Source organism: Anser cygnoides, chromosome 27, assembly GCF_040182565.1.
Source record: "Anser cygnoides isolate HZ-2024a breed goose chromosome 27, Taihu_goose_T2T_genome, whole genome shotgun sequence".
Lineage (NCBI taxonomy): Eukaryota > Metazoa > Chordata > Aves > Anseriformes > Anatidae > Anser > Anser cygnoides.
Genome location: NC_089899.1, coordinates 5,213,750 through 5,348,958, shown reverse-complemented (window position 1 = coordinate 5,348,958; position 135,209 = coordinate 5,213,750). Strand labels below are relative to the sequence as shown.

Genomic DNA, 135,209 nt, shown 5'->3' with positions numbered 1-135,209 from the left:
GCAGCCGAGCCCGTCCTCGTCGGCGTGCAGCGGCGCAGGATGTTGCCCAGACAAGTCAGCAGAGCCGCCGCAGCCTGCGCAGCCCTTTCTCAGCTGCTGCCTCCGCCTTTTCCCCTGCTTTCATCTCGCCTTGCGGGGGCCTCGTGTTTACCCCTTCGTGCGCGGGAGCTGCCCCAGTGCAAACGGGTTGGGCCTGCAGGCGCGGGGGCTGCGGGTGCCCAGGGCTGAGCTCAGTAATTTGACCTTGGTGGCTCAGTAAATTTATCAGTTGTCTCCCTGGTGCTGGTGAGGTGCAGGCAGAGGAGTTGGGAGTGCTTTGAGAGCCCAGAGAAGAGCAGATTCGCAGCTCTCCCCCGTGGCGGGGCTGGGCTTCGTGGGTTGAGTGGGGTTGACCCTTCCCATAAACACGGACGGCGCCAGCAACCCCTGAGCTGGAGCAGGCACGGCTGCATGGCACTGGGCTGCTCTGCCAAGCACAGCCCGGCCGCAGTGCAGAGGGGTCTGTGGTAGCCGTATGTTCGAGGGGAAATGGTTCACATCCCTGGCTCGGCATGGGATCGCCCGCTGGTCTGGAAGAAATGATCATGGCACGTCCTGGGAGCGGCAGGACAAGGCTGCTGCCCTGTGCCCCTGCTGCGCCCTCTCCCTCCTGGGCCAGAACTCCTCCGGTCCCCACAGCAGCTTAGGAGTGCAGTAGGGCCTCCTTTCCAGCTCCTCTCCAGTTTTAACCAAATCGGCCCCTGGTTTCCAAAGCTGGGGACAAGAGGCAGGGATTGCATGAGCCCTCAGAAACCAGTTCCCAGGGGAGCAGGGTCTGGGGATCTCTCAAATGCATCTGAACCCATGCTCAGGGGACACCCGCGGGGTCTGGACAAACCCCAGCTGGGTGCTGGAGGCCGTGTCCCCACTGGATGAGGACAGGGCAACATTCCTGGCCACCGCTGCCTCCCCAAGCAGCAGCTCCACAGAGGGAAGGCTCTGCAGGGTGTGATGCCAGGCTCCAAAACGCTTCGGCCCCTCTCTGGGAGCAGCTGCTGGCGACGCGGCGAAGCCCAAGGGGAGGCACGGCACCGGCCAGGCCCTGGCTGAAACGCAGTGGGGTATTTGCTGCTGCTCCGTGGTGCTTTAGCTGCACTGGGAGCATTGCCACGGCAGAGCTGCAAGGCAAGCACGTCGCTGACTCCCACCCCAAGCAGATCACGGAGGTTGCTGCATACCGGCGGTGTGGGGCACCCCTGCAGAGAGGCCAAGGGCCTCCTTTCCCATCCCTGGAGCTGCTGCCTCTGCCCGCTGTTTATCCCCCTTTGCGCCTTCAGGGCTGGGGAAGCTGAGGCATGGTGTTGCCCCCCCCACACTCCGCTTCTGGTTTTGGGTTCTGGGTCTCCCTGTAGGGGTGACAGGCTCCTGGGCCAGGGGGATGGCTCATGCAGAGCTGCTCCTGCGGGTTTCTCCCTTTCCCAGTGACCTTAGAAGATTTTGAGGGGTAAGAAAACCCCGAGGCTGCCCAGAGCCTGGCTGTGCCCTGCAAGGTGCGATGCCCCCGACCCCCCCAGTATCATTCCCTCCGGTGCCTCCTGCACTGCGCTGCCTCGCCTGCGCCCAGCCTCTTCAGTCCCCGCAGAGGTTGGGGATTAACCACGGCCCAGCTGGGATCGCCCGTCTTCCACAGGATGCCCGTGCCAAACCCAGCCCAGCAGTCACCACCTCCGCGTCCCGCGAGTTTTGACCAGCTCAACGTGATGGAGCTGGGGACACTGCCGCATGGGAACGCTCCCTACAGGCTGGCATCCCTGCTCAAAGGCCTTTTTGGGGTGAAGCCTCTCTGGTGAGTATTTGTGCCTTCCCTCGGGGTGGTGTTGCCTGGCTGTGGGTTACGGCTTCTCCTCAACCCCGTGGCACCTCTTCCAGCTGGAGAAACTGAGGCACGGCCACCCTTCCTCATCCCCTCCCCACGTCCCAGTGCCAGCCCCGAGCCAGGGCTGTGAGGGTCTTCAGGAAGGAGAACCTCTGCCATAGCTGGGGAGTCCCTGGCTGTGGGGTCCCTGCATGGGGAGCAGCCCCGAAATGTGGGTGCAAAGCAGGAGTTGGGAAGCCCAACTCAGGGTTTGTCCCCAGGCAGCTGAAGCAGCCAGGAAATGTCTCGGCTGTGGCTGTACCTGTGCGTGTGTGCTGGATACATGCGCGTGTCCCCATCCCCTCCCCGCCTGCCCCACAGCAGAACCAGCAACGGCAGAGTCAAACCTCCAGATTTCTGCCCGGCAGGAAATTCCTTTTTTTTTTTTTTTTTTTGCAAGATTTTTCATTTTGAAATGGAGCCAAGGCTTGAAATCCTCCTGCTTTCAGGGGAGGAAATCTGGACTAACCTCCTCGTGCCAGGGAAATAACGCAGGGAAAATGGATTTGTCTTCCAACCCGGAGCAATGAGATGCGGGGAGGAGGAAGCCCCGCAAGGAGCAGGGTTCCCGGTGCTTCTGTCCACGCTGGGACCCGGCAGCAGCGTGTGGCCCCAGTGGAGCCGGTGGGGCCCAGTGGGCTGGGGTGACCGCGGCGTCCCTCCCCCGTGACTCACGCTCCCTTCGCTCCTCTCTCCAACAATAGCCGGTTTCCGGCACGGCCCCGCTCGCTTTCCTGTTTTCCCTCGGCCGATTGCAGAGCACGGCTCTGCCGCCTGCGTGCGCCCGGTCCCCAGGAGCACCAAGCCCTGTCCGAGGTCTCCAATGCATCAAAATTTGGGTTTTCTCCACTGCAGCATTTACACGTGTGTGAGTGTGCATGTACATGTGTTGGTGTGCGCGTGAGCCCTTGGGTGGCCATGCAGCTCACAGGGATGCACCTGGAGAGGCCGCACCTGTGTGTGTGCGTGCATACGTGCCAGCTGCACATGCGTGTGTGTGTGCAAGCACCCAGGCGGGGCGATGCTCTGCGCACCTCCTGCATTGCTCTTGCACACGCATGCCCGTGCTTTTGCACACGCCAGCCTGCCGCGCGCATGCATCTCCCTTGGGTGACAGCACCAAAGCTGCAGCAGGGAGCACCCCTGGTCCTGCTCGGCCCCCCCTGGCCCCCAGTGCCCATGGGTGCTGCTTGCTCCCTGCCCCTGCAGCCCAGCCCCGATGCTCTCGCCATGCCTGGCTGCAAACCTCGCCCACGGCTGGAGGAAGCAGCCCCTTGCGCTCCGCTGCTTCTTTCCACCCCAGCTCCAGTTTGAAAGGGCACCGGCGTTGCCCCCACCCCTCCTGCTGGACCCCCGGGAGCGCTGCAGCCGTGGGAGCAGGGGTGCAGGGATGCCCCCAGGCCAAAGCCCCAAATCGCTCTAGGCCCCAGAAGGGGCGGTGGGTTGGGGCCTTTGGTGGGTCAGGTAGAATCCAGGAGACAGCGCACAGAGAGCGTGCAGCAAGCATGCAGCAGGCACGCAGTGACCGTGCAGTGAGCCCAGGAACATGCAGGGAGCGAACAGTGAGCATACAGTGCGTGTGGCAAGCGTGGAGGGTGTGTGCAGTGAGCGTGCAGTGAGCGTGCAGCGAGCGTGCAGTGAGCGTGCAGTGACTGCAGCGTGCAGTCAGTGTGCAGACATGCAATGAGTGTGCAGTGAGTGTGTGGCAAGCACAGTGTGCACCAAGCATCCAGGAAGCATTGGTCATGCAAAGGCCACGTGACAAGCACACAGAGCATGCACCAAAACATGCACAGAGCATGCACCAAACATGCACAGAGCATGCACCAAACATGCACAGAGCTTGCAGTGAGCACGCAAAGAGCACGCAATGAATGTGCAGCAAGTACACGCTAAGCACACAGTGCACATGCAGCACACACAGTGCGCACAGCACACATGCAGTGCACGTGCAGAACACGCAGCACACGCAGCGCACACACACTGCTCCAGCTCCCCATGACAATGGGTCCCCATGGGCTGGGCGAGCTCCCAGGCGTCCCCAGGTGTCCTCGCCGCACCAGGCACCCGCGGGTGGCCCTGCTGGGGCTGCGGGTGCCAGCGCTGCCACCCTGTCATTACCGGCCCGGTGACCTACATGGCGGCGTGCGCAATTTGGGAGGCATGTGGCTCCTCTGCCTGCGCCGGAACCGCCCGACGGGTGCCAGCAGCCAGCGCACCCCGTGGCTCCATCCCCCGTCCCTTCTGCAAGCCTCAGAGGACAAAACCCCACAAATCCCCTGTATCCCCCCGAGCCCTGCCCACCCCCCGCACCAGCTTGGGTTAATTGGGGACCCCTCGTTAGCAGGGCAGCAGTCTGAGGTCTGGGGTGTCTGCTTCACCCCATCTGCTTTGCTGGAGGGTGGGACGTGGGAAGGGCAGCCCAGGCCTGCCAAAAGCAGGGAATTTTGCTGATTTGCAGGGTCTGGGCCCACAGCGGGGCGGTGAGGGCCCCGTGACCCCACCGCGGTGGCCCCGAGCCAGGCCAGCACCGGTGGCACTGGGGGCTGCAGCAAAACATCCCCAACGGGACGAGGGGGAGAAGGAGGAAGGAAGAGGGGTGGGGGGCGAGCGTGACGGCGGGGGGCTGCGGGGCTGGGGGGGCAGCAGCACGGGGCCGGGGGGGGCCCCTTGGGTGCGCAATGGCGGCGGCGGCGGGCGTGCAGCCAATGCGCGGCGCGGCCGGTGAAGTCATGCACCGCGGTGCCGCAGCCATTGGGCCCTGCGCTGCCGCTCGGCGCAACGAGCGCGTCTGTTCTCAGCTCGGGCTGGCGTCACGCAGCGGGGGGGGGGGCACACATGCAAGGGGGGGGCCACACATGCAAGGGGGGGGGCACACATACGCAGGGACACCCACGCAGCCCCGGCCTCCCGTAGTGCCACCGAGCGTGGAGTTGGGAGGTCCCCGCTCGCGAGCCCCCCCGTCCCACACCACTGAGGGGCCTCGGTGGCCTGTGGGGACCGGGGGGGGGCCGTGACCCTGTGCCTGTTCCCCCCCCCCCCCCATGCAGGCCTGGTGCTGAGCACAGGCCCCGCTCGTGGCACGAGTTGGGGGGCTCCTGGGGGGGAGGGGGCACCCATGTCCCTGGGGGTCCCCCGTGGCAGTGCCCCCGTCCTGGGCTGCAGGAGGGGGTGTCCCTGCCCCTGTCCCTGCCCCTGGGGGGGGTGTCCCTGCACCTGGGGGAGGGTCCCTGCAGCTGGGGGGTCCCTGTCCCTGGGGGCGCAGCGCAGGGTGCCCGGGGGGGGCTCAGTCCCCGTGCCCAGGAGAGGGGGTGCCGGCGGGGTGCCCCTGGTGCAGCAGGGGGTGCCCGGGGGGGGCTGTTTTGCTCCGCGGGTGCAGCGCGGGGGGGTCCCGGCGGGGGGGGGGGCGGGCCGGGCCGGGGGGGCGGGGCCGGGGGGTGGGGGCGGGCCGGGGCCGGGGCTATAAAAGCGGCGGGGGCGGCGGCGCCGTGTCCCCCCCCCGGCGGCGGAGCGGAGCGGAGCGGAGCGGGCGGCGGTGCGGGCTGCGCTACCACCAGCAGCGGCGGCTCTGCGGGGCCGCGCCGGTGAGCGGGGGGGGGCTGCGGGGCCGGGGGGGGGGGGGCGCAAAGGGGGGGGGGGGGTGTGAGACCCTTCTGACCCCCCCCCCCTTTGGCCTCCTTTCCCCGCAGGTCTCAGCCACCCCCCAGGCTCCTCTCCAGCTCTGCCCGTCCCCCCCCTTCCCGCCCCCCCCCCCATCCGTTTTTATTCGCCCCCTCGTTTTGTACCAGCAACGCCGCCCCCCGCCGCCCCCCCCCGCAGCAAGATGGTGCAGAAGAAGTCGGAAATCCAGGGGTTCCACCGCTCCTTCAAGGTAACGCGGGGGGGCCGGGCCGGATCCTGCTCGCTGCGGTGCGCTGCGTTACGCCCCGTCACCTGCCGGGGGGCCGAGCCGCCCCCACGCTGCCCCCAAAAGCACCTGGAGGAAGGCAGAAGCTCCGGTCCCACCGCCGCCCCATGAGCCGCAGAGGGACGGATCCTGCCCTGCTGCGGTGCTGGGGCGCAGCTCAGCTCCTGGGGTGGGCGTGGGGCGGGCGTCCCCGCTCCCCTCGGTGCCCCAAAGCCCCGTGGGGGTGTCAGGCTGCGGCACGGGGCCGCGACACCCCGGGCACACAGGTGGGAGCGCGGCACCCACCAGGCCCTGCGGCGGGACCTGTCGTGCAAGAGTCTTGCAAGAGGGCCGGATCCTGGCAGCACGGAGCGCACGTCCCTGCTTGCACCGCTGCGGCCGGGCGCCGTCCTACCCCCGCGTCCGTCCCGGCCGTATCCCTGTGTCCATCCCGGCCGCTGTCAAGGTCGGGGTGCGCGGGAGGGGACGGATCCTGCGGCCACCCCGCTGCTCTCAATGCTGCCTCTTGTCTCGGCGCGGGGCCGGGGCTGCATGGGATCTTTGTTTAGTTTGGCTGCGAGCGCTTCAAGGGATGCCGGGAGATCATCTGCAACCTGCCCGGGTTATTTTAGCTGACACCTAATCCTGCTTTTAAGGCTTTTGGCTGGGTTTTCGCTCACCCCCTCCTCGGTGGCCGGGGCCGCGGGGGGGACACCTCAGCCGTGCGATGGAGCTGGTGCGTGGCGGTCGCTCCCCATCCCCCAGACCTTTGTGTGCCGAGGCTGCGGCAGCCGGCACGGGCGACCTCATCCTGCCCACGGTGCCGCTTGGCAAGGCTGGGGGGGCACACACAGAGGCCCTGATGCTGAGGCCGTGGTGCACGGCACGGGGGGGGCGGGTCTGGCAGCCCAGGGCAATTCTTCATTTTGCAGATTTGGATTTTCAGTGTGGGGGTACACACGGCCCCCCATGGAGGACACCCCAGGAGCCAGCAGGCTGCTACTGGCAGTTTCTGGCAGTGTGGCCGCGTTTCCCGTGGGGCTGGCACCAGGGCGGGTTTGGGAGCCGGGCGCTGTCTGCCCCCCTCCGCCCGAGCAGGTTTCGTAACCCCACCGAGGCCGCTGCCTTTTCACCTCGCCGGCCGGGTGCCACCCTGCTGTCACTGTGCCAGCGGGGGGCCGGGGTCCTGATGTCCCCGCTGGGTGCTGTGATAGGTTTGGGGTCGTGGAGGCAGCCTCTCCCCTGCCCTGCACCAGGGTTTGGGCTGGGGGGTCAGCCGCGGTCTGGTCCTGTGCCATGGGTCACAGGTGCCTGTGGGTATGATGCTGGCTGCCCCAGATTTAGGGCTGGTGTGGTGCACGTGGCCCCAGCACCATCCCCATCGGGAGTCATGGTCAGACCCTTCTTCCCCTCCTCCTCCTCCCTTAGGCAGCAGCAGTGTGCTGGGGTCCTGTGGGAACGGGTGAGCAGCGCGGGTGCTGAGGCCAGGAGCGTGTCGGAGGCCACATCTGTACGGGGACCTCGCTCATGTTCCTATCGCCCGCAGGGACAAAACCCCTTCGACCTGGAGTTTGACCAGTCCAACCACCTGGAGCCCGTCTTCAACTTCGAGTGCCCGTCCCGTCCCGGTGAGCAGTGCACAGCTGTGTCCTGGGACGTCCCGTCCCATCCTCGCCTCGGGACGTCGTCCCCTCGCCTCACCCCGAAGGCTTTGGGGAGGGCCGGGTGACAGGGCTGTCCCCGCGGGACTGACGCGGGTGGCTTTGTCCTGCTGCAGACATGCCTTCAAGTCAACCCATCGACATCCCCGATGCCAAGAAAAGGAACAAGAAGAAGAAGCGCTGCAGAGCCACTGACAGCTTCTCCGGCAGGTTCGAAGGTGAGCGGGGTGCTCGGGCAGGGTCGGGTCCCTCCTGCTGTTCCCAGGGCTGGGGACAGGCCCGGGAGAAGGACAGCAACAATGTCCCACGAGGTCTGAGGACTCCGTCCTCCCTGCTGGAGGCTGAGGCGACCTCTCCCCTGCCAGATGTTTACCAGCTGCAGGAGGAGGTGCTCGGGGAAGGGGCCCATGCCAGAGTCCAGTCCTGTGTCAACCTCATCACCAACAAGGAGTACGCAGTGAAGGTAACGCGTGGCTGCGTGCCCGGCTCTGCCTGTGCCTCAGTTTCCCTTCCCACCCTGTGTCCCCTGCTGTCCCAGCTCCTGCCACCACCCAGCCCTGTGATCGTGGTCCCATCCCTTAGCCGCGCTCCTCTCCCTGTTAAATTAGGGCGGCCACGTCTCGCAGGGCGGGCGGGGGATTAAATTAACGCTTGCAACGCGGCCCGCGACGCGTGGTGAGGAGGGGCACGGTGCTGCAAGGGTGGCGAGCTCCAGGCCCATGCGTGTCCTCCCCACGGGACTGCGGGCATGGGGGCTGAGGTGGAGGCCCTGCGGTGGGGCTCTGGAGGCTGTGGCCTCAGGGGGGGAGCGCATTTTGGGGGAGCAGCAGTTGTGCTGCAGTTCGCAGCCCCAAGCCAAGGGGCAGCCCCGTGGCCAAAAAGTGCTGTTGGTTTTTGAGGGTTAGAGCCGAAATGCGGCAGGAACTTGGCTGCCCCCCTTGTAATTATACACTGGGGAAACTGAGGCAGCGCGGAGGGTGCGTGGTGTCAGGACCCCTGCCTGGCCGGTGGCAGGGACGTGAGCCCTCATCTGCCCGCACCAGGGCTGGCGGCGGTGCAGGGCCCTTGGCTGCAGCCCCGTGGGAGGGAGCGACTTGGCAGCGCTGCGGGAACGGCCTGTTCTGCTGCCTTAACCCCTTCGGGCACCCCCAGCCTCCGTTAGCCCGGCCCCATGCCCCCCAGCCCCCGTCCTGGGGACCCCCCTGAGCCCCCTGCCCTGTCCGCGGGGTCCCTCGCTGAGCCCCCCCCCGCCCCCTCTCCGCATTTCAGATCATCGAGAAGCGCCTGGGCCACATCCGCAGCAGGGTCTTCCGGGAGGTGGAGATGCTCTACCAGTGCCAGGGACACAGGTACTGCGGGGCCAGCCTCGGGCCTCCGCCGGCCTCCCCTCCCTCCCTCCCTCCCTCCGGCCTCCCTTCGGCCTCGCCCCGAGCATCTCAAGGCGATGAAAAACGTTTCGCCATGGCAACGGGGGGCCAGGTTGGACCCGTGCCGAGGGGCGTGCGGCTGGGAGAGGTCTGCGAGCAATTAGGGCTGAGCGGGGTGCCCAAAATCCACCCCCCCCCCAATCCCAAGTACCCAGAATGTGGCTGGGGGGTCCCTGGCTGTTTGGATTCAATCACTTGCGATGCAATTCCCTGCTGGCGCCTGTCCTTCGTGGCCCCCCCGGGGGACTGATGCTGGCAGTGGGTTGGTGGGCTCGTGGCGGTGGGGGGGACCCCAATTTTTTTGGGGGTTGGCGCTGTGAGCCGATCCTGCTGTCCCTGCAGGAACGTCCTGGAGTTGATCGAGTTCTTTGAGGAGGAGGAGAGGTTTTACCTGGTGTTTGAGAAAATGAGAGGAGGTGAGCACAGCGCTGGGGGCTCCCCGAGGGGCACGGGGATGGTGGCACGGAGCCGACCCCCCCGAGCCCTCGCTCCGCTCTCGCCCACTGCAGGCTCCATCCTGACCCACATCCATCGGAGGCGCCACTTCAACGAGCTGGAGGCCAGCGTGGTGGTGCGGGATATTGCCAGCGCCCTTCACTTTCTGCACAACAAAGGTGAGTTTGGGGCTGCAGCCCTTGCCCTTGTGGGGTTGGGGGGGGCTCAGGCACACCCCCACATCCCCCTGCCCTGGGGACGCCCCGGCACGGCACGGGGTCAGGCCCAGCTCCATCACGGGGTGTTTGGCGGTGCCGAACCTGTTCCTCCAGTCAGGCTGACTCAAGGCCAGCAGCAATTTCTGCCCTTCCCCATGACACAGGCGGTGATTTTGGGGTGGGGAGGGACGGGGGGGGCTCCCTGTGGTTGCACCCGAGCCCCTCCCCACAGTGGGATCGGGGTGATTTTGGCCTCTCGTTGACTCCATTTTGTCTCCTCTCCCCCTAGGAATAGCACACAGGGATTTAAAACCCGAAAACATTCTGTGTGAGAGCCCAGACCAGGTGAGCAGGGAGCAGCCAGCTGGGGCTTGTGGCTGGGGGGGGTGGGGGGCTCATCCCCTTCCCCCAGGGGTCACCAGCTGCCTGCCCCCCCCAGGTGTCCCCGGTGAAGATCTGCGACTTCGACTTGGGGAGCGGCATCAAGCTGAACGGCGACTGCTCCCCCATCTCCACCCCCGAGCTGCTCACCCCGGTAAGGCCACGAGCCTGCACCCCTGGGTGCCCCAAGCGCCCCCCCATGCCCTCTACGCCCCCCCCCCCCCGCCCCCACGTTATGGGGCCGGGGCTGCTCTTGGCACCCGTTGCGCTCAGCCACCCCCTTCGCTTTCTGGTGGGGTTGCGGGGAGCGGCGTTACCCCGACACCGCACCGAACGTGGGGAGCGCGATCTGGGGGGGTAACCGCGGCCTCAACCCCCCCGCTCCTCGCCGGGCTGATGCTGGCAGGCGAGGCTGGGCTTGCGTAATGCGTTCACGAGGGGGGGCCCTGCACGGCGCGGGGGGGCTGGCACGCAGCCCGGGCTGCCGCGAGCCTTAGCAACAGCCAGCCCCGGCGGAGGCGGCCGCGGAGGCTGGCGGGGAGGGGTGGAGGCTGGGGGGAGGCCGCTGTGATATCCTCCCCTGCCCCGTCTCGGTCTTACACTGGGGGCTCCCTGCTGCGGGAGGCTGCTTGGGTGCAATGGGGGCACCCTAAAAAGCTTTGGGGGGTGTGGGGGGGTGTTATGAGGACACCCCCCCCCCCCCCCCCCAATGCTGGTGTCCGCCCTGGGGTGAGGGAAGCCCTGCTGCCCTTATCGCAGCGGCGAGGCCCCACGCAGGGCGTCACTGGTGTTTTTTTGGCACCGCTGTTTTATTGGCACAGGGCAGGGGACGGCAGAGCCCAGCTGATGCAATGCAGCAGCAGCGTGTGTGCATGGGGGGCGGGGGGGGCACAAAGCACCCAAATGCTTCCCTCACCCCCCCCCCAGCCCCTCTCACTCCTGCCTTATCCCTCTTCCCAGGGCAGCACCCGAATTTCCTGGGTGTCACGAGTTGCCCGTTCTCAGCCCTGGGGGGCTGCGGGTGTGGCTGCCCCGGGCCCGGCAGGGTTAAGGCTGCGCAGCGTGCTGGAGGGAGGGCGGCGCGTGTTTTTCTGCTGCGGCATCAGCTGCTGGCGCGGCCGGGGCGATTATCTGCTGCCTGCAGCTTTTCTCTGCCCTCGTCACAAGGCTGGCGCGGTCACGTGCGCTGGAAAGCCCCAGAGTCCCGGGGAGGGGACGGCAAAAAGGGACGCGGGGCCTCAGAGGCGTCCCCGCTGGCATCAGCTGTTAACTCCTGCCGCGGCGGCGAAGGAGGAGCGGGATTGTTCTCAGAGACTGGGGTGCTGGGAGGGGGCCGTGTCCCCTGGGGCTTGTTTTCTGGGGTGACCCTTCGGTGACAACCTGCCCCGTGAGGGAGGGGCAGCTCTGCAGCGTCCCCCACGCGGGGGATTTGGGGACCTGATTTGGGGACCCCATGCTTACCCCCGCAGTGCGGCTCAGCCGAGTACATGGCCCCGGAGGTGGTGGAAGCCTTCAACGAGGAGGCATCCATCTACGACAAGCGCTGCGACCTGTGGAGCCTGGGCGTCATCCTGTACATCATGCTCAGCGGGTACCCCCCCTTCGTGGGCCACTGCGGCTCTGACTGCGGCTGGGACCGCGGCGAGGCCTGCCACACCTGCCAGGTGCGCCCAAAACCCCCCAAACCCACTCCACAGCCCCCCACCCCCCCCACACACACCTTGTCTGGATGTTTTTTTCCTTTATTTCTGCCCCCCTCCCCCAGAACATGCTGTTTGAGAGCATCCAGGAAGGCAAGTACGAGTTTCCCGACAAGGACTGGGCGCACATCTCCTTTGGAGCCAAAGACCTCATTTCCAAGCTGCTGGTGAGGGATGCGAAGAAGCGGCTCAGCGCGGCCCAGGTCCTGGAGCACCCTTGGGTGCAGGGGGTGAGTGCTGCCTGCTTGCCCCCCCCCCCCACCTCAATGCAGCACCCCCAAAAGCTGAGGGGGGGCTGCAGGATGCCCAGCTCTGAGCAGCTCCATCTCGTTGCAGTGCGCCCCGGATAACACCCTGCCGACCCCCATCATCCTGCAGAGGTGAGCGGGGGGTGTGCGTGTGCCGGGGGGGGGGCCTGGAATCACAGAACCATGATTTGGGTTGGAAGGGACCTCAAAGCCCACTCTGTCCCACCCCTGCCATGAGCACGACCCCCCCAGCAGCCCAGGCTGCCCCCAGCCCCATCCAGCCTGGCCTTGGGCACTGCCAGGGATGGGGCACCCACAGCTCCTCGGGGCAGCCTCAGCCAGGGCCTCACCGCCCTCAGGGGGAAGAATTTCTTCCTAATATTGGATCTAAATCAATTTTTAATTTAAAACCAATAGAATCGTAGGCTCCTGGCTCATGCTGCTTTGTGAGGGGTTCTGCCACAGCTCTTGTGCCCTGGGCAGTGGTCACAATGTGTGATTTGGGTTTGAGCCATGTTTCTGGCACTGTCCAGCCTGGTGCCATGTTGCATGTGGGGTGAAAGACCCCAAAACATGGGCTCAGCCCCCCCTCCGCCTGCACCCCTAAACCCCTGCTCTCCCCCTTAGGAACAGCAGTGCCAAAGAGCTCACCTCCTTTGCCGCCGAGGCCATCGCTGTCAACCGCCAGCTGACCCAGCGTGACGAGGACGAGGAGGAGGAGGAGGAGGCGCGACCCATCATCATCAAAGCTACCTCATGGGCCATGCAGCTCTCGCCCCCCTCCGAGTCCAAGCTGGCCAAGCGGCGGCAGAAGAGCAGCCTGGCCAAGGCGGTGGCCGCGGGGCAGCACCTGGTGGCCCCGCTGGTCCTGGTGGCCGACCAGGCTTGAGCCCCGCGCCACTCCCCCTTGTCCATGCCTTTCCCAGCCTCTCCTCTTCTTCTCTCCCCACCCCCCCTCCAGCCCCCCTCCCCAAAAACCAACACTGTTTCTAGCTGGTGACAAGATCAGGACACGTCCTGTTGGCTGGTTTCCAAGGTTTTGCTGATCTTGTAGGGCTGGGGCTGGGAGGGTTTGTTTAAGATCTTTTTTTTTTTTTTTAAAGGTATTAAATCAAGCGTGAGGTTGCTTCACCCAGGGCACACTCAAGGACATCTGACAGACACATGGACTTTTGTTTCTTGACTCTTGGTTTCTCCCCTGACATTTCCCCCCCCCCTCGCCCCCCTGCCCCAACACCAAAGGACTCTCTTTATCTGCGGCTGCTTTGACGATTTCAGCTCATTTCATACTGTGAACAAAAGCCCCTCGGTCGCGTTTCCAACAGTAGCAGCACTTTAACCTCGGCTCCCTCTGGAGCTGCAGGTTACCCCTGATGTTGGGGAGGGGGCACGCGGGGGGACCCCATCCTGTCCCAGCTGCGCTTTCGGGGACACGCTGGCATCGTGCAGGGAACTGCGGTGGCCAGAGGGGACGGTGCTGGTGTGGGAGCAGCATCCCATCCTGTCCTGCTGCCTGAAACCCCAGCTTGCAAACCTACCCCCTCCCCACCCCCCCGGCAGCCAGCTTCCAGAATAAGCTATTCACTCACTTTATCCTTTTAATTTTTAATTGTTATTGTTGGTTTTAAACTGCTAGCTGTGCTTCTCTACAGGGCACGGAGAAATGTCTTCCTTTCCACCCTCGCTCCAGCAAGCGGCTCCTGGGGGTAAGGTCAGAGCGTGGGGAGATGCTCGGGGTGGCCCCGATGTGGTGCTCCTGCACTGGGGGGGTTTGTGCACCCCTGGTTTCAGAGCAGCTGGAAAACCAAAGGAAAACAACCCTTTGGGAATAACGGGGTGCTCATGGATACAAACAGGAACCCCCCTTACGTAGGGACCTGCTGCAGGGCGGCACGACCCAGCCTGGCTTCGGGCTGGCCCTGAGGCTGCGGTGGCAGAAGGGGGTGCCCTGGGGGTGGCGGCAGCACCCAAGGGTCCCCGCGGGATTCCGGGGCCGGAGGGTTTGGGGTCAGGGTGACAATGGTGCGGGGTCTGCAGGGCAGCCGGGGAGAGCTGGCTGCGTGCAGTGGTGGTCACGGTGCGCGTCTGTGCCTCCCTCGGACCCTGCTGTGGGCAGGGGGGCAGGGGGGGAGGACTGGGAGACGCTGGATTGAAAAGCCCACGCGTGGGGTCAGAGCCAGCTCCTGCAGCTAGCGGCCGTCCCTGTGTCCTCCCCCCCCCCATCCCTTCCCCTCTGAGCACGGGAAGGGAGGGTGCCCCATTTGTTTGCAGTCTCCCCCGTCTAACTCAATGCTTGGAGCTTTATATTGTCATAAAAAAGCAACCTCGACCCATCATGTGCACAGTGAAGGTTGTGGGAGCTCGCTTTGAGCCAGGGAAGAGATTTTCCCGGGTCTTTAGCTGAAGACAGTCGCTGTCTCCGGGGGTGAGGGGGAAGTTATCCTTTTTGTTTTAAGACTGCTGACAGCAATACTATGCAATACGTGTTGTTTTTTGTTTCAGGGAGGTGTGTGTGAGTTATCTTGGGAGACAATGATCGAGGTGGCGGTGGTGTTTGGGGCAGGGTCCGGCTTTTCTCGCCCACCCCAGCCCTTCTGCTGAATAGCATCAGCGGGCCGGGGACAGCAGCCCACCCCCCTCCCCAAAACCACCGTGCCCCCCGATCCGCCCTCTCCCCCGGGTGCCCGGTCCCGCTGCTCAGGTGGGAACCCCTCCGGAGAGGCCTCCTTTAAAGGAAAAAAAAATTCCATCTTGATTGTACATTACTTTTTATAGCTTATTTTGTTTTATCAGTTGTAGATAATTCCTTGTTGTCTTATATTAAGAAATACTTGAATGATGTACAGTACGCGATGCCTTGAGCTGGTATTGTGAAAGCTATTGTTAATGCTGCACGCCGCAGCCTTTTTTTAAAAAAAAAAAATTGTGGGATGGGGATGGCGGGGGATGGCTCTGAAATTTTTGTCCCCCTGTGCTTTTGTTGGCAAACAGCATTTCCCCTTCTTCCCACGTGCAAGACCTATATTTTTACGTACATGCACTCTTCCGAAGGCTCGCCGGCGCGTTTTGGCTCGGGGTTCGGTTTGGTGGCGTGGTTGCGGCACGTGGCAGGGTCTCTGCGTCTGTAAGGATGTTCGATGCCTCTAGGCCTGGGGGGTTGCCTCTGGAGCACCTCCGGCCCCGTGGGTGCTTGGTGGCAGCAGCGGGCACCCATGGGTGCTGGGCGCGATGCTTGTGCCAGGCAGATGCTTCCCTGTGCTGTGCTCCGTGCCCGGTTCCCCAAAGCCCTTTGGTCTCCCCCTGCTCGTGCAAAGCCTCCCCCATAGAGCATCTGTCCTGGAAACCAACTTCTTTTTTTTCTTTTTAAAGCTGGAAACTTTAAGCGTTTTGGCTCCCCCTTCTCCCCCCTTTGCCCCCTCCCCTTCAGCCAACTAACTCGACTTAGGACTGGTTAGAAACTTTTACTGTGAAGCTAACTTTTTTTTATCGAAATAGGAGAAACTTTCTCCACTTTACAATTGATGAAGACTGCCAAAGCTGGTTCGACAAGAGTCACGTTAACGCACTGTTGGTTTGTACACAGGCAGCCTCTGCTCGGGGGCTGGCTGGAAAATAAAAATGAAAACAAACAAAAAAAATTAAAAAGGAAAAAAACAAAAAACAAGCACTTTACTGTATGTACCAGGTGAACTGATACAGCTGAATTGAAGTTTTCCTTTATAACAATTGTTGATGCCAGAATTTTGTATTCTGTTTTGTAAGAATTTAATAAAAATGCGTTGAGACCTACCGGAGAGCTGGGTGGCTTCTCCCAGCTCTGTTTTGTGATCGCTGTGTTCCCAAACTGCCCTACCCTTCTCTGTGGGGTGGTGGGAGGGGGAAACTGCGGCCAGCAGAAAGTGCCTGCTTGGTGTCACCCTCTGGGGGTGCCCTCCCTGGGGCTCGTGGGGACAGCCTCAGGGATGCTGCTGTCTCTGCAGAGGAATCCATGCTTGCTGCTTGAAAAATGGCTCAGCTGCTTCCTGCAGTATCTGGATCTGTCCAGGACGGCTGGGCAGTGTGTCCTCTCCCAGGGGTGCTTGGGTGGCACCAGAGCTGAAGCCCCCTGGATGGGGATGAGCAGGGGGTGCCCCATCCATCCTGCTGAGCTGTGTCTCTGGAGCCATTGCACGGTGACCCTGGCCATTTCTGCAGCATCCAGCCCTCTGCTCTCCTCTTCCCACCTTGTGCATCCTTCTCCCAGCCCCATCACCCTCCTTCCCCTCTTGTGTTGTCTCCCCTGGCCTCGGACTGTCAGCTTTCTGCTCCAGAAACACTCCCTTTTTCCATGGTCTGTCCACCAAAGGCTGGGTGGATCCCAGGCAGGTGGGGGCAAAGGTTTCTGCTTTGGGCATTAACCTTGGCAAACTGTTCCCCCCACGAGGTCCCCCTTCCTCTCCACCGCCCCCAAAAAGCGTCCTGCGGTTGGACACCGGGAAAAAGCACGTGTGGGGAAGGGCAGCGCTGAAAATAGCCCAGCCCTGAGCTGAAATAACCTGCGCTGCTCGGGTGCTGCAGCATCAGCCCAAAATAGTTGCTCGTGCTGAGACGAGGGAGCTGTTAACGTGGCCGTGACGCTTTGTGGTGACAAACATCCTGCAGTGGGAAAGGCGATAGTGTTGGCCGTCCTGGTGGCACCCAGGTGACATGGCAGGGCCTGTGGCCTTGGTGGGATGCAGTGGCTCGTGTCACTGGAAGTGGTGTTGGTGTTTTGTCGGCTCACTGCACTGGAAGTGGTGTCAGTGTTTTTGGGGGATGAAGCGTGGCCGTGCTGGTGATGGTGGACAACCCACGCCTTGTCCTGCTTGGACAAAGCCTTTTGTGAGGACCACGGGCTCCTTCGTGGTCACCAGCCCCAGAACCACCCTGAGCGTGCAGAGACGGAGGAATGAAAGGTTTGTATTGGAAAAAAAAAAAAAAAGAAAAAAAAAAGAAAAAAAGTAATTTTCCTTTTTCTGCTTTTAAAATGTTTCACAGTACAGGGCAGGGAAGGAAAGAACTCCTGCGTGTTTTGCAGTGGATTACTACACCTGTCCAGGCAAACAAAACAAACCAATTAGAGGTGTTTTTTTTTTTGGTAGAATGTACCATTTTGGTGGTTGGTTTGTGGCCGTGCTGTGGGCATGCAGGTTCTCCCCGACAGCACCCAGTGCACTGGATGCAGCGTGAGGCCCTCGGTGGCAGCAGGACGGTGCAGAGCAGCTGAGGCTCCCCGAATGTGGGAGAGCCGCTGCTGCCATGGCCAGAGCACACCAACAGCCTGGTGACGCATCTGCTCACCTGGCCAGAGGCTTAAATAAGCGCTCATTGCTCAAGCATGGGGTTTGGCAAGTCCCATTTTAGCCCTGCTCTTGCTAACACCCACGCTGCGGCTTGTCTTGCCGTGTGGTCTCCTCTCCAGTGCTCCTGAAAGCCTGTCGCAGTCTGACCGAGCTGTTCGGCCAGCCCTCTCTGGCTATGCCAGTCTTTTGCTTGGAATGCTTATTGCAAATATAAGTGGTTTTTGCCTCTACAATGTACAGACGCGACGGGTGTTCTCTGTCACTGACCTCCGAGTGCTCCAGCCCCAACGATCCCACTACCACGGGCTTTCAGCTGCTTGTAGCTGGCCCCTGTGCGACAGACCCCTATTTCCAGGTCTGTATTTGGCCAGCCTTCCTCCAGCATCAGCTGAGTTTCACAGATTCCTCCACCAAGAATCACTACCGTGGTTAGCCTTTTTATCGCATTGCGATTACTTCCTAAAAACCTGGTCTAAAATAGTACCGCCTTTTGCTGAGTGCCTGATTTGTGAAGAAATCTGTTGGCTATCAGATCCAGAAATAACGGTGCCTTGCCATTTTTAGGAGCGTTTGTTCTCAGCTTTATTTCTGGGAAGTTAAATTCTCCCAGATGGCACTATTTTTGACTGTATTTCTTTGTCTAATAACGCTGCTGATCGCTGCTGCTTTGGTGACTAGCGAACACCTCGCCCCATCCCGCGGTGCCTTCCTGCACCCCTGCCCAGGTGACAGCACCCCGAGCACACCTTTGTGCTGTCCACATGATCCCGTCTTATTTCTGTCATAGCTTTCTTTCCATTGGCCTGGATTTGAGCCTCAGGCTACCACCACGAAATGAATCATTTTTCATTCAGTTAATCACGTGCCAAATACATAAGCTCTAATTAGCTGCGGCACGGCCAGCGTGGTGGGCAGGGGACCAGCCGGTGCCACCTGCCCCGGACGAGGCTCCGTGCGACCATGAAGTGTCCAACCTTCCAGCTGCGCGCGGGGACGTGCAGTAGTCTGCAGCTCCCTCTAATGTTTATGGCCTGTACAAGGCAGATGAAACCAGAGCAGGACTGAGCGGGACCCAGCAGGCTTCGCGCAGGCACCATCCAGGCATCCGGACGTTGTGTTTGCGAATTAAAAAAAAAAAAAAAAAAAAAGGCGACACTGAACTGCATGGAAGCAGCTCGGCCATCAAGGGGGTGTGAGTCTGTGGCACGCTGAGCAAATGGTGTGAAAGCAAAACCAACGCGGTGTTTTTGAAAGAGACTACGTCTGTATGCAATGCTCAGTTATCAGTAATACTAGAAATATTTCACAAAAGCAACATCCCTCTAAAGACTCCTATGCAGTCCTGCATGCACAGATTAGATGCCAGAAGGGACAATTACGACGGCCAGCTCTGAACCCCAGCATAGCTGTGGTTAGGGGAGATTCCCCATTTAGCATAACACAGCTTTAAAAAAAATGCAGCACAAACCTGCTGGTATGTTATGCAGCAGAAATAGGTATTCGATAACGTGATACAAAACCAGGTCGGAAGCGCTCGGTCCAAACTAGTGATGTAACGATACCGCAGTGATGTGCCACAGCGATTAATCTGGGAGATTCCCTCGGCTATATGAGGGTCTCAAAGCTTTGAAGCAATGCAACTAACATGTCTTTGTGCAGTAACAAAATGGTATGGCAAAGGCACGCAAAACAGAAGGGGAAGCCAGCGCACTGCCTTCCCGAGCATGTTGAATCAAGGACCACGCATTTGCTCTCACATGCACACACACCTCGAGGCGCTGAAGGGTTGCGTAAAGGCTCCCAAAGGGAGTTCAGGTGTACCAAAGGCTTCCGTCGGGAGCACAGTTTGATGGGGGAAAGTGGCCCCGTACATGTTTTTTTTTTAGGGTCCTAATTAGGGTTGGGCTTAGTGTTCTGGTTAGGGTTGTTTGGAAAGAGAGAAGGCGCAGAGCCCTGTTGTGTGTGGGGTTGAGTAAAGGCTCCCCAAGGGAGTTCAGGTGTACCAAAGGCTTCTTTTGGGAGCACTTTTTGATGGGAGAAACTGGTGATGTACATCATAATTAGTGTTAGACCACTAGATTGCTGGACTTGTCTTTACGTCGCCTCGAGGGTTCAACAGCAGGCTTGTAGGATACCCTAGAGGCTTCTAGATTTTAGGTAGAGTTCTTATTTTGCCTCTTGGATTCAAGAGGTTGCTCCTAGGGCAGCCTACAGTGTCCTGGGAGGCCTCTAGGGCATCCTAGGGGACACTGGAGGTCACTGAGACGTTTTACTTGGGAGCTAGAGGGCACTGGGTGGCCCTGGTAGACCTGTGGAGGATCTAGAGTGCAGAGGACCACAGGAGGCCTCCAGTGTGCTTAGGAGTGCACTAGAGAGCCCTGCGAGGCCTACAGAGGATTCTAGATTCCAGGAAGATTCCTTATTTTGCCTCTAGGGTTCAAGAGAAGGCTCGCAGTGCATCCTAGAGTGCCCTGGAAGGCCTCTAGGGCATCCTAGATGACACAGGGGGTCACTGGGAGGCTTTTTGGGGGGAAGTAGAGGACACTGGGTGGCCCTGGTAGACCTACAGAAGATCTAGAGTGCAGAGGAGGACCATAGGAGGTCTCCAGCGTGCCTGAGAGTGCACTAGAGAGCCCTGTGAAGCATCCAGAGGCAACTACAATCCAGGAAGAGTCATTATTTTTGCCTCTAGGGTGCAAGAGGAGGCTCTCAGTGCATCGTAGAGTGCCCTGGGAGGCATCCAGGGCATTCTAGTGGAATACTGGGGATCACTGGGAGGCTTTCCGGGGGAGCTAGAGGGCACTGGGTGACCCTGGTAGACCTGTGGAGGATCTAGAGTGCAGCAGAGGACCACAGGAGGCCTCCATTGTGCTTGAGAGTGCTCTAGAGATCCCTGCGAGGCCTCCAGAGGATTCTAGATTCCAGGAAGAGTCCTTGTTTTGCCTCTAGGATTCAAGAGGTTGCTTCTAGGGCACCCTAGAGTGCCCTGGGAGGCCTCTAGGGCGTCCTAAAGGAAACTGGGGGTCACTGGGAGGCTTTCTGGAGGAGCTAGAGGGCACTGGGTGACCCAGGTAGAACTACCCAGCATCTACAGTTCAGGGGAGGACCACAGGAGGCCTCCAGTGTGCCCAAGAGTGCACTAGGGAGTCCTGCAAGGCCTCTAGATTCCTGGAAGAGTGCTTATTATGCCTCTAGGGTGCAAGAGGGGGCTCATACGGCACCCAGCCTCACAGTGACCCCCCTTTTTCCTCTAGGATGCCTTCCAGGGCATTCTAGGGCATCCTGCGAGCCTGCTGTTGCCCCCTAGTGGGTCAACAGCAGGCCCAGCGCAATTTATGGTGCCGTATGAGAAACCTCCTGCACCCTAGAGGCAAAGTAAGACTCTTTCTGGAATATAGTGGCCTCTGAAGGCCTCACAGGGCTCCCTAGTGCACTCCCAAGCACACTGGAGGCCTCCTGTGGTCCTCCGCTGCACTCTAGGTCCTCTGCAGGTCTACCAGGGCCACCCAGTGCCCTCTAGCTCCCCCGGAAATCCTCCCAGTGACCTCCAGTTTCCTCTAGGTTGCCCTAGAGGCCTTCCAGGGCACTCTAGAATGCATTGTGAGCCTCCTTCTGAATCCCAGAGGCAAAATAAGTCCTGGTGCCAGCCATCGTGCTTTTGGCCTCTCTGACTGGCATGGAAAGGCAGCTCTGACCCTGCGGGATCAGGGTTGCCGTGGTGTCGTGACAGTCGCACACCAAGATACGACAGACCAGGCGGTGGGATCGGTCGCAGAGGAGCTGCTTGCTTGTCCAAGCAGGACAATGCCTGCAGTGCTGGGGGAGCAGCCCTGGTGTCAGCAGTGGCCCTGTTCCTCCGGGCTGATTATCCTGGGATAGCGGTGTCCTCGGGATGTGGGGAGCCCTGTTAGTAAGAGCATGGAGCCCCAGCCCTCTGTGTACCCCCTCTGTGCAGCCCCTCACTGCACCTGACTTTCCCCGCTCCGTATCCCAAACCCCCCTCTCCCCCAGGGACTCTTCCTTCAGCCCCGTACCCTTCTCTCTTGTGGAGCTGCCCCCATTCCTCATCCCCTGGTGGAGACCGCCCAGCCCTTCATACACCTAGAACGCCCCCCCGGGGGATCACACCCCTCAGAACTGCCCTCCTCACTCCAGAACTGCCCCCCACATCCCTCAGAACTGCCCCCTCCGAACCACTCCCTCACTCCAGAACCACCCCTTGGCCCTTCAGTATTGCCCCCTCACTCCAGAACTGCCCCCTGCTCTAGAAATGCCCCATGACCCCTCGGAGTTGCCCCCTACCCCCTCAGAATTGCCCCCTCACTCCAGATCCGCCTCCTGACCCCTCAGAACCGCCCCTCGCTGCACAACCGCCCCCTCGCCCCAGACCCCCCTCGCTCCAGAACTGCCCCCCGCGTTCCTCAGCACTGCCCCCTCGCCCCAGGACTGCCCCCTACCCCCTCAGACCTGCCCCCCCTGCCCGCTCAGAGCCACCCTCCCACCCCTCAGCGCCAGCCCCCTCCCGGGCCTGCCCGCCGGGGCCCCTCCCGCCGCCGCCGCCGCCCTCCCCTCCCCTCCCCTCCCCTCTCCTCTCCCCGCCCCGCGCCGCCGCCTCCACCGCCTCCGCTCCCCCCCCTCCGCCCCGTGGCCCGGCCGGCGGCGGCTCCGTGCCCCATCCATGCGCCGCTGCTGCCCGGCTCTCTGCATCAGCAGCAGCAGCAGCCGCGGCCCCGCCGGCCCCGCCGCCGGCCCCGCCCGCCCCGCCGCCGCCGCCGCCATCACCATCGCCGCCCCCCTCCCGCCCGCCGCCGTGTCCCGCCCGCCGCTCCTGGTGCTGGTGCTGCTGCAGCGCCGCCCCGCGCCGCCCGCTGCTGCGCCTCCGCCGCACAAAATGGCGGCCGGTGGGAGCGGCGGGGGCCCCGGGGGCCTCTCCTCCTCCTGCCCGCAGCCGCCGCCGCCGCCACCGGGCAACGGCGCCGCCGCCGCCGCCGCTTGCACCAACGGCGCCCCCCCGGCGTCGCCGCCCGGCCTCACCTACAACCAGTGCGGCGCCGCCAACCCGGCGGCGGGCGGCGGAGGCGGCGCGGGGGGCCCGGCGGCGGCGGCGGCGGCTCCGGCGGCGGCGGCGGCCGCTGCTGCCGCTGCGGCTGCGGTGGGGGGCACCGGGGGAGCCGGGGGGGCGGGCGGCCCCGGCGGGGCGCTGCAGCGGGAGCCGGTGTATAACTGGCAGGCGACGAAGCCGACGGTGCAGGAGCGCTTCGCCTTCCTCTTCAACAACGAGGTGCTGAGCGACGTCCACTTCCTGGTGGGGAAGGGCCGCGGCTCGCAGCGCATCCCGGCCCACAGGTGGGGGCGTGGGGCCGCGGCGCTGGGGGCGCGACGGGGGGCGGCAGGGCCGGGGGGGACCCGGCCGGGGGGGGGGGAGGGTTGTCTGCCCTCGGTTTGGGGAGGGGGGGACGCGTAGCCCCTGAGGGTGCCCCGGGCCTGGGGAGCCAGGTGTCCCAGGTGGGTTTTAGGGGGTAATGGGATGTGGGGGGGGGGGGGACCCAGGTGACCCAGAAGGGTTTGGGGGACACAGGCAGGCCGTGTGGGGCACCTAGATGACCCAGCAGGGTTTTTGGGGGGAGGAGTAATAGGCTTTGGAGGGGGCCGAGGTGACCCAGCAGGGGTTTGGGGGGGGGATAGTAAGCCCTGGGGGGGGACCCAGATGTTCCAGCAGTATTTTGGGGGGGGGGTATAATATGCCCGGGGGGGGGGGGGGGCGCAGGTGGCCGAGCAGAGTTTGCGGGGTGGATAATAGGCTCTGGAGGGGACCTAGGTGACCCAGCAGGGTTTCTGGGGGGGAGGGTAATAGGCCCTGGGGAGGGGACCCAGGTGACCCAGCAGGGTTTGGGGGGGCGGACACAGGTAGGCCCTGGAGGGGGCCCAGGCGACCCAGAAGGGATTTGGGGGAGGATAATAGGGTCTGGAGGGGGACACCCAGGCCCCACGAGGCCCGGCCAAGCTGTGGGTTTTGGGGTGGGTGCCCCCTCTGTGCTGCAGCCTGTGCTGGGGGCCCTAGGGGGCTGCTCAGGGATCGTGGCTGTGCTGGGGGGCGGGTTGGGTTTGCTGTGGAGCATCCGGGGCACCTTTTGGGGAGCGACGTGTCTCGGGGGGGTTTTACAGGGATCCTCTCTCCTGAAAGCAAACACAGGGGTCGGGTAACCGAGCTCAGGGACGTGTTCTCCGTGGTGCTGCGGTGGCCGGGCCCGGCTCTGTGCTGCTGCAGCCCCCAGCACCAGCCCCCAGACGGAGCCGGCATCGCCAGGCCTGTGGCACACCAGATCCCACCCGCGGGCCCTGTGCGTTGGTCTTTCACATGTTCCTGGCTGCATGTCTGTGCTTAGAGGTGACTGCTCCTCGGTTGGGCTGCCCGGTGTTGCATCGAACCTCTCTGAACCCTCAGATTGATTTAGTGTTCCTTCCTACGCTTGCCGCATCAGTGGACAGGGTCTGGTGTCTGGCTGTGTTTTCCCCTGAAGGGTAGGTGGGACAGAGGTGTGTTGGCAGAGCGGCCAGCAGAGAGAGGTGCAGCAGGGACAAACGGACCCCTGGGTTTCACTCGGAAGCAGTCCTTGTTTCTGTGGGTTATGGAGGAAAGGAGGAGTGTTTTGTCAACAGAGAAAGGGATTTGTGAGAGCAGTGAGAATGGAAGGAAGGAAGAGAGCAATGATTTGAGAAGGAAAATGTTGTGGCAGAAATTTGGTTTAAAAAATACAAGGTATTGAATTGTTGCTGAAGCCCTTTATTTTGGAAGGTAATCGCCACTACAAAACAAACCTGCGATTCTGAAAGAGCTGTACTGAGAATGACATCTGGACAGGAGGAAACCTGTGTATGTTCGTAAATGCTTAAGGCCAAGCTGCCATTTCAGAATTTGCAGCTCGGAGCTTACTGCTTGCTGAAAAGCTGGGGAGTTGTCCCCACCTGGGTAATTCAGAATGGACGTGGCTGATTGACATTCAGCGGCTTCTTGGGGCAGCTCCTTCGATTTGTAACAGAACTGCTGCATGTCACTCACAATCCCTGCTTCAGGGAGTACCTTCTGGTTTGCTCAGATGTACAAACAGCAAACGCAGGAGTCTTTCACTTGAGGGCAGGACCTGTTTTAATTGGGGATGGGGGAGGGCTTGTCAGTGTGCTCAGCAGCCGTGCTTGGCAAAGGGAGCCTCCCTCCAAGCAATTTCAGGCTATCGCTTTTCTCATATGTGCTTGTGCACCTGGAAGTTTTCCCTTCAGATTTCCCTTTTTTCTCTTTTTCTGTTTGAAGCACGCTTGTTCTGGGCCAGTTGGAATGTTGAGGGTGTCAGTTCTGCACTTGATAATTTGGAGCTTAATTAGTATTTGAGTATGCTTGCTCCTGTCCCGAGAACTAGGGTTGCTAGATAGGGAGGGGCAATGTTCAGCCAGAAATAAGTGGAAAATAAATGAAGCTAAAGAAAAAAAAATAGCCCCAAAGTGAAACGTTGCTTAATTGCTCTGAAATCCATCTGGAACTCTGGGTGGTGAAGGTAGAATAGAGTGTGTCATGCCGTGACATCCCACTTACGGATTATATAGATTTTAGTGAAACTTGCCTGTATGATATTACAGTTGGGATATCCTGATGATTCATGAAGTACTGTGGTTATTTCAGAAACAGAGAGCTTAAAATAAAACCGCCCAGACCCCTTCTGTGCTCAGCTCTCCCACAGCAGCCTAACAGCAGAAGATATTTTGTGCTGGAATTGAGTTGCAAAGCAACAACGAATTTAATTTGAGAGGCACCGTATTGCTTCAGCGGGCGAGGGCAGATGATGTACTTTGATGCTAGGTGCCTGAAATAGTGCACAGTTAACAGGTAAGTATTTCTACAATCTGGTTTCGGACCAGGCCAGGTATAAAGAGTGGCTACAGTAGGAGCATGCCCTAAATAGGGTTCTTGAACAGTGGCTGGTGATGCCTTGAGGAATGGTCTGCAATATCTTATTTTAAAACCTGAAACTTGTGGTCTTTAATATGGCGTGGTACAAATTGTCGGCTTTGGCAGTAACCTGGTTAGCACAAGTAATCTAAGAGCTGGACGTGATGATAGCTCAGCTCTTCTCTTGTCGGGCTCCTCAGAAAGGCGGGGATGGCGTGGCTGTAGGTGCGGGGAGCTGTGTGGCATAATGCCGAGCGATCGCGGGTCGCAGGTGGCGATGTCCTCGCGTGGTGGTGACAGGCAGGAGGCTTCCAAGAGCACTGTAGCTGTATGTTTAGGTGCTTTTAAGAGAGCCTGGCAAGTTCAGCAGTTCTTATAAAGCTCTAGAAACAGGGGACAGATACCTCACCAAGAGCAAACTGTGATGCTGTAATTGAAAGCTGTCTTTGCAGACAGATATCATAAGTGGCTGTGCTGGGCTTGACTGAAGGGTCTTCTATCCAAGCATCCGTCCTGGGAAGCATCCACAGCCCTGAGAAGATCAGGCATCCTCTTTCCAAGAGGCTCCAGACGCTGTGGAAATTGTTTGCGTACCCTGGAGCAAGCTTGGTCTCCACGCCGTTAGCCTGTTCCCTCTTGCTGCCGAATCGGCCGTGAAGGAGGCAGAACAGCCGTATGTTTTTTGATTCCAAGGCTAACAAACATCAGACTGAGCAGGCTGTTTTGATGCCACTTGATGGCAACGTGGCCAAGATCGATGCATTGATTGTGCTCGACAGTAAGACGGAAGTTGTTGGTTGTTTTTTTTTTTTGCCCTTTTCCAGACTGGCTGCATCATGCACATCAGTGAGATTAGAAACATCTAAACCTTGTCGGCCGGGAGCTGCACGGATGGGGTAATTATACGTGTTAATTGGACAGAAAACATGGCCCAAAATGGAACGGGGCAAGTGTACGGCGATGCACCCCTGCGTATGCTTCAGCCTGGGAGAATCACAGCTCGGAGACGGGCTGAGTTTTTTGGAAGCCTTTTCCAGGCATTTCCCTTCTGAGCTTGTCCCGTCTTTTCTTGGATGTGTATAAACCTGTCGTGCCTGCAGCGTCACGTGGCGGGCTGTACTACCGCCCGGCTCCCGGAGGTGTGCTTTGAAGGGCTTCTCCTTGTGGTCTTTGGACCTCATTTCACCTGGTGGCTCTGCTCCTTGCGCTGGAAGGATGCAGCAAGCGATCGTTGTTCATTCGCTTCTTGTCACCTAGGGCTTTGCAGAGCTCCCTCACATCACGTGTTGCTCTGTTCCCGTGTCAGCTCTTCTGATACAGGTATTTTAAGATTTCTCCGCAGTGGAGCGGATGGAGCAGGGAGGTGGTATGCAGTGGTGGGATAGTCATGGTTCTCAAATGGTTCGTTTCGATAACTGCCTGCAAAGGGGGCAGGACTGTTGGGTATACAAGTTAAGGAGGTGACAAGTGGCGATACCAAGGTGAGCAAGGAAGCAGTAAAAAAAACTGGTGGGTAGGAAGCTGTAAACAGAGTAATGAAGATGTTTTCTTGCAGGCTTCCAAAAGTCTTCAGAGTCAGCTTTGGATCTTCGTGAAGACAGTCAAATTATTCACCTCATCTGAGCTCCTTTGACTCTGCTTTTATTGCTGAAAGCCAGTTTACTTTGATTCTTACGTGTGCAGGGGAAATGATGAGGAATCAGATGTTGCTTTCTTAGTTGTTTTGCTCAGCTTCTGCTCATTTCTCTGCATCTTTTCAGTAGCTCACTTTGTTTTGCTACCACACTTGTTTAAAAATAACACTCGATGTTTGGATTCTTTCTTTGGCAAAGCTGGGACACTACGGGGAGCTTAGGGTACCTGCAGTTCCCTTTGGAGACTTGCGTAATTGCATCGGGCAGTGCTCCTTAGGGTCAGGGGAGAGCCCTGCGGTGCGCTGGTTGCTACAGTGCTTCAGAAAATAGGAGAAAAAAACTATCACATCTCTATTACTCTGCCAGTTTGGCATAATTGTTTCTTCCCTCCAAAACAAACCCAGCTCTCTCTTTTGCAGACCTGCACAGCTGGGGAAACAAATGTGTACGTGTTGCACATTCCTTCTTTTCCTGGAGTGCCTTCAGAATAGGTTTAAGTGTTTGTTTTAGCAAGAGTAAGGAGATGCCACGAAGAGAGGGATTTTCTTACCTTAGTTGCGTCCCTTTAATGTTTTAAGGAAACTCGAAAAGCTGTAGTCTTGCAGGTTTTTTTTAGAGTGCTGTGCATCTTTCTGGCACCTACTGGGATCCCTTTAGGGTTCAGCAGTGTGAAAAAAATCAAGCTGACTTGTCACTGAGCGAAATGGAAGCAAGGATTGGACAGCTTCTTTCAAATGAGTGCCCTTTTCAGAATGCTTCTGAAGGCTCTCCGCTAATTGAGGATGTAGACTGCGCTGGCTATGAAAATGAAAATTTTAGAGTGCAATTTATTTATGTTAATTTTTTTTTGTAGCAAATAATGCCAGCAACTGTCTTGCCACCGTCACTGCTTTTGTAAAAACAAGGAGTTTTGTTTCATCTGGCAATCCTAGTATTGTGAATGAGGTTTCTTATTTGTTCTTGACATTTTTCTTGGGAGTTGTTTGCTAGAAATATGCATGTGCATATTTTTTTTTTTAAACCAGTGTGGTTTGTCCCTAGCTCTCTTACCCAATTAGAAACAATACAACCCAGCTCGTCAGCCAAGCAGCCCATCACAGCAAACAAGCCTGGCACGTCTACAGCGCTTCTCCCTGTTGTGTCTATAGAAGGTCTCCTCTGAACGGGGGCAGAGTGAAAAGTGAGAAAATGAAAAATTTTAAATAAAATGTGGAGAGGGGAAAAGAAAAAGAGCTTCTGTGTCGCTTCCTACCATGGTAAAATCTAACCAAAGCTCCTCTGTAGTGATGGGCTTTTCCTTGGAGCCCAAGTGCCGGAGGTTTCTGTCTCGTGCCTTCTGTCACGTACGGTTTTCTGCCCCCAGTTCCAGATACTTCTCTCCATTGAAGCATGCTTCAAACTCTGCTGCAGCGAGAGCTGCTGAATTTTCTTCCTTTATAGCTGGAAGTGGTCGGAGTCATCGCTTCTACACTCTCGTCTCCTCCATGTCCCCATGCTCGTCGGCCAGGCGGGGGCTGCTGAGGTGGACCTTCGTGGCCCTTGCTTTATTTAACTTCAGGGAGCTGCGTGGTTGCAGCCACCAGGAACAAGCTGGTTTTCCTGGGAAAAACTCGTCTTCGAGATTTCAAACAATGGGAGTTCTCAGAAGTGCTTTTCTGAGGCACGGAGGCAGTAGCTTAGATATACACAGGCCTCTCGGCAGCTCCGTGGCTCCTCCTAAAACAGGAGCTGGTGTTTATCAGTGAGGGAAATCATCTTGTTTACATGGGAGGGCCGAAAGATTATTTTCGGTCTCAAATCTGTTTTGTGGGAATTCTCGCTTCCTATTTCTTTAGGGCTGATAAAAATGCCTTCCTCTGTTAATCGCCGTGTAAACTCACAGCAGCGTGCAGGGGGTTTGCAGGCACCTCATGGCACAGGTTTGCTGCCCGTCGAGGTCTGCCCGCCCTCTAGGCTGAGCGAGGAGCAGCTTTGGTGCCCACGGCTCCGCGGACGCCGCTGGCGCGGTTTGCGCGCGCTGCTGTAATGAAGGATTCTCTGGGGAGACGTGAGGAGGTGGGTGATGTGTAGTGACGAGTTTTCTGTAAATATTTTCTGTCCGTGACTGTGGGGAACCGCACCAAGTCTTGGGCTCTATTCGCCGGAAGAACTTGAATTCCTTAAGTTGCTGTTTCTTAATTTCTCAACCTCACAAGCGGCCGTAGGCTCCTACAAGGGCTTTGTAAAGCAGCCACGTATATTCTGTTCCACGACGCACAAAATCTCGTCTTTTGGTGAACCATTGCAATGTTGTATACCGCGACTGGGCTCAGAATGAAGTTCTTTGCAACTTTGGTGTTTTCTCAGTAAATGAAGGAAAGTCTGGCACTCCCTTCTCTTGCAAAACATTTTTGCTTTACCGCTATGAGCGATTTGCCCTCCCTGGGGGAGGCCTTGGGGAACAGCAACTAGCCTGGGATTTTTTATTTTTATTTTTTGCAAGTGAGTATGGTTTAACGTAAGCTTTTTGTTTGTTTATTTTTTTAATTTTAGATTTGTGCTGGCTGTGGGCAGTGCAGTCTTCGATGCAATGTTTAATGGTGGAATGGCCACAACGTCTACAGAGATTGAGCTGCCTGATGTGGAGCCTGCTGCCTTCCTAGCTTTGCTGAAGTAAGCTGCTTCTTCTAACACACAGCGTAACCGGAATGAACAGATTTATTGTAGAGAAGGGTATTTTCAGTGAAAGCAGTGAACCATTTTGTGAAGTGGAGATCGTTACGCTTCTAAGTAAAATGCCTCTTTGTTGATCTGTTTGAGGGTGTTTAAATGCTGGTGCTAAATCTCCCTTTTCTTGGGTAAAAGTCTAGATTAGCTGCTGCACAAAAATATCTGACTCGCTTCATCTTTAGGTTTACCAGCCATTAAATGATTACGCCCTCCCGCTGCTGATCTGCAGTATGGGCAAAAATAAACTTAGTTTGGTAAATATGTAGTTATATATAGTTCGGCCATGAAAATGCAGTGATACGGAGGGGTTCTGACGGGCAGTTGGCTTAAGTTCGCATGCCGGCCCTTTCGGTAAAGTTGATACCTGCTTAGACAGTGTCTCAACTTTTTTTTTTGTAAATGAATTGGTTTGATTTGATCCAAATGCTGTTAGAAAGAAGTGGGGAAAAGTAATCTTCTTAGAACTCCGTAAGTTACAAATATTTGGAGCTCAGTTTATGGGCATATGAGCAAGTTATAACAGGTAAGCGAGGGTGTGAAATCAGTGTCAGACATTCTGTGTGGTATCTCCCCCTGAGCATGCTTTATTCCTCTTTTGGAGAGCTGGTTTTGAATTTCCATTTCCAACATGCATTGTCAGTCTGCGTGCTGGGGGAAGGAGGAGGAAGGGGCTGTAACGTCCTATTCACTGATTTCTTTAAGCTTGGCTGGTGCCATATAACATCCAGCAGCAATCCTGAATGTATGCTGGAAAGTCATTGTCCCATTTCTATAGGATTTTTGTAACCTACTTCCCGGGGTTTCCAATACCGTGCTCTTGACATGTTCCCTGCTTGCTTCCTATTGGGAACAATAATTATATATAGCTTTGGCACACTTTTTGCTTTACCTTCAAAAAGTGCTTAGGTCATGACTGTGCTATCTTAGAAGGTTTTAGAATTGATCTTCATAGGATGATAGGCCAGAAATAACAGGGAGCCCATAGCCCCCTCCCCTTTGGCTCATTTTAAACCAGACACCGGCACATGGGGAATCCCTTCAACTGGCATATGACTCTTTAGCAGCTTGTCTCTGAGCATCTCTGTGGAGTACAGAGTTAGCATCTGTCTTTAAAACTTAGCAAGGCTAAAATATCGAGCGAATTAGAGGCAAAATCGGGTTGTTACCCTGCCAGTATTGAAATTTCAACAGTCACATAAAAAGAACAGTATGATCTTGGAAGAGAACAGTCATCTGAAAGGACTAAGATGATCTGTTTCAGTGGATTTCAACAGAAATGTTTATATTTTGTAAGAGGAATATTGTGTGGATTGCCACAGTGACTCTAAAGCTTGCAGTAATGCTACAGCAGTTGTGCCTGTAGTCCAGTGATATCTTAGGTGCTTAAATCTAGAACTGAACTAAGCTCATTGTTTAAAAGTGCCAAAGGAGGCATGGGTGTTGTTCCCGTAGGAAGCTTACCAAGCTCTACCAGTCCCTCAAAATGCTGATCCGAAGTGGAAGCTGCTCCTTATATATGTCCGTGGACTTGGTCTGGATCATGACCTAATGCTGCAGGATCAGGAGCTTATCAAGAGACAAACTGCCCATCCTGAACACTCAGCACAAGGCCCCTTCTGGGCACCAGGTTGTGTTTGTGGGCTAGGAGCCTTTAACAGGTCTGCTGTAACTGCAAAAGAGATCCTTTTTTTTTCTTTTTTTCTTTTTCCCCCCTTTTTTTTTAAAATAGTAACCAAAAGAACCATTTTGATTTTCTGAGGTCACAGTCTGAATCTTCTTTTAAACTATGCTGCGCTTTTTCACAGTTTGAGCATCTCTTCTTATCCCACTTAGCATACAGTTTAGACTACGGTAAAAATAGTTACTGATGTAGTCATTGCAGTAAATGAAACTAGTTGTTTTTTGCACAACTATGTTCTTTTAAGCTTGTAATAAACAGGGTTGTGTAGTGAAAGTAGAACTGGTGAAGGGATGTGTGCAAAACACATTTGTGAGCCAGTGGCTTGATGCCGTTATTAACGGACGCTCTAAAGCGACACAAAAACCTGCTTTCGGTGGCACTGAGAGCGGTCCCTGTCCTCCGAACCCCTCTGTTTCTGCATCCTGACCCTCGCTGTTGCTGGAGGACCAGGAGCTCCGTGGCCGTGCTGCAGCCAGTCCCCCTGCAGGAGAGCAGCCCTGTAGCTGCGCGAAGCCTGCAGGACCAGCTGCAACACGACGTGCTCTTGTGCCTCCCCAGGCCACTGGAGAAATGCAGCAGAAGAAATGGCTGGAGTTTCCAAAATCGCCCGTGGAACAGGAATGCCAAGCCCTGCTAACAGGCTTAATACTACGTCTCTGTGCTTAAAGCCTGCTTGGTGCCTTTCAGACCCTGATCGCAAATGCTTGACTGGTTAAAGGAAAAACAGTAAACAAAAACTCTGCATGGGATTAGGACTGACATCAAATGTGTAACTGTTTTTACTGAATTCAGCCTGTCAGTTCCTGTTGTCTCTAATCAGCATGCTTGGGTATGAGGAGGCTCGGGCAGGCTTCCTATGAAGACCTTTGTTTTTCCATGCGGTATGAATGTGCGTCCTTGTTTTGGCCTAACAGTGAAGGCTGATGCTTTGCTAGCAGCGTGGCAGTCCTTGTTTTTCATCGTAATTAACTCTTGCTTTACGCCTAAGTTATATTTCTTGCTGTATTTTAACACCTGTATAATGGAACAAAACTGTTTTAACAAAGATTTAGCATATAAAGCGGAGAGATGAGGGGAAGTGGCGCACGGGTAAAACATCTCTCATCTGCAGTAGATGTAGATGTTTGATTGCTTCTGATAACTTTTGAATTGGAACTAAAATAATGGAGCCTCTCTTCTGAAGTAGGCAGGCAGAATTGAATTTTTGTCCTTGTTTAGTGTAACTGAACAGTTGAAAATTTTAATTCACAGGCTGCACTTGGCCAGAGAATGCTCCAGTCCAGTGTAAGTGGCTGGCTAAGCAGCTCACTGGCTGTGGGGATGTGAGGCAGTTTGAGTTGCTAGAACAGATATTCATTCTGTTTTATTCATTAAAAGTTATGCCGTAAGGAGTGGTTTTTCATAGAATCATAAAATCAGTCAGGTTGGAGAAGACCTCTAAGATCATCCAGTCCAACCTTTAACCTAATACTGCCAAGTCCACCACTAAACCACGCTGCTAGGTTCTGCATCTCCACGTTTCTTGAAGACCTCCAGGGATGGTGGCCCAACCACTTCCCTGGGCAGCCTGTTCCAGTGCTGCACAACCCTTTCAGTAAAGACATTTCCCCTAATATCCAACCTAAACCTTACTGGCACAACTCGAGGCTATTTTTGTTTGCTTGTTTAAAAAAAACAACAAACAACTAGAATCAGTAGGAAGGATGTAAAAACTGTTCCATCTCTCAAAAAATGGGGCCAGGCTGATGGGCAGAAGCACAAATAAGCTTTTATGAACTGCAAGGGATTTTTTTTTTATACCTTGTTATCTTACTGGCTACATCAGAGCAATGTTTGTTTGTATGCTTTCAGATTTCTTTATTCAGACGAAGTTCAGATTGGACCAGAGACTGTTATGACAACGCTTTACACAGCTAAAAAATATGCGGTTCCAGCCCTGGAAGCTCATTGTGTGGAATTTCTTAAAAAAAACCTCCGAGCAGACAATGCATTCATGCTGTTAACACAGGTGAGCTTGCAGTCATTTGGATTAAATTTCTTGAGTGACGTCCGTCAGAATAAGAAAATAGAAGTTTTCTGAGTGTTAGAGAGTTGATTGTCCAAAACGGAGCAGTTCTGTGTCTTGTGCTTTTTGATTTTTCTTACAGGAATGTAGTGCTGATGAGCAGGTTCGTATGAGGAACAATAAGATACAGCAAGTGTTGCTGCCATTTCAGCTCTGCTTTTTGTTTTGGTGTGGCAGGAGATTCCATCCAGTGTGTGAACTGGGGAAGAAATTAACAGGATGGAAAAACTTCATCTGCCAAGAAGAAAAGTGAAATGAGAGGATTTTCACTTGTTTGGGTTCAGGACTTTCTCCGTGCAAAGCTTACTTCATCTGACTGGCCAGACACTCTTTGAAGGGCTGTTTTGCAATAGTTTCCCCCAGAATGGGGATAAAAGACAATGCAACTCCTTCAAGAGCGCTTTGGTTGGCTAATTTGCATAGGAGAGGAAATGGCCACTACCTGTTAGAGATAACAAAGTGATCTCTTCCTCAGCCTGCTCCAGCTAACCCTGTTGCCGTACAGGAGGCATGCAGACATGGAGTCGCAGTACAACCGTGTTTCTCGACTCAGGTTGACTGCATGTCCGTGTGCCCTTCCCTCTTATCTGGGGGTTGGGCTGGTCTCTTTGCGTTTGACTCTTTTAAGTAGCAAACTGGAAGCCAGTGTTTACTGCTTCTGCTTATTTTGGAGAAGATCAGGTTTGCACTCAGGTTGATTAATCTAGCATCACTATCCTTCCTGTTCCTTGGCTTCATTTTTTTTTCTTTCTGGTCCCTGCCACCCTCTCTGCTAACAGCTGACATACCAGTGACTTCCACGGTGTAGCCATGCTGTCACCTGTGCATTGCAGCGTCTGTCACATTGCCAGGGACACCCTCTTCTGGGTGGTGTAGGAACAAGAACCGAACATGCATTGTGGGCGCTGAGTTTTTCCTTCAGGGAATGGACGTACTTTTGACTAGCTCTGGGGAACTGTTTCTGATCAGCCTGCTCAGGAAAGCTGCCGTGATTTTTGATGTTAAAGAAACCCTGCAGAAGAGTCTTCACAGATGCCCTGAGTTGGGAACCAGTGCACTGAAGTGGTCTGGCTCTGTGAGGTTGTCCTCCCTTGCCCAGTATAGCTGGCTGCCGGCTCTTTTCCTCCTTGTCAGGAATATAAGCATCTTTCAGGCTGTGACTGTGGTTACTGCATCAGTGGCAGTGTCCCCCTGCAGTTTTTTTTGCAAAGCCTGAAGCAGTGTTGGCTCAGAGCAGCTGAGCTCTTTGCTTGTTTGCTGTGATTAGGCTGGGATTTTATATGAGTTTAAATATTTGGATCAGGTTCTCAAAGTGGTTCTACTTTACACTGCCATTGTAGATACTCTTGGCTGCTGAGGATTCAGCTTCGGCTGCATTAAATGTCTAATGCTTGAGTGTAAAATACTGTCTCTTTTAACAAATGTTTTTTTTTTTTTTTCTTTAAAAAAACTTGGCTCTTTTCCACATGCCATAAATGGGTGAGGCAGCCTCTGATACATGGGGGGAGCCACATTCCACTTCGTGGGAAAGGTTTAAGATTTAAAGGTTCTTGCTTGGGTAATAGTAGCCAAATTTGCACTCCCATCTGATTCACCGTGGGACAATTGTAACTCTTTGGCTGCAGCGGTCTTGATCTTTGGGCTCTGCAGCCTGAAATCTGAAAGATCGGGAGCTGTTATCCAAAAGCTGAGAAGCAATCTCTCCTACTGACTTCAGTTTTGAAGAGGCATCCTGTGCTTGCCATCACCTGATGAGAATTAGACACACAAACTGTTTGGTGGTATTCCTTATGTACGGATTTTGTGGCATGGTGTCCCTCCACAACCTGATGTCTCAGGTATGGCAAGGTAGCATTTAGGTTTGCAGTAACTTCTTTACAATTCACAAAGTTCCTTTGGCAAAGCAAGAAGGGGTACTAGTTTTTCATGTATCAAAACCAAGATAGTGCCTGGTGCTGTCAGCTGTGCTGGGGCAGCTGAAATGCTGGATGGGGACAGGCCTTCCTGCTTCCTTTTGCTTTGTGAAATTAGCTTAGGGCTTATCCATTATGATTAATTATCACTGATGATTCATATCCAGTGTATGTTTGCTGTCACAATATACTGAGTCTCTTAAATGTCTGAGGCTGGAATTCTTTCAGAAACGTATCTCAGTGGTAGGCTGCACGAGGCTCCTCACTCAGTGAGTCTGTTATCAGGAGACTCTGAGATCTGGTCCTTCAGTGTGAAAATCAGCCTCTGTTTCTTGCAACAGATCTGTCAATTACAGACTTGAGATTTGAGATGTATCTTGAACAAAACACTTTCCAACAGGCTTAAGATTGTGGACAGCTGATTGTAGAGCCTAAGATCCCAAAACTCTTTTGCATGTATCCTTGCTAAATGCTGTGGGTTGGCAACTACAACGGTAATGGTGTTTCAAGCAACTGCTTATCTCTGGCAGAAATATAAGCAACAAACAGCCTTCCTAATCGATTGTGCCTCATAGTGAACACGGTGCAGTTTCATGCCAGATGTACACGCAAATGTCATTCTGATCAACAAGACGTAATAGCCTGCCTGAAGGAGCTCTGGGGGAGAACTCCATGACTGTAATGTAAGTCCTTCACGTGTCAGAAGAGAGCCACTCCAGTAGTAAAGTCTGAGTCAGTCGCAGCTCTTGGATGCCAAGAGCGCGAGGTGCTGGCAGGCCTCCAGCCCCAGGAGCAGGGGACGACTGGTGAGACTTCCCTGGCCCATCACAACGCTGAGATGTTTCAGCTCTTTGTGCTTGAGGTCTCAACGTCGAAGGTGGACTCTGCTGAACTCTACAGCCCGTGAACAAAGGTGAAGCAGAAGATGCCCAAGGGTCGGAGCCTCTGTGAGTGACTGAATTCCCAGCCCAAAACACAAGTTGTAAACCTTACCAGTGGCAGTTCAAGTCCCCAGGTATTGTGGCTCTGTAATGTTAGGTGTCGTGCAAAGATGGTCCCTTCCTAAATAGCAAAGACAAAGCACTGGAGAAAAGAAGTCATCCTGGTGCCTTTTGTGTGTTCCCACCTTGCTTTTGCTTCTGCTAGGCACAGGGATGATAACGTGCCTTTGTGGTCTCGGAGAGGGGGGATCTGAGGTGAGGAGTGAAATATTAGGACTTTGGGTACAGAGATCCTGAGCAACTCTCCGAGCTGTGTACAGATTTGGTTTGGACTAGTACCCTATTTTGGGGGGAGTTCTTCAAGGTAACTAGATTGGAGTGGATGTTTCTGTGTAAAAATAAGCAAATGCACTAAGCAGGCTGCCTACCCTGCAGGGTTTTGTGCATCTCTGGGATGGAGCTGTGTGCCTGTTAAGGCATTTTGCTAATACATGAGATGAGCGTGACTATGTTCTTACAGAATAAGCCACCTCTTCATATCCTTAGAGCGAGCAGGCCTGGAGTCATTGGGCAAAGCTTTCTTCTAAATATAAAAATAATGTAGTAAAAATTACCCGTGTTCAGCTGACATGGTCAGTATGGTGCTCGAAAGCACTACAGTCGTGTTAACTGACGTGATGTTGAAACAAAGACGTGCCTGAAGACATGCACAGCTAAAACAGAACAGATGCCAAATGCAGATTTTTTTTTCTAGTGTTTGCCTTGTCATGCTTAAATGCTTGTGAAAGACTGCTGCAGCCCAGTGAATTCGTGATGCAGTCAGGCAAAGTACTGCTAATGAAGATGGGCTCTGGGGGAGCGGGGAGCGTCCTTACCCAGGGTAAATTTTAAAATACCTTTTGTGTTAATGATTGCTTCTTCATTACTAGGCAAGACTTTTTGATGAGCCTCAGCTGGCCAGCCTTTGCCTAGAGAACATAGACAAGAACACATCAGATGCCATCAATGCAGAGGGGTTTACAGACATTGATCTAGGTAAGCATTTTTTCCTCCGTCTTCTGCAGGCTTTCATAACAGGCTAAGCTCTAAAGTTATTACAGGTTAATACTTGGTGCTTTTCTTTTGTAGCTTTGCTGTTCTGGATTAATCTGTTGAATGAACAGTCCCTGGCACTAAGTGGCTGGAGACGAAGCATTTGCAAAAGAGCATGCTCACTTGCAGAAATATCCTGGAATCTGCTTACTTAGGTGCAACTTGATTTTTCTGGGCATGATACAAAGCCTGTTTCCTCTGTTGATGTTGGCAGGTTTTGGGTGGGTGTAACTTGCCCTCTTTTGTGGAGTTGGCCGTGTTCCCTGAGTCTTCGTCAGGTTTTGGAGTTAAAAAGGTGTTGCGCTTTTGGAAGCAAGAACTGGTTATTTTAATTATCGTATGCAGTAGCCAAACTTGCTGGGCACAGTTAATAGACATTAAAATTCAGACTTTAACCTTCTTCTAATGAAATGGAATATGGAGGTAAGACACAGGTAACCTTCTGGCTTGTGTGCTGCTTGCTTCATCCAAATTTCACATCAAGTAAGTTGCAATTTATTCTACTGCACTTGCATTAACATACCAAATAAATGGGCACTGTTTGCTGCTCCGGTGAGTTACTTGCTTATGGAATATGCAGATATATCTTCCTTATAGGTTGCAGGCAGCGCTTTTGGGAGATGCTGTTTTTTCAACTGCTTCTCTTTCACTCGTTTTGGCTGTACATGCGGTAGTTGTGGCTAGGTAAAAACCAGGTAATTCGGGTTAGTGCCTAAAGTTGTCCCTGTCTGTCCTGCCTTGCAGACACCCTGGTTGCGGTGCTGGAGAGGGATACCTTGGGGATCCGGGAGGTTCGTTTGTTTAATGCAGTGGTGCGCTGGTCAGAGGCTGAGTGTCAACGGCAGCAACTTCAGGTGATTCCAGAGAACAAGCGGAAAGTACTGGGCAAAGCGCTTTCTCTTATCCGCTTCCCATTGATGACTATTGAGGAGTTTGCAGCAGGTAACTGAACAAAGGCGTTTCTGGCAGCCCTGGTCTTTGCTTTCTCTGAGCTACAGAGGGCTAAGTACATGAAAGTGGATTTTTTGCTGTGTTCTGCAGTAACTTAAACTTGAGATTATTCCCCATTCACACTGACCTACAGAATCTGCTGTGTAAATGCTGTTTCCATCCATGATCATCTTGTTTTTAAAGGTGCTCCCTCAGGTGCAAGTAGTATCATACCTCCTCATTTGCTTTCACAGTATGTTCACATGGTTACTTTCCCATTCAGCTGAGATATAAATGGGTTCACATGCATTCGTTTCCAGCCATATAACCTACACAAAGCAAATGGTGTTGTAAATAGTTGCTGTTGATTGTAGCCTGTTCCCCAAGAGAGAGAAGAGGACGTTTCCTCACCCTCTGCTTGCTGTTGCCTCTAATCCAGTGGTGATGTTGACCATGTTTTACTGATGCCATTCAGAGCAGAGCCTCATAACAAGAAAAACTTTTTAAATGTTCTTTGAGCTGAAAGGTTGGTGGTATTTAGTTTTTCTCTCAAGTTGTTTTTCAGGTTTACAGTAGGATCTTGGTCTAAAAGATGTCTAATGCATTTAACAGTTTTGACTAAATACTTTTTGAGTTTTGTTTTCATTGCCTGTTGTCTTTTGACTTCATGCTCTGGTGGTTCTTCAGGGATTGAAAACTGGCAATTGGCTTAAACATTTTTCATGCTAAAAGACACCATGGAACCATTTTCAAAGCTGAAACTCCTTTTATGCTACAGTTACCTGTACAAAGAAACAGGAGTCAGTGAAGCCATTTTCTTTGTGAATTTCTTCTTTAGGCAAAGATGGCATCAGCTGATTGATAGTTAATGTACATCTTTCTAGATGAAGAGGGATATTAGTAAAGTAAATCTGCGCTTAAAACTTGGCCCCCCACTTTATTTGCCTGTCACAGCAGTGGTGTGGATTTAGGGACATGAATCTCTTCAGAAACAGCTTGGCCAGGGAGACATGGATCTGCTCATCCAAAGTTAGTAGCTTTTTCCTTTGTGTTGGCACTCAGTGAAAACATAGCACGTTCTGTTCCTGCATTGCGTGTTGTGCCAAACAGCAGCTTGCAGCAGGATCAGAGGCTCGCAGTCTGGCTTGATGGAAGAGAGCATCCTCCTGGATGGTGTTAAGGCAGGGTAATTACGTGTACTGAGCTGTGAATTTTTGTGTTTCAATCCTCCCTTCAGATCTTGTGTAAATCCATCTCAGTGGGAGGAATGTGTTAATTCTGGCATATTTGGGTTGAAGCCTTGGAGTGGGGAATGCCCCCACCCTATACTGGCTGTCACAGCTGTTTGTTGGACTGGGATCTTTGATCTGTCTTCTTGCTTTGAGAGAAACTTTTCAAGTTTTCTCCTTCCACTTTAATCTGAAAGATGAACAAACGAAACTCCAATACACCAAACCTGAGTGCTTGCACAGGTCAGCTGTCCCTTCAACAAGCTCCTACCTTGGGACTGCTTCAGCTCCCTCCTTAGTGTTTGAGGGACTTCCTTGGTGACCCCAGCAGAGGAAGGAGAGGGAAATGGCTCCCCTCTGCTGCTCACTCCCTAGAGGGGAGGTGAGGGGAAAGGGCATGGTATGGGTGGTGGTTTCACCCGCTTATGGTATAATTTGTATTGAATGTGGAGTTTTGCATGAAGACGTTTTAACTGGCAAATGTGTCACTCCCCCTTTAAGTAGGTAATTTGAAACATTTGAGAATTGCATTGCAGCAGCACAGGATACGTTTAGACTTGATCAGTGATGGTTAATTTTTGCTGAGCAAAGTATCCACAAGCTCATTCATCTGTTAACAGCCTTCTTCCTTTGTTTTTTTCATCTGTACCTATTGCGGTCTTGGGCCACGTTATGTCTACTGGCCAGGAGTATGCAGCTGGGCCCAGTTTTCACATCTTGCTGAATTTAACCAACTACAAGTCACATTGGACCAAAAAGTAGCTAGGCTTTGCTTTCCATGTTACAGAACACTCAGTTCTCCACCATGCACCAGTGGTCTTTGTGTAGAAAGCCTCTCACAAATAAGAGGTGCAGAGCAACTTTTTACTATTTGCTAAAGGAATTGAGATGTGGACTAATTTTTACCCCGTTCCATTTCTGAAAGTATTTGGAGTTGTTTCCAAAGCTTGAGTTTAACATCTCTTTGGAATAAACATCTAGTTATGGGAGCAAAGATGAGAATGGCTCAGTTCACGCTAAAAATCCCTAGTGTTTTTTCTAGGTTCTACAAAAGCAGGCAAAGAATCTTTTTTTTTAAAAAAAAAAAAAAACGGAGTTCAAATGCCCCAGGAAGGGAGGGAGTCAAAGCAGTGCAGGAACTGAACCACCTTTGTCTCAACTGAAAAGTATTCCTCTTTCTAAGTTGATGGTGGCCAGGTGAGATTCCCTCCCATTACCCCTCATGGGCTCCCATGGTGTCTTAACATTAATATTATAAAATACCAGTGTAGATGTATGAAAATCCCTCTTATCTGTATTATCATATCCTGAGGGAATGGAGGAAGGATTAGCTGAATGATTGTTTTTAAACCATCCCTTTTAGCCAAATGCGTTTTGGCTCTGTGGAGCTGTGCTCTTAATTGCCATGTCACGTATGTGCTCTGCAGAGAGGCTCTGCAGCCCACTGCTACCCTGCAAATAAAAGGCAGGCAGCGCTTTCTGTCTGAAGCTTAATTTCTGGACATGCCAGTGAAATCCTGTTTCTGATGTTCTCCTTCGCAAGTCATGCGTGCCTCCTACCCCTGAAACCTCGCGAGTATCCCTTTCAGCTTGTGAAGGCTGACCATCTCATGGTTTTCGTGCTCCTCTGCAGGGCCTGCCCAGTCGGGAATCCTCACGGACCGGGAGGTGGTGAGCCTGTTCCTCCACTTCACAGTGAACCCAAAGCCACGGGTGGAGTTCATTGACCGACCACGCTGCTGCCTGCGGGGGAAGGAGTGCAGCATCAGCCGTTTCCAGCAGGTGGAGAGCCGCTGGGGGTACAGTGGGACTAGTGACAGGATAAGGTCAGCTTCTCTGCTAATTCTGCTGCTGATAGATTCATGTTTACTGAGCTTTCAGCCTACTCTAGACCTAAACCTGCAAGGTTACATGCTAGACCCTGACTCTGCCACATGAACCCTCATGCAAACCACAAAGAGAAAGCGTTTTGCTGGGCAAAAGCCTCACCAGGCGCATTAACCTGCATGTGCAGCTGCAGGCTGCCACTTTGCTTCTGTATTGGCAAAGGTTTGCAGCAATTGTGGCCCTCGAGCACAGGCCTCTTGGTGGATGTATCTGTCTCCTCTTTCAAATGGCTTCCTGCAGCTGTATGGGCATGTAGCGGTTGGTCACCAGGCAGCTTACAGCCGCCTCCTGTGCCTGGGTACGTTGACTAACCAGTGCTCCATCAGGTCAGTTCCCTGCTGTATCCTAAGTGTAAACGTGGTTTGTTGAAGCCCCTTAATCTTGCCTGTTTGAGGGAGGGATTAGAATGACAATGCTTGCTGCGCCTGCCTTTCCGCTAACATCTAGTTTGTTTATACCTAAGCTGGGAGAGAGACAGCAAAGTCCAGCCATGGTGACAGACGTAGCATGGCATGGCAAGTGGTGGTGGTTTGCAAGCCTTGAGTGTCCAAGTGGTTAGAGCAAGACAGGAAGTATCCTGAAAGCTTTGGTTGTTTCCAGGTTGTTCCTTGTCTTGGGGGAAAAAGGAGCTTGCATGAATACAGTTCTTTAAAAACCTCAAGGTTCTCCGTTGGTGGTTCCCTCGCATACCAATAGTGCTGTCAGCCTTCTGGAAGGGTCCATATTGGCCCAGAGATCCAGTTGGAAGAGCTGCTAGCTCCAAACATTTACTGCTCTGAGATCTAGCATTCAGAGGTCTTGTATATGACTTTATGCACAGCTGCTGACAGCATCAGGGTCCGTCCGTCTTCAGCCAGGCCTGTGTGTGGTTCAGTACTGAATATTTTGTGCGGGGGGCAGTACAGTGGCTTCTGGCTTGCCACAGTGTTTGTCCTTGGAATACACAGGGCTGAAAGAATTGGTGGGCAGGTGAAGCAGGTGAAGAAACGATGCTGGCAGTTTGGCAGCCACTGAGGCTTTCTGCTAGCTGAGAAGATAGAGTTGAACAGGGGGGTGAATATCCTTGCCCTTGATGTCTTAGGCAGCAGGGATTCCTGCATTCAGGAGCTATTGACTCTTATTTTCTACTCTTGGGTAAATCTTGAGTGCAGCTAGCTGCTACCCTGCAGTTATATTCAGCCAATGCTCAAAAGCACATTAACAATTCTCCTCCAGTGCTTAGCAGTGAAATACCTAATGACACTTTAAGTGGTCTTTGCTGTTACCTTGCTTGAAAGACTGTTGCTGCTGTGAGGTGGGTGCTATTCCACGCTCTGCAGGCTACTCTGCCTTTGCCTGGCTGGCGTTTTTGGATGCTGACATCATACTGCAACCTCAAGGTGCTTCTGAGCTGGACTCCGAAGCCCAATGATGGGATGATGCAGCTTTGCATTTTACATGGGCAAACAAATTTACTTGCTGGCCCATTAGGACAGTCCAAGATGTAAGCTTACAAGTTATGGTTTCTGTAAAGGATTTCAGTTATTAGTAAGAGTTGCACTTGGAACTGCAGTATGTGCTTGATTAAACAGTAGATATGAAATTAAAGTGAGTGAAGATACTTGTGCTTCATCATCGTACTGTTTCAGTACAGGAGTGGTAAGTTGATCTGACTTTCGTGATCTGTTCCTGCAGGTTCTCAGTAAACAAAAGGATATTTGTGGTTGGGTTTGGATTATACGGATCCATACATGGGCCAACGGATTACCAAGTAAATATACAGGTAATTCTTTGTACTACGTCAAAAATCGTTGCTACTGTGGGGACTACTTTACACGTTTTAGTGAGTATGCAACAGAATCTTAACTTGGAAGGGACTGCATTTGTTTTATAGATAGGGTGCTTGGCAGAGGTAGTGTGGGCCAGATGGGGCACTGGGGATAAGAGGGATTATTGCTCTCAATTTGATGCAGCCTCCCATCGCACGCATCACTGCAGTATCTCCCCAAGTCTGTTCATGGCCTTTGAAAATACGTCCAGGAGAGTTGTGAAACAGTTTGAGAAAAGCCATGCACGTTTTCCTATATCAGGCAGGCAGGCTGATTCTGCAGCAGCGGTCGGGTATTGCATTGCCATTTGTACTTTCGCTCCAGGCTGTACAAATGCAGCGGAGCAGTCACAGTTCAGCAAGGGAAGAGAAAACAATTGCTGTGAGTGTGCTGGGCCTGTGCAGTGCCAGTGTGCACCTGTTTGAGATGGCAAGTAGGACTTAGGGAGCTTGTTTTCTGACACAGCTGTCTGAAGTCCATTAAAAGCTGTTTGAAAGACTTTGTCTTATACAAGTCTTGTGCACGTTGTTCTGGATGTACGTAAGTAACCTGCCTGAGTCTGGATCCCATGAGAGCGATTGCCCCCAGGAAAGTTACCCCAACACAGCTGATGTGACAAGCACAGTCTGTCTGTGCTTCCTAAACTGCCAGGGTCTCTTTCTAGTGCCTCTGAGCTCTTGGAGGCTAAAAGGAAGCAAAGGTCTAAGCAAGCAGCCACCTGCCGTGCTGCGCCAGGCTTCAGGGTAAAGAGGGGAATGTCTTTGTCTTGGGTTTTCCGGGATGCAAGTCCGCTGTTGTTCAGTGTGTGATGGCACAAGCAACGGGATAGTGCAGTCGCAACAGGGCTCTGAAGCTGTGGTGGAACTGGTCAAACTACCGAGTCCCTCAGATCCAGTGCGGTTCAGGGGGGGCGCCTGCACTAGTGCCAATTCTGATGTGCAGGGCAGCTTTCAACTAACTGTATGGATTAAAAGTTAACACATCTCTTGCAGATCATCCACACAGACAGTAACACGGTCCTGGGGCAGAATGACACGGGGTTCAGCTGTGATGGATCATCAAACACTTTCCGGGTCATGTTCAAGGAACCTGTTGAGATTTTACCCAACGTCAACTATACAGCATGTGCTACTCTAAAGGTACTGTAGCGGGGCAGCATGGATAGAAGAGAGGCTTACAAGTGTAGGTGAAAGCAGGCTTCTTCAGTGCAATGTGGTTCTTACTCTCTCTGCATGTTTCAGTGAGGCGAGTTTAGTTTTAAAGGCCTCCTCTGGAGACCTTCACCTGGTGGTGCAATGTGCATACTGACCATCAGCATTCAGAGTTGGTTTTTAACTTGTCTAGCAAGTGTACAGTAATTAACAGGCTGTATTAGTGATGAAGCGAGGGGATTTTTTTCTTGGTGCACACAGATAAACTGTCAGCTCTGTATGCGTGTAATCCAGAGCCCGTCTGCACTGGCTTAAAAAAGTTGTTATTGAACTGTTGAGATCTGGTTAAATGCAGTGTTAAGCTCTGATAGAGATGAAAACTTTGCTCAAAATAACTAAAGAAGCAGAAAGAAAAGGGAGGTGCTGAGACTTCCAAAGCTCATTGCTTTGGGTGGAGTGTACCTGGGCAGCAGGGTCCAGCAGGGCTGCGATCTCTGTCTTGATCTGTTCTTCTCCTCTTCTGTAACCATTGCAGGGTCCAGATTCCCACTATGGAACCAAAGGACTGCGCAAAGTGATCCATGAATCACCAACAACAGGAGCCAAAACCTGCTTTACGTTCTGCTACGCGGCTGGGAATAACAACGGCACTTCTGTGGAGGATGGACAAATCCCAGAGATCATCTTCTACACATAGTGCAGCTGCGGAGCTGGCTCTGGACTTTTCTGTTCTCTTCCCCGTGACCTTCCAAACTAAATTTCTGGCTGAGTTTGACCACACCAATTGGAGCCACACTAGCCAAAGGTCTCAGTAAAACCATTTCAAAGCTCATGTTTTGCCTTGTGCTAGTGATTCTGCTGCTATCCCATACCAGACTAACTGGTTTACCAGTATCATTTGTAGGTTGTCTGTGGCTAGTCATTTTTCACTTTACTGATTAATCCTATCTAACAACATGCATTTTTTTGACTGTAATGAATGTAGATGCTTTTCCATCAGTCAGAAGCATGGAAACGAGTGGCTCTGGTCGTGGTTACACTTGCTGTGAGGAGCAAATCCTGCAAAAAGAAAAAAAGACACAGTCAGGGCTGTATGGCCCCTCCTCCTCCTCTGCTCTAGCGCAGCAGTTGAGGCAAAGCGGTTTGCGGTGCTTGGCCGGCAACACCACTGCAAAGGCAGAGCTCGACCAGCCTGCGCCTGGCGCGTCCCCTCCTGCTGGCTGCAGCACGTGCAGCCGCCTTCAAAAAGTGACAGAAAGTGGCCTTTTCCCTGAGGCTTGCTGTTTCAGCACTACACGGTCTTGAGGGAGACCTCAAAACTAGAGCGCCTCTAGAGACTACAGCGTTTTCATGCTATTCTCACTAATTTGTGACAATCCTTTACCTTGGGCAGTTGGTGACAGCGAGGTGAGCTCCCCTGCAGGGCTGAGAAGGGGCAGCGGTTCTGGCAGGGCAGGCTCTGTCCTCTCCTGGGGGCAGCTGCTGTGCTGAGTCCCGTGGTGCTTCTTCCAAACTCCGTATGGTGTTCAAAATGATGGGTGATACTCAGATAACCCCGTGCAGCGTTTAGCAGCAGGGAAATCTGTACTAGTCGTTACTGTGCTAATCAAATCCTTTGTTTGCAGATAGTGCTGGGATTTGTCAGTTGGAGCAAGCAAGGGAACTTGCCTCACCTGGCCCCCATGTTCCTGTGTATTGCTGCTGTTCTCACGCACGTTTCAATGCATTTTCTATTTTTTTGTTTGTTTCTGTGCATTGCTAATCCACTCCTAGGCTGCTTCAGAGCACTGCTGCCCTGATGCAAAATAGGAAGAGGCTTGATGTGCAACCGCCTGTTACCTAATAACGCAGCAGATGGACGAGGATTTATGGAACAGTTTAGGAAAACATTAAAGATTTTCTGTTTGCCGGTGTATATTTGCAGTGTGCCTGTTTGGACAGGCGCAGGAGGAAGATACGGTATTTCCAAACATCACCTGGCTTTGGGCTGGCTAGTTCAGTAATCGTGAATAAGCTCCCTTCTTACCTGTTCAGGACTGGTTGTTTTCGCCGTCAGCAGGTTCAGCCATAGCCGAGTAGGTAAAGGTACCCTGTGGGGAGGAGGTAGGAGGCGCTGCCCACTGGAGGCTGTTTTTTTTCCCTCCCCTTCCTCTGCAGAGGAAGCCGTAACTAAAGGACATCTTGGCAGGGTGTCCAGAGCCCTCCAAAGTCTGCGTGGGACTTGCTGGCACGTTGTGGTGCTGCCTCAACGCTGAGGTTCCCTTTTGCAAACCTCCCCCTCTGCCCTGGGCGCACGAGGCTGCCCAGACTGGCCCGGCGGCAGTTGCCAACTTGTTCAGCTGCTGGAAGTTGAAACCTGGTCATCCTTCGCTGATGCGGATGGCTGAGTGCCTGCTCGCTCGCTGGGGAAGTTGCGTCTCTTCCCCTTGCTCCCTCCGGTTGGGCTCTGTCCTCAGCCTGTGGCCGGCCGGGTGTCTCCTTGTCAGCCACGCAGCAGTAATACGGTCAGGAACACCCCGCACCTCGTAGTCAGTAGCTATTAGAGATGTCGATAGTGTGTTACGTTCTCTAGGAAGACGTTGTAAGATGTGTATATTGTAAGCCTGCTTCAAGGTAGGATGTTTTTAATATGGCCAGTACTTTAAAAAAAAAAAAAAAGGAAAAAAATACCAACATCTGATGGGTCCATGACTTAGTTATTGAACCTGACTCTGTGCAATGCAAGCGGTGTCGCGAGGCGGATCGGCAGGACGGGTGAGCTCTGCCCTCTGAGGGGCAGCCCCTTGGGGCACGCACCCCTGCTTGCGCTCTGCCTCTGCCGCTCCGCTCAGAGGCGGCGGCAGCTTCGCGTCCCTGCCCGGAGCCACCTCGGGGCCTGCGTGAGCCCCGTGACGGGCTGGCTGCGGTGGGTGCGGCACCTCGGGCACTTCTGTATATAGGTGGCAATAGTGGGAATAATTGGAATACGGAAGAAGCAAAGCTGCACACTTGGCTATCGAAAGAGCAGGACTTGAAGGCAGGCCTTGCTGTAACCTAGCTCAGCTGAGGTGGACAGGCCCTTGCTGGCTTGTCCCTGAAGCATCTGTTTTTACTGCTCTTTTGTTATGCAATTTCTTTTCCCAAATTCACCTTTCGTGCTTTCAAGCCACAAGGTAGGTCTGGTTGCTTGTCCTGTCGGGGGGGGGGAGAGGAGTCAGACTCTGAACTACACCTGAGCAACTTCTGTTCTTACGGCTTTTATGCAGTTTGATGCAATTCTGGCTTTTGTAGATAGATGAATGTAATTCATTGTTGGACTTGCCTGTTTCCAAAAGTATGAGACGTTCTGTTGTACCATGTCACCTTCCGAGCAGAGCTGGGACTGTCTCGACTCCAGTGCTATATTGATGAATGTATCCAATGCTCTCGTTCAGTGTTCACACTCTGCTTTTGGCCAGCTTTGTGATTTGTAAATAGGAAATCAATAAAGACATTCAGGTTGTCTTTACAGAGTTTCTTCCTGATTTGAAGAGAGCTGATGGGCATGCAGCGGCTGCGCCTTGCTCAGTGCCTCGGGGCTGTGCCAGAGCCTGGTGCTGGTGATGCCCTGGACTGGGGCAGCCCTGAGCCAGGCTGCAGCCCTCAGCCGGCCCTGGGTGGAGCGTGGTGCAGGCAAACCCCATCTTCGCTGGGATGGATGAACCAGAATCACAGGACCTCTCCCTGCTGCTCTTCCCCAGGAACCCTCAGCCTGGCCCCTGGCCTCTTCCCACCCTGCAACTGCATCAGCGCCGCCCTTGAGGAGGCACGAGGCCCCATCTTGGCTTTTCCTGCTCTTTCTTTTCTGCTCTTTTCTTTCCTGCTCTTTTCCTTTCTTGAGCTACAGCTCTGCCCTGGGGAAGCTGTGTCCATCAACTTCCAGCCTGAGCCCTAAACCACCCCCGGGGAGCCTGGGGGAAGAGCTGGGCCGAGCAGGGAGCTGCCTGGAGCCATCGCCTTGCTGTAGCTCCCCTGAGCACCCCTGGCCTTTGCTCCTGCTGCTCACATGGAAAAGAAACAAGGGGCTGCAGCCGCAGCTCAGCAGCGTTTAGCAGCAGGAAAGGCACCTGAGTATCTGGGGCTGAGGCACCAGCCCTCAAAGGGGCCGTGGCAGCTCCCACGTGGGGCATGGGGCAAACGCTACTTGTTGAGCTGCAGAGGAAAAGGGGGTGCAGACCCATGTCCCACCCTTAGGGCCACGCATTTACACACAGACAAAAGTGGAGGGTTTTAAAGATTTTTTTATTATTATTTTTATTTTATATTTTTTATTAAAAAAAAAAAAAACAAAAGCCCCTAAGTTCTATGGCTTCAAAGAAGCATCAGAGAAATTTAAATGCCATTTCTGTACACTTTGTTTTAAAGCAGTAACTAAACTCGCAATGGAACAAACGCCCTCACGTACAATCTCAGTGTTTGGACTCCGTGCTGGAAGGACCGGGAGTCCTGGGGGCTGCAGCCCTGACCCCCCCCCCCTTGCAGCTGCTGGCGGCAGCGGGTGAGCAGCTGGAGTCAGGCAAACGCCCTCGGCCGCGTCCCTGCCCCTCCACGGCTCCTCTTCGGCCTCTGATTGGGTTTGTCTGAGCCGATGCTCTGAGAAGGGTCCGCTTCCAGGGAAGATTTAAGGCGATTTTTTTCGTTTTGTTTTGTTTCTTTGCCTCGCTGGGGAAGTGAGGGCAAACGCTGCACATCGCTCCCCACCGCGGCCAGGGGATGCGGCGGCAGCTGGGGCTGCCCTGGCTGCTGCAGCCCAGAAGCCAAAGCTGGGTTCAATCCTGAATTCAGGCAGAAGCGGGGCTGTGGCGCTGCGCCCTCCCGCGGGGCCGCAGGTGCCCGATGGGTGCTGGGGCAGGGCAGGGCGAGCACCCCCTGGGCTGGCGCAGCCCCTCGTGCTATTTGGGGCCTCCCCTCCCTCCCGAGATGCTCGGTTTGGACAAATGCTTCGAAGCAGCCACAGATGTTCCCATTTTCCCCCACCCCCACCCCCCCAGAAGCCTCAGCACAGCCTCAGCCCCGCTCTCGGGGTAGAACAACAGGGTTTTGGTAAAGATAAGCGTGCCCCTCCCTCCCCCCTCCAATGTGTGGTGATCAGTGCACACAGCAGCGCGGGGTCAGTCACGTGGGAAAGCTGCAGTGGCCCTGGGGTGGTGAGGAGCAGGGTGCCTGGGGGGCTGCGCCTGTGGGTGAGACGATGGCTAAAAAAAAAACCCGGCCCCCTCCCGCCCTCCCTCGTTACCCCCCCACTCCCCTGGCAGAATCAGACCCGGCCCCACTGCGGGGGGGAGCGGGCAGAGGCTGCCGGGCTGGTGGCTGCGGCAGCGCTGGCCGCCCCGGTGCCCTTCGCCAGCCGGTCACCGTCGCCAAATGCCTCCGCGCCCACCCTGGCACGAGGCCCTGCGCCCTCGCCCTGTGCCTGCCGTCACCCCGGGGGGCTCAGACACACGGCACAGGGGGCTGTAAAACCAAGGCCAAGAAAACGCTGCCACAGGCCCTGCCCTGTGCTGCCTGACAGACCTAAAGCTGCTGTGGAAACAAATCCAGCCCTAAGACATCACAGCGTCAGAGAGGAGACGCTTTTCCTTCCAACTGCGCTCTGAAACGTGCTCTCGCGGGTCCCTCTGGTGCTGCCTGACACCGGCTCGGTCCTGTCCCGGTGCCCCCTGCCCCAGGAGTCACTGGCTGTTCATGGCAAGACCAAACATCACTTGTATTGCTAGCAAAAGTGCATCGTAAAAAGAAGTGTAAACGCATTTCCCCCCCTCCCTGCCCCGCACGCACCCAGCACTTCTCGCCGTACCAGAGACCACAGCGCTCGTCACCACAGGCATTAACGAAAGGGGAGGGGAAACCTCACGGGGACGGGGGCAAGGGGCCCTAACGAAAGAGCAGAATTCGGTAACACTGAAGATGACGGTCAAAGACTGACAACTCAGCACTCTGCACCGAGACTCACTTTAAATTAACTTAAGAGACAAAGAAGCAACAGAAAAAAAAAAAAAATTCCTCCTTAGCCCACTGCTCTCGAAATTGTCTTCTGCTTCTTCTAAGACAGCGACGTTTTAGAGTCTGTAGAGTTGATCCCCGTTTCAAACTAGGAATAGACTCAGAAGCAAGTGACGCTGTGGATTTGTTGCCGTTTCTTTTTTCTTTTTTTCTTTTAGACGGACGCAGGAACTTCAGCGAAGTCGGGCTTGGTTCGAGTAAACGGCCACGCACTGGGCGAGTGGCGGAGGAAAGGACAAGCAGTTTGGGGAGGCCCCGCTCCCCGCCTGTGCGTGGGGCGCCGGGGGAGGCCAGCTGGCTCGGCCCCAGCCCCGTCCGAACCGAGGGGCCGCCGCCGCCGGCTCCACGGGTCAAGATCCAGCCACGGCCAGAGGGAGAGGAGCCCTCGCGCACGCCGCTCCACCCGGCCCCGGCAGCTCACTTGCGACGCTTGGTGGTTTTCCTCTTCCTTCTCTTGAAGAAACAGCAGCACCTGGGGACAGAGGGGACCCGTCAGTGCCCGGGCCCAGATGGGATCAGCACCCCCACGGGGGATCAGGGGACACCAAGCCTTTGGCAGCCTGCAGAGCCCCACCTGGGGCAGAGTTGCCCCAGCACATGGCCTGGGCCGGGTGCGGAGCGCAGCGATGGCCACAGCAAGTGATGCTCGCCATGGTGGCACTGGCCCTGGCACTCGATGGCAGCCACGGCAAACACCGCTGGCCGGAGCCTGGGGCTCCCCGAGAGGGAACGGCCCCAGCTGCGCACGCGGGCGCTGTGCCGGGTTTGGGAAGGGGCTGGGGGTGGTGGCCCTGCAGGGACACCACTCGCTGGGTCCCCGTGAGGAGCTGCAGATGTTTGCTGGGCTGCTCCTCCCCCAGGGGGGCAAGGCAGGGCACCGCGGGGCGGCAGCCCTGACCAGCGCCCGCCCCAGGGGACAGGGCCAGGGCGCATCCTTACTTTGTATCGTCTGTCACCTCCACCTCGGTGGGGGCTGTGATGGGGGCGTTCGAATGTCCTGCAGTCGGGTCATCTGTGTTCAGCTCGCCGTTGGTGGAGCTCATCACCTGTGGGGAAGTGAGCGTCAGTGCGGGGGCATCCTGCGGGGCACCGGCTGGTCCCCAGCCTCGTCCCCGGCCCCATGGCAGCCCCAGGTGGTGGCACGGCCCCCCCCCCCCCCCAAGCCCCCCGAGCCCTGCCCTGCCAGAGCCAGAGCCAGGAGCACCGGCGTCCCTGCACGGGGCAAGAGGACGGTGCCCTCGCCCAGCCAGCGCTGCTCCGCCTCGGCACTGAGCGCAGCAACGACCCCGGCGCCCCCGCACACCCCCCCCCCCAGGCCAGGGGTTGCTGGCGGCCCCGTGACGCTGCTCGCTGCCCCACACCATCCTTCTGCCAAGCCAAGCACCCAGACACAGCTCTCGCCGTTGGACCCCAAGCCCTGGCACTGCTGGGCCCTGTGGGGCCGAGCCCAGCGCCCACCCCACAGGCTCCTGCCAGCCCCCCGGGGCCCTGCCCGCTCACAGGCGGCAGGGCCGGGAGGAACACCCGGTCACCGAGGCAGGGGTGGGCTTGGCACAGGCAACGGGGACTTGCCTGAAAACCCCTCTGCTGCTCCTGCAAAGCCAGGAGCACCCTGGGGGATGCGCAGGCATCGCCAAGCTGCTTGGCCTCATGAGGACGTTTGGCCCCTCGCCGGCTCACAGAGCTGCCGCCCGACAGCCATGGTGCCCAGCCAGCGGGGCTCCTTCAAGCGACAGCCCCCCCGAAACGAGCCCAGGGACCCGTGAGCCACCAGCACCCCCCCGCAGCGCCGGGCGCGGGCGGAGATGGGAGGGAGGCCGGCAGAGCAGGAGCGGGGAGCAGCCGCAGGGGCAGGGAGGGGACGCAGGAGGAGCCGGGCAGGCTGAGCTGTCCCCACGGCCGGCCCTGGCCCTCATGACGGGAGCCGAGCGAAAGCCCAGGACCCAGCACCCGTGGAGATCCGTCACAGAGCAGCGGGAGTGAGCAGCGGCGGCGGGGACGGCAGCAGAGACAGAGGAAGCAGCACAGGCCCGGCTGGGGGGCGTTCAGGGCCCCTGGTGCAGGTGCCCCCACCCGACCGCGCGGGCTGGAGCCGGCCAGCCCGAGGCAGGGGCAGGAGGCGGCGAGCGGGGGGCTGGCGGCGCAGGGACGGGACCGAGGCGGGGAGCCGAGGCTGAGGGCTGCCCAGGGAAAGGGAGGAGAAGCCGGGCTCAAAGCCGCCGCTCCACTCGAGCGATGGAGGCAAAGGGAAATCCCCGCTGGGGGTAAGGCCGTGTCCGGGACAGACACGGAGCAGAGCCGGCGCTGTGCCCATCTCCAGCTGCCCTGCGAGTCCCAGCGGCAGCCCCGGGAAGCAGCGCCAGCCTCGGCCGCGAGCCGGGAGCGGGGCCCCGGGCATCACACGGGGCCAGCCCTGTGCCGGCGTGTCGCAGCCTGGCCAAGAGCCCGGCGTGCGCGGCCCCGGGTGGAGGAGCGGGGCTGCCGCCTGGCACGGCCGGCAGGCACGCTTGGGCCTGGCGCGGGTTGGCTCTGCTGTCCCCCAAGCCCGCCCATGCCCTCGGCGCGTGGTTGCGTGTACCTGGACGGACCCCCCGAGCCTGCCGGCTGCCAGGTGAGCTCCCAAAGGCTCCTCGGCAGGCTGCCCACCGGCCTGAGGATCCCACAACTCCGTCCCCTCGGGCGGCTGCTCGCGACAGGCAGGAGGAACAGAATGAAAAGAAACAAAAGAAAAGAAAAGAGGAAGAAGAATGGGGGAGAGAAGGGAAGAGGTGGAGGGAAAGGGCGGGGAGAAGAGTGGCAAAAGGAGTCGAGAAAATAAGACATGCAAAAGCAAAACCATGACCGGAGCAGCTCGAGTTTGTGATTGCGGAGGGCGCTCGCCCTGCGCTGTCCCAGCGGCTCCTCCCTGAAACCGCCGCTGGGACACGGTGGGCTCTGCACCCTCCCTGCCACGCTCAACCCACAGCCCCCCCCAGAGAACCGGGCTCTTCCCTCCGCATGGAGCAGCTGGGGCCGCGCTGCCCCACGGAGCTCGGCCGCCCTGGGCGGGTCTGGCAGCCGCTCCGCAGAGGCTCTTCGTGGTGACACGGCGAGGAAGCGAGCTGCGCCGTGCCCCAAGGGCTCCCCCGGCGATGCAGCGCCCCGCTGCCAAACCCTCAGCACGGGGAGCGTGGCGCAGCCCCACGGCTGCTGGGGGTCCTCGGACCCCCACGTCCCAAACTGCTTCAGTGCTGCGGGAGTTTTGTGCTCTGCTTTCCCCACGGCCCACGAGAAGAGACGTCGAGCACGGCACTTGTCAGGTGCAGGAGGCAGAGGGCAGAGCTCACGGGGGACGAGTTCCCAGGAAGGAGCCAGATGCGCTCGGAAGACGTCACGCCTCCCTAGGGACGCTGCCCAGCCACCGGCCGTGGCTGCGGGAGGGCGGGTGCTGCGTGCCGGGCTCCAGCCCGCCTGCTCCCCTTGGATGCTCAAACCAAGAAGACCAGGGTCCGTACGGGACAGCTAGGGAAACGTGTGCGGTTCGCTCTTGCTGGCGGCAGTCCCCAGACCATGCTTCCTGCACGGGCCGCGGCACCGGAGTACGGCCGGCAGCTTGGCCCATCCCTCTGCCCTGCGCTGCCCCCGGCTCGGCCCCACGTGCCCGCTGTGGGGCCACACGCTGCCGAGCTGCCCCACAGACCCTCCTGGAACACCCCTCCCTCGTCCCGTGTCTGTGTCCCAGCGGTGAAAGAGAAGCGGCACAGCAAACAGCGGCGCGTTGCCCCAGGGGGGATGCAGCACCGGGGGCATCGCCCTTAGCACCGAGGCGGCTCGGCGTGTCCCGTGCTCACACCCACCAGCGCTAAGCCCCGCTGGAGCTGGAGCTGGAGCCCAGCCCTGGCGTTTCCCAGCTGTGCTCCAGCCTCCTGCGGCTGCTTCCCCCCTGCTTCTGCCAGCCGCCTGGCCCCGGGGACGCAGCCCAGGGTCCTCCGCAAGCCTCAAGCCCAGACCCGCAGGGAGGAAACCCTCCGCCAGCCAGCACTGGGGGAAAAAGGGCGCCGCGGTCCCTCCTCCATGAAGAGCCCCTGCTGGGCGCTGAGGCTGCGCAGTTCAGAAGCCTGAGCCACGCACGACCTCGGTGCTGAGCCCCGGCCGGGGCCGCGCCGCTGCTCACCTGGTGTTTGGTGTGTGGCTGTGCTTTGTCTCTGTTCGGGGGCTGCACCTGCACCTCGCTGTGCATCGTGCCGATGGGGGTGGGCTGGGGACACGACAAGCACAACGTCAGCTGCGCCCCAGCGGCCCTCCCGCCACCCACCACCGCCTGCTCCGAACGTACAGAGCAGCTCGGAATCGGGGCCAGATCCCAGCCCCTCCACCTCCCCGCCCGGTGTGCGGCCGCACTGAGCCCACGCAGGGTGCCCGTGGCAGAAAGCGAGGCGCCAGCTGGGCCGCGGGGTTCCCCTTAGCTCCAGGAGCCTCCAACTCCCGGGTGACAGCTCCGATTCCCCGGCTCGGAGCTGGCTTTGGGGCCCTCCTTCACGCCAGCACCCCGTGCCAGCCCCGGCTCCCTCCCCGCTCACCAGCGGTTTCCCTGCCCAGTCGTATTCGTAGTCGAACACGTAACCGTTCCTCTCGAACAAGTCTGTGAAGAGCTTCCGCAGGTAGTCGTAGTCAGGCTTCTCGAAGAAATCCAGCCGCCGCACGTAGCGCAAGTACGTGGCCATCTCCTCTGCGGGGACAGAGTGGGCTCGGTTGGGGCAGGGGGACACGGTGCCAGGCCAGCAAGGGGCCAGGCTGGGGACGAGGACGGGCCACGCAGAGCCCTCACCTGGGAAGTTCTCACAGAGCACCTCCACTGGAGTGGCTCTTTTGGTGTCGCCGATCTTCTGATACCTCTCCTTTAGCGTGTCAGCCTGGCGGAGACAAGGAGCAGGTCAGGAGGAGAGGGGGAGGCACCGGGCGCTGTCAGACAAGGAGCGGGGTCTTGGTCCCCCTGGCCCAGGCGGCAGCGGGAGCTCACTGCTGGGAACCTGCCCTGGGCAGGCTGGGGGCGAGCGCAGCGCCAGCACAGCCACTGGGACGGCAGCTGGGACACCCACAGAGGGGGGGACACCAAGAGGGGGCCCCTACAGCCGCTCAGCACAGCGAGGGTCGGGCACAGAGCTCAGAGCAACAGCCCCGGAATCCACCAAGGCACCGACCCTCGGCCACCCCAGGGGCCAAAGCTTTCTTCCCCCGTTCCCGGCTGCTGCCCGGGGCAGAGCCAGAGCCACGTGGCAGCCGTGCGTGGGGACAGCAGGAGCTGGCCGTTACCTTGAGGCCTTGCCAAGGAAGGCTCCCGCGGAGGAAGTACATAAACATGTGTCCTAACGCTTCCAGGTCGTCCCTGCGGCTTTGTTCTGAGCGGGGCAAGAAGCAGTCGTGAGCTCATTCCCACCACAGCCCCCTTCCCTGTCCCCACCAGCTCCCGCAGCACCCCACGTCCCCTGCCACCCCCCCAGGCTGAAGGAGAGGCTGTTTGTCCCCAGCCCCACCACTGGCAGGGGGCAGCTCGTGCCCTGCAGCCCCCTTCCCCCCCCCTTTTGGCCAAGGCAGGGCTGGCCGCACGGCGCGCTCGCACCTTTCCCCAGGTGGGTGTTGATGCTCATGTAGCGTGCTGTCCCCGTCAGGCTCTTGTGCTCTCGGTAGGGGATGTGTTTTTTGGTCTCGGGGTCAATATACTCTTTGGCCAGGCCAAAATCGATGATGTGGATGGTGTGCTGCCGCTTGCTGCCCGGCCGCCCCACCAGGAAGTTCTCTGGCTTGACGTCTCTGTAGATCAGGCTTTTGGTGTGGACGTACTCCATCCGCGTGATCTGGGGGCAGGAGGGGAGGTCAGCACCGCGGTGGAGACGTGCCAACCGCAGCCGCGGACACAACGCCCCGTGCCCTCCTCCCTCGGGCCCTGTTCTGCTCAGACTGCCTCGACCCAGCCAGCAGCCCGGCTCCCCTCATGCTGCGCCTCACTGCGCCGCAAGGACGGGCAGAGCGGGCCTTTAGCTCTGGTCCAACCGCATCTCCGACGCAGCCACAGACACCTGGCCGTGCCTGGAGCAGGGCGAGGGAGAGCACAGGTCAGCCAGGGCCACCCGGCACGACCCTGGCGGGCACAGGGAACAGCCCCGTGCCTTGTCCCTCCCGCATCGGGGAGAGGACGAGGGACAGGGAGAGGCCCGCCCGGTGCTGGGGTCCCCACGCAGCCCCCAGGGAGCGGCAGGCGAGGTGCCGCGCTCACCAGCTGGATCGCGATCATCAGGACGGTCTTGAGCGTGAAGGTCCGATCACACAGATCAAAGAGATCTTCCAGGCTGGGGCCCAGCAGCTCCAACACCATGGCGTTGTACTTCCCGCAGGGGCCGAAGTAGTAAACCTGAGGAATTCCTTCTGCAAGAGACGGAGCAGGGGCTGTGAGCGGTGGCGGCGGGGCTGAGCAGCACGTGGCCCCGCTGTCACGGCCACACCGCTCCCAGAGCCAGCACGGGGGCTGCTGGTGGGGGGTCGCCGCGCTGCCCCCCCGCCTCTCCACGCCGCAGGCGGCCCGGCTCTGCTCCTGGCAGGAGGGCGAGGGAGACAGCTCCGTCTGCACCCCCGACTGCTGCGGGGGAGGCGGGGGGGGGGGGGAAGAACTAAATAAAAAGGGATCAAAGATTAGATGTGGCTGCGTAAGAACAGCCTCTCCCAGCCGAGCAGATGGGCAGAGTAGCTCGGGCTGGGGAGCGAAGCTGCAGAAGTTGCCGACACCTCTGGAGGAGTCTCTCCCTGCCCCAGCCCCATCGCCCAGACACCGGCTGCCCGCGGCGGCTCGGCCCCGGCCCCGTACCTGCATTGCCGAGCTGCTTGTAGAACCGATACTCCAGGTGCAGCTGGGGGGCCCGGGACTTTATGGGTTCCTTGGAGGAGAGAAGGAGAACAAAGAGGTAAGGCTGTGGCACGGAGCGGGACGCTCAGGAGGTCTGGCTGTCAGACTCCCCCTTCACAGGTTGGCAGCAGCTGGGGCTGGCAGCATTCAGGGGTGAGAAAAACCAGTGCAAAATGAAGACAAAGACCCAGGGGATAGGGAGAGGAAACCAGCCCACGCGGGAGCCTGATCCGACCCCTCCAGAGAGAGCCAGGGGCTGGGGGAGGCGTTCACAGAGCTGGTGTCGGTGGGACCACGCTCTCCAGGAGCTCTCTGCGCTGGTACCAGCTGAAGGGGTGCTGACGGCAGGCCACAGCCAGCTCCTGGCGAAGCGGAGCCCCAGCTGCTCTCCCCAGGGCTGCATCACCCCACCTGGAATGACGCTGGCTGCCTGCGTGCCCTCAATTCCTAGCAGCGAGCGCAGCTCCCGTACGCAGCCTGTCCCGACCCACTTTAACAGGCCGGGCAGGGCGAACAATTGCCCTCTGAGGCTGCCTAAACGTGTCCCCCCCCGCCCCCCGACCACAAAAAGACTCACCAATTTGATAGCTACGTATTCGTTGGTGTAGAGGTTCTTTCCTGCAGGGAGAGATGGAAAAAAAGGCATTGGCAGTGAGTGAGCCTTTGTGTTCCCCCCCCCAAAACCCGCTGCAGCCCCCAGGGGCCTGCAGAACGTCCCCAACAGGTTCGGCAGCTCCCAAACCCACAAACAGGCCTCGAGGCGCGAGCAGGAGCCGGAGCCCACCGCGCTGCGTTGCAACATGCCTGCTAATTACCCCCGGATGGGGCGCCCGGATTCCTCCCCCGGCTGCCGGGGGCCGCCGCCAAGCTTGCTGGGAGGGGGGGGGCAGCTTCCCTACGCTGGCCTGCGGGGATGCGAGCGGCCAAGCAGCGAGGCTGCGGCACCGCAGAGCCGCCCGTTCCTCCCCAGGGGGCTGCTGCAGCTGCCCTGCGCCGGGACGGGGCTGGGGACGGCGCCCGCGGGCAGCGGGACCACGCGGAGGGTGGCAGGGAGGAAGGGGAGGCCCCCCCGGGGCGCAGGGGCAGCGTGGCCGGCAGGACCAAAGCCCGGCAGCCGGCCTCCCCTCTTGGGTCCCGCCGTTGGACGGAGGCGAGGCAGCAGGCGGCGGGGCCGGGAGGAGCTGAGGAACGGTGCTGAGCCCGGCACCAGGGCAGATTTAGGCCCCCAGGTGCCCCCGCTGATGCTCGGCTGGCAGCAGACCCGCAGCACGGCCCCGCGCCGTGCGAGGAGCTGAAGGCACCCATGTGCCGCAGGAGGGCCGGGCTGCCTCTGGGTGCCCAGGAGAGCTGGAAGAGCTCCCACAGCGCCCCAGAGCCCTGCTGATGGCTTCCGACACAGCTCAGCACCTTCCCTGCGGGGTTTTCACACCCCCAGCTACACAAAGGCTCAGCTCCGGCGTCTGCACCAGAGCCAGGAGGGCACGAGGAAGGTGCTTACACCTGGGGAGCGCCAGCACCACCTCTGCCCGAGGTCCACGAAGAAAAAGGCGAGAGGTTTGCAAACGGATCAGAGCCCCTGCTGCCCGAGCAATCCGGCACGCCAGGGGCACGGAGGCAGGGCCCTTCCCGCGGCGCGAGGGCCAGCAGCCGCCGCGCTGCCCGGCGCGGAGCTGCATCTGTCCCCTCGGCTTTCCTCGCAGCAATTTGCTCGGGGAACAGGCTCCTCCCGGCATAAGATTTCATCTGCTCCGACTGCTGCTCTCCACCTGAAGCAGCAATAAATCCTCGCCGGGTGACATCCGAGCCAGCTGCTGAGCGCCAGAGCCAGCGGCAGGATTACAGGGGGAGGAGGAGGGAGCAGCTCCCACCGGGACTGGGGGGGGGCGGGGGCAGGATGGTGCTGGGCCCCCGTGTGCCCCAGCCACAGGGCCTTGCTGTTAGGTCCAAAAACTCACTGCTGCCTTCAGGGCAGTAACATGCAGCCCTAAAATCACGGCAGGGTTTTCCCTGAGGCTGGGCTGGGTCTTAATAGGGCAAAAAATCAACAAATACACGGCAGGAGAGCTGCAGCCCTGCTGCTGGTGGGACGCTAAAACTGGCCCCTAAGGGAGCTGGCCACGAAACGAGTCCAAATCACTTAGAACCCCCCGATCATTTCATACCCCCGTGGCTTGCCCCCTCCTACGGTGCTCAGAGGGCTGGGACGAAGCTGTGAGGAATGATGGGGAGCAGGGAGAAGCAGCGGCAGCTTGGGTGCCCCGAAAGCACTGAGTCCTGGGGGCGCCCCGGGTCGGACCCGGCTGCCACGCGAGCAGGCAGCGCCGCAGGCGTCACGGAACCAAAGGGGGTTGGTGGCGGGGGGGGGGAAGAAATAAAAAAAATGGAAAAGTGGCAGGATGGGCGGCAGCGGGCAAATATTTGCGCTTGCAGAGGCCTTTGCCCCGCTCAGTGCAGGCGGCGCCTCCAAATGGAGCTGCCGGCACCTGCACGGGGCGGCACGTCGGATGGCCGCCGAGCCGCGGGGCCGGGGGGGGCCGGGGGGGCAGGCTGGGCCGCGCGGCGTTCGAAAGCCCGACGCGGCTTCCTCTTAACGCCCCAATTCCCCCCCGCTGAGGGCAGATTTGGCAGCGGTGGGGTCAGGCACCTGCTCCCGCACGTCACGGCCCGGAGAGGGGCCGGGCTCGGCGCCGCGCCCCCAGACCGAGCTCCTGCCCCCAGCAGCAGCGCAGCGCCGCCGGGGCTCGTCGGGCTCCTGGGGTGCCCGCCGCGAGGCAGCCCCACGGCGCGGAAGCTCCCAGCAGCGGCCACGAGCTGCCTCGGGCCAGGCAACGATAGCTCCTCGGAGCGTTGCTTTTTCATAGATCAGAGGGAAGGAAGAAAATAAAAAAAAAAATAAAAAAAAAAAAACAAAGGTTATTTTGGAGTTTGACCTTCCTCTGCAGGAGGCTGCGAAAGACCAAGGGGAAAAACCAGCGTGAGCTGTTGGCGAGGGAGGCCAGCGGCCGCCCAGCAGCAGGCCGGGCGCTGTTCCCTGCCGCAGTCGCCCGCGAGCTGCCGGGCAGCGCTGCAGCTTGGCCCCGCCACGGCACCCAGCTGAGGTTGCTCTGAGCCCTCCGCGACGGGCGGGATGGGGACGGGCGGGAGGGATGGGGATGGACGGGCGGGATGGGGACGGGCGGGATGGGGACGGGCGGGCGGGACGGGGACGGACGTCTCGGCGGAGCCGAAGCCGGAGGAGCGCTCGGTGCAGCGCGCTGACCGCCGCCTGCGTTTTCTCAGGTTACCGTTTGTGCCCCCAGAAGCAGCCCCTGGGCAAGCAGGTGCCTGGGGGCCGCGGGTGAAAGCCACGGCTCGGGCTTGGGGACGTCCCCGGCAGCCCACGTGTTCCCCGGGCAGGGACACGTCCCCAGCGACCTGCTGCTGGCTCGGCCGCTGCCCGAGGACCCCCTGCTGTCTTCCCCTCCCTCCCCGGTGCTGTTTCAGTTTTAAAAGAGAAGTTAACTTGCAGCGTTTACCTTTGAAGGAAGACAGCTGCCATGTTTCCACTCCGGGGTGGGGGAGAGGGGCAAGCACAAAATGCTGCAAGCGACCAACGCGTAAAAGTTCAGCGCGAGGAGACCAAAAGCAGCAGCTCCTGCCGGATCCCCGCACCCTCACCCCACCTCCCCAGGGCGGCACGGACGGACAAACGGCTGCTCCTGCCTCCGAGGTAGCTCTGGGGCAGCCCGGCACTGGCGGAAGGCTTGCACAGCGCCCGGCTGCTTCAGGCTCCGACCTCAGACCTTTCAGGAGCTTCTCTCCTCCGCCAGCGCCGTCACAGCGGGCCACGGCCTCGCGCAGGATGCCAAGGGCAGCGCGGACACCAAGGGGGGGATCCACGCACAGCTCCAGCAGCCAGGAACTCCCGGCCAAGCCCTTCCCCTTCTGGCTGCCCGCAAGCGCCTCATGCCTCCAAGGAAAGCTTCTTTTTATTATTTGTTACGTTTAACAAACGGCCCCTGAGCTTGCACACCTCCAAAGCTCGGAGGACGCGCGGTCCCGGCCGGGGGCTGAGCTCCGGCACCCAGGGCAGAGCGGCGCCTGCCTCCGGGCGCAGCGGTGGGGTCGGGCAGCGCGGCACCTGCTTGGAGACGACTTCCTCGCCCTCCGGCCCCCGCTGCCGGGAACGGAGGAGTTGCCTCCAAACGTGTTCCTGCAAGATCTCTGGGCTTTTTTTGTTTGTTTTTAAAGGAAAAAGCGCAAAGAATTTTATCATTTTTTTTAAGCGCTGAGCTACACTTTGGCCTCCAAAACCTGCCTGCTTTGAGGACTCAACGCCTCCTTCCCGGGGGAAACCTGGGTGCCCAGCGCGCCAGGGAGCATCCCTGCTTCCACCACCACGGCACAGAGGGATCCCTCCGGACCCCTGCAGCTCCTCAGGAGGAATCCCTACTTTGTGTCAGGTCTCAAGGGCACTGCTGGGCCCTGAGGCAGCCCAGAGGCACGCCTAGGGAAGAGCGACGCGAGTTTAGGAGCAGAGCCACGTAGCTGCGGCTCACGCTGCTGCGCTGAGGCCTTGTGCTCAGCCCGTTAGGGCGTTAGGGGCGGGCACCGCGGGGTGGGACGGGGGAGGAAAAGCGCACGGAGGGCCCAGAAGCTGCCCTGCACCGCGCCGGTGCCATGCCCGGAACGCGAGGAGCCCGGTCACATCGGCCCTTGGTGCCAAGCACGCCAGCTGGGGCAGAGCAGTAGGGCCGGCCCCAGCTGCTCCGGCTTTCCGCACACTTCCCTTTCAAGTGCAAGAGTCCGGGGAAAAGTCCGGAATAAAGCAGGGCACAAGAGCAGGACCTTGGAGGATGTGCCGGGCTGGAAGAGGCGGCGCAGGCTCCGCAGCGGGAGGCGCAGTCCCCGAGGGCACCCGCTCCCAGGCAGGGGTGGAAGGAGCAGCTGCTGGGCCCAAATCCCGAAGCCGCCCAGGAGCCTCCCTCCCCTGGGACAGGCAGGGCTGGAGGAAGGAGCAGAGCTCTGCCCGCTGCCAGGCACGGACCCTGCGCCGCCGAGTGGCTCCGAAGCAGCGCCCTTCCGCGCGCTCTGCAATGAAGCGGCGATCCCGCCGGGGAGGTCGGGGGCAGGAGGGGTCAGGCTGGCACCCGGCAGTCTGTGGGGCTGGGAAGGGCTGAGGGCACGCCGAGGTGGGGAAACTTCCCCTGCCCTCCACGCGGTGCCGGGGCCGCCGGCAGCTCGGGGCAGCCTCCCACCTCCGCTCCTTTCAAAACCCCAAGAGCCCGCCGAGAAGAGCCCGCCGACTGCAGGCTGTGCTCCCAGCTTGGCTAGAAAAGGCGCTGGCTCAAGCACCGCGCGGCAACGAGCCCCGCGGCCGGCACGAACCCCCAGCCTCTCCGGGGAGCGGCTCTCCGCCAGCTCCCTCCGGCACAACCCTGTCCCCAAAGCGCTCGCGGCCCAGCCGAGGCTGACGCCCCGCCTGGCACAGGCTCTGCCGACGCATCCACCGCGCATTCCTGGCGGCGGCCAGCCTGCGCCCCTGGCACGGCGCCGCCTGGCACTGCCAGGCCTCTCCCGGCTGCCCACCGGGGAGCTAAAAGCCCGGTGAAAACCTCCTGGGGCACTTTGACTCCTTGGGAATGAACAACCCACCCCCCAAACCGAGGAAGGGTTTGCTTTTGAACCTTTCCTGCTAAACGCGGTTCGAAATTGAAAGTGACCACGAGAATTTTGGGGTTTTATCCAGCCCTTTTTCTCTCCCCTCCATAACAGTTTCCGGAGGGTATGTGAAACGAGCCGCTTTTACCAACCGGGGAACTTCCCCAGAGTGACGTGCTGCCCCTTCCCCGCATGCCTGCCGCCGCAGACCAGCGCCACGCAGACCTCCCGCCCTCCCTCCCTGGGCACGGGGCGCAGCACGGGGAGCCCCGGGAGCACAGCGGCCCCTCGGCACACGTCATCCTCCAAGGGAGCCTGCACCAGGACCACCAGGACTGAGCTTCAGCGCGTTCCGTGAGGAAGCCCCGGAGCAACAGGTACGGGAAAGAGACAGAAACACCTCTGCGATCGGTCCGCCAGCTCCGAGAGGGGGTTTGGAAGATGAAGCACAGCGGGAAGGCGCTGAGGGAAAGAGAGCCCCGCGACGGGAGCGCGAGCTACCCCAGCACGCGACGCCTTCAGAGCCGCGTGGCCGGTCAGCATCCCCAGTGCCCGTACCGGCTCCTCCCGCTGCGGGAGGACGACGCAGCAATAGCGGCACAAGCAGGCGTAGCGAGGACAGAAGAAGGCCCTTCTCACCTAGACGGAGCTCCCCGAAATTGCCGCATCCAATCTTCTTGCCGACGCGGAAGTTGGGACCCACCATTAAGACTCCCGAGTTGGTTCCAGCACTCCGGCTTCCATGACTGCTCCTTCCTCCACCCGTCTTGGACATCCTTTTACCTTCCTCCAGCTCCCCTTTCCCTCCTCTCTTATCAAAATCCATAAGTTTGTGATACCCCGGCCTCTCCACGGTTACGCTGCTGCCATACAAATCCCAGAGCTGCCGAAAGTTGAGGGGCGAGGAGAAAAGAAGCGGGGCTCTCCTTGGTTAATACACCATCCCGGTGCGATGGGAGGGAGGGGCGTGGAGAAGGAGGGGTAAGCGGCCACCCACGGGTGCTGGGCTACTGAAACGTTAGTGCTTTGCGAGGTCCCGCCGGGATTGTCATCGTCGCCAGTTACAGGGAGCTCCTTGGTGGTGAGAACATCCTGCGGAGATGGTCCTCCCAGCGCGGCTCCTCGCTCGGCGAGCTGCGGGAAGAGAGGGACAAAATGAGCACGAGGCGACGGGGAGGGAGGTGCCGAGAGGGAGCCCCAGCGCCGCCACGGCTCCCGTCTCCCCGGGGGCACGGCCCGCTAGCGATGACGAAGGGCGCCGCGACGGAGGGCTGGGGGAACAGGAGCGCCGCAGCGGGTCCAGCTTCGAAAACGCTGCCATAAATAAAACAAACAGAGCCTGGCCACGGCAGGAGGCAAAACAGTGCGTCGGAGCCAGAAGAGTTCCTTGGGGAGAACGACGTCCCCAAGGAGAAGGCTGCCGGCGGGTGAGGACGGGCTTTCTCCGGGCCCAGCAGCAGCCAGGGCCCATTACCCCCACTGAGAGCAGCTGGGGGCCGGGCACATGCGTGCGCCGTGCTGTCACGCAGCGCCTTGCCCGGGTGGGACACGAAGGCAGGTCCTGCTCCGAGCGGGGCGCTGCCACCCAGGAGGGAGAGCCGTCAGACCCGCGGCTCTGAAGGATGGCAGTCGCCCCCTGCTCGCTATCTGGCACGGAGGGCAAGGAAACCGCGGGGCAGAGGAAGCCAGAGCACGAACCCAGAGCTTGCGCGGCACCCACAGGGAGCGCCGCCGAGGGATGGCAGGGCTCAGCCCTCGGGCCAGCTCCTTCCCCTGTGCCCACCTGGCCAGCGGTTCGGCACGACCCCACCGTGCTGCCGACCTGCAGCAGCCCCATTTCACAGCCAACCCGCCCCCTCGCTCCCCTTTATGGGGGGTGGGACAACAAATCCCCCCCACCCAGCTCCCAGCGCAGCGGTGCTCCCTGCCCGCCCAGAGCCGCAGTGTGCCCTCCCGGCAGTGCGGGGCAGCCCGGGCGTTAAACACGGGGCTGAGCGTGCAGAGGGCCAGGCAGGACCGAGGGCACGCCGGGAGGGCATGCCGGGAGGCCACGTGAGAGCCGGCCGGACAGCCGGCCACGCGCATGCACAGCCCGCTGCCCACCAGCGCTGATCGCCCCTGCTTTTGGTCCCGGGCCCCGCTGAGAGGCAGCCCCCCACCCCCCCCCCCTTCCCCTGCTCCTCTCCAGCCCCAGTTGCCACCAGCGCCGACCGCGGCCCTGTTACCTGCGGGTTAAACAAGCAACCCCGCACCCCTCAGCGCTCCGACTCCAGGAAATGAGCACACTGCGAGCCCTGAGGCTCGGCCAAAGCCCATAAAGCTTTTTATTGGCTCTCAATAGCTATTAATAATAATTAAAAAAAAAGGGGGTTCTTGTGCTAAAAGGGTGCACGGGGGCAGGGTCTAAGAGGTAACGGAGGAAAAGAGAAAGAAGGGAGGCAAGCCGGAGCTCGGCGAGGGGCAGGACCCGGTGCGCGAGGGGCAGCGGTGGTGGAGCCCCAGGACCGCTCCGTGCCCGGCCCCCGGCCCCCACTGAGCCTCGGGGGCTGCTGCGGGCGTGCGGCGCCCATCGCCCGACCCCTGGGCTGATACCTGCAGAGAGCCCTGGCCCTGGAGACCGAGGGCAGGCGCCCAGCCAGGCCGGGGCCCGGCGCCCGGTGCCAGCACTTTTCTCCCCACGCATCTCGGACCTTCCTTCAAACACCTCCGCGGACGGCAGCGACGCCCAGGGCTTCAGCCACTCCACCGCTGCCACAGGAGCGCCCTACAACGGGCAAAGGCAGCTCCCTGCCGCACCATGCCCTGGCACCCAGCGCCTCTCGGGCAGGGGAAACTGAGGCAGGCAGAGCCCGCTAGCCCCCCGAGCCCAGCGGGCGGCTGGGGGCTGCCTCCTGCCCCCACGCTCCCTGCCCCGGCAGCTCCGGCCCGTGCGGGCAGGAAGCAGGCTGGGAGCGGCGGAGCAGGGCTTCCCCGCGCTTTGTTCTCCCCCAGCCCCGCGCGCACACGGCCGGCACGTGACATCCTGCTCATTCTTCGCTCCCCTGATAATTTCCGCCCCGGTTCGGCGCACGGCACGGCCCTGCCGCCCCACTCCCACCTCCCGCCGGGCCCCGGGGGAGCCGATTCCTCCGCAGGGCATTTCGGGAGCCCCCGGCCCCGGCGAAGGGGAGGCAGGCGGCGACGCGCAGGCCGTGCTGCTTCGCACACCGTTTTCGGTTTGAATCAGGCCTTTATGCTCGGTCCCGGGGGATTTCATGCCCAGACTGTTTGCACAGAGTCAGGCGGCCGACAGCCAGAGCCCTGGGAGCTCCAGCCCCCGCTTTCGGGATTATTATTTTTTTTTTGAGTTATGGGCCAGTCTCTGCATGGGAATTTCAGACAATGGAGCGAGACAGGGCCCTAACAGAAGGGAAAAAATACATTTCTAGCCTTAATAAATACTGCTTCCTGCGAGCACTTGTGGAGACCGCGCTGCCTCCCCCGGCCGAGGCAAACATCCGCAGCGGCACAGCGCAACCGCGGCCCCGGGAGCGGCCGCCCAAAGGAGCCCAGCTCTGAGCCCCAGTTTCGGGCTGCGAGGCCGGGTGCGCCAGGGGGCTGCCATGCTCTGATCCCCACCCGTTCCCAAAGCAGGGTGGACGTGTGAGCGAGGGCAGGGCCAGCAGCTTCTCCCCGCGTGGCGGATCTATTTTCGCCTCTGAGAAGCGCCAAGGAGAGGCGACGCCTCCCCGCACCTCGGCGCGAGAGCAGGACCCACCTCTTTGCGCGGTTTCAGAGACTGCTCAGGCTTCCCACTACGTGCCGTGCAGGCGGCTCTGGCTCTTAGAATTGAGAACAACCTCATCAGAAACATTTGGTAAAATCCCAGGACTCCGGTGGCTTTGGAGCGAACAGCCCCGCCGGACTGGTGAGAGCCAAACCTGCGCTGGTCCGGCACGGCCACTGCAGGACGAGCGCTGGGGATCCGCATCTGCCCCACGCTGTCACCCAGGGGCAGCCGCGTCACGGGGAAAACATGTCCTGGTAAAACCACCAGGCATTTTTGCATTTCCAACACGAATCCTCACCCAGGCCTCACTCAGACAAGAAGCCTCAGAGAAGCACCTTCCAGGCTGCATTTGTTGGCCTGGCGTCAAATCTGATGCAAGACGAGACTAAGAAAACTTCTTTCTCTCTTCTTGGGGGGGAGGGGGGGGGGAGAGTAAAAAAGAAATTGGCCTAAAGTTTGATGGGAGAAATTCCAAAGCAAGCTGTGGTCTTAAAACAAATAAGCACTCCCCTGCCCTGCAGCGTTTGCGATGTGAAGTGCTCCAACCCAGGGAACCTGAAACTGAAACAAGCTGCAGACAAGTGCAAGTGACGTGAACACCTCCCCAAAACAGAACCACAGAGACGCTGAAAGTACCATAAAGGGGGCAAACCAACACCCGGAGATCATCGGAAAGGCAGGGAAGGGGTTGCTGGCGGGTCTGTTTAAGCCTTGGGTTCTCTTTTATTTGCCATCTGGTTTTCAGCTTGCCAGGTCTGCTCCAGTCACATTTACAAGCTATTCCCTGCAGTCATGGGGGTGAGAAAAAGAGGCTGGGGGGGGGGGGGGTTCTTTTCTTCTTTAGAGAAAAACCAAAACAACCCCCTGCAGTTCCAGTGCTATCCCTTGTCTCTGAGACCCAGGACTCGGAGCGAGGCTCCCGACCGCATATGCAAGACTAAAACGCTGAAAAAAAAAAACAAAACGTCTTTTTAAAATTTCTTTCCTGTGAAACCTCGTGGCTGACGAGAAAGGGTTTGTACAATAACATCTGGGGCACATTGTTCTGGGCCCTTTATACACACACAGAGTTCCTGGCCCAAAGAGGTTACAATTAAGCAGGGCAAGACAAAAGAGGGGAAGAGGAGGGGAAAAAAAAATAGCGGCCCGGCGCAGGGAAGCGATGCCCAAGGTCACCCCGAGCGAGCCCGCGGCTCTCCTCGGGGCACAGCACGGGCGTCCTGGCCCGGCCACGTCCCGCCGGGCGCTCGCTGCGGCGCTGCCACCTCGTCACGGAGCCCCGGCCAAGACGAGCCCCGGTCCCTGCAAGCCCTCAGCACCGCCGCTCGGAGCCGGCCTCCCCGTGCACTCTGCGCCTTGCGAGCGGCAGAGGAACACAGCTGCCTCCAGATGAAAGGGAGAGAAAAGCTTCTTGAGAGCACAAGGAAGAAAAGCCCTTGACACTGCGCAGCTCAAAGCACAGATCCCTGCCAATTAAAAGCTAAAAATAATCACAAATACCCCGATGTCCCAAAGGACAACCCATCAGCTGGCTCCAATATAGAAATCCAGACCGAGAAGCAACCGGTGGCCTTACACAGCTGAAACCAAAACCCAATAAATCTTAAAAGTTTAAGGAGCAGATGAAGTCTTAGCTTACAAGGAGATCAAAAGTCTTAAAACAAAGGAAGATCCAGAGTGTTTAAAATAAGCTGCAGACGGTCCCAGATGATGTCTGGAAAGGTTTGTAGTTAAGAATGCGTTCCAGTCTTCGGCGCCGGCAGCCAGCCCTGGTCATGACGGAACGGGGAAGAGCTGTGCCACGACAGGGAGGCTTCCCAGAGCTCTCGAAAGCCCCACCAGGTTTCCCCAGAGCTCGATCTCTCCCCCAGGAGCCCGCGGTGAGTGGGCAGGATCGAGGCAGAGGTGGGGAGGGACCGGGGGCAGCTGTGAGCAGGAGCAACCCAGAAGCACAGCGAGCCAGGAGGCACCGGTGCTGCCGGCCACCTCCAGCTTCTGAGCAGCCGGCAGAGGCGCGAGCACCAGGACGCAGCCTCCAGGCACGACCGCGGCGCCGCCAGCCCCCGCTGCTCCTTCACTGGGGCCCCCTGGCCATCTGAAAAGCCATGCGGTTGGCTGAAATTGCACCCTGCCAAAAATAAACAGCGGGCAAGCGGAAGGGGGCGAGAGTCGCAGGGGCTGCGGGGATAACGCGCGCGGCTGGGGCCAGGGAAAGCGGCTCCCGGGACCGCGTTTCAGCGACCTACCTGCAGCTGGAAGGCCCGCGGAGCTCCCCCGGGACGTGCTGTCACCCGCACAGCAGCTCTGCTCCTTGGCGTCAGCCGCCGCTCGGGTCGCGGCTCAGCGCCAGCACGAAACCACCCCGTGAGCTGGTTCCCTCCGCCAGCCACTGCTCGGCATGGGGACGCTGCTCTGCTGGCGGCCCCCGAGGGAAGCAGCGCTGCCGGCGGCGGGGGAGAGGGTAGGAAGCCCCCGGCTGGGGACGAGGCTGATGTGTTAAACGCTGGGGACAGCAGCTGGGGAATCTCCTGGGTCCGAGAAAGCCGGAAAGGCCCTCGGTGCCGCAAATGGAGCCAAGCGTGCTCATAAAATTAAGAAGTTGCAACTCAAGCAGCAAAGAGAGGCACAAGAACGGCAAGAGGGTGATGGCAACGTCTAGCCATCGAGCTACGACCTCTCCATGTCCCCTCCACGCTACGCAAGGGCACCCACAGCGAGGGCAGGTCTCCGCACTCGTGGGGAGACCTCATCCGGGGGTGCACGGAGCTGCAGGATGGAAACAGAAGCTGAAAAGGGGCAAAAAAAAAGTTCCCAACCTAGTGCTGGGAACGGCAGCGGTACAAAAGGCCCTCCCGAGACGCAGGCTCGACACACGGCCACAGGCGCCACGCGCCGACGGGGACAAGGAGCACAGCGGGCACCAGGTGCTGGAGGAACGAGGCTGCAGCTTGCAGGCAGACCACGCCGGCTACTTCAGAGGGCGGGAGCTGGCCACGAAGCCGCCTTCTGCGAGCACCAGCCCTGGACCGAGAGGAAAGGAAAACCTTCTGAAGTCCCAAATCCTTCCCGCTGGGTCTGCAGCGCCCCGCGCTCCCCGGGGCTGACAGGAGTCGCCCTCCGGGCTGCAGCTCCTCACTTTGGCAACTCTGAGCGCTCCGAGAAAAACCCTGCCCGTACAGCTGCCACAAGAGGGAAACCCAGCGGAGTTTCCAAGGTGTAAAAACCACTTCTCATACCCCGGGAATTCAACGGGCAATCCACGGTGGTCCGAGCCTAACGCCAGCACACGCTGCAGGACAGCCGAGGTGACCGGCGCACCCGGAGCGACAGCGGGAGCCTGCCCGCGTACAAACCCAGCCCGGCCCCCGTTAGCGAGCTGCCGGCCAGCAAAACGCAGGGGCACGCCTCTACGGCGGGACGGGAGCGCTCCCCCAGCTCCGGCACCAACGTAACCACATGGGCTTCACAGCCCTCTCCTCCCCAACTGCCCCCGTGGCGGCAGCAGACCCCGCTCGCTCGCCTTCCCTTCGCCCCGCCCGCACCGCGGTGGTTCGGCCCCACGCAGCGGCACGGCTCCAAGCGCGGCTGCCCGCGCGCGGGACACAAGGAGCGGGCTCCTGCCCTCGCCTCGGGGGCGGCACCGTGCTCCGTCACGTGCCGCCAAGCTCCCCGCGACGCGAAGCCTTCGCGCTGATGGGCGCCGAGCGGATTTTCGAGGAAACAAGACAATTGGTAGGAGGTTCTTTTGTTACGCGAAGAGTCCTTCCAAGACTGGGACTCGGGCTGTTCCCGCTGACCTTTGGCTTGGGCAACAGGAAAGTCGTAGGCTGGAAGCGCAGGCTCCTCTCCCCGCCTTGTGCTGCCAGGCGCGGCGACGCAACGGGCTCCCGAGGGACCCGCTGAGCTTCCTCCAGCCCTGGGCCGCGCAGCGCCTCGCTCCTTCCCACCGCAGGAGCGCGATCGGCTCAGACGTGGGTCCACAGCGCGGGCCGTCACCCGCTGCTTCCCCACGAGGAAGAGGGGAAGGTTGCAGCTGGGAGAAAACCCCTCCCCGGTCCTCATTCTAGGGAAGGCCCCGACGCAGGCTGAGGAGCCAGGGGGACGGCGCGGCGCCGCGAGCTGCTCCACGCCACACCTCCACCAGCTCCCGCTCTGCTCAACCAGAAGCAACCCACCGGGCAGCAGATCGGTGCGTTCCAGCCCGATTTCCTCCTCCTCCCTCAAGGCAAGAGCGGCGCTTTGACAGAGGAACTCGGGGCACCCAGCTCGGGGCGCGAGCACCTCGCCCAGGGGAGCGGGGCCGGCCCCGCGGTGCCGGAGGACGGACTGCCGCGTGGTGACAGCCCCTGCGGAGGGCTTTTTGGGGGGGAATCCCTGAAAATCAGGAAGTCCTGAAAGCAGCTGCTTTCCCAGCAAGGCGAGACGCTTTGTGGTTTCTGCAGCCACAAGAACGTCACCCCCAGCCCCAGCGGGGTCGGGTTAAGCAGACACGGCCCTGGGGCCTCCTCGCAATGGCCGAGGCCCTTCCCTGCTCGCAGCCAGGCGGGACCAGCGCAGCGCTGTTTACTCCGTTTCCTCCTCTGTGCGTTCACGGTGGTGTCAGCACAACAGGAAGCTCTTGTTAAACACTTCATTACTTCACTGCCGACGCAGAGCCGTCGGGGAAGCCGGGCGTAGCGCAGCGTGTTTCGGGAGACGGGGCAGCCTGGCAGCTCCGGCTCAGGGCTGGGATTTCAGAGCTCGCAGCTCCGGCTTCCCAGCCCCTCCACATCCCAGCCGTTACGCCGGGATAACAACCCCCTGCCATCTGCTTTGGCCATTCGAGCTCCCTGGGGAGACGCTTGGCTCCTTCTCAGCTTTTGAGCAGCGCTGAGACCTCAGCGACTTTCTCCCTCCCCCTCCTTCAGAGCATCCTTCAGGGAACAGCCCCAGAACCGGCTGAAGACCTCCCGCCTCGGCCGGCAGCACAGGGCCACGAAAGCCGCCTGCCGTAGCCGCCAGGTCACCGGCCAGCTCGCGCCCACGAGCGGCCCGGAGCTGAAGGCCTGCAGCCGGCCTTCCCGGCGGCTCCCTCGCAGGCGGTTCCATCGCTGGTGGCACCGACACCGGTCCACATCTGCAGGCTGCTGCGGGACCGCGGCACCCAGTACCCGGCAGACACAGCCCCAACGCCACGGTCACTGCACCGGGAGCGCCCCAAGCGCCGGTCCCCTCTCGACACCGAGCAGCCACGGCTGGTCCCCCCCAGCCCCGTGGCGCAGCGTGGTTTCCCTTTTGGCCCCACTGTGTTTGTACAGCAAGGATATTTGCAAGGGAATTTTGTCCAAAACCTTTTTTTTTTTTTTTTTGTTTAAATCCCCCTTCATCCAGGTTGTTTCTTGACAAGAAAAAAAAAACAGGAATAAAGCCAAGGCTAATGTTTCTACCAGAATTTCTTTTAGTCTTCAGGGAAAAGAAAAAAAAAAAAAGAAACCCTAAACTGTAGAAGCAAAGCTTTTAATCCGACATGATCCGAGCATCCTCGTTCCAAACCTCCCCTCCCTTCCTGGCCTCCCAGCTCCCTGTGAGGACATGGTGTGTCCGCGGGAGGACACAGGGCTCCACCCGCACGCGCTCGGCCCCGCAGCACCGGGCACTTGCGGCAGCTCCAGCAAAAAAAAAAACCAACACCAGCAGAGCAAATGACCTCCAGCTATGGAGTTAACCCGGAATAAATAATAACAGTAATAAAAAAAGACCGAGGAGGAATGCTTGGAGCTTCTGTCAGAGATTAAAGCATTTATCGCGCGGGGCTCTATTGCCGTACCACCCCTGCAACCCTCTGTGGCTCTCGACCACGTCCCAGAAACATCCGAGCCACGAAAATATCAGGGTTAAAGAAGTTAACAATAAAGCATTTGATGTTTTTACCCCCTTCCCCCCCCAACCTCCTGAGCTGTGAAAAAGATGGGTTTTCCTTCCTGCCTTGCAGTGCCTGGCTTCCTCCTCCAGCTACCGCGTCTATTCGGCTGCTCTCTGACCCAGAGGAGCTCTCTCCTCGCTGGCCTTTCCCTTCCCCGGCAGACCTTTAGGCACTGCACTCTGGTCACTTCTTCACCTCCAGCTCCAAATCTCTCCCCATTTACTTTCTCCCAGCCCCCAAACGTTCGCGTGGCTTTTTAATGGGTCCCAGCGATTGCTTCAAGGCTTCTTCTTTAAGGAAAGAGTTGCACACTACATCTTTCCCTCGACAACAGCAAGGGAAGTCGAGCCCCAGCACCGCAGCAGAGGACGTCTCTATTGCCGGGGAGTCCTGCTCCACGGCTCGGCGGCCCGACAAGCGCTCAGCTACCCCGAGTCCCCACAGTGCAAAACCAATAATGACTCACGCGTGATTTCACTGCGATCTGTAGAGGTGCCGAGCTGACATCCAAAACCATCGGACTGCTTGGGGAGCAGAACCTCAGCCGTTCGGCACACTCCAGCAGAAGCAGCACCGCTGACGATGCGGTCGGGGGGGGGAAGGCTCGAGCAGCCAAGGCTCTGGCTGCATACGCAGTACCCCCTCCGCACAGACCCCGACCCAACGGAGACGCACAAGCGAAGCCTGTTAGCTGCTGCCCAGACATAACGAAATTAAACGAGCGGCAAAACTGGAGAAAAACACCAAATGGGATTTTTCAGCCCGTGGCAGAGCCCAGGTGGGTGCAAAGGCAACGCTCTGAAGGTAATTGGGATATCACAACCTCGCACGGAAGCGTGAGCTCCTGGTGCTACTACAGCTTTAAGACATCTGCTCCGTCCCGAGGTGAGCACAAAGCTCGTGCCACAGCGCGGCCCTGGCAGGTGACACAAGCTCCCAAGGCGAGGATGTGCGTGCGTATCGGCAGCTTTACCAAAAGTCAGCTTTCCGACGGCCGTTCGGCAGCAATTACCTGGCACCCAACAATATCCAGTACGGGAACGGCTCCGTCTTTAACCAACACGAGCGGGGCAGTTTTGATTCCTGTTTGCTCCCCACCTGCATAAGCAGAAATGGAAATCGACGCGCTTCGGACAGTCAGAATCCAGAACACAGATCCTTAACGGTTTTAGACACAAAGAAGCTTGCAGAGGCAACACCTGAGCGCCTCAATAAAAGCAGCCACAAAGCAAACTCCCCGCAGCATCTCTCCGCCGCTGCGCGTTGCTCTGCGATTTGCTTCCAGCTGAATATAGAATTTCACTCTTTTCGTTGGATCCCCATCCAAAGCAGTTACACCTGGATGGAAAATATGAACAGTGCTTGACCAAAGAGCCGGAAATACCACGACTGAAATTTCAGCAGCAGCACAGGAACCAAGCAAAAAGCTAAAAATACTTCTCTAGGAAATATAGTAATAGTAATAACCGTAAACATGCACATGCTAAAATAAGATCAAATCTGAAAACTAGACCAGGAGAGATCAAACACAGCACGAGTCAGCCAAATCCACCCGAGAGCCCAGTGCCCACTCGAGTCCATTCATCTCTTTGGGCTCAGCAGCCACAAACTCAAACTTCCAACTACAGAATTCACGAAATCTGGCAGAAAAAGCACTGAAACTTCACCAGAGAGGCTTGAGTGGCAACGACGCTGCGGCTGACTTTTACAAACCCCACAAAAAGAACGAGCAATTGGCCCAAGCGAGTCCCAGGGCAGGCACCCCCCGGGTCTCGAGCCACGCGCACCCCATGGGCCCCTGGAGCACGGTCCCAGTGCCGGACCCACAGCGTGTGGGAACAGCGGCAGCGCCGAACCACCGCGGGGATCGGGGACACCAAAACCCGGGTGCCGAGAGACGCCGAGACCAACGCGGGGCCGTGGGGCTGCCCACCTTCCCCTCCCGCCCGGCTCTGGGATGCTGCCAGCGTCTTCTCCCTGTTCCCTACGCCTGCCTCTGCTGGCCCAGAGCAGCGACAGCTCTCCTCTCGGCTCCGGGGCCCGCAGAGGTTTTGCTGCGCTGCTGGAAGGCCGCAGAGCAAGGGGCCAGCTCCAGCCCAACGCTCTGCTGCCTGCACAGCGCGGCTCTGGTGCTCCGTGCACAGATGGGGCAATTTCTGTCTTGGAAAGTGCAACTCGCTCCACCGTTACCGTAAGGAGGACGCTGCAGGCGGGTAAGCAGAGCTGTAACCCTTCTTCTGAACAGCAGCGGAAAAGGCACGGGCTCATCCTCTGCCCCTGCAGGAGGTAAATTACACAAGGCTGTAATTCTGCAGAATCTATCGCATCTTAGCAGTTCAGCACACACACACACACAAAAAAAAAACCTGATTAGGACGTTGAGGTGGTTTCGGTTTTACTCATGCAGACTTGGTAGTGCTAGAAGAAAGGAAGTTCACTACGGGCGACGCGGAGCCTCTGGCTGGGGGAGCTCAAAGGACAGCAGCCAGAGCCCAACGCCCGGCTCTTCATCTCCACGGGACGCAGGCGGGCGCCCCAGCCAAGACGCTGCCGCTGCCTTTCAAGCTCCCGCTCGGCACAAGCGCGGGATTCGCTGGGGCACTTCACACCCCAGCCGCTCGCTCCAACAAGTGGTCTCCGCCGGCGAGTCCCTCGCATGCGCTGGCTTTTGTGGCTCTGCCGGCGGGTATTTATTGAAACCAGACAATGCCTCCCCAGCACAGCGAGCTCCGGTCCGACACCAGACGCTAATTAAACCCGTGCTGCTGCTGCTGGAAGGCAGAGCTGCGGAGGAAGCAGCTGCCTTCCAAAGGCCGCAGCAATCGGCCGGCGAAGAGCCGCTCACCAGCCCCGCACCCTGCACGCCCGCTCCCCACGTCCACGGGGACCGGGGGAAGAGCAGCTCCTGCTGCTTCTCCGAGCGGTCCCCTCCTGCCCAGCTCTCCCGCTGCTTTCGCTGTCCCAAGCACGCTCGCCTTGAGATAGGGGCTGCAGAGGTTCTGCTTCTACAGACAAGACCTGCCGGCGCCCCTTACTCCAACCAGAGCACAGCGGAGCAGGTCTAGCAGCAGCCGGCACCAGCCCCAGGGAGCTGCAGTGCCCACAGCCCAGGGGGATCTGACGGGGCCCAGCCCCGCGCTGCAGTCCCCAGCACTCACCCAAAGCGATGCCCGAGGTTTGCATTCAAGCCTGCTCATCCCCTCGCTGAAATCAGCTCCCAAAACTGCCTGCACCCCAAGCACCACGTCGCTTCTGTACCCCAGGTGGGGAGAAGCACGAGGAGAGCCACAGCTCGAGCGGCTGCCAAGCACCGGCCTCTGAAGACGACTATAGAGCCGGGGCCTGCAACATGCTCAAGGTGGGCAGGCCCATTCCGTATTTCAGCCCCTGCCGCTGGACACAGATCTTTTTTAACCCCCCTCTGCTTCACCTGCAGGGCAAAACCCACCCTGAAGGCTCTGCCACCCCTCCTGCTGCCTGGGCTCATGACACGGAAGGCGAGTGCCCGCAGGCGCGGGACGTGAGCCACGCAGGAGCGTCGGCCCCAGGCACGGCCGTGCCCTCGCTGCCCTTCCCAGCAGCGCAGGAGTCGCTTTTTCTGTCGTTTTGCTCCGACGGCAGGTTTGTGAGCAAGGCAAATTCCCCTTCCAGTGCCTTCCCGCCCACCCCTGGGGCTCGCAGCCTGCTTAGCAGTCACCAGGCAGCAGCGAAAAGAAGGTTTCGAGATAAATAAGCGGTTCTCACCCGGCAGCCTGGAACAACCACTTCCATTTCGCATCTCCCGTCTGAGGCCAGAACACCTCCTCCTGTGCCACTGCAGCCTGAAATAAGGTTAAGACCATCTCTACCAGCACGCTGCTTCCCCAGCACTGTCCCTGAACACTCCCGTGTCCTCAAGAGCTAACACTTTTTTTTTTTTTTCTCTATAAGAGCAGTATCAAGCACCGCTTGCCTTTCTCTTGACAAGGCACCTGACCGCGCGTCAGGCAGCGAGGACAGGAACAGATGTGAAAGCAAAGTTGCCGTCGGTTTCACAGGCAGCTGGACGAGAGGAAGGCTTCCTCCCCTCCTCCTCCGCAGCCAGAGCCGTGCCGCACCCAGCAGCAGAGGCTGCGGTGCCTGCCCAGCACGAGGCAAAGGCTGCGGGGCGCACGAGGACGTCGCCAGCGCACCCGGAGGCGTGGGCTTGGCGCTGCTTGCTGCTAGGAACTTCGGGCTCTTCCCTCGCCCCTCCGAAGGGGCGGTTTTAAATGCGCACGCGTGCTGAAGCCTCAGCGCGAGGTCAGGTGGATGCACAGCAAGCTCCTGAGGATCTCAGAGCCCCAGGCTGTTCTCGCCACCAACGCAGGGTGAGGGGAGCACGTCCTGCAGCCCCAGCCTGCTCTCCACAACGTCGTGCCCGTGGGTCCTGCAGCCTCGAATCCCACACGCGCTTCCTGCCGGCACTGAGGGATCAGCTGTAGCCAGGACGAGGGCTCCACAGCTGTTCTCCAAAGGAGCAGACATTTCCCAGTCCCGTTCCTCTCACAGAAGCCAATTCCTGGATGCGTGCAGCTCCCTTCCCTTCCTTTCCTGCCCTAGGCCCTAGCCGGGTGCAGGCTCCAGCCCTCCCATCCACCTGGGGGAGATTTCCTCCCAGCAGGACTGAACGCGGCGCAGGGAAGGGCCGGCAGGCTCCTGGACTTGGCACTTTCTCCTTCCCGCAGCCCTCGGACAGGCTCCCAGATAACCTCAGGAGCCCGCAGGCAGAGGAGGCTGGGAACCGCAGCCCTCCGACGCTCGCACCACAGGTCTCCCGCGGCACAGCCAGCCTGAAAATGGCTGGAGCAGGCTCAGGATCGCTGAACAGCTCGGGGCATCTCCACTCGCTCCCAGCTTCCAGGGACCAGGAAGCCGACGTCCAGCAGCACGCCGCTGAGATCGGGCCCTGGGAGCAAGCAGGGGAAAGGCGGGATGGCGCAGGGCAGTCGGGAGCCTGAGCAGCAGCAGCAGCGAGCAGCAGCCTGCGGCTGACGGGCACAACCCAGCTCTGACTGCAGGCGATGCTCTCTCCTCCTCAAAGCCACCACCTCTGGAGGGCAGGACATCCCTGCTGCCCACGCTAGATTTGAGTGCCAAGCCTACGGGGGACTTTCTTCATGTCTGTGACCCCAATTTCCCAAGCGGCCACACGTGAGGGAACCCCTCTGATGATCCCCTCCAGGCAGCCAGAACCGTCTGACCAGAGCCCAGCTCGCTGGGGAGCTGCAGACAACGCCAGGCGCGGACGCTGCCCTTTCCAAGCGTGCCCTTGCCGCCCCGAACACGTACAAAGGCCCGGATCCGTCACACCACACTCCATGGGACATCCTCTCCACCGGGCTGGCTCCCACACTGTGCGGCTCCAGGGGCTGGGCACCCACCTCCTCCCCTCCCGGCTGGGCAGGGATCAGAGCAGCAGCGTCGCCTCCTGTGCCTTCCTGGTGCTCCCAGGCACAAGCTCCAGGGGTTTTCCGGACGGCTGACGCAGCCAATAAACGCCCCTTGGCTCTTGCACTACTCTTCGCAGCAGGCGGCGTGAGGTACTTCGCTGGGGAAGTGTCGGTACAGAAGAGGGAACCGAGGCACGCAGCTGCCGGACGGCGCACAGAACGCGGCAGCACAAGCGGGAGGAAAGCCGGGTCCCGAGCGCTGCCGTGCCCCGTAACCTCGCCTGCACACGCGGCCCTGCCACAGGGACCTTCCCTGCACGGGACAGCCCTGGGAACTGGGGAGAAACCGTGCAGTTTTTTTTTCCAAAAGCCTTCTCCGACACTTCTCAGAGGCACGGCGAACAGCGGGGCTCCCCGCCCGCTCGCAGGAGCCGCGGTGAGAGCCACGCAGCACCGCGGGAAGGATGACCACAGCCCGCCGCGCCTGCTGTCCCCACGATTCGGGATCGTTCCTCGTCCCGTGGGGCAGGCTGAGCCCTGCGGGGCCTGCGGCAGGAAGGGCTTTCCAGAGGGGTCACCCCCAGCCACGTTTCACCGTGGGAAAAGGGATCTGTGAGGGTGGCGGGGAAGCGTACAGCCAGGCTCTGCGCACCGACTGCCGAAGGCTCGGGCACGGCACGAGGCGTGACAGCAGGCCTCCTCGGCCCGCCGCAGGGATCCGCCCGCCCTCGTGCCGTGCGTACCGCTCCCAACCCCCCCGCTGTCGGCAGGAGCTGGGGCGGCAGAAGCACTCTGAAGGGTAGGGTTTGGGATTTTTTCCCCCCATAACCCACATCCTTTTGACAGAACCGGGTTCGGAGGCAGCGGCAGCCCTGGGGTGGCCTTTTGCAACACGAGGCAGGGACGAAGGGGTGCCCGGGCTCTTCCGTCACCAACGTGCGGCTAATTGCAACTTCCCCAGCTCCCCTGAGGTCACACGGAAGGAGGGGATGGCACGGGCGACGGAAGCAGCCCCGTCACCCCCGGAGGCAGTGTGCAGGGGGTGTCACTCACCGGTGACAAGGCCCTGGCTCTGCCCCACGCGTTTCCTCCCAAATTACCGCCAAGCCTTAAGAGCTGGGAGGGGAAGGAGGAGGGCGGAAGGGAAAGCGTCGGGGGCGGTTTCACAGGGAAACCTCTCCCCTGAGCCGTCGAGCTCCCCGCGCTGGGATGCCGGCAGCGCTTCCTTACTGGAAGCGAGCCGCCCTGCCTCACGTGCGCTGCTCCCAGCTCTCCGCCCCTCCGGGGACGGCCGCCCGACAGGAACAGCCGCCCCGGGCCTCAAACAGGACCCAGAGCCCAGACCGGGGGGAGAAATGGGCAGCAAGGAGGAGCGGCGCCATTCATCTGTACCACGGGCAGGGGGATGCGCGGCGGCACAACGTCCCCCGGCTCACGCGCAGGTGTCAGCAGCGCCTGCAGAGCAACGAGCGACGCAGGAGGCATTCAGCTTCCCACCCCCTCGGGTACAAGACCAAGCAGCTCAGTGCACCACACCTTTTTCCTCGCAGCCTCTCTCTGAGGCACGCCAGCGACCTGCTTATTTCACAGCTGGGGAAGGGAAGCTGTATGGAGCCCTGACGCATCGCTGATCTCGCCAAAGTAAAGGGGGCAGCGAGGGACGATCCCCGACCAGCCGGAGGTTCGCCGCATCGCGTTCGGTCCTAGACAGACACCCCAGCCTGCTGGCTCACAGGGAGGGATAAGCAGAGGGGCCAGAGACCCGCACCCCGCTCCTGGACGCGCCACGGATGGTTCAGCACCTTTTCACTCCTCCACCCCGCAGTTCCTCACCCAGGGAATCGGATTCGCAGCCCCTTGCTGAGCGCCGCAACAGCTCCGTGGATGAAGGCCCCGCTGTGCTTTGCCACCAACCTCCACACCAGAAGGGCATGTTCCAAAGGTTGGTTCTCACCTTCCCCCCCTCCCCATCTGTGAGCGTTTCATGAGACCCCGAGGCCAGGGCTGAAGCGGGAACTCCGCGCGGGCGGCTGCAGCCAGAAAGGTGCTCACAGAGCCGCTGCTGGCTGGGAGACAAAGAGCTCTGTGTGGAGGCTTCCCACGGGGTTCAGCCGAAAGCCACCCGGCCCTCCGGCAGGTGGATCTGGTGCAAGCCTGCTGGTTCCTCCCTTTGCCTTCCCTGCTCACGATTTGCTTCTCTGGGCCCTACTAACGGGCTTAATTTATAACGTCCGGGGATCACCCGCAAGCAGCAGCAGACAGGACGTGCCCCCAGGAGCGCCCACTCCATCCTGCTGCTCTCAGCACCCGCGGCGCTGGTCGCGTGCACAAACCGACCCTTCTCCCTCCGATCCGGGCTCGCACCTCCCCGGCTTGTCCCAGAAACCCCAGCCAGCACACGCTCGCCCTTCTCCAGAGCACGCCTCCATCCGAAACCCAAACCTCTTCTTCTCTTTCTGTGAGTCCGTTACTTGGGTTTCTTGTTCCCGGCACCTCTTCCAGCCCTGCGGGGAGCACTCAGCTCCCCCGGCCTCCCCATTCGTTGTGCAGCCGATCTGTGGGCCCAGACCCAGCCACACATTGAAGAAGACCAAGATGTCCCAGAGCAGCGCGGCGCTGCTGGGCGCCCACCTGTGATCAGCCCCGCAGCACGCCCAGCACGCTGGCTGGCCCTGCTTGGGACCACGAGCCGCTCCAAAACCTTTTATGCCGGGGCTGCACCACCGGAGGGGCTCCAGGCTGCCGCTGCCAGAGCGCTTGGGCTGCCCGGACACAGCTCAGTTACCACCAGACGCTATCAGGTGCCTGCAGAGTACGCAAACCGGGGCAAAAAGTCAGTTTGCCACCTTCCTATAGAGCCCCCCGATCCCCGCTCCCCTCCCAACACCAGCACCCTGCCGGCTTCCAGGCTGGACAGGGCTCGGACTCGCTCTGACAAGACCATTTGTGTCCCCAAGGGCAAACCCGTCAGGAAAAGCTGGAGCCGCGCTCCGAGCCGCCCCAGCTGGACTCTGCTCTCCGGATCGCAGCTTCAGGTGGTGATTCAGGGCTGCCTGCACGTCCTTTGCTCCACGGCAAGGAAGAAGCTCCCAGCTGGGCAAAGCCCTCCTCGCTAACGCCGGGCACCTTTGACTTTGCTTCAGGAGTAAAGGCGCTCTTCTTGATCTATGCAAAGCTCCACTAAAATGGCCAGGGGTGGCCAAAGGAGCAACCAAGAGCAGCGAACGCGCGGCTGGGGCAGAGGCTTGCCGTGCCCCTGAAGGCCAGGCTTCACGCCCAGAACCACTCGGCCGGCCTGCAGGGGCACCTGAGCCAGGGCAAGGCGGAAGAAGAGCAGCGGGTTCCTCCCCGTCCCCACTCCCTCACGTGCCCGCTGAATCCACGCTTTCCTTCGTGGGCAGGCCAGCGCCGCCCCACCCGATCCCGACGCACATCCCCGGCACCCAGCGCATCGCCGCAGAGCTGCTCCCTGCCCAGAACCGGGGACAAGCCGCACGCGGACGAGCGGCAGCGGGCGCCCTTACAGCCTTACCGGAGCCGCGCGCTCGTGGTGCGCCGCGAGAGGGATCACACCGAGGTGGGCGAGGGCAGGAGAAGCCATAAGCGCCCCATCGAGCGGGTCCAGGGCACGGGAAATCCTGCCGCGAGCAGGATCCGCTGCCGAGGGCTTCACAGCCACCAAAGACTACGGCAAAAGCAGCAGAGCGCTTCTTTTCTGCTCAGATTCTTCCATCAGGAAGTTTACGCACGCTTCAGCCCGGCTGCCCCCGCCGCCGGACGCTGCCCCGGTGGAAGGCAGCTCCGAATGCGCGCCTCGAAATCCCCCGGCAGCGCGAGCGGGGCCGGGGCCGTGCACGCAGCCACACCCAGCGCCGCGCGCCCGAGCACACAAACATTTCCTCCCCGCTGCTCCCGCGCCGCGGCTCAGCCAGGGCCGCCCCGTACCTGCCCCGGCCGGGCCGCGCGGAAGGCGGGCGGTTTTACAGACCCGTAAGCGCGGAGACATGAGCACATTTCCTGTCGGCCCCCCTGCCCCCCTCGAGCCGCCGCAGCGGATGTTCTTCTCTCCGACTTCTTCCTCAAGGCAAATATTTAGAGTCTAGCAGGCATTCCTCATCACAGGAGCAAGTTAAACATTGGCCCGAAAACAACAGCAAGTGCCTTTCAACGCTTCTGGCCGGGGAAGCGTCGCTCCGGACTTTGGTTTCTGGCTCTGAACAGAAAGAGGAGCAAAGCACCGAGCGCTGCGCTCCTGTCCCAGGAGCAGGCGGAGCTGGGGCTGCGGCCCTGCCAGGGCCACAGCGGGGACCGTGCCCTGCTTGTGCGCTAGCACGCTTCGGGGCCCTGCTCTCACCGAGCCTGCTGCAGCGCATCCTCACGCCACGCACACGTTGTATGCGCCGGTTCCCCTGCTCGCTCTGCACCGCCTCTTCTCCTGCCACCTTCCAGCCCGCCGGTGCGGGAGGCGCTCTGGGCCGAGACCACGCAGCGCAGTGCAGCTCCCTGCCAGATGCGCAGGCTCTTGCGGGAAGACCCCTCAGCGAGGTAGAAGCCGAAGTCAGTGAGCCGGCAGGAGTGGGCGCGACTGCTGAGCCAGCCTCACCTCTCCCACAGCAGCCCAGTCAAAACCGTGGCAAATTCCCCAAGAGGAAGCTTTCTCTGGAGACATTTACCGGCACGCAGCTCACGTGTGCCCAAACAGCGTGCTGAGGAACAGCTCGTGTCCTGCAGCTCGCCGCACCGCCGTTAGCGGGACAGCCGAGCTCCTTTCGCTCTCCTGAACTCGGTTCCCCCGAGGGGTGCCTGGCTCTGCTGCCCCGCTGCACGCAGGTGGACGTGGAGGGAGCCGCTCCCGCGGCACCCCTGGGCACAGCCCAGCCACGCGCCAAGCTCCAAGCGCGGCAGCACGGAGCCGTGGAGCTTGGCCGGGCTGGAATTGCTCTCCCTGTGCTCAGACGCCTACCGCAGCACTGCGGGAACCTGCTGCGGGCTCCTCTTCCCGGCTCCCCGCCACCAGGCGGCCACCCCTGTGGAAACGGCACGCCATTCAACCCACCTGCAGGTTACCCTGGAGGAAGCAGCGACCCCGCAGCCCTCGCAGCACTTCCTTTTCCTTCCCCAGCCACGGCAACCCACGGAGCAACCAGCTCCGCTGAGCGGGTTTGTGCAGGGATCGCCGCGGCCCGCGGCAGGGACGAGCCCGTGCCCGTCAGCGCCGCCGACCCCGCGCCCACCAGAGGCGAGCGCTGCTCAGCTGCGGCCTCCCCTGGCAGGCAAACCCTGCCTGCAGCGCCCTCGGTGTTCTCTGGGCTGGGCAACACAAAAACAAGGCTCTGAGTAAAACCCAAAGAGAAGGGGAGCGAACGCGGCCGGGCCGGGGGTGCTCCAGGCAAGCGCTCCACGCGGAAGGTACCGGAAAGCACCTTCGTCCCCTGCACCAAGAGGGAGTACGAACTTGGTCACTTCCAACGGTTCACGAGGAAAAAAGGAGAAGAAAAAGGCTCTTCTGCGTTGCCGTTTGTACCTCGCGCTACCCCGAAAGCCGACAGCGGTGACATTTCCTACCTGGAGACGCCGGGTGCTGGGAGCGCGGAGCCGTGAGCGGTGCGGAGCCGTTTCGCTGCCTTCCGCTTTCACGTCGGACAGCCGCGGGCACCGAAGCCCAACGGCTGGCCCCGCGCCCTGCCCAGCGCGCTGGGGGCGCAGCCGCTGCTCCCGGCGCCTTCCAGCCCCGGCCGGAGAGGGGGTGCTCCCCACGCTCGTGGGGCACCCCCGGGCCCCCTCCCGGTGCGCAGGGGCTGCGCAGCTCTTCCAGAAGGCAGCGGCACAGAATCCAAGGCCAAGGCCACCGTTAACCTCTGGTAACGAACTTCACTTCCCTCTCAGGAGGGCAAAGCCTGCCCATCGCCTGCCAAGCATCTCCTCCGCCACTTGGCGAGTAAAAGCCAGGCCTCCCTCACGAAGCACTGCGTAACGATACACGGCAAAGGGCTGCAGGACGCTCTCCGGTTAGGGGCTGGGTAAAAATGAACGACGACAGAAAATTACCGCTTCTTTCCTCCAGCCTCGCAGCCCCTCTCGCAGCCCGGGAGCCCACGGAGAGCCCAACAAACCCTCCTCTCCGTGGGCCACGAAAGCAAGCACGCGCGTCTCGGCCCGTGCCGCATTTTCAATCGCCCTGCGAAGTTCTGCCGCTGAGCTGCAGCGTCCCCGAAGAACCAGCTCCCGCATCACAAGGCACGGGATCACCTCGACGCTCCTCGAGCTCACCGATCTGCCGCGACGCTGCCGCTGCAGCCAACGGAAGGCAGACGGACGTGTGGTTCTCCGCGGGCTGCCTTCCTCCCAGCCCTCGCTGCGCCGCTTTTCACCCCCAGCACAGCAGCACCCTCAGAACCCGCGAGGGGGTGAGGGGGGGGTGGAAAATCCCAGTTCGGGACAGCTCAGGGTGGAGGCGAGCCTTGGAAGGGCTGGCCCAGGGTTCACCCCAGCTGCCAAAGCCGCCCCGCAGCCAGCACCACCGCAGAGGCAGGGCAGGAGGAACCCTGGAGCACCTCAGCCAGATGGCCGCTGGGCTCCACGTTGTTTTTTTTTTTTGTTTTGTTTTTTGTTTTTTTTTAAAAACCACTTCCTAGGAACAATGCAGCACCGAAACAGCCGGGGGGGCTGCGCACCGGGAGGTGCTGCAGCCCCAGCAGGGATTCGGGAGAATCCCCCAGGAGATGGAGGGCAGCCAGCGGGGAGCTGGGAGCCGGGAGGGGAGCCCGAACGCTCGGTGGTGGGCTGCTCCAGCGGAAAGTCACCTTTTGCTTCCCCCACAGCCGAGCCCTGCTGCTTCTCGGCAGCGACGGTCCTCCCGGAGATGCTGCCTGCCCGTAGGAAGTATAAACATCCATTCCAATAAAAACCAAAACTATTTATAAGCACGCAGCTCTTCTAGCGGGAAGAGAACTTGTTCTCCGCCACAACTCCGGAACCAGGGCGACTCCTTCCCCTTCGCCCCCTCCCAGGGCACCGGGCACGGCGGGGCCGAGCGGCCCCAGCGGCTCCTCGCTACGCCCACAAGTCACGGGGCCGAGGGCAGAGCTGCTCCCCGAAAAGAGCGCCCGGAGGAAGCCCCTCGTCAGCACGAGTCCCCCGCCCCTCAGCAGCACCATGAAGGAAGGGGGGGTTAACTCCAGCGGCAGCCAGAAAGGACGGGGCAGCGCGAGGCGCGGCGGGGCGCTGAGCACGCTGCTGGGAGAGAAGGGACACCTCTCCTCCCCGGCCTCGAGGGCTGCCCCTCTCCTCCAGAGCTCCAGCAGGAGGTGCCACCGGCCGAGGCTTCCCTGCGATCCCAGACACCCCCGGGTGCCCGTGGGGCTGCGGGTGCCCTGCCGCTTCCTTCCCCGGCTCGCAGGCGCCGGGGCCAGTCCTTGCGGCCGCTCGGACGCCCTCAGACCGCCGGCTGCCCATGCACCTGGACAGGGGGGGCACAGCCGAGTGCCGCTGCTCCCGGCGCAGGGCTTCTCCTCGCCAGGGGAGCTGGGAAAGCCACGGGGGGGGGGAAGAGAAGGCTGGAGAAGGCAATCAGGCCCGAGGCCGGTAAACACATTCATTGGCAGCGGCTCTCGGACATCATCTCTTCCAGCCCAGTGGGGCTGGAGGGGGTGGGGGGAAAATCCTGACCGTCCATCAGCACAGCCCTCCTGTCGCTCCCATTGATCCGCTGAGTCACTCCCGTATTAGCAGTTTTGACAACGCTCGGGCTGCACAGGAGCTCGGAAGCAGAATACAAAGCAAGAGGCGACGCGAAGCCTCTCGCCGTACCGGCAGCGGCACGGAGGAGCGCTCGCAGGGCACAATTCGGAAACCTGCTGAACTGCGAGCGCCAACTTCCTCCCCTCCGCTCGCTCCGAGGAGAGCCGCAACGAGAAACCCCCGCGCCAGCCCCGCCGCGAGGGCAGCGGCACGCAGCTCCGTCCAGCGCCTCCCGAGAAGCTGCTGCACAGGAGCGCGTTCCCCCTGCAAGCTGCTACCAGCTGCACCCCGGCCGCGGCGGTGCGGGCGCGGAGCGGCAGCTGGTCTTGCGGAGAAACCACTGAAGGGATTCCTGAGGCCTCGCGGAACTGCGCAGCGGTGGGCAGGAGGGCGAATCCCAGGGCAGAGCGGCACGCGAGGGCCGCAGTCCCTACGAGCTAGCGAGGCGATGCCCCAGCACCCGTGCCACCACGGACCCGAGGGAGCCGCGGTCGGGGCAGAGCATCCCGGCCCGCACCACAACGCTCCCAAGCCGTCCAGAGGCCCAGAGGTACCAAGCGGCGATAAAATCGCCCCGGAACGCCGCTCCTGTCTGCAACACCCCAAATTAAACCAAAACCAAACAAAGCTTTGGCGAGTGACAGCAGCCAAGCCTGCCCCGCCACGCGGGAGGCCTCTCCACACGCTCCCCACGGAGGCCTCCTGCCCTAATTCGCAGCAATTCTCTGTCAGACGCGCTGGCAAACCCCAAACGTCTCCTCCATGCCGTTACATAAGGCCCGATTTTTAAACCTGGCAGCGGTGAGGTGGGGGCACGCCGACAGGACAGCCCGGCGGGCAGGTGAGCCTACACACGCCTCAGAGCGTATTCCCAGATACCCACCCACTTGTTGTACGGCAGGAAAACAAACGGATCAGCCAACGAGGCAGCTCCCAAGCCAGCAGTCAGCTCACACAGAACGCGGCTGGGGTCCCTGTTACCTCCACCCTGCTTAGAACAGGCGGATTTCTCAGCAGCTTGAAAGAGCTTTAACAAACTTCATTTTTAACTTCAGAAACACTCTTAGCGTGGCCGGTCCCCGTGCTGCTCAGACCGCAAGCCATGCCTCGTGAGAAAAGCCTCGCTCCCTAACAGCCCCCAAACGTCTCCTTATTTCCCTCTCGGCCCGAGGAGCCCCTCGGCTCCCTCTGCCAGCCACCAGCCAGGAGCCGCAGGCCTCTGGCGGCGGCTCCCTGCTTGCCAGGCTGGCAGGGGAGAGCTGCTCCCCAGCTGCAAACCTCTCCCCGGTGCCGTAGGAACAGCTCGAGTCAGCTCCGTCGCGGCGGGGCAGAAGGAGGGCAGGTTATTTTCCCTGTTTCTCACATCCCCCCGCACCCGCTTTGCTCAAGGAAAAGAGCTATTTTAAATAGCAGGCTCGGCGCAGGCCCTTCCCCAAATAAACACCTCCCGGCCCCTCCGGAGGGAGGAAAGCCACATACAAAGGAGCCAACATCCTGCGAGGCCCCGGCTGCGGGGCAGGGGGACACACCCGGGGGTGCCCCGCTACCGGCCCCAGCCCCAAACGGCGCTTATTTTGGGGGGGGGGACAGACAGACAGACGGACAGACGGACGGACACACGACGTCGGAGGGGGGACCCAGGCCTCTTCCCCCACAGCTCCAAAGGAGGCGGCGCGGGGAGGAACCGCAGCGAGGCGGCCCCAGGCCCTCAGAGCCCCCCGGGCCCCTCAGGATCCCCCCCGGGCCCCTCGGGCCCCCCCTTAAGCCCCCTCAGACCCCCCTGAGCCCCTCCTCCCAACCCCCTTAACCCCCCTTAGTCCCCCTCAGCCCCCTAACAGCCCCCCTTAACCCTCCCCAGCCCCCTCAGCCCCCCCCCACAGCCCCCACGGCCCCCTCAGCCCCTTCCCAGCCCCCCCAGGCCGCCCCCCCCGTCCCCCTCAGCGCCCCGCCGCCCCGCTCCCGGTCCCGCCCGGGCCGTGCCGCAGCCCCGGGGCAACCCCGGCACGGCCCCGGCACGGCCCCGGCGCCCCTCGGCGGCCGTTACCTCGGCGGGTCCCTCAGCCCCGGGCCCCGCAGCCGCTGCCCCGCGGCCGCCTCCCCATGGCGGCGCCCCCGGCCCGGCCCTGCCCGGCTCCCCTCACGCCGCCTCTCGCCTCCCTCAGCAGCGCCCAGCCAGCCACACGGCTACGCCGCCGGCGTAGGCTCCGCACGCACCCATGCGCCCCCCGCCAGGCCGTCGGCGCAAACGCCTTTCCTGAATAGCGAACTCCGGAGCGGGGAGGCCCGGCGCAGCTCGGCGCATGCGCAGCGGAAGGGAGGCCGGGGGAGCGCAGCGGCGTTGGCGTAAAGCGCGGTCGAGAATAGGAGGCTTGCGGAGAGCGGCGTGGGCTTTACAGCAGGGCGGGGCGCTTTACGGCAGCGCCGCGCTCGGCGGCTCCCGGCGGGGGCTTTCCTTTAACCCCTTGTTGCCCACAGCGCTCCGAGAAGGGGCCCGGCCCCCTATAGGGGACAGGCCCTGCTATAGGGGCGGGCCCCTGCTGCCCCCTATAGGGGACAGGCCCTGCTACTATAGGGTACGGGCTCTGCTATAGGGCATGGGCCCCTTGCTGCCCATAACCCCTATATGGTGCGGGTCCTGCTGCAGGCAGAGCTCTGCTATAGGTTATAGCCACCAGGGAGATATATGCATATATATATATCAATCAAAGTGTAGTGCACAGCTGTAGGGGATGGCCCCAGTTCAGGAACCTGCAGGGACAGGGAGATACATACATATATACACGTATACCAGAGAGATATATACATATATATACATATATATATATATATCAACCAAACTGTAGTGCACAGCTGTAGGGGACGGCCCCAGTTCAGGACAGGGAGATATATACATATATATATGAGGGAGATATATACATATATGCACATATACCATATATACACATACATCAGGGAGATATATACATATATATATATATGGTGTGTATATATATATATCAACCAAAGTGTAGTGCACAGCTGTAGGGGGTGGCCCTGCTTCGGGGACCTGCAGGGACAGGCGGGGCCCAGCCCTGCTGCCACCACCCCCCCCCAGCCCGTCACTTTGGTCCATTTTGGGTTTATTCACGTAATTCAGCCGCAGAACGCCGCTCCCCGCGGCCAGAACCGCTGCCTCCCCACGGCACGCAGCCGCCGTCCCTCCCCGAGCCTCTGAGAGCGACCCTGGCGCTGAGGGGGAGCAGGCGCCCCGTGGGGTCCTGCTGCTCTCATCGACGTCATGGCACGGGGCAGACTCGCCCCCAAATACCTGGCAAAGGAGCTGGGGTGGTCTGGGGAGAACCCGGTCCTCAGGCTCCACCGTCCCCCCAGCCGCCCATGTCAGCCACCCCAGCTGCTTGAATCAATTCTCTCCCAGCTGCGCAGAAGTGCTCCTGCTGGTGAGCCCCCCTCCCGCCTCGCACCGCTCCTCCGAGGTATTTTTCCCCTGCATGTGTTTGCTTCTAGAAGAATGGTGACATCAGAGAATTAGGACCACGGAACAAGCAACACCGCGAGCCAAACGGGGATCCTGCCACCCCTGGGCCCTGCCCTTTGGCAGCTCCGTCCCCGGCGCGGGGATTCCTGCTGTCGCAGGAGGGTGCAGGAGGGCCGTTATCTGTGCCCCGCAGCTGGAGGTAACGCTTCTCCCAAAGTCCCCAGCAGCAGAGCCGCCCTCCCCTTTTCCTTTCGCACCATCCCAGACCGCCGCATCCCCTTTTTTTCCCCTCTGCGTCCCTTTTGGTGACACCCTGCGAGCAGTCACACGCAGCTCTGCCCAGCACGGCCCCGCTTCACCTCGTCACCCCGCGGGGCTGCGACGCAGCGGGCGCAGCGGTGCTGACGGGCCCTGGCACCATTCAGCACACGGTGCGTGTGTCGAGAGCAGCCTGGGCTCGGCCCCGAGGCAGGAGCTGAGCGTGGGGTGATGTTGATGGGTTCCCAGCCTGCTACGGCCCCGGCCTGTGATCCTACAGAGTCTGGGGGCTTTTAACACTGCATCCCGCTGCGCTGGGGGGGGAAGGGAAAGGGGGGAAAAAGGTGATTTCATGTAGGAGACTACATGAGTTGTCCAGACATTTGGCTTGATAATTTATCCATCCTCTGGGTCAGGAGACAAGAAAGTAAAGAGTTCTGATTTTATTTAAAGTTGGATCTCCAGCATGCCGTAACTTGGCAGGGAATACATGGTGTGCCAGGTGTGGGCTGCAGAGACCTCTACAACTCATGCTATGGAACCGGCTCAGCACAGCGAGTTAGTGAGAAAAGCCAGGGAATTTCTGTTGGGAAAGCATCCAGCTCTGAACCCTGCCCTCCTCCCCAGGGCACGAGTTAATTAGGGCTAATTCGCAAGCAGGCAACACAAAAAAAACGACTGCTGTAACTCATACAGAGGAAAAAGCTGCTCGGAGCAGGCAGTGTAGTGTTTCTGCTGAAGCATTTGCATTCAGGGCCCGGGAAATGGCACCAAAGTGATAGAAATCCACTAAGAATCGGCCAAGAAAAAAAAAGAAAAGAAAAGAAGAAAGAGCGAGGCCACTCACAGCATCCCATCCCACACAGCCACAGGGCTCCAGCCGGAGGAGCAGGAGCGCAAAGGGAAGAGCCCCCACCCCAATGTGGGGGTCCGTGGGACTTTTGGGGAGCTCTTTTTGTGGGGCCAAGCTTGGCGGCGCAGCCACTGCCCCATCCCCACTGAACCTTGCCCCCTGCTCCTGCCAAGCCCCTGAGCTCCGGCTCTCGTCCAAGGTGTGCGGCGGAGGAAAACCCAAGCACCAGGGACCTGCCCCGCTCGTGGCAGCAGCAGGAGCTCAAACCTGCACCTCCTGCAAAGATTTTGAGGGCTTGGAGCAAGAATCTGAGTAAAAGCTGTTTCATCCTCATACTCACCATGTGATGGATGCAGCAGCAAGCAGCTGCTGGAAATCCCTGATTTCACACTTCCATAACACAGCCAGGAGCAGAGAGACGGACATTCAGGGTGCAGACAACCAGCAGCCCCCTAAATGCTATTTAATACCTAAACCAGTGCCTGGGGCTTTCCGTCTGACCCTGCTGCCTCACTGAATCGTGCTCAGGCCAATACATCAAAGCTGCCATCGACTTTCTGAGAGCCCAGCGCAGCCCGGCTGCGGGCAGAGCCGGCAGTATTTGCAGGAGGTGATGCCAACCTGCCCCATGCATGCTTGGAGCAAAACAGCTCAGGGAAAAGGTGCTGCTGTGAGACTTTTGTGAACATGAGGACTATGCAGTCTCCTGCCAGCGAAGGTGAGATGCTAATGGCTGCAGAGGGGGCACAAGGCTTTGGAGATGAAGAAAACATTGAGATTAGCAGATGTGGGATCGAGCAGCTGAGATGAAAACAGCTCTTCTAGGATTACGAATCCGCTATGGAGCAGAGCTGGGGTATGAAGCCAGGATAGCATCATTTGGGGCAGTAAATCCAGCTGCACACTAAATAGAGTGATGCAACTCACCTTTGCTGTCAGACAGCCTGTTTGCCCCAGGAATGACGGGATCTTTCCAGGCAGCAAACCAGACAAGGCAGAGGCCAGCACTGCAAAGGGCCAATGTGAACGTGTGCTGCTAAGGAGAGGCCAGGAAGGAGGGTTCAACCCCGGCGCGCCCCATCACCTGCACTTCTCCATAGCTAAGAAATGAGAATAATGGTAACATCGGTGTAAAACACTTGTCAGGCATCTGCAAGAACACAAACTACAGCACGCCAACTCTTGTGGTGGTCCCCAGCAAGAGGGTGAGCCTCATCCATAAACGTGCTGTTCTTTTAAGGGAAAAAAAAAGTGGTGGGAGACTGGAAGAAAACAGAGATTTCGCCATTTCCCTCTGCCAGATAACTCTGGTTACCTAGGAACAGACACACTTCTCTAATGCAGCCAGTTCTTCTCATCAAGCACAGGATGAGCATTTATTGTCTTGTGATCAGAAGAAAAACACAAACAAAAACCAGAGCCCCACAAGTGACACGAAACATCGCACACGTACATGCCGCATGATGCCGAACGAAACCGGGAGCCAGGTCCAGGTTAATGGTGTTAAGGAGTCTTAGAAATCTAATGTAAACATTAAAAAACATACAGAGGAGTCGGAAAAAAAAAGCCACAGCAGTTCAGGCAACGTGTTGAGTCAACTTTCTGGAATTACGGTTTCTGGCATCTAAGAGGATGGAGGGGGGCGATGTGTTTGGAGATGGCAGCTCCCGTCCAGGGAGGTTTCATTTAAGCTCCTTAGAAATCTCAGGCAGTGTTTGCTAATGGATCATGATATTGGTGTCTGCCTCCAACCATTTTGGTTTGCAGGCTCCTAAGTACACACCCCTCACCGCATCAAGAAGGTTGGAAATGTGAGGATGGGTGCTTTAAAAGAGACCCCCGGGTTATCCAAGGGGAAAAAGAGAAGCCGGACTCAGGAGTCCCCTGGCAACGCTTCTCCTCTTGGTTCAATTGAAATCTCCAACCTGAAACACTAAAAAAAAGAAAGACTGCAATTTCTGCTGAAAAAAAATTTGGCAAAAGGCCGAGGATGGCAGGGGTCAGAGCCAGAGGAGAGCGTTCCACGGGCACCCCGCGTCTGGGCCCCCAAGCACGGCCACCCTCGAGTGCGGCCCCGCTCACCTCACCTCGCTCCCCCGTAGCGCAATCGTATTTCCAGGGAGTTCATCGACAGGCAGTTCTTTTATCACTCTCTGATGGCAAGCGACAAAGAACACTTAAAATTTCACTTGACACAAGACAAAGGCACCTAAAAGCTTGACAACACGACCGGGTCGTATTCTATTAAGAAGGCATCAAGCATTTGTACTTACAAGCACATTGCACACTCGCAAGAAAAAAAAAAAATCACCCTTGTGTTTGAAGCATGAGGCAGAGCCAGCAAAAGGCTGGCTCTGCAGCAGGGGGTCAGTGTTGCTTGTAAACTGAAGTTCGCGGAGGCTCTGACCTCCCATTAATGTTTGCTTTTGCTTTGGCCCTAGTAACAAAGGTGTCATGCAGACTCCAAGCTGTACTTCACTTAGTATTTACAGTATGACACGGGAAAAGTTAATAGAGTGAATGGGAAGTTTTGCCGGGGGGGTGGGGAAGGAAAAGTTCTCCTTCATGAACTAACATTTTATTAGATAAGGCACATGTAGAGACAGTTTTCAAAAGACCACTTGCAAATCAGTTCCACCTAGCAAGGACAACCTCCCTGTCCCTTTCCAGGAGCCAATTTTGCTTTCCAGTTATTTAGTGTGGACGTGGAGTGACTCCACTTCCAGTGTAACACCTCTGGCGTCACCTCCTACAACTGGCCAGGCTCTGGGCCTGACTCTCAGGGTGCCCCACACCTCTCAAGTCTCCAGACTGGAGCACTCTGCCCTTCACTGTCCGTTGAAATTCCCAGAGCTGCAAACATTGAACACTCAACTCCCTGTAAAAATATCGGGAACTGACCTCCCAGTTTTAACAGGTTTGAGAAAGTTCCTAGCAGGCTGTTGAAGGAAAGGAAAAGACTGCAGCCTTTGCTGCTTGGATCATTTTAGGACACAGGGGAATTGGATGGCTCAGGCTCCAGGAGTCCTGATGTACATGCATGAGATGAAGATGAGTGATGAGACTAATGCTAGCTCTCAGGGGAAACAACCCCTCCCAAGAGCGTTATCCTCTCTTCAGCTGATTCCTGGGGAAAGGCAAGAACCTCTCTCCCCCTGCTCGTACAGGGAAGGAAATCACTGCTGGCGACGCAGACACGTACCAGCTCTGCACAGCTAGCGTCAGCTACGAGGACTAACGAGCTTTCTGAGACAGCTCACTGCAGAACGGTTGGATTTTAACTGCGTCGGTAGAAGGCAGAATTCAATTTATCAGTTGTAATGGAATTACTCCCAAACCACACTGGGGCCCCAGCACTGAGATCAATAGTTAGCTGGCACCCAGCTACTGGCCAGGAGCCCAGAAAAAAAAAAGGTGTCCCAACAGGACAAGGCGTGTCCAGTACGGCATGTATTGGGTCAGCACAAAAATCCTGACGCCACGTACCTGGAATTTAGATGGCACAGAGATCTCGCGCTGCCTGCCTGGAAAGGGGTGAACGTCACCCAGGCAGCCAGGTCCAAAGCCCAACAGCAGTCAGCTTTTCAATAGTTTCCAGTGGGCTTTGAATCAGGCTTTTAGTGAGCAATCAGTAACAAAATGAGATGAATCTGCATCTCCGCAGCACACGGATCTAGCAAAAACTTTTGGAGGCAGGGAAAGCAAGACTTCTATCATAACAATAGTCCTAGCCAGGCAAATGAGGACTCTTGTGGACTTAGTATCTGAACAACGCTCACCCGCAGCAAGCGCTGTTATCTAAAGGATTCTTCACCCGAAAGCGCAAGCAAATGAAGCTGTAGATTTTACAAATACCTTCAATATCACTAGTACCAGGTAATTCAGGTGTTGCGTTTCCCTTAGAGTGAAAAATTCCAGATCATTCATCCGGGAGAGCAAACACCGGTTGCTACTAATGCTCTGATTGTGTTTGTTACAACTACAGACGATTTGGCGGTGCGCTGTGCATGTGATGAAAACTAAGCGGGGAGGCAGGAGAAGGAGCGATTCTGGTAGTGTTCACCGTCACGGGGAAGCCAGCCTTCTTCACATATGGTCATGAGAGCAGTCCTCAAGCAAGGGCAGTGAACGGTTGGTTCCTCAGTCTGCAACAAGGCAAATACTGGTAACAACACAAACAAACAAAAAAACCATCTTTCTGATAAGGCCGTGCAGAGCTCCCGAGGTGCCGTGGGCTGACAGCACACATCTTCTGCAGTGACGAGGAGACAAAAAAAAAGAAAGTCCCCAGAAGACTGGGGTACGTGTAGGGGAATGCAAATGATCTTTTCAAATAACAATAATAAAAGGACCAAAAAAGAAGAGAATCCAGGCAATTTGCAGCTGTTGCTGCTTAAGGCCATTGGTTTCCCGGGGGATAGTTGGGCACTGTGGGATACTCTGGCAGGCTGTTCCCAGAAAAATTGCTGTACTGGGCCTCCCTGCTGGGGGGGTTCCTCCATGCACCGCTGTTCCACTCATCCTGAGCTTTCTGAAAGCTTCCACCAGCCCCTCGGTAGATCTTGTGAACCTAACGGAGTAAAACAAGAGGAAAAATCAGCAGTAGGTACCTACACCTCTTCCTGAGAGGACTTATAGTCATTTTGGTACTGTATTTGTTCCTCTCTCTCTGCAAACTGTTTTTCCAAGGGAGAAAAAAAGGCACAAAAACTACAATAACATAATGAAGAGGTGTAAATGGATAGTATCAATGCAAGGCTTGAACTTGTCTTAGCCATACACCTGGGATTTAGGTTGGGGATCCCACAGCAACAGTCCATGCAGCAAGGCAGCTGGCCCAGGTTAGCGGGCTGAAAACCCCATAAAACCGTCAACTGCTGCTTCAGTGGGGCTGAGGCTGAAGGACTCGGCTGTAGCACATGAAACAACCTACACCGGGAACCCAGGGACACAAAAGATCTGGTTTAAAGGTCACACCACCAGGCAACGCCTGACAGGGCACAGGGCAGTGGCGCTAACCATGGTGACAGGGGGCAAAACGCTGCCATGAACCTATGGCAAACTCCATGATGGCAACTACTCTGCGACAGGGTTGTGCTGGGCTAATTGCCTGTCCTCTTTCCCTTCTATCTTCTGTCCTCCTCTGCCATCAGTCTTCTGAAGCTTTCCAGAAGGTCTTATATCCAAATCCAGCGTTCTGCAGACAACCAAGGACCACTTGTCGTCCTGCCACCCTGTCCCTGCTGCGGGCATCTTGAGATGCTTCACCGTTACAATCCCAGCGACGCTTGGCTTAAGTGACATAAAGGAACATGGAACGGTGAACACGTCCAGCTCAAGCTGTCCTGCATTATCTGCATTCGTCCTCTAAATAGTCCGAGACACACCGACTGACTACACTACAAAACCTTCAGAGGCAGTGATGGCTCACAGTGGCTGCTGAGCTGCCTGTTCACGTTACTGTGATACAAAACACAGATATTCCAAGTCAGAGAGACGTCTGAGGCACCTACCCTTAAAATGCAGATGAGCATTGTGACCGCTGACATTGTAAACATAATGGCAGGAAACAGCATGAACACAGCAGATGCAACGTTGGTGCTAAAGAAAGTAATTGCTGCCAACCATCCGCTGCAAGAAACAAAGAAACAGTATCATTACTGCTCTCTTTTTTAAGCACAATTGTTACCAGAAAGATGGTTTACGCACACAGAGAAGTTACAAGGCAGCTTTAAAGCTCCCAAAATTGAAAAAAAAAAAACAAAACAGTGAAGACCACGGTCAGAGCTAAATGCAGCTCAGACAGGTATTTCCCCAAGGTCTCAAATCTGGCTTGCCAGCATCCCTTGCTAAGCCAGTCTCAGACCTTTAGGGGACAGCCAGCTGCACAGCGAGGCTTCGGGGAGAGAAGATTTATTCCCAGGACGCTTTTGGTGGTGCAGAGGTTGTGCAACCAGAGAACAGACCTGGGAACATGGAACATCAGGGTCCTCCGATCTGTAATGCATCTCCGTTCCCTTTGATGGCAACAACCAGACAGGGCAACTTGAGAGCATCAGCAGTTAAAACTAAATGCTGTGCAGAGTCTAGGACTTTCTATTATTTGCAGCTTCAGCAGGAATTGCTCTCAAGTCTCCAGAGACAGAAAGTTAAAATGCCAAATAATTATAACATAACCAGGGACAGACACTAAAATGCTTCCATTTATTTTAGGACAGCTCTCACAATACTTGCTCTATAGGCCAACAGTGAGTCATCATGCACTGCTCAACATGTGCTGCAAATACTTTGAGGGCAATGCTAAGAGAGGATCAGATCAATCTTGAAACTCTCTGGTTAAACAGCAGAAAGGAAGGACATTACAGGAAGGTGCTAAAAAAAAACCAGGCAGGTGAAGATATCTGACTTCTGCCAATACAGGAACTCTTGCAATAGCCAGCAATGGGAGTAGACAGAATTGTATACTCCAAGAGCAGATATAATTATGCCACAGAGGAAATCAGAAAGCTTCTTCCACCCCACCCTGTACAGACTCCCACCAGCTCCTCTAATGCTCAGGGAAACAGCCCGTGGGCTGAAACTCTCAGGCACAGGAGCTGAGGGCTCAGCTGTAAGGCTCCAGGCGTGTCCTGCTTACCAAGCTCCCCATCCAGAGAATCCGATCGCCTGCAGGACCGTGAGAACAAACTGTGCGCCGAAGATGAAGAAAAAAGCCATAAAATTAAACGAGCTGTCCGACCTGCGAAGGAAGGAGAGGCAGTTAGGGGGACACTGGCACCTTGCACTGCTTCGTGTTAACGTTTGACCCCATCACGTGCACACACTCAAATGTGCTATCTCAGAAAAGGTCCCTCAACAGCTACGAACTTTGAGGACAACTCCTCTTTCCCTGGCAGTGAAAGCGCACAGATCCATGAATCATCAGTGCCTAATCTCTTCCAATAAGCCTGGCTCCTGCAATTGCTCTACCGAAGTAATTACATATATGGTGACACACGAGGAAAGGCAGTCTCCTGCAGAACACAGAGTGCCCGAAGCATTTCTCTGACCGAATATCTGAAGTCAGCTCTGCCGGACACCTGCGCAGCTCAGCCACCAGCAAGCAGGCACAAAAGAGCCCAGACGCCAGAGGCAGTTTGCCCATGTGCTAAAGGTGATCCCTGAGCACGAGAGCCCAGCTGGGAAAGTCGCAGTGCCTGCTTGTCATGAAGCTTACACGCCTACGGTTAATAACCCAGCACCGGGACAGAATAGGAGGAAAAATAGCCACAAGAGAAGCGGGTGGTACGCTGCCTGGGGAAACGCAGAAGTGTGCTTTGGCATCTGCACAGACTCCGCATCTTCAGAACGTGTACACTGAGAGGGTTCTGACTATGTGAGGTCCTTTTAATTTATGCAGGTGAAATAGGCAGTGTGAGTATAATCCCAAATAGGAAAACGGTCCCAGATCTGCTCATGGTCTCTCCATTACGGGCGCACTGGGGCACAGCGCTGTTCTGCCACAGGACATCTTTGTCCTATTAACTCGGCTGTGTCGATGAGCCAGCCTTCCACTGCAAGCCCAGGCACACCTCTGAAACCCTCCAAGCCAGCTGACCTATCATTTTTAATGATACGAGTTATTCCTGCTCTCTCAGGAACCCGAAGGGCCCGTGATCTACAGAACAGGTTTACAAAAACACTTCAGTAGCTAAAGCAGCAATTTGGTGCAGTGGGGACTTCACAAAAGAGCTTCAGTCGTTCCCAGCCCCTGCTCAAACACCAGAAGTATTTTAATGGTCTTCATAGTTCTAGCCCATAATGTCAAAAGCTGAGGGAGGCAGGACCACAGGCTCTGGCCAAGTCAATGCCACCAAGCCTGCCTACTCTGAGACAAGTGGGAAAACCTCCAGCCAGAGCCCTGCGGCTCTGCATGTGTTGATAACGTTATCTTCCATCTCCCAAAGAGATGGCTAGATAGATGCTGTGAAAGAAAGAAACTGTCCTGGAGAATCCTTGTGATCCCACCCTTCAAACAGCAGCACCTCAGAGTACAGCAATGTGGAAGAAATACTTTAAACATGGACTGTTCACAGTAGTGCCTGTCATAAGCCAATTAACAAAGGATTAGGCTCCAGGCTGAGCCTTCAAACAGATTCTTGCAACTAAGACCTGAAAGGGCTGGAGGAGTCTTCACTTGAAAGGATCCCTGGGAATTAGTGGGGATGCACAGAAAAGGTGATTTCTGATCCAGCTTTCTGGTGCAGATTTGCAACAGCTTTGCCCTAGCGCCAAAGCTCTGCAGCTAATTTAATTTTGGATGCAGCTGTGTGACGAAGGTTTTACGAAAGCATCCTCACAGCACACGATGCCGGTGTGGAAGGGCTGCGTCTTCCCAAACGGCACAGCGAGCGGACCTGATCTGGCTTTCCGGAACCAGGACTACCTGCAGCCCCAAAACTACCCGCACCGCCCCACTGCAGTGTTTTTCAAGCATCTTCTATGACGGATGTCAAAGTTGACGGCCTCTGGGCTTGCCAGTCTGTCTCTAGGGCTTATTCTTTTTTTAACTGTAGAAGTCTTTACACAGAATAACCTCAGGGACCTTTCGGTATTCAGTTGCATAAACACATACAAACAACATTAAAGAAATAATTAGAAACGGTCCTTGTAAGCCCAGAGGAGGTCAATGAAGAAGAGTAATGTTTCCCAGACTTCAGAACGGAAAATGCTCTTTGAACAGAGCTCCAGTCGGCACTTGGAGGCTCTCGGGCTTCTGAACCAGAGATGGAGACAAAACCCCAGCCCCAGAGGGCAAGAGTTCAGAGCTGGTATTTTCACATCTTTTAAAACTTTCAGATGAATCCAACGCAGTGGCCTTCCCCTTCAGTCAGAAATAATCCTCCCCTGTACTCCCTCGTGTAGTCCCTGATATTTTAAGCACCTCGAGTGCATTAGCTGCCCAGTGTTGTTAGTACACAAAGTGTAAATTCAGAAGAGCATTTAAGCAACTAACCTAGCATGTGCTAAACAGACAGGACCCCATCTGCCAACTCTCGTATCTGTCAGCTGCTTTTGCTGCTATCTGGACTAACTCATCACAGAATCTGGTAAATGATCAAAATCCAGAGGATTCTGGTAGTGGGGAACCAGAAAGAGCTTCCCCTTCAGAGTCCAAATCCCTGACCCCAGTGTGGGGCCTGCTGATGACTGCGGTGTGACCCGGTGTCACCTGCCCTCTGTGCCACCTCTCCCTACACAAGACTGGAAAATGCTCGGGACCTTCACAGCTCTGACGAGCCTTATGCATTAATGTCTGAATAATGCCTCGTGACACACACGAAGCACGAGCAAATGCAAACAATTATTAATTAAAGTAAAAATGCAGGATGGCTTTAAAGACTTGTGGAGTTTCAGGACTCGCCCTAGTGAACCACTTCTTTCTAAAAAGCAAAGCAGCCAAGTTCTCAGGTATCTAGAGACAAAATCCAGAAGAGTGCTTGGCTCCTGATAACTTAATAGTCTTCCATCAAAACAGCCCGCAGCAAAGCTTTACCAAATCAATATCCACCCTGATATTACACTGCTATGAGGGTGCTGCTACGCCTGAGATATTTGGGTGAGATATGAATTTCATCCTCACAGAAGCGGCAAACTACTCGGTGCTGCTCACCTCCAATCCGAGGAGGCAGGTGACCCTCGGCCCTTCATCTACGATTTAAAAGTCGCCGCATTCTTCGCTGAAAACAATTCTGAAGTCAATGAGACGTTCAGATATCAAACCCTTAATCTTTATCCAGCTCTCCAGAGGGGCACTCCTCAGCAACAACACATCTCTCTCCCAGAGGAAGCAGAAACTCAACCGCCTCGTGGGCTCCCACTTACCGAAAGGCTTTGTACGCCGGTCGGAACCAGCAGACGTAGCCGCAGGGACTGAAGAGAATAAGCCAGAGGATGGCCAAGCCAAAATTGACCCCAGAGCCTCCTCCGATCCACCAGGCCAGGCACGCAATTATATTCACTACTAGCGTGATGCAGTAAACTGTGAAGAGAGCACAGGAAAGAGCGTGAACTCGTGCTGTTTCACATCAGAGGAGAAATAAACAAACACCCAGCATTATAATAGGAAGGATCCACACCGCGGTGGGAAACTCCTGCCCAACAACACGACCGCTCCGAGGGAGTCGCAGCTTTCTGCTGTGAGCCCAGGGGCCGGCAGCACGGACACGCGTCCCCTTCCAGAGGGTGAGGAAACTCCCCCGGGGCCTGCCAAAGGACGGACATCTGGGTGGCAACTGGTGCGACCAGCACAAGGCTCAGCCCGGGACTGTTATGAACAATGAGCAACCCCCATTTGTGGCAAAACCCCTTGATGAGAGCAGAGCGGTGTAAAATCTGCCGTGCACTCAGCATCCCATTGCTTTGGTCTCTGTGTTGCTGCCTCAGGAGCTATTAGAGCCAGCAGAGTGCCCTGCAGGCTCTCTCTCCATTTCCCTGGGCCTCTGAGGAAGTCTGGAAGCAGCTTCAGGGCTTGTAAGTGCTGCCTTGAGCAAGGGAATAAGCAAACTCCAATCAGGCTGAGAACATGCGAACATAAGGGTGGCTTAAAGGCCCTTTCACATCCCTGTCCCTGCCACTTGGATAAAAAGGAACAGTTGACAGCAGATCCCAGAGGGCACCAGCGCCGCACTCAGTCACCCTGCAGGAAATGCCTTTGCCACCCCCTTTCTCTGACGCTCGACGTTACTGCTGAAGCGAGGCTGAACGCTTCCAGGGTTTGTAGGCTGAGTTCAGTCCCTGTGCCAGGGGCTCCCCGCTTTCCCCCTAATACTTGACAGACTCCTGCAGCTGTCCCCGCATCCCCCAGGCTCTGCCGGGGTCTAGCGGGCTTAGCCCAGCTACAAGCTCAGATTTTGGAAAACAGGTGGTAATTCATAAAATCTTTCGGGGGTAACCCGAACCAATTAGCACAGACAAAGAGAAATGAGAAGGCAGACAGTCCAAACACCAAGAGCCCTTCGGTGCTGCCTGGGGACGAGGCCACAGTAGGATCACTTTAGACCCCGGTCTCATTTACCAAGTCAAAAATAAATCCCTCAGTTTCTCTTTCCCTGTGCTAAGCAAACGTGCCCTGCCCATTCCTTTCTTTCCTACAAGCTGCGGCTCTGCAGCTCGCTTGCACATCTCTGGCTTGGTCTTCTGACTCTCGGTGCCAGCCTGGCCTCTTCCTCCAGTGACTCTTTTCTCTGTCTTCACTCGTCTCAGGGGCTGCTAAAGCTACAAAATTGTGTGGTCACAAAATCATATTGACAACACAGCCAGGAGAACCTAGCGTGTAAGACATCCTAACCCAGCTGCTTATTGCGACATACGAGTTACAAGAAAACTAAAATAAAACACTTCTACAAAAGAGAAATGTTCTCCCTCTTCTAAGTAGCTAACAACAAGGCTTTACATGCAACGGTTTGGATGTATCTTATTACAAGGGGGAAAGAGTATTAATTATCTGAATTTCATTTACATAACAATTAGCTGTACTTCTCAGAATTATTATTTCCAGAAGTCAATTGTTTTCCAAAAGTTACTGAATGAGAAAACAAACAAACAAAACCACATCAAGTCAAGAGCACCTATAACGTTGCAAGGAGCTTCTGGTTCTCCCTACGTGTCAGGCAGGAGTTCGTTCGCCAGCAGTGGGAGCTCTGGTACAGTTTTCCCCAAACCACCATCCATCTTAATAAAATGCTCACATCCAATTAAAGTAATGAGCGTTCAACCTTCTAGCAACGACTTTTCTGTTTCTATTTTTACTACTGGCCTTTTCTTCTTTACTGCCTTCCCTCTGTACATGTCTCTTGCTCTCTGTCCCGTCCCCAAAAGTCAGGGAGACACCCCCAAAAACTGTGCGGCAGATGGAAATTTAAAACTCATGGTGAAAATTCCAGGTCTCCCCAGCCGTGCATATGACCAGTTGCCTAAATGGCTGGCACCTCTCCATCCTTCCATTAACTTGACTGAGGGGCGCTTTGTTTAAGGAGAGTCACACACAAAGGCAGCTTTGCAGCATGCAACATTTAACCAGTTAGTCTGAAGGGACAAGCAGTTTCTTCAGGCAAGAAAATTACAGAGCTCATTTCAGCATCTCTAAATAACGAAAGAACAATGGAGTGATAGATTATGCTATTATTTATGCGCACAAATCTCTCTCCTACACACATCCTATACATCTGGAATAAAAGCCAGGCTACCAAATGCGTATCTGGCAGAAAACAAGCTTTCCTTCAGTGAGAAGGGTAAATGGGATGACAAGCATTTTGGGAAAAAAAGATAAGCAAGGCAAAAAGATTTTTAATCTTCCGAAGCATTCCCTGTGGTTCTCTAGGCCTGCCACACCATTTTTCATCCGATTTTATTCCTTGGAGAAGAATGGTCAATTTTCATTACCGGTTTTTGAATCGCTAAGCCAGACAACGCCAGCCCAGAGAGCCAGCAGCTCTGCTCCTACAGAATATAAGCAAATCACCAGCTGTGACCAAGGGGATCAACGCCCTTCAGAACAGGGCTGGGAACGTTCTGGGGGCTAAGGGACGAGACGGTGTAAGGCTAGAAGGCGCTGCTTCGATTGGGAAGGGAAATCTGGCTGGCACAAACCGGGGGCAGCATTCACAAAGCAGGGTGGGGAGATGGGCAGCGAGCAATACAGGTCATGTTAATCTTCTAGCCTTCAGTCCTCCTATTCCTCTTATTCTAGGTGAATCAGGAATTACTTTAAGAGGGCTATTTTGGAGGGTGAAATATCACTTGACATTAGAAAAGACAGCAGATACAGTCTGCTCTGTTCTTCCTCGAATTTACTAATAGGCTTTTCTAGCACTGATGCTCTCTTCTTTCTTCAACAGCAGCTCTGCAACAAAGATTCAAGGCACAGCAGCCTGAAATTTGGGCATACAGGTAAATTATAGCATTCTAAGAGGAATCATTGTTTCTCATCACTTAATTGCAGTCAAAATCTTAAAGCTTGTAAGTGATCAAATTCTAAGTTTTTCTATTACACATACACAATCTTCCCAGAGCGGGATTTTTATTCAACTTACAGATCCATACGTGGTAGATTCTTTTCACCAGGGCCTGATAATCGATGGGTATTTCATCTGCAAAATTCTGGTAGAAACATGGCTTCAGAGGGATAAACTTGGGGAGCGGTGGGAAGTTATTCACCTTTTCTACAACGCAGAACACAACAGATTAGCTGAATGCAGAAACGATCTTGCACGGCTGAACAAGTGTGACATCCTCCACACCTTCCCGGGACAGCCCTCCGAGTACGAGGGGACTCACGACAATCAAAAAACAAACCAAAAAAAAACACCTTAAAATAAGTTCAGGGACAAAGCTCCTCAGGAAGCAGGCAGAGGCCAGCTAAGCTGCTGGCCAGCAACACCTGGGGGCAACAGACTGCCCAGAGGTTTTTATTTAGAAACCCTCAGATAACCCAAGGAGGAGGAAAGACTGGTGGTCTTCCAGACAAAAGCAGACACAAGCTCTGAGTGGGTGGGCTTGCTGGGGCAATGCTCAGGCCCTGTAGTTGGTACGTGCTCGTGACTGTAAAGAAGGGTGCCCTTGGAAAGCATCTCTAACTGGAATTTAGTACTCAGATGCCATCCAGTTGAGGCAAGGCAAGACATCAGGGATGATTTTGCTGTTATGAGATTCGTGAACGTCCCCTTCTTTCTTTCTAAGTCAAGTTTTTATGCAAGGTTAAGACCCAGAGGGGAAAAAAAAAAGAAGAAAAAAAGCTTTGCATTCAGATACCATAAATCAGCAAATGCCGACAAAAGCAATACAGTGAAGAACTTACCTTGGGAAGAAATTACATTTTAAAAATCAAGTAATTAAATGCCTAAATCCTCCGTATTTAAGCTGCTGTCAGCTTCTAGACAGATGCACCGACAAATCTGTGCAATGTGCGTGTGCCTGGATGCAAGTTCCTACATGTTTGGGAATGTTTGCTCTTGCCTTCAAGTCTTGATTAAAGTTTGATTCCAGGGCATTGTGACTAATTGTCTCTAGTCTACTTCAGCCCCAGTAAACAGAATTAAAAACAACCAGAGGAAGAGATGAAGAATGTCCTGGGAAAACCTCCAAATGGCACAGAAGACGAGAGGAAATGTCTGAACAAGAACTGTCAGCGCAAGAGTTCCCCTTCTCTTGCCATTATCTCTGTGTGAGAAGACATTCTGCAGGAGCAGCTTCTTAACTTCATTTGAAGGTTGGCAGGGAAGCGTCTAAAGCTGTATGCCACGCTTTAGGAAAGAAAGCGCTTTATTTCACGCAAAGGAAAGACATGTTCATGCAGAAAATATGGTGGGGATAACACCCATTGTGAGTACATAACAATTAAACACGGAAGAACGTCTTAAGTCACCAGCCCAGCTTGATTTTTCAGTAGACTTTTCCTCACGAAAACAAACATTACATCTGCTGCCCCTCCTCACCCATCACCTCTAAACGCATCCTGCATTAATTCAGATGCCGTCTAGGGCTGGCATTAGTTACTGGTTAACGCCTACTGCTAACCACATCACATGGAGCACTCAGTTCCCCTGCCTGCTTTCAAAGTCCATAGGAATTTGGACTTTTTAGCGCTAGCTTTTGGTAAGTTATGAACACCTCCTGGGCTTTCTCCTGGACAATTTGTCTCAGATGTCCGTGAAAGGACCTGACAGTGCTGGATCAAGGGAAACAAAGGGGGTGCAGCTCGTAAAGCTGAAGAGTCAGCTCTCTAGGGAAAGCTCTCTAGGGAAGTCAGCGAGACCAAGGTTAACTGACCACAGTAAAGTGGATTCTTTAACAATCTTTTTTAGGAGGGATGGGGAAATTTTGTTCTGTCCCTCTTCAACAGGAGATGCAGCTAGTGACTTTGGTTCAGCCCTCTTCCGTTTTCTCCCTCCTCCAGTACAGATCTCTCACCAACAATAAAGCTGCCGCCCGCCTCCAGCGCAGAAGGCCCCAGACGGTGGGGCCAAAACCAGCTGGCCTTCTGGGCACCAGCCACTGCAATTTTCAAGCTCATAAAATGCTCCAAGTACTTCCATAACGGTTTGCTGGATACAGAAGTATCGGGATTACACCTCTTCTTTGTGGCTGCCCAGCTTCAGGAAGCCAGATGACTGCTTTCTCCTACCCAGAGACCCGTGTAGTTTTCCAGTGTTCTGGGTTACTCCCAAGAAAAGACAAAGACATCAAATGAAAATATCCTCTTTCAAGTCTGACTGCGGAACTTGGAGTGCTCCAGCACTCCCATCAAGGCTTGGATCAACACGTTAGATCAGCGAGCACAATCCATGCTTTCAAAAACCAAACTGTATTACCAATGAACAGCAGCTGGGTACAAGTCCCGGACTTTGGCTTATTTTAAAAAAGTTAGGAGGAATCTTGTTACTAGTTTAACTACAAGTAAAATTAAGCTGTATCAAAATTGACAGCACAGCTACGAATGGAAAGTTGTTTAGCCTCTGAAAGGAAGGAACTACTCTCGTTTTGGGAATAAACTCCATCCTCATAAAACTTTCCAAAAAGTCACACCTAAGCCTTTATTGCTAGACCAGTAACCTCTGCTAGCAAATCTACGCAAAAAGGAACGTGAGCAGGGGAGAAAAAAAGAAGAAGCTAAAGACCTTTAGGGATCACTAAGATCTCAGAAAGCGAAGTGCATGTGAATGAATTACTAATGAATTGCAGCCATCACGCCATACTGAAAAACATGATCTGGAACCATTTTTCTCTTTCCATTGCCATAGTTTGAGGTGCCCTTACCTGCCATTTCTGTTAAGTGTTCCCTGGCGAAGTTTCAGACAGACAGCAAGAGATCTATGGGAGGAAAAAAAAAAAAAAGAGAGAAAGAAAAAAAAAAAAAAGAAAATCAGGCCAGAACATATCACTAACCCGCACCCAAAAAAGCTATTAAAGTTAGGAGCATCTCTGCACAGTGCTTGACTCACTGTAAGCCCAGGGTTCCCACTGCAAACCACTAAAGACTGCACAAATTTGGCACGCTGGAACCTTACGGAAAGGCTCCTGGTTTCTCCTTGTTTGTACAGAGCTCCCCTGGAAGCATCTCACCCTGTACAAAACTGTCAAGGGTTTTTGGTGCTCGTCTTATTCAGCAGCAAACAAATGTGCTCCGAGGGTACCTGGCAAAGGCTGAGGCTGCACAGACGGCCGCTGCCAGGCCACGTGCACCTTCCAGCCGAGGCAGACAGGTCTGGTTGGGACCCAGCAAAGCACGCGTTGGAAGAGAAACTCGTACCAACTCACCAGACTTAACGCCTCATTTAGGTGCTGAGACGATTTGTTGGCTCCCTGCGGACCTTCCCGGCGCCTGAAACAAACGGACGGTCACTGTTAGCTGGGAATTAAACTGCTGGTGCTCGGAACATCAACTGGTACGCGCGGCCTGACATCCTTCCGTACGGTGATAATTCCGCACGACCTTATCGTAGGGCAGATTTAGTCTTCCTGTTACCGCCACTGAACACGGCCGTGATTCTGGAGAAATCAAATCCTGTGAAGTTTGCTGCATGCCAGGGGTGTTGCTGAGCATGGCACAGACGGAAGCCACAGAGGGGCTTGCACTGAGCAGCCCCTTCAACTCTACTCACTTCTTTGTTTCGGGACAACCACCGTGCGCCCACACCTGCAAATTCCAGGCTGACAACAAGGACCACGGCAGAACAACCCTCCAAACGGGCATTTCAGGCTCTGTGAACAACTCTCAGGAACGAAGGCAGTACAGACTAAAAGCTGCCCCTCCAAGAACACAGCAAAGGGCGCTGGGGTCAGAATAGCTGTGTTGGAGCCGGAGCTCTCGGGATTTCCAGCAGCTCCTTTCCCTTCCCTGCACCTCCGTGCTGTCCTCCCGTGTTCCTGCTCCAGAGGGCCCGGATTTCACACGGGTGCAATTATTTTGTGGGGGCTGCAATCCGTTTCCTTTTTATTTGACCTACTCTGGCACAGCCCTCGGTGGTGACAACAGCGCTGATACAGAACAGGACCTGCCCGGGCCGCCGACTCCTCCTGCGCACGGGCCGCAGGTATGCGCTATCTCAGTTATGTCAACGTCGAGGAAAACACATTGCTTTGCCCGTGCAGTCTAAAGAAATAGAGTGGGGACAGGAAGGCTGCGTAAATCACGAGCCTGTCGGGCTGGGAGCCCCTCGCTAAAGGCTCGCACAATGGGGCCCCAGCGCAGCCGAAGCCTCCGGGCTTTCCCACAATACAAACAGCCACCATCCAGCGTCTGGCAGGCGTTTTGTAACTTAGAAAATGATTTAGAAAGGCTTTGCCTCCTTTTTCCTTTTTTTTTTTATGTATGAATAGAAAATAAATACGAGGACAGTTCGGAGCACAATTAGGGCTTCGCCCCACCCAGCTGCAGCTGCTCCCAGCTGAGATCCGTAAATTCTGGGGGAAGAGCAAATTACGGACAAACACCAGTTATGCCAACACACGAAGGGAAAGGAATCTCCGGTGCTGCTGCCCTGGGAGGAGGGAGTTTTCCCCCATGGACACCCACAGCAGCAAGCTCAAACCTTCCCTGGGCATGGACTCAGACCTCAAGATCCAACCCAAGAACGTTTTTTGTTCAGTGGCTGAGATCGGCTTGCACACGAGTCACCATTTTCCCATTTCCCCAGCTTAGCAGTTAATTTTGGCAGGATTTCTGCAAACCGGATTGCAGCGTCTTGGGATAACGGGCCTCAGAGTCACAGTCAGGGAAGGAGTCTTGTGTCTGACGAGCGAGGACAGTGCTCGACTCTGAGGGCCAGCGACTGACTCAGATGGAAAATTTCACTGCGCAGCCTCAATATCCTCAAGTCAAGCTCCAGTTGCAAGAGCCAGGCACAAGGAAACAGATAAACAGGTACAGACACACAAGGATTATCCAACCGCCCGTGAATTTCTTGTGGAAGATAATAGCACATACAAATAAGCTTTCTATTCACAGGAGTGCTTTCAAATTAATTGGAAATAGATAAAAATCAACGTCCTGCGCTCTGCCGCAGTGATTTCTTCACACAAAATCCATTATTTGTGGGAGGAAAAAAAACCACACTAAGGAAACCGTGGTGTGAAGTGAACTTCCTTTTTCCACTGTGCTCATACGCAGTCAGTGAATAGCTCCCAAGTTTACAGAGCAGCTCACAGGACTCTCAAAGGCCCGTCGGAGGCAGTACGGGCTTCTCTTCGTCTGTATTTCAGAGACAAAAGCGCCCGCTGTCACTTCAGCAGACGGCATTTTCCTTTTAAACCAAGACACGTATGCGAGCAGCGCTGGTTTCTAGGAAGCACACCCCAAGATCACCCCGATATCCAAATAGGAATCGTCATCTCTGGTAAGGGAAAGCGTGGTGCAGGAACCCCCGGGGTTCCTGTTTGGGGCACGTTACCTGACCGCAGGTCTAGTCCTGTTCCGGCCCGTGGTTTGACATGAAATTTATTCTGCCTATATTATAGTAGCTGGTTCTAAAAGGTTTTTTTTACTCCTCATTATTTGCTTCTTTCTCTAGAAAGAGAGAAGAGGGATAAGGGGAACAAATAAGGGGGAGGCCAGAAGAAGGGTGCTGGCCGGGCGGTGGGAGAGCCGACCTGGGTTCCTGCTTTGCCCCAGCCCCTGGTGAGCTGCGGCAAGCCACCGGGACCACACTCACAGCGGGACCCCGGCTCCTCTCCTGCCATCTGCACGTGTCCCAGCCAAACCCCGAAGTGCCTCGCATCCCAGGCCTTCTCTAGCAAAATTTGCCAGCTGATGGAGCCCTGCTGTCAGATATTCTCTGCACCACTTTGTTTCCTTCCTGATGTGATGACACGCGAGCTTCTACGCAGACCCGTACCCAAGAGTTTAACCCGAAGCAAAGCGAGTGGCAGGGTCCCTGCGTAACGGTGACAGCAGAACTTGCTGATGCTCCCTCGTAACGCAGCGACTTCACGAGTGGAGTACACGTTAAGGAGATTTGGGTACAACGCACGTCTCCTTAAAATGGTTCGGGCTTACCCCTGAGGTGAGCGAGGCTGTGACCTGGCATCAGGCTTCCTGAACTCACCTTATGCTGCAAGCCACGAAGAGCCCAGAAGAGCCACGATCTAAAAGCAAGGGCACCCCGCAGAGACCCCCAGGCTAGGGAAGGAACCAACTTCCCTCAGGTGAGCCTGAGAGAGGCAGGTGCCTTGTTCCCATCCCTTCCCAGCTGCGTTTAAAAAGGAAGTGGGGACTCTGCCCTGGTTTTTAAGGGAAAAGGCTTTCCTCAGAGTGTCACTCTGCAAGTCACCAAAGCGCTTGGCCCAGCTTTACAAAGGCAGACCCCGTACAGCTCCAACAGCTCCTGCTCGGCAGCGCGTCCCCTCCCCGACACGCGCTGCCAGCCCTTGCAGGGCCACGCGCTGCCCCTCCAGCGGTGCCAGCACCACGTCCGCAGCCTTCTGTGGGACAGGGAGGGACAAATCCAGCGAAAAACATAATTCCAAAGGCCACCCAGCACCAGGGAGAACGGGTAAACTGCTTATGGCAGTGCTTCTGCTGGGAAGACGCACGAGGCCCACCGAAGTTAGCAGGGTCGGCCTCCTCCTGCGTGAGCCCGAGCGAGGGAGCCCCTCGGGGACGCCGGGACTTCCAGGAACGTGGCTGCCCTCCTCTCCTCCCACTGTGGAGCTGTGAGTTGAGGTGAGAGCAGGGCCGAGGGGAAGCGATTCCCCGCGGCTCTCACACAGCCCCACCCACAGCAGACAGGGAAAGGCCTCAGTTCAGGTCCTGCCAAACATGGAGCAGACAGACGCTGACTTCGATGCGACCCCGTCCGCAGGCGAGGCTCAGCCACACACGGGCAGAACCGCAGAGGCTCCAGGGGAAGCACGAGGACGCGCGTTCAGGGCACGAGCCCGTTCCTCCGACTGCCGCCTGCTCAAACCGGCCTCGCATAAAGGACCAGGGCTGCAGGCGACAGCACGACATCGGTTGGCCCGGGATAAAAAAGAACCAGGTACAACAGACCATCAGGTACTGCCTAATGTCCGTCACCGCTCCTCGCCACAGGCCCTGTCAGAGTTTCCTGAGCTAGTTAACGCTCCCGAAAACCGAAGTCCAGGGAGGAAAAAAACGCCGTGCGTCTGGCCTGCCTCCCTCAGCGACAACACGGGACAGAGTCGCTGCCCACACCACGCACCTCAGGAAGCAAAAACCCCTGAAAATCCCCGAGCAGCCCTCGGGGGGAACACGGCCGGGGCCGGCAGCCCCCCAGCTGCCGTCGTGCTGTGCCCGGGGCCCCTCGCTGCGCCCCAGCCTCCGGCCCTGAGCAGCCCCAACGCTGCTCCCGACAGAGCTGACCGCGATCCCTCCCCACCACCCCTCACCCCGACCCCTCCCGGTCACCCCATCCCCGATGCCCCCCCGCCCAGGCGCCAGCCCCCCCAGCCCTGTCCCCGATTCCTTCCCAGACACCGCCCCCCTGCAGCACGCTCCCCTCTTGTGCCGCCGCCCCTCTCGTCCCCACCATCCCCCTTAATGTCACCCCCTCGTGTCCCCACCGCCCCCCTTCTGCCCGGCCACCCCCATTCCGTCCCTGTCCGTCCCCCTCTGCCCCACCGCCCCCCTTCTGTCCCCGCCACCCTCTTTCTTGTCCTTGCCACCCCCTCCTTGTCCCCACCCCCTCTTCTGTCCTTGTCACCCCCTTCTTGTCCATGTCACCCCCTCTCTGTCCCCATCACCCCCCCATTCCTGTCACCCCTCTTCTGCCCCGCCACCCCCCTCCTGTCCCTGTCCCCACTCCCTGTCCCTGTCCCCCCCTCCTGTCCCCGTCCCCCTCTCCTGTCACCGCCCTCCTGTCCCCTCCCGTCCCCCCCCCCCGCCCACCTCTCCCCCCCCTTGTCCCCATCCCCCCCCCGGCCCCGTCCCCCCGCCCCCGCCCCAGCCCGGCTCTCACCGTGCCCCCCTCCAGGCGCGGCGGCCCGGGCCAGCTCCCCCGAGCCCTCCGCGGCTCCGCGGGGCGCGCTGGGAAGGAGAGTCCGGCCGGGCGCCGCCGCCATGGCGCTCACGGCGCCGCGGACTACAACTCCCAGCATGCCCCGCGGCGCGCCCGTCACGTGAGGGGAGAGCCGGGGACGGGGCGGGGGCTGAGGCGAGGCTGACTGCGCTACGGGGAAGCGAGAGGGACGAAATTGCGGGGGGAGGAAGGCGTTGCTGGGGGGGTCCCTCACCCCTCACCTCCCTGTCCCTGTCGCCACGGCGAGGCCACGCGTGACTTGCGGCCGCCAACTGTGGGCAGAAGCACCTGGAGCAGCTCTGCGTCCAGAGCATCGCCACCCAGTCCCCCATTAAACACCCACCGCCCCTGAGGCGGCCGCAGCCCTCGCCCTGCGGCAGTGCCTCCTGCCCGTGCACGCCACACACACACAGCAGAAACGTTTTATTTTCACGTAAACAGAGCTGGGTTGGGACAGGCGTGGTGTCCCAGGTGGCTGCGCCGTGCCCAGGACACGGCAGCACCGGCGCTGCTTCGGAGGCACCCGCAGCCTCCGAGCACGGCCACAGCAGCGTCCTCGGCGTGCACAAATCCTGCTGGGAGCTCAGCCCCTCCGAGCACGGCCACAGCAGCGTCCTCAGCGTGCACAAATCCTGCTGGGAGCTCAGCCCCTCCGAGCGTTTGAGGATCAGGCCCTGTTGTGTAGCCCAGTCCACAAAGTTTCAGACTCAAATCCAAAGGGTTTTGCTTGTCGCTCATGCTGACAGAAACCAGAAGCTCCATGGAAGTTAATCATATAACTTAAGTAGCCTAATTTTTTAGTTAGATTGACTGGGCTGACTAATGGTGAATGCCACATTTTATTTCCCGGATTAGTTACAACGTGTATAGGTGATAGCTGGATTCAGGACCCAGGGCTGTGCAGTCACTCAGGAGACTGCTATTTATAACATCTATCATTAAATGCTGATTTCACTTCTGAATAAGTCAGCTAAATCAGCACGAGCAGCAACCAATGCGCTTGCCCAGGGCCCAGTGCTTGCGTGACTTACCTCCTTCTGTAGAATTTAAGCTTCAGCAAAACAGGGTAGTGAGGATTTAGCAGACAAATTACTCCAAAATCTTTGTGATAATGCAGCCTGAGAGTGATGTACTGAGAAGTCCTCACTCAGCCTCACCAATACCTGGATTTATAACATTCTGGGCTTATATACTTTAATGTGGCTCTATAGCTCCTTAACTCTTCATTTACACTGCATTAGTCTTATTAACATAAGTACCGATCAGTCTCCAAGGTACCAGTGCTATGTAAATGCTGTTAATTTGGCAGTATATAAAACCCACTCTACTTCAAAAATATTTACAGCCTCCGAGGCTGTGGTTTCTGTAAACAGAGCACTCCAACCCCGGGCTACAGGATTCAGACTCATCCCTCTAGTACTTAGCTAAGCAAATGCTGAGGCCTTCACATCTCTTATCTGCAGTTCAGCAAAGCTTCCCTAAAACACAGGTCTTGGGGTTCACTGCTCGTGTTTGGCCCCTGCTCCAGGCAGGCTGCCAAGCATGGCTTAGGGTTGCTCCCCAGAGGGCACGGGCAATGCCACTGACTGCAGTATTTGCCAGGTGGGCAAATATTTTCTGGGAGGGAAGGATCAGGCCTCCTATCACCCCATCTATCTGCAAGGATCGCAAAAATGTAGGGATTATTTTAGCTATAAACCAGTAGAGGTCACTCCGCCCAAGTAAATCCAGTGCTACCGGAGATATTGGGCCTCCAGCAAGAGGGACAAGACCGCTTACTGGGAGAAGGTTTGATGGGACACAGGGTGGCAGAGCCCAGGGATGGTCTTGTGATTCCTCTGGAAGAAGAAAAAAAAAAAAAGGCAGCTATTTAAAGTTGAAAACCAAATAAAGGTGTTAGCGCACAGCTGCTCAGAAGGGCTGTGGGCTTTACACCTGCACAGCTGCCAGAGCTGCGGCTGCTCTGCACGCTGCCCCAGGTGCAGCGGTTCTCTACGGTGCCAGGTGCCCCATCTCTGCAACCTCCCTGTCCAAATTGGATGATTCCTTCCCCGCGTCCCCACGAGCCGTGCCCTATTTCTGGCTGTTCCCGGCTCTCCGTAGCAGCCAGGTTTTACTGTGCAATATATAACTCTGTGGGTGAGAGCAGCGAAGGAGGACACATGCTGCCTCCTGGGAGCAGCAGGGCGGTATTGGCTGCGGAGCGGGTGAGGAGAGATCCTCGTTCATTATTTCGCTCTGCTCCACAGCTCCCTGAGCTCCACCGCGGCTGCCTGGGGACACAACGGCTCTGGGTCTGCAAAGGGAGTGAGCAGGGAGCTCACTGCCAGGTGAGGATTTCAAGGGAAGCTAAGGGGGCAAAGGGTTGAAGTTTTGCATACAATACCTCTGATCCGCTGCATCCTGATGGAGAAGCATCCTTGCACCCAGGTCCTTGTATCCTTGCTGTATTCAAGGCAGGTGTCTTCCTTTCTTCCCTCTTAGGGTGGGTACCATTGGAAAACAAATCCCTGTCCTGCCTGTCTTGAAACTTGTCTCCAGTACTGCAGGGTGAGATTACTGTACTCAGCTTGGTGTTACCTGGACAGGTTTCCCACGCCAAGCCCTCTTCCCAAGCTCTGTTCCCACTTTGAGCGCACGGGATGGAGGATGCTCAGCAGCATGGGAAGTGCTCGTGAGGGCTCCAAACCCAGCGCACACACAGGAGACAAATCCAGATTTTTCCCTGGCTCACTTAAGTACGTGCCTGGTTTGAAGTGAATAAATAGCACCTGAAAACCTCTACTGTTTAGCCTTGTTTCCAAACAGCGTGCTGGATCGTGGTGTCTATTACAGCTTGGTCCTGAGCCAGCTGAACAATTAAAGGCTAGTCCACGACTTCGAGGGGTTTGCTTCCAGCCTCAGTATTTGCTAAAATTTAGAATCACACTATTTCCACCGTTATTATTTTTACCTTGTAAAACAGACTTTATTTTTCTTCCTGTAAATTTTGTGCAATATACATGTATATACCTATAGAATACACCTCAATAAAAAGTTTTTCTTCCATACATTATATTACTTTTTATTTAATGTCATGAAAAAATCAGACAAAGCTTTTGTCCTTAAATAAACATTTCTCCCTCCCTTGCCCTCCCTTCCTAGCTGACTGGTCTGAAAGAGGAAGTTTTATTTAGTTATTTTCTTTTCTTTAAAAAAATAGAAATTACAATCTTACAAGACAGACATTCAATGAGAACAGAAGCATGTTCCTAAATCTAAAAAGTAAAACATTTCCATAAAACCTGTTGGTATCTACAGGTAGGTATGTGTGGAGGGTGTTAAATGGAAAAAAATAATTTTCCATTTCTTCCTTTCATTCATATAGATAAAAAATAACATAAAGCCGACTGAAACTTTATATATTTTCTCTTTTGCACCAACATTCACAAGAATATATATTATATATATTTTATCCATTTTTATACACAGTGTGAGGGTTCTGGAGGTGGAAATGCACACTCAGCTAAATTGCCATAGCGAACAAACAAACACAAAATTAATCTTCATCTGGAAAAGAGCAATCCCTCGCAGCTGAGGTCACCCTGCTAAAGGGAACCATTTCTCAGGTCTTTTTGAAAATAAAGCGGCAAAACGTCTGGCTGCTGGTGGGATGGAAACGTTTCTCCGAGACGCTGAGGACCGAGCACTGAGCGAGTCTGGGGTCTCAGGGCTCCAACGCAGCCTCTCCACTTGTCACATGCAACACCGGGGCAAGGGAGCACGCAAATCTCCCTTTTCCAGGCATTTCTACCCGGGCTTTTTTTGTTCTCCCTTCCCCTTAAAGCTCAATTCCTCGCGATGCCAAGCCGCTGTCTGTTGGTGGCACAGAGGGGAGCACGAGGGACCTCAGCACAGTGACCACGGCCCTGTTTATTTGGGCAAACGCGGAGGAGCGAGCCGAAAGCAGGGGCTGCAGCCAGCACAGGTGCCGCAGGGGCTTCGGTGTGCTGCTACCATCCCTTTCGACGCACACCGCCTGCCCCAGGGCACCTGCCCAGATCCCTGGGCACTTGTTCGGCTCTCAGATGGTGGCACAATGGGCACCAGGACCCAAACTCCCCTCCTCCTGAAACAACAGTTGATCCTCTCCCACGGAATAATTTAATCGATGAGGGGGCTCGTTTAAAGAGAACATAAAAGTGCAGGTTCCCGCAGTTTGGCAGGTTGAGTTACTAGTGTTTAATACTTCCAGGCTTCCCTAGATTCCCACGCCGGCTTTTATTGCTCAGAATCCCAAATCTCTCCCATTAGATAGATGCTGTAAGCAGGAAAAACGCAGCTCGTGGCGAGGGCTCAGCCTTTTCCTGATTTAAGGTGCTTTCTTGGTTTCTTTGCCGATGAAATGAAAACGGTGACACTGACCAGTCGTGCATGTTGGCTGACAAATACCAAGGACGTGAAGAAGGGTGTGTGCTTTTTTTCCCAAACATTTCAAAACATCCGCAGCTATTTCCTCTGAGAAAGGGATCGCTTACCCTCTGTTTCTGCAGGAGGGCAGAGACCCCTCTGCAAAGCACATTCATTTTCTCGAGTGCTTTTCCCTAAGGCCTGCCTTCCCCGGAGAGAGGAGCCAGGAAGCGAACAGTGCTGTCGGAAATGATTTTTCAAAAAGGCACAACCCTCTAGACGAAAAAGGCAATACTGACTTCTCACTTCTGTCAAGCTTCAGGATCCGAGAGGGCAGGAAACAAGCACGGCACATCCCCACCCCTGCTAACACCGCGCTGGAGAACAGCGCATTGGCACTCGGCACTGCATGGGGCCGCTGGGACGCTCGGCAGCCTTCACCGGAGACGTGGGGTCTACCGACATCGGGGAGAGAAACGAGGCTGATGAACTCCAACGCGCTCCAAAAATCAGCTCAGACGGTGGTTAACGAAACCAGAAAGCGCACAGCTGTGTGTGGTGGACGGCGGCGGCCAGGGAATAGCACAACCCCAAGTTTGTCTTGGCCTTACACCGAAGCAGAAATCCCTTCGCCTTCCTGGCGAGTCTTCCCTGATCGAGTTTGGTCCATGTTCTTCCCTAGGAGGTCTTTTAACTAGAAGCGTGAATATCCCCTACATCACTAAGAAAGCTGCTCGTTTGGTTTAGGGTGTGCAGTTACAGAAATGAAGGTCTTCGGCTCACGCTCGGTGATGATCCAAACTGCCAGAGGATGTGGTTGGACGCATGAGAAATCAATAGGAAGCGAGAAGGAGCTTGGGATTTTAGCCCTTTGTCAGCAGAAAACAGGGCTGCCTTGTAGCAGGTTTTTCCCTTGTTGCTTTTGGCATTCGCTGCAGGAGGAGCAGGAACAGGGACTGAAAAAACCACGTGTGGAGCCTGGCCGGAGAGCCCCTCGAGTGACCCTGCCAGCATCACACCACAAAACTGTCCCTTCTTTGCCTTTTGGGCCTCCCAAGCTCGGAGCAGCACAGCTTCCCAGGAAAGAAATAAGGACCTTCCGCTTCCCTCTGTCCCCAAAGAGGGATTTCGCCCTGAAAAAGCCCTCAGGTTCTGCTAAGCAGAGAATAAACAGTTCTAGAGAGCTCCCGGGGGGAAATCCCTGGGTGCAGCTCGACCCACGGCAGAGGCAGTGCTCCTTGCGGACACGGCAGCGGGACTGGCTCCGGGCTGGGAGGAAGAGGAAAGGCCACAGAACCTCCTCTGGGTGCTGAGCCACGGGGAATTTGGAAAGGTCTCGATAAGAAAACTAAAACTGACAGCCAGGACCTGAAAGAGCCGCCGCTCACAGCATCGCGCAGGGACCGGCGCGTGGCTGCCTCTGGGGTGCGGCAGCCAGGAGCCGAGATTTGGCCACAATCACAAGGGCAAAGCCCCTCTCGGGTGCTCGAGAAAATCTGCTCCGAAAAGCCATCCGGACCGGGGAGGGGGCAGCTCGGCCACGCAGCCCCAGCCTTTGGGCAAACACCTCGATGGAGGGCACGGAGACCCTGCAAAGCTTCTCCCCCACTGCACTGGGCCTCCTTTCCCTCCAAGCAGCCTGCTCTGCAGCGAAATCCTGCGCTGAACCCCCCCAGCCATGGCTGGGTCTTTCTGGGCTGAGCTCCTGAGGCTGCACCCATGGGAGGAGGACTAAAGAGAAGCCTCTGCCTGCACCCTCTCCTCAGGTCCAGCTGGGAGCCGGCTGCTGCCCCCAGCCGCCTGGCTCACCCCTGTCCCGATGAGTCTGCATTGCCCCTTCTTCATCCCATGCCTTGTGTTTGGGTTAAAAAAAAAAAATTAAAAAAATAATAAAAAAAATAACATCAGTGACAGAGTGCAGCTGGAACCGCGGGAGGGACCGTGCCACGAGCACAACGGCGTGCGTGTGGCATGCACTCCCCCGGATCCATGCACCACAGGGAGGAGTCGGTGCCTTACCACTTACAGGAGCATCTCCTCTCCCGAGCGGAGATTTCACATTCATTTCATTAGTATGGCAAAGTCAGTTTGCTTTTCCTTCAAGGTGCTTTACATTCAAGAGCTATTGCAATCCACAGCAAGGAAACGGAGCTGGGGAGATACCCCGCCCCCCCCAGGTTGTCTTGGGTTTGATTACTTGACTGAAACAAACCGCCCCAAACCTCTGAAGTTCAGTTCGTCCACAGATCTGGGGAGCGAGGAGGCGGCTGGTGGCTCCCAGCCTTAGCTCTCCCGCAGGTCGCTGTACTGAAGCTCCGAGTTGAAAACCTCCTTATAGAGGGGTGGGAAGTTCATGGCCGTCTCCGGGTGCAGGAGACGGAAAAATTCCAGCTTGTCCAAGTGCAGGTTGCAAATGGTCTTCATCAGGGGCAGCTTGGAAACCATCTGCAGGGAAAGAAGGAGCCGGTGAACGTGGGGTTCCCAGCCAGCACCCCACACGCTGCTGTTCCCCCTCCCTTGGGGCCGGGCGTTATCCCCACGGAAAACGGCCGCTCGCCAGCCCCAGCGGGGCTCCCCGTGCCGTTGGCACCGCTACCTTCGAGAGCTTGTCCTCGGCGGAGTGTTTCTTCTGGATCTCGTGCTGCAGGGCCACGTAGATCTTGTCCTGGAGCTTCTGCACCTTCCTGGATTCCGTCAGCCAGGGGCGATCTGCGGGACACGGCCGGGTCAGTGCCGTGAGCCGGTCCCCACCCCGCACGGCGCCGGCTCCTCTTGCTCTTTCCACTGCCTTTCCTGCCCCTCGGGGTGGCTTTGGGGATGGTGGGACAACCCCACAGCCCCTCCCCGTGCCCCCCGCAGCACAGGCGGTGCAGCTCCGCCATCCACCGAAGAGACCTGGCCTGGCAGATGCCTTTTTAGATGTCTTTCCCCCCCCCCCAATCATTTTATTTAATCACTTTTAGATGCCTTTTTTTCCCCCCAGTCATCCACCAAGGAAGCGGCACTGGGATTTAAGGGTCAGCTCTCCCCAGCTCTGGCACGAAACCCCCGGCCGGTCCCGGCTGCGGTGTCCCCCCCACGTCCCCACGCACCCGGGGAGAGCAGGACGGCGGCCGTGAAGAGGGCGAGCTCCTCGTCCGACAGCTGCAGGCGGCACAGGGTCCTCCCCAGCTCAAAGACGGCACCGATGAGGTCGTCGCAGCCTAACGGGGAAGAGGGGGGCGTCACGGCTCTGCGTGGCCCCCGACCTCTCTCGTCCCACCCTCTGGAAAGCTTTCAGAGAGGAGATGGTCCCCGGGCGGAGGATCGGCTGCATCGCTGGGCTTTGGGCTGGGATGGAAAGCGGGTACCGGCCACGGTGGGCACCAGAAGCAAACGCAGGGGGCGTTCATCCCCTCCTGTCCCCACGGCATCTCACTTCGCTCCCGAGCCCTGCTGGGATTTGTCCCAGTTTCACGTGGTGGCAAGCCCCGTCCGGGTATCAAAAGGAGAGGAAAGCCCCGAAAGAGAGGCAGCAAAGCGGCTCTTACCGAGTGACTTGAACATTTGCATGCCGCCGAACTTCCCCTCGAAGAGCACTGTGTTGTTTAAGGGGTTGAACGCGCGGATCATGCGGATCAGGAGCACCTCGAGGCAACCTGACATAGGCAGAGAGACAGCAGACGAGGGAGGGGAGGGGAGGGCAGGGGAGGGTTCCATCATCCCAGGACCAAATGAAAGCAAGAGAAAAGCCCCCAGTGCAAGTTTGACGTCCGGATTGTTCATTTCCAAGAGCACAATGGTTATTCCAATAAATCCAGTTTGGGTTTGGGTTGTTGGTTTGTTGTTTGGTTTTTTTTCCCCATATTTTTTTTATTTTGGTTTTCAATTGTGACCACAATATTTCACCAAAGGGAAATATTATCCAGTCATTCAGCAGCCAGAAACAAGGATTGATCAATGTCATGGTGGAGCACCAAGAGAGAAGAGGGTGAAAACAAAATAAAAAGAAAAACAAAATGGAAGGAAGAAATGAAGAAATGAGTTAAACTCCCATGTGCTGGGCATGGCCAGGTCTGAGCCTTGTGGTATGGCACCCTGCCAGTCCCTGGCTGGGAGAAGAATCCAATCTTCTCCTTTTCTCTCTCCCTGCTTCGTTCTGTGTTTGGTACCCCTTTTCCCGGGGGAGGAACTGCTGTGCTCCTATAAAAACTGGCAGAAGGCACACACACACACAAAAAAAAAAAAGCCCAGCCATCCCATTTCTGGTTTCTGCAATGCTCTCCTCCCGAAGGTCTTGGGCTTTCCTGGAAGAGGTCACGTCTCACAGAGGCTTCCGGGGAGCCTCCGTCCCCGGTGCCACGTGCAGACCCCTCCTGGCACAGGGATGCTGCTGAGCCCCCGGAGCCGAGCCCGGGGGCAACAGGAGCAGCGAGGCTGGGGGCTCAGGCATGCTCGGGAGGAAAGAGCACGAGAGGAGAGCATCAGCCGAGAAAAGAGACGGGATCTGCCCTCGCCACGGCAGCTGCCGCGTGGGGGAGGCGCTAGGGACGGCCGGGTGCCCGGCTCTTACCGGCTTTGAGGAGGATGATTTGGTCGTTCTGGCAGAGCTCCATGAAGCCGTCGATGCGCTTGGCGAACTCCACCACGTACTGGATGGCGTTGGAGATCTGCAGCGAGCACTGCTGCCACATGGCCTCGCAGCTCTGCGGGCACAGTGGGGACATCCCTTAGGGCTCGCTGCTGCCCCGTCGCCACCCCGGACCCCTGTCCTCCCACCTCCCCACCACCCGGGGCAGGGAAGGGACCCCGGGGTGCTCCCCGGTGCAGTGCCACCCACGGGCAGCTGTGGCACTAGGACAGCCGGGACAGGACCCGCTCGCGGCGCGGCGCTCACCTTGCTCTGCAAGGCGCGGATTTCCTCCGGGGAGTACAGCGTCCACGCCAGGCGCTTGAGCTCCTCCGCTGTGTACTGGCAGGTCTCCAGGTGCGACTTCACCACGTTTTGGGCAATTTGGTCTGCAAAGAGGTGGCAGCGGGTGGTGAGCCGCGGGGACACCGCCAACCCTGCTGTCCCTTCGTGCTGGCACTGTTCCCTCCCAGCCTAGCCTGGGCGTCCCCTGGGGGCTGCAGGGGCTGAAGGCTGGAGGGGGAGAGGGGCTCATGCACGAGGATTTGAGGACAGATTGGGTGTCCGAGGGGCAGAGGAGGGGATGCTCTGCACGACCTCAGCTGCGCCAAGCTCCATCAGCGCTCAGCCTGAGGAAGGAAGCGCCCGGGGCCGCTCTGGCTGGGTCTGCCTCTTGCTGCCAGCGTGCCCAGCGCTGCACCCCAGGCTGGATGCGTCTGCCCGTGCGGTGCTGAGCACGGTGCTGCGCACACCATGCTGAGCATCACGCCGGGGCTGCACGCTCCGTGCGTGCCCGGCACCGTGCTGGGGCTGGGCAAACACTCACTGATCTCAAGGACGGAGATGTCGGTGGCCAGCTGGCCGCCCTCCAGCGCGCCGTGCGCGAAGAGCGCCGGCTCCAGCATCAGCTCGTAGAGGGACTCCTGCTTGATGAGCGTGGCCTCGGCCACGTCCAGGCTGGACTGGTCGGGCGAGGGCTGCGCCGAGGCCAGGAGGTCGAGGTTGTAGTAGGTGCTGCTGCCATCGGGGGTGAGGGGGAAGTCGAAGAGGAGCCCGTCCGACAGCGTGGAGATGTCGTCCAGGTCCGAGAGGCCGCTGCTCACGCTGGTTGTGTAGACGCGGCTCAGGGGCTCGGGCTCATCCTTGGCGCCGCCGCTCTGCTCCTGGCTCTGCTGGTGCTTCTGCACCTCGGCGTAGAGGCTGTCCCGCTGCTTCTTGGACATGCGGCCGAACTTCACCGCTGACGGGGAGGAAAGTGCCACCAAATTAGGGTGCTGTCACCACATCAGGGCAGGACAGGTCCCAGGTCAGTGCGGCGTTTACAAGCCCCAACCAGCACCGGGGCCCCGCTGGATGCATCCCCTGCCCCAAACCAACCCAGGCTCAAAGCAAACAGCAGAGGTTGGAATTTTCCCCTTAGAAAAACGCCAAAGCATTTCTCGCTCCCCATTTCCACGCGCCCTCTCCTCCAGCCCCATGGAGGAAGCAGCTCCAGCCTCGGCGGCCTCGAGCCTCCACGGGAGGAGCGGGGACGGCCCCGGGCGCGACTCACCGTCGCGGGACATGCCCAGCGCCAGGCATTTCTGCAGGCGGCAGTGCTGGCAGCGGTTGCGGTTGGTGCGGTCGATCAGGCAGTTCCTCTGCCGCGAGCAGGAGTAGCTGGCGTTGTTCTGCTGGCTGCGCCGAAAAAAACCCTGCGAGGGACGGGAAGGGGTTGGGAAGGCGCCCGGCGGGGCGGCAGCGCCCGCCCGGCCCGAGCCGTGCTCACCTTGCAGCCTTCGCAGGTGATAACGCCGTAGTGAATCCCCGAGGACTTGTCCCCGCAGATCTTGCACGGGATCACCTCGATTTGGGCTGTGGTGGAGGAAAGTGGGGGGGGAAAACCACAGGGTTAATGACGGCGGCCGCTGAACCAAGGAGACCGCCCACCCCTGCGGCAGCCACAGCTCTGTGGCTGCTGGGAAAACTGAGGCACGGCCGTGCCACCCGAGGGCCCAACAACAGGTTGCCCCTTCCTGGATGAGCCTGCAGTGATGCTCACACCTTGGACAGAACCCCAAAAAGGCCCACCCAGGGCACGGGCACTCCCATGGGGTCCCCCATCCTCTCCAACAACAGGAGATGGGCAGAAAAGCCTTTTCTGGCTTTTCTAGCACAGCGTACTTGTACACCAGCCCTCCCTGAACTCAGTTTTGGGATCATTCCCCTTATTTCTTGCCCGATGTGTGCATGCTGGGGGGGGGGGGGCAGGGAGCACCAAGGACACCCCAGGCACAGGGAGCACCCCCCTCCCTGCAGCCACAGGCACCCCCCTGCCAGGGGTCCGGCCCAAGCAGAGGACCTGGCCCCCCACCCAGACCCCCCGGCAGCTCGAGGACCAATATAGCAATCGCTGGCTCAAGGTCCCGGCCCCTTCCCCCCGTAAATCCGCTTCCCTCCCTGCTTCTGCTTCGCTGGCACTGAGCTGCTAATAGGCTTCGTCCTCCTCATTTTCCAGCTGCCCCAGATCCGGGCTGGCGCTGCCCCCCCAGCACTCCTACGTGCCTCCCGGCATCGCTGCACCCTCTAATCCCCGCTCCGGCCCCCGCGCCCCCGAGGGTGCTGTGCAGCCACCGCCGCGCCAAAATAAACCCCGCAGCCAGATTATGGGTATTTAAAATCTCCTGGGCCTGTGCAAATCCCCGGTGTGGGTAATTCCCTTCTGCCTCTCTCCAACCTTCCGAGCCACCATTTCTCATCGAGGGCTGCGTTTCGGGGGTGGCTCCTGACAGTCACCCCGTTCCAGCCCGCAGGAGGCTGCGTTTTGGTGCTGGGCTGCACGTGGCTGGTTACGTCCCCGCTGCGCCGCCTGACTTTGTGCCCGCTGGGCTTGTGCTGGGGTTTCGGGAGCACCGCTCGTCTGCTGATGCGGCCACCGCTGGGCTGGAGGCTGGGATGAGGCACAGCGGGGCCTCACCCCCATGTCCGTGCAGGATCGTGTCCCCACACTCCTCCTGCGTGGCATCGGGCTCGTCCCCACGCTGCGCCATGCCTCCGTGGGTGACAGCCCCGGTGCTGGTGTTCCTGCCCGCTGCCTCCTTCACCCAGTGACCCAGAGGCCGGCCATGTCCCAGTTTCTCTCAATGGTTTGGGTGAGGCTGGGTTTGGTCAGCGCAGCCTTCACCCTAGAGCGGGGCAGCCAGGCTGATGCTGGCCCCGTCCATTGACGTCGAGCGCTCTGGTCAGATCCCGCAACAAAGGCACAGGGTGATTTCAGGGCTTTTCCCAAAAGGGGTGATGTGCGGGCAGGTGCGGTGTGGGGCATCCAGTCCCAGCCCCCTCAACCTTTGCACTGCCGTTGTAACCCCTGGGACCCTATCGTAACCCCATGGCATCACCCCCTGTGACTGAAGCACCGGGATGGTGACACGCGGCCACCACCGCCATGCAGGTGGCCTCCAGTGACCGAGACAACCCCAAATTTCCCATCTTTTGCTGCAACCTGTGCCCGACAAACCACCACCGCCTCCACTCCTGCAACGCCGCGATGTGCAAACCACAGGGACCCCGTCCCGCCCTGACACCCCGAGAGCGTCACGGGGGGCAGAGGCGGTGCCACCATCGCCGTGGGGGGGATGGACAGAGGTGGTGCCACCCCCGGCAGGAAGCGGCGTTCGTTATGCAAGGTTAATTGCAGCCGCCGGGAGCGCCCGGGTGATGCATCCTCCGTCTCGCCTCGCCCTCACGCCCGCAGCCGATACCCGGCCCCCAGCGATTTCGGCACCGCGTGCCCGCTGGGACAACCGGGCTCGGGGCGGCCCTGGAGCCTGCGGGGCAGAGCCCGAGGTGCCCATGGCCACTGGGTGCTGCTTGGAGAAGCCCTCGCTGCCAGCCCCAGCGTCTCCCCGCTGGCAGAAATACTCTCCTTCCATGGGATGGTGTCGGCTAAACCCTGGCCCCGAGCCCTGTCTGCACACCAAAACTGGAAAATGCAGCCTCCGAGAACGGTGGCCCCGGCGTTTGTGGGATGAGGCAGAGGGGACGATGCGCTCCGGCCTCTCCCCAGGCCGAGCGTCACCTCCTGACCCCAAATTTTCCAAATGGTCCTAAAGGAGAAACCGCCAGCGATTATGGCCGTGACGAGCCTCTTCAGGCTCTAATTGGGAATACGGCATCCTGCTAATTACACCCGTGTGCTCACAGCGAGCACCTGACCCTCTAATGGGACATTAAGCCCAAATAACTGACGTGGAGATGCAGCCGTAACTCCGGCGTGATGGCAATTAAATCCGAGAACAGCTTTTAATTGCTGTTCTGTTTGTAACCCCTGGCTGAATCACCACAGCCCGGCCCCCCCCTCGTGCCTCAGTTTCCCCATCGAGGGCCATGCCAGCTCCTCCTCCCCAGCCCCGGCACCAAGCACGCACCGCCCAGGCTGGGCTACAGAGGGTTTTATTCGGGTGGGGGCGAGCAAACTTCCCCCCCCAGGCAGCAACACAGCGGGCTGTGTGGGCTAAAAACTAAAAAGGGGCCACAAAGCAAAAAAGGGTTAAAAAGAAAATTTCCCAGCTGGCAATTAAAATGTCCCAGCCGCGGTATTTGCTCTCCTCCCACTGTAAATATTTCTTGCCCAACTCCAGGCCCGCTGCCACCGGCTGTCCCTTATGTAAGTGCCACCATCCGGCCATCGGGCTCGGCCACGCGGTGGCAATTGGCCCCGCGTCCATCCCTCGAGCCCACGCTGCTGGAGTCCTCCTGTCCCACTGACACACTTTCTGCTCCCGTACCGCGCTTGTGTAACGCCGCCGGCCGCGGCCGTTAACCCTTCCTGCGGGCTGGGGACGGCGGCAGCACCGGGGTGGCACCGAGGCGGACACTTTGTGCCCACGGTGGGCTGTGACCCGCTGCCACTTCGCACGGGGACTTTGGGGGTGACGCCGTGAGCCACCCACAGTGGCACCCATTTGCCACCCAAGTGGCACCGAGCTGCAGCACCCCGTGGGTGCCACCTCCCCGTCCCTGCAGCGGCCGCCGCGCACGGTCCCCATGGCCGAGGGCCTGCGTCAGCCACGTCCCCTCCCGGGCAGGCGGCTCCCGCGGTTTCGGCAGAGCCGGAGCCGCCCTCCCCGGGGCAGGATTCGGCTTCCACCCCGCGCCAGCACCACCCGCCCTCGCCTCCACCCTGGGGCGGGCATCGCGCCCCAAAGCCAGGCGGGCCCCACAGCGCGTGCGGCAGGACCCGGCCGCGGGTGGCCCCATCCCTCCCCTCCCCTCTATTTTCTCCCTGCCGGGGTGGGGGCACCACAAGAAGCTCAGCACCGCACCGAGACCTGGAGGCTTTTTGGAGCTGCCCCCCCTCAAGTCAGATCAACGGGGGATGGTTGTGGCCGGGGGGGGCGAGGGCTCCTGGGGGGAGTCTTTGCAACCCCCGCAAGAGGAGCCTGAAGATGCCCTGGTACCCAGGGTGAGCCCAGCGCATCCTTCAACCCACAGCACGGGGCCAGGATGCGGCCGCCCTCCCCAAATGGTCCAAACGAAGCGATGGCAGCAAACCCACCACCAGGGCACGGGTGTCCCTTGACAGCTGGGGAGTGGTTCCAGGCATTTTGGGGGTGGCTCTGCCCCTGCCCCAGATACCCCCTTGTTTTCCAGCACTGCGTGTGGGGCACGCGGCCTCCGCAGCGCCGGGCTCATTACCCAGCGAACCTGCTGGGAAAGTAGGTCTGTGCCCCATACCGCTGCCGCGATCGATGCGATGCGCTGGCCGGGGCACCTCCGGGCAGGGGGAGCGAGCGGTAATTAACAGCTCCCCCCATCCCCACCGAGCGCACGGGGACGCAGCGGCTCCTTCCCTCCATGGGGACACGGGGGACCCCTGGACCAACAGAGTCCCCAGTTTGTCCTCCAACCCCAGCGCTGCCCCCAGGGCCAAGCGCTGGATGCTGCTGAGCTTCCCTGGGTAATTAGCCTTGATTGCATCAGGTGAAGGCGGCCTTGGGCAGGAGTGTCGGAAAAAATAAATGCAGGGAATTATCACCTGTTCAGATCTGCCGGGCGCTTTGTTTGTAAACAAAGCTGCGGCACCCAGCACCTTCAGCATCCCGGCAAAAGGAAATGAAATAAAATATTTCGCCCATCGGCACCCCTATGCTGTGGTTGACCCCAAATGGGCTGGGGCGGTTCAGAGCGCCCGCCCGGCACGGCCCCATCACGCTGAGCAAAGTGTGGGCTCCGGGCCGCGGGGTCACAGCCACCGTCACCGCACGGCCGACTGCTCCGGCTCAATAAGGAAAACTCAAGTTACGCAACCCTGGCGCTGCGCCGGCTGCGAGGCTGGAGGTGGGAACGGGTTTCTTAACCGATTAGCAGAGATTTCGTGGAAACTTTTGGCGGCAGGAGGTCTCGGGAGGGGGCAAAGCAGGGTTTGGATGCGCTCCTCCGCCTTCGGGGCGACCCCAGTGCCTTCGGCACGGCTGCACAGCCAGCGGGCTCGCCAACGCCGGCACGGTGCCGGCCCCGCTGCAAGCCCAACCCTGCAGGCACAGCACTTTGCACCTTGGCTGGCGCGGGCGGTGGCATTGCTGCGTCTGAGCAGGACCCACATCTGAGCGGGACCCACGCTGCCACCGCCCCGGGTGGGGGAAACCAGGCTGGGGCAGGGGAGCCCCCCCTACAGCCCCGCAGCTAAATCGAGGGGGATTTATCTCTGTGGGGCTAAATAAAGGCGGAGAGAGCTGGCGCATCCAATAAACAGGGCAAGATTTAGACCTTAGCAGCTCTTTAAATAGCCGCTGCCGAGTCCAAAGTTAAACCCGGCGGGGAGGTGGGGATGCCGCGGGGTTAACCCACTGCCACCCGCCGCCGCGGGGATGAGCGGCTCTGTCCCTGCGCCTTCTCCCTCCGGGCACCACTGCCGCTGCTCCCTGGGGTTATCGGGGACTCGCCCACCCCAGTGCCAGGGTCCCTGGTGCCTCCATCCCCACCACCTCTCCATTTTGCTTCAACGCCAAAGAGCGACTTTGGGGCCTGGCCAGCTCTTGGGGACAAAACCTTTGGGACGAAGCGCTTGCTGGTGCCACACAGCCACGGGGCATTGCCCCATCCCAGGGATTTATCCCCGCAGCATCACTAACACGAACCCATCGGGGTCCTTCTCCTGCACCTTGCAGGGGCAACCGGCGCCCGAGGATCCCAAAACCCATCCCGCGGGATGACGAGCTGCCAGCAGCCGCCTTCCCCACCCGCCTTATTTTCGGATGGCGAAGGGCAGGGTGATCCCGCCTGGCGCGGGCGCAGCCGTCACATGGGAGGCCATCGGGTGCCGCCGTCCTTGCCCACGCCAGCGCGCGCACGCTGCCCGAGCGGGCAGGGAGGCTCCTCCTCCGCCCTCACTGATTTTCCAATGACAGATCTAGGTCACTAGGACAAGTTGGAGAGGCTGCCGAGCCACCGCACGCTCCGAGCCATGCCGCTTGCAAAACAAGCGAGCGGGAGAGCTGGAAACCCTATAGGATTATACAAGGCAAAGCCTCCGGCGCAGCCGCAGCGCGGGAAGGGCCGCGGCGAGGAGCTGCCGTAAGCCCCGGGGAAAGGGGCAGAGCGGTGGCTTCGGGGAAGGAAATGGAGATTGAATCAAGGCAGCGTCGCCATGCGGCATGCGGGCTTCGGCGAGAGGCAGGGACCCCGCGCCCAACAGGGATGCGGGAAAAACACCTGATGGGGGAAACACTGACTTCATGGCGTTGGCCCTTAATTAGGGCCAACATGCAGTAATTGGGGGGGAAAAGGAAAAAAAGGAAAAGTTCACCTAGCTGCTAATTAAGCCTGGTGCTGGCTGTGCAAGCGCTACGTAAGAGCCCGGCACTGTTATCAATTAGGCGGGCGCTGATGCTTCTCTCCGTGCTAATAAAGGTGAAATCCCGGGATGTGGCGGGGCAGGAAGGGGACGCGGGGGGCTCGCCCTGTCCTCGCCAGCCCCACGCGCTCCGTTACACAAGAGCGCAGAGGGAGGAAAACCAATCTGAGGAGCTCGAAGACGCGCATCCCCGCAGGCACAAAGACAGCAGACACAAATCCACGCACGGCGCAACTTCAGACAAGTCCCAGTGGTGGTGGAAAACCAGGGGAAAACAAAAAAAAATCCTATCCAAGGGTGTCGTGGCACAGCCACGCTCCCATCAGGTCCGGCCACCGCTGCGTCACCATCACCTCCCCAGGCACCGGCTCCATCCCGCCAGAGCCTTCCTCCCCTCCATCCTCCTCCTCCGAGCTTTGCAAAGGAAAGGGCGAGAGGAGGAATTGGGCGAGAGGAGGAATTGTGCGGGACGGTGGACGCAAGGGGGGGGGGGGGGTGAAAGCCGCTGCCGGGGAGCCGGGGGGGGGGCCGGACTAACCCGAGCCCCGGTGGGAACAACATCTTGCCGGGGAGATTAAGGGGCTTTAGGGCGAGGAAAAGCTTAAGCGCGGGGCTGAGCCGGCGTCGGGAAACGAAGCGAAATAAACAAGGATTTTACTGCCGGCGAGGAGAGGAGCTGGGGAGCAGCGGGAGCGGCCCCGGAGGGTCCCGGGTGCCCTCACCCCCGTGCCCCCCGTGCCCCCCGGGCCCCCCGCGTCCCCCGTGCCCCCCGTGCCCCCGACGGGGCAAACGCCGACGGCCCCCTGCGCCCCGCTGCGCTCCGGCGGGGTAGACGCAGGGCGCCCCGGTCCCCTCCCTCCCGGGGCCAACTTTTGCCGCTGTCCCGTGTCCCCCCCCCCCCCCCCCCCCGGGCTGCCGCCGCCCCCCTCCCAGCCCCGGGCTCACCTCGCATCGTGGCCGGCAGCGCTCAGGGGCGCGCCGGGGGGCGCATGGGGCGGCGAGGGGTCCCGGGCCGGGGCCGGCGGCTGCGGAGCGCGGCGGCACCGGGAGGCACCGGGAGGCACCGGGAGGCACCGGGAGGCACCGGAGGCTCTGGCACCTGCCCCTCCGCGGCGCCGCTGACCCACTTCTGCCCGAGCATGTGGCCGTTCACATGACGAGCCCGCGCGGCACCGCCCCCCCAAATCGGTTTCACTTCAAGCCCCACCTCCTGCCCTTCCTCCTCCTCCTCCTCCTCCTCCTCCTCCTCCTCCTCCTCCTCCTTCGCCCCGCCGCCGTGCGCTCGGCGATGCACGTCGGGTGCTGCCCGCTGGGCATTGCACGCTGGGTGCTGCACATCGGGTGCTGCACGTCGGGCGCTGCCCGCTGGGCATTGCACACTTGGTGCTGCACGCTGGGCATTGCACGCTGAGCATTGCACACCGGGCGCTGCCCGCTGGGCATTGCACACTTGGTGCTGCACGCTGGGCATTGCACGCTGAGCATTGCACACCGGGCGCTGCCCGCTGGGCATTGCACACTTGGTGCTGCACGCTGGGCATTGCACGCTGAGCATTGCACGCCGGGTGCTGCACACCGGGCGCTGCACGTTGGTTCATGCACATCAGGTGCTTGCTGCACGTGGGGTGCTGCATGTTGGGTGCTGCGCGCCGGGTGCTCAGTGCTGCCCGCCCATGGGAGGGCCATGCCTGGCCCGGCTCGCCCAGGCACGAGGACGTCTGCGTGTCCCACTGAGTCACTGCACCGTGGCCCTTTGCACCATTCCCTGCCCGGCCCCGTTTGGCACAGGGACGCGCACCTCCAGGCGGGCTCCCCGAAGCGGGTGCTGGCATCAGGTGCTGCTGCTGCTGCTGCTGCGTCCCTTTGTGGGTGATGTAGAAAGCACGGGCACCTCAGCGTCCCTGTGCCACCATGCTGCAGATGCCATGGTCCAAGGGGACGTCCTGGCTGGGAGAGCTGCGAAACCTTTGGGGGCAGTGAGCTATTCCCACTGTGCTTCCTCCTCCTTCCCGCTTCAGTGCATGCCAAGGATTTTGGGGTCAGGGTTGTGCCCAGGACCTCGAGGTTCTCCAAGGTGCTGCTGTAATAAGTGCAAAGAGATGACGGCTCTGGGCCAGGTGGTTGTGGTGCAGCGTCAGAGGTGTTGGCATGGGGCTGGCAGCGCGACTCTTGTGCCGGGTGACCAGAGTCCCCAGGGTGCCACATCCCAGGGCGGGAGGCGATCGGTCCATGCCACAGCCAGAGCAGGGCTCAGGGTGTAACGGACACGGTGCTCAGCAGTGCCCAGGGACACCCGGGTCCTTGGGATGGTGGCACTGGTCTGGGGACCCGCTGTGTGCAGAGATGGCACCCACCATGACAAGGGCATGGAGGTGACATCTGCCATGGGCGTGGAGGTGACATCAGCCACGGGCACAGATGCAGCCACCGCTGTGGCCACACGCCTGGCATCGCTGCACCCTCCCAGGCCACCCCTGGCTCTTGTCCCCTGCACCGGTGTGGGCAGGTGGCAGCGGTGGCACCTTGTAGAGGGGCTGCGGCCAGGGAGGGGGATGCAAGCAGTGGGGTGGGGGCCGAGCTGCCGCTGCGCTCCAGTGCAGCTGCCTGATGTGATTGTGCTGATGGCGATTGGGAGCGGGTTCACTGCTCTCGCCGCTCCGATTCACTCCTTCCTCCCGGCTCCGTCCCTCCTCCCCGCCGCGCTCCGCATGGCTGGGCACGCGGACGGGACGCGGGGTGACGGGCAGCCTCGGTGCTCGCAGCCTCTGCTTCCAGCCGGGCTCTGTGAGCGCCCCCCTGCACATCCCACCCCGGCCAGCGTCTCCTCCGTGCCAGCGCAAGGCTGCCACGGTCCCTGGAGGTCAAAGGTTCTGCCCAAAGGAGGTCACCGTCATTAGCCCCATTTCACAGGTGGGGAAACTGAGACTCAGAGCAATGCCCAGAGCACGTGGGTCTGGCCCTGGCACACTCGCCCCTCTTGGCAGGCGCTCGCCACTCGCCGAGATTGCCGCTGTTGTGACAGTCGCCACCGAACCTCGCCAGAGCGAGACCAACAATATCCCCCAGGTGCCCGGCGCAACCCAAAACTATGAGGTTGCATAAGCGCGCACCACGCCTCGCAGTGAGCAACGCCAGACCCACGCATGCCGCCTGCACCTCGCGCCCCACGGCTCCTTAACCCTTCATGCACGGCGCTGACCTCTGTTCCAGGCGGGCGCTGGTGGGGGCGGACGTTGTGCCATGCCCCTCCCGGCCGGGCAGAGAGATGCTGCTCCCCTGGGGTGTGCGTGGAGCTGCACCGGGATGGGACCCATTTTGTCCTGACCGGGGCCCTCGATGGTGCAGGACAGGGGTCCTATGGGTGCCCTGTGCACTCGGCTGGATTTAATTCCTGAGATGACCGAGTCCTGGTCTCGGCAAAGCCTCGGCTGGGCTCGCTGGGTGATTTTGCTCCCAATGGCATACTACCCCCTCCCCTCGCCCCAGCACTGTTTTGCACCTGGTGACACTGGAGGGCACTGAACCTCCCCAAAAACCTTTCCCCTCCATGCAGTCGGGCCTGGTGCAACGCCAAGCCCTGTTTGTGGGCGGCTCGAGCAGCCCATGCATGCGGAGATGGTAACTGCAGCATCCCGAAGCGGCAGCTGCCGGCACAGCTCCGCCACCAGGATCTGCCCCTTCCACCCTGGCTGGCCTGAAGGTGAGCAGGAATTTGGGATTACACCACCCCTCCTTAATCACTGTTTGCTCTCGCTTGCGCCGCACCCAGCGAGGGGTGAACCCCTCCGCCCGCCCGCGAGCATCGCCCCTCCTGCACCCGCAGCCCCTCACCCCGGCCTCGGGGAGCAGCCCCATGCGCACAGCCCCACGTCGGGGCTGCCACGAGCTCGCCCAGCCCTGGCATGGTGCTGGCCACCATCGGCAACGCCGGGTCTCTTCGCCTCCCCGTGACTCAGTTTCAAGCCCCATAGACGGCCCGATCCTGCACGGTGCTGGGCACGTGTCCCCGCCGAAGTGGCGTGAGTCACTGCCCTGCAGCGTTCATTATGCAAAGGCTGGCAGGGTCCATGGGGTGGGGTGGGGGCCACTTGGGTGCTGCGGGGTGGGCAGCGCTTTGTGCCCCCCCAGGGACCCTTTTGCACTGCGATCCGAGCCTGGGGTTGTCCCCTGGACCTGGCCACCTCAGCCAGGCAAAGTGTGGGCCAGGCAAAGGGGGAAACTGAGGCAGCAGAGAGGTCCCTGCCACATCCCAAGAGGGGGATGTCCCTGTCCCCATCCCCGTGCCCATCCGGGGCCGGAGCTCTGCAGGGGGGCAGTGGGGCCGGGTGTAACCGGAGCCCCCCCGCTGGCCTGACCCGCTCACGTAACGCCCGCCGCTTATGCAATACCCGCTCCGGCGTGGCTATAAGGGACATCCAACACCGGAGCAATTACCTGGCCCTTAATCAGCGGCAACACAGTATAACGAGGCTAATTAGATGGCAGAGCCACTGGTGGGCCAGGGAAGGGGCGCCCGGCCTCACCCTGCACCCTAAGGGGGGCCCTGAGCAATTAGTGCCCGCTGAGGCTTCGTTAGGGGCTCACCCCACCGCTCGGCCAGGCCACGTCCCCGCGCGTCCCCGTGCTGGGGGCACGGCAGCGCATGGCCGAGGCTTGGGATGCTGCAGCCCCTCCTGGTCCCCGTCCCCGTCCCCATCCCCGTCCCCACGGCGCGGCGATGCCCAAAGTAGGTTAGTGGGCCGAGGTGCCGGGAGACCGCCGCGGCGCCGCTTTGTTTTCACTCTGGAGGAGCTGGCGCTGGCTCCCGGCAGCCCTCGCCGCCGCCGATGTTATTGCCTCCGGTCCTCCCGGCCCCGGTCTCCCTGGGTGATGTTTCCTGCGCCTGGGCATCGCTCGGAGCATCGGAGCATCGGAGCATGGCTCCTGGTGGGACGCTGCACCCAGCCCGCAGAGCCCCGATGCAGCTCGCGGCAGGAGTGATGCTGCTCCCCGCTCCTCCTGCCGGCCCCGGAGGGGGCACAGAGTCTGGGTGCCCCCCCTGGGCTCTCGCCCCCCGGCTCGGGCAGCGCAGCCCCCGCCCGGCACCTCCGAATCTCCAGCGTCGTAATTAGGAGATAAACAGGAAAGAGAAAAGGGGCAGATTGCATATTCCGCCCCGATCCTCCCGAGACAGATAAAAGAGGAGAGGGGGGGATGCGAGGGGGCTTTTTTCCCACTTGTTTCTGCTGAATCAAACATTTCTCCTCTCGCTTAGAAGATTTCCCTGCTCCCCCCAGCCCCCTCCTGCTCTCACAGTTAATGAGGTTTTGCTGTAAAAGTCTCCGTGCCTCCGTCTTGGCCTTGAGTTAATCTCCAGATACCTTCAAAGCAGTTTTGTTCCTGCTCCCCCCCCCACCTCCGTCTTTTTGAACTTCCGAGCAGCAGCCACAAAATTTGCAGGTTTCACATGATGCTGCAGCGAGCGAGCGGGGACCTGGGGACCTGCCACCGCGGGAGGCACGCACGGGGACATGGTCCCTGCACCGGGGACAGGCAGCAAGGGGACGCGGGCTGTTCCCCAAGGCAGACAGCCTGTGTTTGGGGGAATTTCCGTACTGACCCTAAACTGGCAAATTTTTGGCCAAGAGCTCCCTCCCGGCTGCCTGAGCTGCGTCTGGGAACCGGCTGGGTCAGGGGGAAGAGGCTCTGGAGCTGCTGCAGCTCCGTTTGCAGGTGGAACAGAGGAGGAAAAAAAAAAAAACTGGGAAAACCCAGGGATGGGAGGAAAAGGGGCTGGAGGGGCTGACGGTGGCCGTGCACGGGCACTGCCTGCAGCATCGGCCACCTTTGGGCTTTCTCCTCCCCACAGCAGAGCCGCCTGCTATGTTGGTACCCGCGTGTCCCGCACCAGAGCCGATCGGGAGGCTTTAGCGTGAGTTAATCCCAGCAATCCCTTAATTCCAGGGACCAAAATAGGAAAGATCAGTAGGTCAGTGGGAAAAGCTCCTGGCCAAAGTTAATGCATTAATGCGGAGAGAGGGAGAACGAAAGAGCTGGGCAAGGCAGGGAGGAAAGCGTGGGCTCGTTCCAAAGCGTGGGCTCGTTCCATTTTCAGCCCCCTCCACCTTCTTTTCCCTGCCAAGGAGGGCTGGGGGTGTATCTGGGGGCCCTGCCGCATGGTTTTGGGGTGGTTTGGGGGATGCTGAGCACCAACCAGCCAGGGAGTGCCAGCAGCTCCCGGTTTGCAATGTTTCCTCCCCCCAGCCAGTCCCAGCAGCAGTTTGGGGAGGGAAGGGACGTTTTTACCTTCTTGTACCAAACATCTCCAGTGCTCACATCCCCTTTGCTGTGGTTTAAATCCCAGCCTCCAGAGGCGAAAGGTTGCGTATTAGCACACTGCACTGCTGAGCGCCTCTAATTAGGGCTTGGCAGCCTCCGTCCTCGGCCCCGTAAGCACCTTTTTGGCTGCCGCTCTGGAAAAAGCCGTGCCCAGGGACTTAGCCCTTAATATCGCCGGAGCCCAGGTGAGCCACCCGCTGCCTCCAGCAAACGGGCTCGGCCCCGGTACCAGCCCCGGTGGGGTCTGGGGCTAATCCCGGTCCCCCTGCTTGGGATGAGCCTGGGGCCATCCCCGCTCCCTGCCCACATCCCCTGGCTGCTTCCCATATTTTGGGCGCATTTCGGCAGTAATATTGCTACAGGAGCAGTTTCCTTAAATCCATCTCCGTTACCGCAAGCAGCTTATCACGAGAAACTCTTTTCCTCTCTGTTCTTTTAATACGATCCCGGCTTAGCAAAGCCCAGGGCTTAGCCACTGCCCCTGAAGTGCAAGTGAGGAGAGGAGAGTTAAATAATATGAAAGCACAAAACAAAGGGCTGAGCTTTGAGCAGCTCGTCTTGCGGGGCAGGGGGTGCCGGGGGGGGCCAGCCTGGCCGCTGACCGCTGGGGCTGCCCACGGGGGGGGATGCTCAGCGGGGGGATCGGGGCACGGCCCCTCGCTCGGCCCCTCCGGGAGGGCTCGGTTTTGTGGGTCAGTGGGTCAGGGATGCCGGGGTGCTTTCAGACATTGCTTCTTCTGCTAGGGAGTGGGGGAAGAGCCGTGTGGGCTCCTAGTCGCCCTAAAGATCCCCCAAACAGGCAAGGCCCATGGGTGCAGCCCTGCCAAGGAGCCCAGCTGGGGGAGCATTCCCCCCCCCTTGGGTCAATTAAAACATCCCATCGCGAAGAAGTTCATTGAGGGCTTCTACCAGTTTTGAAATATTGCAATTTTCCAGAGTTTTCCCA

The 135,209-nt window shown here is 58.1% G+C and overlaps 5 protein-coding genes and 1 long non-coding RNA gene across 15 annotated transcripts; 2 read left to right on the top strand and 4 right to left on the bottom strand.

Moving 5' to 3' along the window:
• The first annotated feature begins 5,390 nt into the window (after positions 1-5,390).
• On the top strand, positions 5,391-15,639 carry MKNK2 (MAPK interacting serine/threonine kinase 2). 2 transcript variants are annotated; one of them, XM_066984042.1, is made up of 14 exons: positions 5,391-5,478; positions 5,584-5,765; positions 7,327-7,408; positions 7,558-7,659; positions 7,807-7,904; positions 8,711-8,790; positions 9,211-9,284; positions 9,378-9,482; positions 9,811-9,866; positions 9,961-10,056; positions 11,372-11,566; positions 11,668-11,832; positions 11,939-11,982; positions 12,478-15,639. In XM_066984042.1, exons 2-14 carry the CDS (start codon positions 5,718-5,720, stop codon positions 12,737-12,739), a joined length of 1,407 nt encoding a protein of 468 aa, XP_066840143.1. In that variant the 5' UTR covers positions 5,391-5,478; positions 5,584-5,717; the 3' UTR covers positions 12,740-15,639. The 2 variants fall into 2 exon arrangements, with proteins under 2 accessions (XP_066840143.1, XP_066840142.1); XM_066984041.1 differs by lacking the exons at positions 5,391-5,478; positions 5,584-5,765 and adding an exon at positions 7,023-7,242.
• A 2,371-nt stretch (positions 15,640-18,010) lies between these two features.
• LOC136787023 (uncharacterized) lies at positions 18,011-22,337 on the bottom strand. The gene is made up of 2 exons (XR_010826784.1): positions 22,206-22,337; positions 18,011-21,075 (listed from the first exon to the last, which is right to left on the bottom strand). It is a non-coding gene; the product is annotated as an uncharacterized lncRNA (long non-coding RNA).
• BTBD2 (BTB domain containing 2) lies at positions 21,835-47,640 on the top strand. 3 transcript variants are annotated; one of them, XR_010826783.1, is made up of 9 exons: positions 21,835-22,517; positions 29,280-29,399; positions 32,989-33,145; positions 36,986-37,091; positions 37,893-38,090; positions 40,941-41,089; positions 42,869-42,956; positions 43,995-44,141; positions 44,689-47,640. XR_010826783.1 is itself a non-coding variant. In XM_066984043.1 (9 exons), the coding sequence occupies exons 1-9, from the start codon at positions 21,850-21,852 to the stop codon at positions 44,848-44,850; spliced, it is 1,839 nt and encodes a 612-aa protein (XP_066840144.1). In that variant the 5' UTR covers positions 21,835-21,849; the 3' UTR covers positions 44,851-47,640. The 3 variants fall into 3 exon arrangements, 2 of the variants coding, with proteins under 2 accessions (XP_066840144.1, XP_066840145.1); XM_066984043.1 differs by having other exon boundaries at positions 40,941-41,133; XM_066984044.1 differs by lacking the exon at positions 37,893-38,090 and having other exon boundaries at positions 40,941-41,133.
• Positions 47,641-50,364: 2,724 nt separating this feature from the next.
• On the bottom strand, positions 50,365-87,750 carry CSNK1G2 (casein kinase 1 gamma 2). Of its 7 annotated transcripts, none has more exons than XM_066984049.1 (13): positions 87,728-87,750; positions 63,331-63,825; positions 57,629-57,669; positions 57,013-57,082; positions 56,428-56,576; positions 55,774-56,008; positions 55,467-55,552; positions 54,982-55,066; positions 54,734-54,882; positions 54,328-54,411; positions 52,753-52,857; positions 51,114-51,220; positions 50,365-50,646 (listed from the first exon to the last, which is right to left on the bottom strand). In XM_066984049.1, exons 2-13 carry the CDS (start codon positions 63,515-63,517, stop codon positions 50,592-50,594), a joined length of 1,353 nt encoding a protein of 450 aa, XP_066840150.1. In that variant the 5' UTR covers positions 63,518-63,825; positions 87,728-87,750; the 3' UTR covers positions 50,365-50,591. The 7 variants fall into 7 exon arrangements, with proteins under 7 accessions (XP_066840150.1, XP_047933517.2, XP_066840151.1 ...); XM_048077560.2 differs by lacking the exon at positions 87,728-87,750 and adding an exon at positions 87,558-87,717; XM_066984050.1 differs by lacking the exon at positions 87,728-87,750 and adding an exon at positions 81,306-81,639.
• A 3,692-nt stretch (positions 87,751-91,442) lies between these two features.
• Positions 91,443-111,196, bottom strand: SCAMP4 (secretory carrier membrane protein 4). Its single transcript, XM_066983724.1, has 8 exons — positions 111,054-111,196; positions 106,396-106,459; positions 105,895-105,948; positions 103,173-103,301; positions 99,964-100,120; positions 96,737-96,838; positions 95,613-95,730; positions 91,443-94,669 (listed from the first exon to the last, which is right to left on the bottom strand). Exons 3-8 carry the CDS (start codon positions 105,899-105,901, stop codon positions 94,493-94,495), a joined length of 690 nt encoding a protein of 229 aa, XP_066839825.1. The 5' UTR covers positions 105,902-105,948; positions 106,396-106,459; positions 111,054-111,196; the 3' UTR covers positions 91,443-94,492.
• A 2,253-nt stretch (positions 111,197-113,449) lies between these two features.
• On the bottom strand, positions 113,450-129,092 carry LOC106045650 (nuclear receptor ROR-beta-like). The gene is made up of 10 exons (XM_066983723.1): positions 128,891-129,092; positions 121,880-121,965; positions 121,664-121,805; positions 120,938-121,351; positions 120,379-120,500; positions 120,055-120,187; positions 119,033-119,140; positions 118,595-118,705; positions 118,099-118,211; positions 113,450-117,947 (listed from the first exon to the last, which is right to left on the bottom strand). The coding sequence occupies exons 1-10, from the start codon at positions 128,895-128,897 to the stop codon at positions 117,786-117,788; spliced, it is 1,398 nt and encodes a 465-aa protein (XP_066839824.1). The 5' UTR covers positions 128,898-129,092; the 3' UTR covers positions 113,450-117,785.
• Positions 129,093-135,209: the final 6,117 nt, after the last annotated feature.

Coding starts and splice junctions, on each gene's coding strand:
- SCAMP4 (XM_066983724.1), bottom strand. Junction 100,121..103,172: donor AATCTACCACGTATGGATCT/GTAAGTTGAATA, acceptor CTCTCTTCACAG/TTTACTGCATCACGCTAGTA. Junction 95,731..96,736: donor TTCTCTGGATGGGGAGCTTG/GTAAGCAGGACA, acceptor TGTTTCTTGCAG/CGGATGGTTGGCAGCAATTA.
- MKNK2 (XM_066984041.1), top strand. CDS start 7,171: ATGGTCAGACCCTTCTTCCCCTCCTCCTCCTCCCTTAGGCAGCAGCAG. Junction 9,285..9,377: donor GTTTGAGAAAATGAGAGGAG/GTGAGCACAGCG, acceptor CGCCCACTGCAG/GCTCCATCCTGACCCACATC. Junction 9,867..9,960: donor TGTGTGAGAGCCCAGACCAG/GTGAGCAGGGAG, acceptor TGCCCCCCCCAG/GTGTCCCCGGTGAAGATCTG.
- BTBD2 (XM_066984043.1), top strand. CDS start 21,850: ATGCGCCGCTGCTGCCCGGCTCTCTGCATCAGCAGCAGCAGCAGCCGC. Junction 29,400..32,988: donor GCCTTCCTAGCTTTGCTGAA/GTAAGCTGCTTC, acceptor GTATGCTTTCAG/ATTTCTTTATTCAGACGAAG. Junction 44,142..44,688: donor CAGCATGTGCTACTCTAAAG/GTACTGTAGCGG, acceptor TAACCATTGCAG/GGTCCAGATTCCCACTATGG.
- CSNK1G2 (XM_066984049.1), bottom strand. CDS start 63,517: ATGGATTTTGATAAGAGAGGAGGGAAAGGGGAGCTGGAGGAAGGTAAA. Junction 57,083..57,628: donor AATACGTAGCTATCAAATTG/GTGAGTCTTTTT, acceptor CTCTCCTCCAAG/GAACCCATAAAGTCCCGGGC. Junction 52,858..54,327: donor AGCCACACACCAAACACCAG/GTGAGCAGCGGC, acceptor TGTCGCGAGCAG/CCGCCCGAGGGGACGGAGTT.
- LOC106045650 (XM_066983723.1), bottom strand. Junction 118,706..119,032: donor GCAAATGTTCAAGTCACTCG/GTAAGAGCCGCT, acceptor CTTCCCCGTTAG/GCTGCGACGACCTCATCGGT. Junction 117,948..118,098: donor CCGAGGACAAGCTCTCGAAG/GTAGCGGTGCCA, acceptor CTTTCCCTGCAG/ATGGTTTCCAAGCTGCCCCT.